The 144,179-nt window shown below is 41.3% G+C and overlaps 2 protein-coding genes across 2 annotated transcripts; one reads left to right on the forward strand and one right to left on the reverse strand.

Annotated features, from left to right (window-relative positions):
- Positions 1-18,401: 18,401 nt before the first annotated feature.
- On the reverse strand, positions 18,402-102,257 carry LOC128848967 (uncharacterized). The gene is made up of 6 exons (XM_054049277.1): positions 102,174-102,257; positions 100,829-101,075; positions 100,096-100,154; positions 46,815-47,087; positions 43,867-43,937; positions 18,402-18,513 (listed from the first exon to the last, which is right to left on the reverse strand). Exons 1-6 carry the CDS (start codon positions 102,255-102,257, stop codon positions 18,402-18,404), a joined length of 846 nt encoding a protein of 281 aa, XP_053905252.1.
- A 2,703-nt stretch (positions 102,258-104,960) lies between these two features.
- On the forward strand, positions 104,961-111,697 carry IRX5 (iroquois homeobox 5). The gene is made up of 3 exons (XM_054049366.1): positions 104,961-105,724; positions 107,100-107,505; positions 107,918-111,697. The coding sequence occupies exons 1-3, from the start codon at positions 105,464-105,466 to the stop codon at positions 108,703-108,705; spliced, it is 1,455 nt and encodes a 484-aa protein (XP_053905341.1). The 5' UTR covers positions 104,961-105,463; the 3' UTR covers positions 108,706-111,697.
- The last annotated feature ends 32,482 nt before the right edge of the window (positions 111,698-144,179 follow it).

Here is a 144,179-nt window from a genome sequence, read left to right on the forward strand (position 1 = left end):
CTGTGTCTTTCATTTAATGGAGCAGGGATTAATCTGGTGTACTAAGTCATAGAATATTATTCTACTTATTTGGCTGTGAAAACTCAAAAGTGACAAGAGATAAAATAATCACTTCTCATTTCTTAAAGCACATAAAGGTCACAAAATAACATGTAATTTCCCCACCCAAGTATTTGCTTAAGAACAAGTAACAACTAGAGGAGGGTGAATATCTGAACAAAAAGCCCCATAGTTAATATCTAAGGATTAATATGTCAAAATATTAGTTATGTTATCAATCAGATTTAAAACCAAAGAATGTCTATACAACACAAAAGGAACCCTCTCTCCCTTCCCCAATCCCACTTAAGTTAATTGACCACAGTATTTTGCATAAACACAATGTCCCTATTGTAGCCAGTTTGTTGGAATTTTGCACAGGAGCATTATTCACATTTACAAAACAATATTTTTCTTTTCTAGTCCAAATAATCTTCCTCCTCCAGTTATTATTGGCTCTTAAACAGGAATAAGGTTGAACAGAGGGGGGATGAGGGGTGAAACTAATTTTGTAAGGCATATGCTTGAAGAAATGAGAAACAAATATAAATGTGGATGTGGTCTCTCGCAACCTGTATATCCAAACATTGGAGTCTCATAATATTACACATTATAGCTTTCCAAACTGGCAAATGGATAGGAGAGAAGGAGATGAACCAGGAGGACCTCCTGTGGGGATTCTTTTTCAACTTAGGTTGCAGGAGGAGTCTGAAAACACATGTTCCAGTCCCGCCACCATCCTAATTGCTAAACAGATCTCTGAGAGAGCAGGAAAAAAGCAACCTCAGACACTCAAGACCTGCTATTGACTTGTTGGGACAGGGGCAAGGTTCCATAGCCCCTCAATAGATCACCTGATGTGTGTGTGTCTGGCTTCATCTCAAAAGCCACCAGAGGCCATCACTTAATGCAGCCTTGGTGAAGAAGTGACTCTAGAAATGGCATTGTGAAGTTCCAGGCTTATTTTGTCCCAGTAACTCCAGATCAATTCTGCCCACTGTAAAAGGAAAAAGATGCTCTTACTCCTACCCCTGAACATTTAGCCTGTGAGAACCAGCCTGGGTTCTTTCCTTCTTCTGCACCATCGCTGGTAAGAATGATTCTGCAAGCCATGGTTTTCAATGGGGTAACACAGTTTGCAATTTGGAGCTTAATCAACACACTGTGTTGATAATGTAGGAGAAGAATTAGAATCCACCAAAATTGTCCACATTTGTGTTGGCTCTACAGTTCTAACAGGAGTGAAAAGCAGCAAAAAAACAAAAGAACCCATACTTCTTAGGGCAGTACACCAGAAATCACAGGTGCTTCCAAACTGTAGACATGGGGGACCACAGATTCTTTATTACTTACTCTCAAAATTCCTGCAGTTTTCACATGGAGGGTTCAGGCGGTTGGGGAGAAATCAGAAAATGCCACAAAGCCAGCACTCCTCCCTTCCATGCTAAGCCAAGATTCCCTGGATCCCAGACCCTCTCACCACATTCTTAGTTGCTGGCATATTGCACGTGACAAAACATTTTCTATCATTGGTTCCCCACATTTTGGACCCCCAATTGTGACTAAGCACCAGAGCATCCCAGACGCCCCTTTTTCAAAGTTCCCTTTTCTTTTGCTCTGATTCCTTCCCCTCCCTGCAAGCTCCAATACTTAATCTCTCTTCTGTATCTCCCTCTTCATTCTCTCTCACCTGCTAATTCACACCCTTCACTAGGCTGTCTTCCCCCATCCCCATTTTCCTTTGGTTCATAAGAATATAAGAATGACCATACTGGGTCAGTCCAAAAGTCCATCTAGCCCAGTATCCCGTCTTCTGACAGTGGCTAATCCCAGGTGCTTTACAGGGAATGAACAGAACAGGTAATCATCAAGTGACTCATCCTCTGTCACCCATTCCCAGCTTCTGGCAAACACAAGCTAGGGACACTATCCGTGCCCATTCCGGCTAATAGCCACTGATGGACCTATACTCCATGAACTTATCTAGTTCTTTTTTGAACACTTTATAGCTCACCATTAAACACATTTGCCAGTGCCAATTCTTCCAGGGACCAGTAGGATTAGGCATGAGGAGAATCTCAGCCAATAGAACATTCTGGTGAAATTTGGGTTGTTTTCTTCTAAAAAAAAAAAAAAAAAAAAAAAAAAAAAAAAAAAAAAAACCAAACAATTCACCATTACCTCAAATGCCCCAAAGTTCACTGGTTGACTTGAAAAATCATCTCTTGAAAATAATTTCCTTTTTCTATCATTTACATCTCCCCCTTCTCCCCTCTACCTTCAAACTACCAGAGCTTCCCCTTGTCCAATGAAACCCTGCTTCCCATGATTTGCTTCATCTCTCCTTTGTGACTGACTTTTTTTGTTCACATAGAAATTCTTCAAAGATCTGAAGGAGGCAGGGCACCAATACGTATTTCTGCATATAGTTGTATTTTTGGAAGATGGTGAACACTGATAGCAACATTCCAGAATGGAAGCCCAATTTTATGGTGTATATTTCTGTTGCCAGAATGACCAATAGTGGAGAGAGGGTATTTTTAACATGTGCTTCATGAAAAGTCTCTGACAACACAATTAACCAGTCTCATTAGTCCTTTTGTACAGTAAGTGTCCAAATAACACTCCATTTAAACAAACGACCTCTGTGCATCTACAAAGCGTGGTTACCCATTATAGTAGCTTTGCTGAAACAGCAGAATAGCTCTCCACTGACCATCATCTCTTCAGAAAACATGATTAATCGAGATGGGTGGAAGGCAGGTTTCCAGATATTATGGAACGATCTTAGCCAAAATCTAAAAATTAAAAAGAGGCAGCTACTTTATAACAACAACTTGAGCAATTTCACACTTCTTGGGAATTACTGATGTGTGGACCAGTTTGAGAGAGAGAGAGAGACAGACAGACAGACACTTTCAAGCCACATAGAGAAGCAGCAGATCTGTGTGGCTCAAAAGCTTGCCTCTCACACCAAGAGAAGTTGGTCCAATAAAAGATATTACCTCACTCACCTTGTCTCTCTAATATCCTGGGACCAACACAGCTACAACTACACTGCATGCTTATCTGTGGACAGACTACACTTCTTGCTGGAAAGTAACCATAACATAGCAGCACACATTGAGTGATGACAGGGTAATTCACAACCGTGGCAATATAGAAACAACAGCTGCTGTTTCTAAAAACATTTTCAAAATTTAACCATTAACAAGAGCTCCCTGCCCCAGTCATGATATTAGGGAATAAGGTTATAACCACCGCAATACTCCTGTAAGTATAAAGGATTAGTAGATCATGGATTTCTACAAACCTCCATTGTGCCAGACAGTAAGAGCCAGTTAGAAGAGGTGATAAGGGAGAAACACACGCCTAGTCCCGGCTAATACTGTAGAGCTTTTCACTTCACTTAAGGGTCGACAGTGTTGGGTTAAACCTATCTAGCTTCCTTAACAATGACTTGTAAGGTACATTTTTAAGTGTAAATCACTGCTGCCAATAGTCTGAGATTAACTCAAGAGTTATCAATGCTGTAATTATTATTATTATACTTAAGTATTGTTACAATTAAATCAAGGATCTGTTCCAACACCATCACTGGAATAAGGTGAATTCCTGGACCATGTCGTAAAAACAGCTCAGTAGGTGGATTATAGGTAAGGATGTTTCCCGAAAGAAGCAACAGTGAAGATGGTTTGTCTAATTCCTTATTTCACAACATAGTTCTGCTAGAGTGATAGAGAGTTCAGACTTGAGTAACAAAAAATGTTTGCAAGAATCTCTAAAAGTGTGTGTAAAATAATGAATGCCTCATGTTTGTATTCCTTACTGGATACAAAGAGAAAGCAAAACACAAACACTGTTCTTCAGCACAGCCTGGGTTACAGCTCCTAGGGGATTTTCCCCTTTCCCTTTCAGCCTACTTCAGGGCCCACTGCAGGATTCTTCCTTGATCTTTTAGCTAATCACTGCCACCAAAACTTTCTCCCTAGAGACTCTTTTCTTCCAGCAAGTTCCCACTGCTTCCCCTCCCAGGAGACTCTGGTAAGTCTTTCCCAGGCTGTGCTCCTGCTCCCTACAGCCTCTGCCACCCTTCCTTACTGATAGCCCCAGGCTTTATATGGCATGCCCGTCTCCTCCTCAGCTGCACCTAATTAATGAACAGGGCTGACCCCATGCCTCTGGCCCTTAAATGGGCAGACCACCCTGTTACAGGCTGCCTCTAAAAGAAAGAAGAATTTCCCCTATCTAAAATTTTCTGCGAATGAGTTCCACATAGCTCTATTAATGGTAAATTCTAATATCATCATATGACCCTGGGAACCAGGATACAAGATTTTAGCTATGCATTAATCCAGCCTGCCTAAGGGCATATCTCAGTCCTGCTGAGGGGAAGACAAGCAGAGACCATGTGATCAAAACCATCTGCACAATCCACTGCAAGTGGCATCTCAAATGGGCACAGCTTGGAAGAATACCACCACTTTCTGAGCCATCCTGCTTCAAGATTGTTTTGCAGGCCTAGGGGTTAAAATGATTAATTCCTCTCACACCTGTTGGTTGAGGAGGTGGGCACCACTGTCAAGCCTCAGTAAAATCACAGAATCACAGAACTGGAAGGGACCTCAAGAGGTCATCTAGTCCAATCCCTTGCACTCATGGCAGGACTAAATATTATCTAGACCATTCCTGACAGGTGTTTGTCTAACCTGCACTTAAAAATCCCCAATGATGGAGATTCCACAACCTCCCTAGGCAATTTATTCCACTGCTTAACCACCCTGACAGTTAGGAAGCTTTTCCTAATGTCCAACCTAAACCTCTCTTGCTGCAATTTGAGCCCATTGTTTCTTGTCCTATCCTCAGAGGTTAAGAAAAACAATTTTTCTTCCTCCTCCTAACAACCTTTTACATACTTGAAAACTGTTATGTCCCCTCTCACTCTTCTCTTTTCCAGACTAAACAATCTTCCCTCATAGATCATGTTTTCTAGACCTTTAATCATTTTTGTTGCTCTTCTCTGGACTCTCTCCAATTTGTCCACATCCTTCCTGAAATGTGGCACCACCCAGGACTGGACATAATACTCCAGTTGAGGCCTAATCAGAGCGGAGTAGGGCAGAAGAATTACTTATCGTGTCTTGCTTACAACACTCCCACTAATACATCCCAGAATGATGTTTGCCTTTTTTGCAATGGCTTTATACTGTTGACTCATATTTAGCTTGTGATCAACTATAAACCCCAGATTCCTTTCTGCAGTATTCCTTCCTAGGCAGTCATTTCCCATTTTGTATATGTACACATGGAGTACTTTGCATTTGTCCATTTGTCCTTATTGAATAAGTAGCATGAAGATCTGCTGCTTAATCTCCTAATGTACTTCAGGCAAGGTTATTTTTTGATCCTGAGGGCGAGATATTACACAAAACCTTTTAAAAACTGCATCAATCTGAAAAAGCTCTCCAGCTCTTAGCAGTATACAAAAGAACGGTGGATGTAACTGAGTCAGAAAAACCCTGAGAGTCTAGAGTTATCTTTTCACACAGCAAGCCTGAAGGGATAAATCGCTGAGGATGCTGTGGAAGATCAAGATGAAGTGAGTAGAAGTTACAAGTGCAGAAGGATGTGAGTTGGTTTATTGGTCAACTGCATCAGGACTTCAAACCTACGACTATCAGAATTAAGGTTGCTTTGTCCATTTTTCAACCTTTCAGTATAAGGAAAGGAAGAGAGGACGCCTGCAATAACTTTTGTGAGAGAATGTCATTATAGCCACAGCCAAAGAATCCTGCACCTTCCGTAAAATCTAGAAATTATTAAGTTAATTAGCACAAAGGTCAAGTGCTGGTCCCCCCAGCAGAGGCAGATATGGCTTTATGGATGGAGGAACATCCTTTGTACTGCTGTGCTTTTTCAGGGTGACTCAACTCTTAACAGCAAATTGTTTAGAGGTTACATTATTTAATTTCCTCTTTGGAGACTGCACCTTACATCACCCCTAACATTTTGGAGAACATCTGGGGTCAGTGGGAGAGTCATGCTTTGAAAAATCTGGTGACTGTTCATCAAATCAAATGTTTTTTGGTGAGACAACTGCTTTCTTTAAGATCCATGGATGCTATAAAATACCACTCTCTAACTGCTGCTCTCTCGGACAATATGAACTCCACCTTCATACTTATATATTTGTGTCCTACAAAGAAGTTGAACCAATTGAGATTTAAGAAACTTCCATTGTCATTCTATGTTTGATACCATGAACAGCTACACCAGCAACACCATCACAGGACCTAACCAGATCAGCTACAACATCACCGGCTCATTCACCTGCACGTCCACCAATGTTATATATGCCATCATGTGCCAGCAATGCCCCTCTGCTATGTACATTGGCCAAACTGGACAGTCACTACGCAAGAGGATAAATGGACACAAGTCAGATACCAGGAATGGCAATATACAAAAACCTGTAGGAGAACACTTCAACCTCCCTGGCCACACAATAGCAGATATAAAGGTAGCCATCTTACAGCAAAAAAACTTCAGGACCAGACTCCAAAGAGAAACTGCTGAGCTCCAGTTCATTTGCAAATTTGACACCATCAGATCAGGATTAAACAAAGACTGTGAATGGCTATCCAACTACAGAAGCAGTTTCTCCTCCCTTGGTGTTCACACCTCAACTGCTAGCAGAGCACCTCACCCTCCCTGATTGAACTAACCTCGTTATCTCCATACTGATTTATACCTGCCTCTGGAGATTTCCATTACTTGCATCTGAAGAAGTGAGGTTCTTACCCACGAAAGCTTATGCTCCCAATACTTCTGTTAGTCTCTAAGGTGCCACAGGACCCTCTGTTGCTTTTAGCCAAAAAAGTGCCTGTTTTCTATTCTTACTATGTGGAGGGAATCCCGTAAGCTTAGTTTACATCACATATCTTGTGAGATGAACTGGGAGATATGGAGAGGCTAATATGTCTTGAATTTGAGGGCAAATTCTCTAAAGTAAACTTTTAGAAATAATTATCTCCCATTCCCTCAGGAAATCATCAATCCTGTCTTCTAACTGCAGCTAAAGGGGATGAATCAGAATTTATATCTGGTATTGTGGGTTCCTCCCAATGCTCTCACTTCCTGCCTAACACAGGATAGGACATACGAAAATGGTCCTGACTCATAGGATGGGCTGAAATGAGATGGTCAGCTCTCTCCTTTTCCATGCTAGAAAGGATTCATTTAGATCTGATCATTCTTTCTTCACCCTATCAAGTTATCATCGAAGAGGTGCAAACGTCATTTCCCTCAGCCCAAAATAAGCTAAGACAAAGAGCTTCTACTTATCTCAGAACTCACTGATCTATGGAGAGACTAAACAGCTCAAAATGGAAAGCAATACTACTATTTGCAATGGCTTCAGCAAGAAAGTCTACCAGCATGTCACATTCACTTTTTTTTTTTTTTTTTAATATTTATTTGAAAACATCTTTGTAGACGTCTTATTTTTCTGAAGCCCCTTTTTGGCTATATGCTATTAAAGCTTTGGCTATACATACACTATTAGGGCAGCCCCATGTTCCTTAGAATAAAACTTTTCTCAAAAGGCTTGAATAAAGCAGATTCCATCTTCTTTGTCCCAAGAATCAGAGAGAAGCAACACCTTCTACAGGAATACAGGATTTTTTTTTTTAACTATCTTGTTATGTACAGTACCTCATAGCTCACATTTTTCCCTAGGGAAGTTTACACAATGTAATGAGGATATTCGTGAAGTGATCAGGGGTTGTAAAATACTACACACACACACACACACACACACACACACACACACGGCTTCCTGTCTGAAAATTTTGAAAATCCTTGTAACCGTTTGAGAGACTGGATGAACTGAGAATGGACCATTTATACTCATTAATGGTTTCACTGCAAAAGAATAGCACTCCCCCTTACTGGACCACTAAGAATAATTTGGAAGACCAGTTATTGGTTTCTTTTGTTTTTCTCCCATTAAGTCTAGCTGAGCTTCTTCATGGCATGTAGAATTTCCCCCTGGGTAAGGAGAGAAAGAAGCAATTAAATACGAAATGCTAACAAGCTGTCTGAGACAACGATGCTTCTAAAGATTCCCTGGGTATTTGTACACCTAAAACAAATAATTTTTAGGTCAAAGAAAAATAAAAGTTATGGCAAACCTAGAAAAAGTGGCACATTAGGATATTAATATAAACTGTCATTCCTGTGTTTTCCCCAAACCTCATGTGCTCTAAGCAATCAATCAACAGCCTCTGTGATCAGTCTCTGAGTCCTGATGGAGTAGGAAGATGTCATCCAGAGAGGAAAACATGTGGAAAATCTGTTGGCCATGTGTGTCATTACTGATATCAGCATTTAGGTAAATATGCAAGAACCACCTAAAATTTGTATACCTACTGCATAACAAATAATGGAGAAAGCTTTTCCAGAATAAGTGTCCCAGCTTTTAGCTCTGTCTTTTGTCTAGATATTGTAACATGTGTGATTCAAAGCTCTCCAGCAGTCTGTGGACAACAACAAGAAATTTCCAAAGAATTACTTGATAAACTAATGAAAGCTTTCAGTTTTAATTATTGTCATGAGGATCTGAAAACAGACATATTCAGAATGTACTACTTTCCCATGTAACCCATTATACAACTAATTTTAGACGGCAGAACCAATGTTTATTTTCTCCTGAGATGCCCAATAGAGTTTCATTAAATCTATGCTGATGTTATCTGTAGTTTATAACTCAGATTAGGGACAGCAACTGATCTGAAAAAAAAAATCAGGCCTTTCTATATCTGTAAAGATTTCATCGATACTGCTGGAAACATATTCCAGTAACGAATGGTAATGAAACATTCTGTAGTTTCTGACTCAAACTGTGCTCATATGCTACCACAATGGAGCACAGAGACTGGCACTCTAGACATAACTAAAATAGATTGTTAGATTTAGAAGATTGCAAATATAATTGGATTAAACAAAAGTGTTATCCAAAACGCAACATGGGGAAACAAGCTGTTTTACAGGAAAGGTTTGCTACAGGCAGCAAGTGTCTGTGTTATGTTAAACCCTACTGTAATGTCATTTAGCATTTAAAAAAAAAAAATCAAACAATGTTCTATGTAACCTCAAATTTCAAGCTACTAAGTCTCAGTAATAGTTTAAGGAGAGTTCAAAAGAAAAAACAGAAAAGTCAATGTCCAAAGGTATCAGAATAGCAGATCAAAGTGTGAAAAGGGATTAATTGCATCTTCAGCAAATGAAGTTTAAAATTCTAGTGTATTAGAGAAAGTCTTTTTTGAAATGGTAATAGGCTATACCTGAGCTGAAAAGACAATTAAGTTAATGTGTTAATTTTTTATGGTATCTGGCAGTAATATTTTTATCCTGTTAATTATACAGCAGACAGCAAATGTATATAATATGATAGCTCCATGCTGAGATGACATGCTTGCTGCCTAGTTAAGTGGCTGCATTTATCCTATAATTAGCTTGCAGGAATGTGATTTGCATTGCATACCTAACAGCATATATAATGTCAACTATGCCACAAAAGCCTAAAATGGAAACTGACACTCTCTTAGCTTTGACCTCTGTATATAACAAGGTGATGCCTTTTGTGACCTCCTGCTCTTTGTATTCAACCACTCAAAAAACACTGACATAATGCTGAAGATATGATAAATTCAAAATGCAAGGAAATTTAGAATTATGGCTGAAAATAAGAACTAATGCTTCAGCCTTTACTCACTCCTGTACAGGGAATAAAAATGTATGTTAACAGGCATGGTCTGGTCTTATTTTTTGGCCTTAACTTTGAATACTCTTACTTTTGTGGGTGATGGACAGATTCCCACTATTCATTTTTTTGTGACTATATTTATTTTGTACTGAAGTTTTGTAACTTTTAAAAATACTTATAAATTTTATAAATTTTTCATTACATATTGACTAAATTGCCCAGAACAACTCTCAAGTAGCCATTATTAATTATTACTACCACTAATTACTTGTATTGGAGTAACACCTAGGAGCCCAGGACCACACTGTGGTAGGCATTGTACAGACAGCAAAAAGATGGCCACTCTGTGATCTGCCAGATAAATACCAAGAGTGAAATCCTGGCCCCACTGAAGTCAATGGGCTTTTAGTCATTGACTTCAGTGGGGGGAAGAATTTCACTCTGTATCAGTAAGGGGCACATTCTGCCACCTTAGAGCCTGTAGCATCTTACTCCATCGTATCCCACTGATTTCAAATGACTACCCGTGATGCAAGATGCTACTCAAACCGACGAAGTTAGGCAGAATCTGGCACTAAGGTTTTCTTCGTCATATTCATTTGTATGTTAGACCCCCATCTCCTACCTGTCAACCATTTTGTGTCTCTTGCATCCCAAGCCCTCCTGCCAGGGCAGGGATTGTCTCTTAGTTTTGTTTACAAAGCATCCAACATAATGGGCCCCTAGTCGGGACTAGGGCCTTTGAATGATACCATAATACTAAAGGTTTACTGCTACTAGTGACACATGTATAACACTGACTAGTGAAATAATGAACAAAAAAATATCTGGAATGGCCCATTTCTCCCACTCATGTGCACACCTTTTTTCCAGCTGTCTATACATGCCCTCTTGGGTATTTCTACACTGCAAGTGAAGGTTTGATTGTAGCACTGATAGGCCTATCTCGGATAGCTTTAATCTAACTTGCATAGAGTTGGCAATACTGTTTAACAGAGAGACCAAGGAAGGGGACAGGGGTTATTACACTGAGGAGAGGGGGAAGGGAAAAGATGAGGGTAAGATTTGCCCCCTAGCATTCACAAGCGAGACAGATATTAAGATCTATGCTTGCTCTTTCTGAGGTCTCCAGTGTCTTAGCTTAAGCCTTGTAGCATGGTAATAGTACTAAATAAATGCTTGAACTATAAAAAGAAAGTTATTGGGGCCAAGATACTTTAGTGATTCTGGGTATTTTTATTTTTGGACGCTCAAGCTGACATGCCTGCAAAGGGCGCCGATTTTTATTTTTCAAACTACTGGCCTTAGATTTAATAATTCACATTTAGCACACTGGAAAGAACAATAAAGTATGTAGCTTTAACAAAATACAGCAGGGATTTCTTTTTCAGTCTAAATTTTTGGAGGAAAATGTGTGTTTGTGCGCACACGTATACGTAGACTATCTATTTCTGAATCGGCCATAAAAAATCATAATTAGTTACATGAATTAGTGACAAGACAGTGACTCGGAATACATGTCTTAACACACAATTGTCACAGCTAAGGCTGGTTGGAATTTTCCATTGAAACTTAAAAAAAAAAATTTAATTGCGTTTTCAACTAAACAAAGTTGAAAAGTGTCTGCTTTCCACAGAATCGTTTAACTTTTCATTGAAAAAATCAAAAACTCAAGAAACTACTTTTGGTTTTCAGATGAAAACTTTTTGGTTCCAATTTTTCAATTAAAAGCTGTAATTTTATGAGGGAAATTTGGACAAATTTGTTTCTTTTCATCAAAATTTTCTGTGTGGAAACCCCATCCCTCCATTTTCCAGCCAACTTTATTCACAATACCTAATATAATATAATATATGGAGATATCCTATCTCCTAGAACTGGAAGGGACCCTGAAAGGTCATCGAGTCCAGCCCCCTGCCTTCACTAGCAGGACCAAGTACTGATTTTGCCCCAGATCCCCAAGTGGCCCCCTCAAGGATTGAGCTCACAACCTTGGGTTTAGCAGGCCAATGCTCAAACCACTGAGTTATCCCTCCCCCCCACTGAGCTATCCCTCCCCCAAATGCATGCAAAGACTCATCACTTCCACTACAAACTCCTTTTCAATTCCAAAGTACCACCACCCACAAAGCACTTCTCCAATTTGTCAAAATCCCATTCAAGCACAAACCCTTAAACTCACATCCTCAATGACATTAAAATATTTTGTTGCAAGATAAAACATTTACAAAAAATAAATTTTATTCCTACCTAAAATGTTATTAAGGTCAGTGTTATGTTTGTGCATTTAAGTGTGATTTTAAAGAACTGGACATCTGCCTTTTGGGTGGGTATATTACAAGTGAAAGGGGCTTTATCTTGTCTGGGCTTGCAGCTTTGACAAGTTGTAAAATTGTGTATGTGTAGCGTGTGGGGTATTTGGAAACGTACAAGCCGCAAGTCATTTACTTTTTTGTACTTTTCATTATCTGTGGAGATGAGGAATATGTGACAGCACAAAATGGCAGCATATTGCTTTAAAAATAAACATATCTAGATAATTCGATAAAATAAAAAATAACATATCTAGATACCTTTTGTGCATGTTAAGTATGGAAATTAAAATAAGGATACTTAAATCCTGCCTTAGTTGATAATGTTAGTAATACTTTAGCATTGGAATGCCAGCCTAATACATACATACATGCTTAATGTGTGTTCACAGGCATACACATGTTAAGCATGCATGTATGTATTATGTATGTTTAAAAGCATCTGTCCATGTTTACAGACACACACACACACACACAATCAATCAATCATCAAACTTCAAATTCCACATTTTGATGGTTTTTAAAGCTAGCAAGTTAAATAAATCTCATTGGAAAGAACAGGTTTAATCAATGTAAATCTTTCTCCTGACACCTTTTCTTGCCTTCCTGCAGCTCCTCTAAAGAAGAACTAAGACACTGCTGTGAATATTCTTACCGATGCTGCACCAACTTCAGCAATTGAGCCAGGAAAACACGTGGAACCATTTCCTACACTTTTATCTTTTTGCTGATGGGCAACTACATAGCAACTGACACCCTTGAATAGTGCCTCAAGATCCAGAAAATCAATGATATACATGATTGTTACAATTCCCATTGAACTGCAGTCTAAGTTTAGCATGAGTCATTTAGTAGGCAGTGAAGTTTGATGCAAATCACAAACACAAAATGTAAAGGTCTTTGCTACCCTTTTAATACTTGGTAGTGTTACATTGAAGCTCTTCTCTGTTTTTCTTCCTTCATATCTTTTTAAGATTTCAGTCTTCTCCTTTAAATGTTTCTCTTAAATTATCCCAAGGCAGATGGACAATTTTTCCAAAATCCCAAAGGATTGTGTATCTAAGAATTAATCAGCTGGATGGCACACAAGTTGTTTAAGCAACAGTTACTTCTTGTCCTGATGCTGTAGCTCATTTTGTAACATGTTCCAACACAAGTCTGATTAATCTCAGCGGGCACAGGAGAGTGTAGCATGCTTCCCAGCCTACAGGCATCTGTGCCAGGTGGTGGGAAGATCCATCTCCGAAGAAAGCAGGTAGTAACAATACCATTGCAACAGTCCTTTTTTCCCATTAGGAGGGGGTCAGCTTTTAGTGCCATATTTGGTTCAATAGTTGGTGGACTCAACCACTCACACCCAGCTATCCACTCACCTCATTTTCCATGCTACATTATATGCTGTTCCCACCAAGTGGGGGCTGCAGACAGCTCACACCACTGCACTTAACTCCAGGTAGCTTTTCACCACTCGGGGTTTCGGGCTCTGCTGGCAAAACTCAGAGAGTGACTCAAGCCTGTGAAAGGGTTGGTTCCCAAACTTCTTTTAAGAACCCAAGTTCTCAGCTACTGCTTACTGCTCTCCCATTGTTTAACCACTTTTAACAGTACGTCCAGCCACCACCCTGTCTGGACCTCTGTTTACACAACGGCTGATACCTCGAACCATTTAACCATCGGATCCTGACACTGCAAAAATGTAGATCACCTGAAACTTTTAAGAGCCCTCGTTATACACTAGCTTTATGTTGGACTGTTCACAGAAAAGTCATCTTGTGACCATTGTGGCGGAGTTATACCAAGCACATTGGCAGTGCTATATTTAACATAGTCTGTGGCAGCAAACAGCCCGGCTCATCACTGTGACGAGTTTGCTACGGTCTCCATAAATCAGTTAGACTATCTCTCTAAGTCTTTACGCTGAGAGAGCTGTGCCTGTGGGCTGTTTCCCCATGGCTGGGTTTAACTGACAAGGACCACTGTCTTTTGCACTCCCCACCACTTGCCACCGGCTGCTCTGATACTTGGCTAACCACAAGCAACATGACTGTGGGGCAAGGAGGAGTGCTAGACATCATCTTAAACTTGCCTGGTTCCACCCAACTGCTCAAGAAACTCTCTGACTTGAGAGCTATTGCCAGTTGCCACTTTGTCTCTGCTCTCCTTTCTGTGCAAGATGAAGAAATAAAGCTTTCAAAACAGACCCTCATCACCACTATTGAAATCACATATTGGTAAGACTCAAAGACCTGACCAAACAGGTAGGTCCTATGCTGATACAACCCAACTCTCACCACCAAGTGACTCCAGAGGCATGCTGCCACCAAAGGAAACCATGTCCCCCTGCCTAAAAAGGAATGGCAAACGTGTGAATTGCTGTGGCAAGGACAGGAATGATTGCAGCTGCAAGACCAGTCAATTAGTATAAAATGGCACTCAGTGGCAATGCTGTCAGCTGGGAATCCAGGAGCAGCACTCAATTCCATATCACTTGCAAAAGTGTGAACCAAATTGGGAAGGATTGGGAACACATCACCAATAGAGGGTGCACTCACAGCCGTAGCCTATTTCTCTGGGTATCTCCCTGCCATTTACCAGCATTATTTCCTTCTTATCCAGTTTGAGATCAAACCAGTTGCCTCCATTCATGACACTGGGAAAACACTGCAACCACAGTATCTGGGGTTCAGTGAGGAGGAGATGTAGATCAGAGTGTCATCCGGGTTAGCTAGCTTTGCCTAATATTAATATTTAATTAGAAATCAGTCATTTGTTAGTGGGGGAAACGTTAAAATGTGATTTGTGCAGTATGATACTGCCCCCAAGGAAGTCTCAAAAATAAATGCCACATTAAGCCTAACACATTTCACATGCAGATCTCTCACACTCACACACACACACACACACACACACACACACACACACACACGTACATTAAGTGAAAATAAGAGGTTACAGTAACTTAGTTTCAAGTTTGTGCAGCACCTGAAAAAATGTTGATTTTTTTTTTTTTAAGACAACCCCAAGGGGGAAGCTTGTGGGAAATCATCTAAATGGTGTGAAAAAAAAAAACAGAGCTTTAAGATCTACTAGTTTAAACAAACATTGTTGTTTTGTCTTTAGCAGAAGCTAATGAAGTGCCCCACTTACTCTGCATAGCTAAAGGGTTATAACAACTAATACCAACATAGCCGTAGGTCAAGAAGCAGGAGCTCAGCAACTGCCATTTAGTATTCAAGAGCCATTGCAAATCAAGCCAGGAAATCCATTGAAGCTGAAGAAATAGAACCACCTTCAGTTCTGCTTTGAATTCTATAGTGTTTACAGAAGAAACAGAAGACAGTAGGAGCTATGATTTATCACTACAAACAGTGAGGCAATATATGCAGTCAATGCTGGGATATGTAAACAATGCCCCGGCTTTTTTTTTTTTTTTTTTTTAAATCGCTATCAAATATTTCCAACAATTCTTTGACTAATCATTTTGCTTCTCCCCACCCATTAGATAAGCTGATGTTATCCAGAAGGCAATGAACCTGCTACACATGCACTCTGTGGAAATTACAAAAAGTATAGAAATACCATGTGGTATATATTCTAAAGATGGTTATTTCAAATGAATATGCTGTTCTAAATTCATTCTAAATGAAGTTACTGCACAGCACAAATAACAGAATGAAAACCCACTTTTGTTTTGAAGGCCAAATCCTGCTTGCCGTACTCACGTGAAGAATGCCATTGGCTTGGATTTGGCCCAAAGACAGAAAGAAAAAAAAGCCAGATTCTGCCTCTATTTTCCTTCCTTCCATTTAATCATGTTTCATTTTATAGCACCAGACCATCACTCAGTACACTTGTACAACACCTTTCCAGATGGTCACTGATATTTTGTATATGGAGACTAATGCTTCTGTTTGATTTTTGTAATGTAGTGGTCCACTGAGAGCTCTCCTAACATAGACAACATTAAAATATTGACTATCTAATTAAAATATTCTGACTATGTAAATATTTAAACCAAATTGTAACACAAAGGGCTGCTTTTAAACACTACATGGTAGAAGTGTATCAAATTGCCCGCTGTTCACACTATATCCAGCTGAATTTCTAAGATTACAGCAAATGCTTGATTACAGGAAAAATCATCGCAGTTAAATGTAATTGGGTTCTCCTAAGAGATGCCATTACTCACCCAGTAGTTACTACTTTGCCAAAAAGAACAAGGACATTGCCTGAGAAAATGGAGAAGGCTGGTCTCTTTCCTTATTGTGGGGGCTAGGGTCAGCCAGACAAGAATTATTATAGATATGGGGGAAATGTCTTCATTCCAACACTGGAAGAAATAAAGGAGTCAAGATCCCTTGCGCTTGTTCGGCAAATCAGAGTTGCAGGCAGCCGGCATAAAATAGATTTGCACCTCTGTGGAACAGCTGTCTTTGGGGTGCAAGGATGCCGAGTTCAAAGGCAGAGACCAAAAATCATCCTGCATTAGGGAAGTTCAGGAGTTCAGTGGCCAGCTCAGATTGTAGCTGGCTGAAGCTTACAGAAGGCTCTCATGGTTGTGTTATGTAATGTTTAAATACAAATTGTTAAATACCAACTAAGAAGAACACCACAGTAAGCTGCTCTAAATTAGGGCATATCTACACTTACCTCCAGAGCGATCGATCCAGCAAGGGTCAATTTATCATGTCATGTGAAGACGCAATAAATCAACCCCCGAGCGCTCTCCTGTTGACTCCGGTACTCCACCGAAGTGAGAGGTGCAGGCGGAGTTGACGGGGGAGCGTCAACAGTGGACGTACTGCAGTAAGTAGATCTAAGTACGTCGACTTCAGCTATGTTATTCATGTAGCAGAAGTTGCGTAACTTAGATCGATACACACACCCCCAGTGTAGACCAGGCCTTACACAGAGAACTTACACATGTGGGCAGGTGACTGGACTCGATGACCTCTCTAGGCCCCTTCCAATCCTAGAATCTATTAATCTATAAACTGATCTGCTGGCTTAAGACACCTTTACATACACCTGCATGCATGCATGCACCCCCTTGAGTTACATGGAGTGCATCTTGACCACAGCTCTAGATCTGGGACAAAAGGGAGGTGAGGTATCATTCTAAATTAAAATGATACAAAACCTGCAAGTGCATTCATTTATGATGCAGCCTGATGCAAATGGTCCTTGCAGCATGGAAAAGCTGTGATTTCTCTATCAGTCAAGGGGCAATCTCTTGAAACAAATTACACAGGAACCAGGTGATCCCAAAACAACATATGCCATTGACATCTTAGGCCTACGCGTCTGAGTCAGACCTCACGTCAGGGTTACAATTACAGCTAGGACAACCCCAGCAACCTCTGCTGGGTGGTTTCACAAGTGCTTTGAAGTATTCGCTTGTCTCCCAATTGGCAAGTTTGGAGAGAAAGACCAGCTTTGCCCCCATTCTGGAGTAAAATTTGTTTCATAATTTAAGCACCCTGCAAGGACTACTCATCCTTCAACCCAATTCAAACAAGCTGCACTATAAGGTTCATACCAACATCGAAAACCAAAGCAGACAAACAGTTTTGATTGCATGATAATGCAGTAGTTCAAAATACAATAGCTAGTATAGCAATGTATACAGTGCAAGCACAAACTCTGCAAACATGCATTGCTAACCTACAACACTACTCCAGCACACATGGGGAAGTGAGAAAGCCTCCTAGTAGCTGACAGATGGGGCAAAATAGCCCAAATGTTTACAGCTCCCTTTACTTAAGGGAATTACTTCTCAGCCAGCCAACTAATCAGGGTCAATAGGGGCAACCAAGTTCCCCAATTCAAAATATTGGCTAATCAACTAGAATTTCCTGCTGTCTCTCCCCACTCACCCTTAGGAACTCTGGTCATATGCTCTGGGAAGGAAGGTGACCAACATTTTCAAAAATGGCCTGAAAACTACAGAGATATTTGATACTTTTTTTTTTTTTTTTTCATACCGTGTTTTTGTATATGCATGTGGAATAGCCACAGAACTGCTCTTTTTTGCAGGCACAAATGCAGCACGTGACAACAATCTCAAGGTTTTGCATTCATAAAACTGCATGCACCATTTTAAAGGCACATTATAGGATACCTTGAAATATATTTGCAAGTTTAATTTACTGTCTGCAAGACACATCATAACATGCAGGCAGCATATATTACTAGCAGAACACAGAAAATATGAGGCAGTACAGAAGACTGACTCTGGGTTGACTATGCGTTTAGGAAATGGAAAAACGCCTAATGCACCATTTTTAGACTTCACCAATTGGAGAGGCAGCACATAAAACACTAGAAATGTCTTTGATCTTGGCAAAATTAGGAGATAGGATTGTATTTGGGTCAACCACCCATTCCTCATGCACCCTGTAGGAAAAAAAAATATGAAGAAGAAAAGAGAACAGCACAACAAAGGCTGGCATTGCTCGTTTGAATAGAGACAATACACGCAAGCATGTCTAAAATAAAGATATTGTGATTAGTTTATACATTCCTTTTTAAAAAAACTGCATTAATTTTGATTTATATTTAAATAAAAATGATTAAATTTTATCTTCTAAGATGGAAATGTTGTGATAAATACTGGCTTATGGCCAAACTAATCTCTAAAGCCTACAGCTTACAGCCCCTGTTGTCTTGTATGGATATTTGAATGGCAATGGGTTTTATCAGTATTTCTAAAGGCACTCATTTAATTATGTGGTTGTAAGAATTTTCAAAACCCCGAAGAATTAACGCTACCAATACATATTCATATTTCTTAAGTTAATTCAACCTGAACATCTGAAAATATTATTTAAAAAAATATGCTCATTTATTTTTATTTCTGTAAACACTCAAAGCGCTATTTTGGTTTTATTTATGCTCCCTTTATTTTTGTATAATTAAAAAAGTGATGTAGCAGATTGTCTTTATTTAGATTACGTAATACTGGCAACTGATCCACTTACAATATGTTGTGCTACTTACAAAATTAGGCAGGGTTGGGAAAGAAGCAGGGTGTGCATGACAAGGAGCAAGTCCTGCTTGCTCTACTCATGGGAGTAGGCTTATGGGGGCTTGATTGTGGGCTCCGGGTGTAACTACATTGACTTCAGTGCAGTTACTCCTGATTTATAATACTATGAAATCAGAATCAAGCCAATTAACTTCAGTGAGTCTATGCACACATTTACTTAAGGGATTTAGGGTGGGATCTTCAAATGTGCCTAATGACTTAGGAGCACAAGTGCCATCAACGGTTCAATGGGACTTGGGCTACTAAATCAAGTAGGCACTTTTGCAAATCATGCCATTCATCCTCATGCCAAGGGCAAAACCCAATGCAACCTTAATTATGGAGTCACTAGGCCACCCCCAAAATGTATGCATACTTTGCAAACCAAAGGTGGCCACAAATCTTAGGTTTTGCAGTGGGCTGGCATGTTTAAAGACAATGCCTGCCTGCTGTAGAAAAACCAACACCATTCCAGTACCATGGCTGAAAGTTCAGGAGTTTCTAGGCTTATTCTGATACAATTAATGTATGAGTTTGTTCTACTATACCAAGTCAGATTCTACCTTTGATACATGTGCCTCCCATTGCCTTCAGGATCTGTGAACAGCATGCTGGGGTAGGGATAATCAATCCTAAACCATTTCTTCAACACTACTCCAAAATTAGCTGTATTTCCAGCACAGCAATCAAAATGACCACTTGCTTCCTACCATCAGAATCTTAAAAGCAAAATCCAAATCAAGAAATAAAAAGAATATGGAATATTTTCCATTATTATTAACCTGGACCACTCCAATGAGGGAGGTAAATGGGAGCTCTGTGCATATACCCCAGGGCAAAAATTCAGAAGCCACAGATTGAAATTTCATCAGATTCAAACTCATTTTATTGTTTTGAAGCTCCTAAACAATTCAGCAGGCTTCAGTTTAAACATGCATTACTAGGATCTTATTCTGAACATTCATGCTAGCTGATGTTTTTAAAGTGCTTATTTTTGGATGAACACATTATCTTTTCTGCATTGTTCAGTTACTTTAGCTTTCACATTTTAGATATAGTATTGCTTCTGTTGACAGCAGTTTGCCTAATTTGATAGGACACTCATATACCTTAATTAGGAATGTCTCTCTTTTATAGGAAATCATATGAAATTATTAATGTATTATTCAAATATATATGCTACATATAAAGAGAAAAATAATGTTACCACATTTTAGTTCTCATTTAAGATTAACAATTTAGAAGAATCTAGGGTTATTTCTAGAAAAGGAATTACCATCTCTCTACCAGCTAGTAGCCATAGTAAGGAACACGGAAAGCCCTGAGAATCACAAATTTTGCCCTATTCCTAGTTTCAAGCACATGCCAGATAATTGATTTTTAGGCTTCTTCTAACCCATACTTCTATCAATTTAACATACATAATAACAAAATTAAGTTCCCTATGCTATCACTAAGGCTCCTTAAAGGACTTGCTTTGCCATAGAAGCCATGGCCTAGAGGACTGAAATCTCTAATGAAATGCTGGCTACATTTATTTATGCAGCTTTAGCAGTACCATAATTTGAAAATTATTCTTTTTCATGGACTTTTAGAGCATCTGATGGCTGTAGTTGTTTCTCATGTTCCAGTGAGAGGATGGAGCCTGGTCTTACTATGTATTCGTTGTAGGGGAGGGAAATCTGTCCTCATCTTACTTTAAAATTTCTATATAGCAGCCAATGTAAAGCCTTTTCTATACTTTACTAAAAATACCGGAATCCACTATTAACGGAGCTGTCAATAAGCAAAAACATCTTGAGTGTAGTCTTGTTCAGAAAAATCAATAATTAGTCCTATATTTGAGTGCTAGCCGGATATATTTTGAAATGTATATATTTAAGAATAACCAGACAGTAAGCATTTTAAATTGCATTTCAGACACTAATGCAAGCAGCTAATCCTATTTACATTCATATTAGTCTTGGGTATCTTTTTCCCTAAGATTTACACATTTGTATGCTTGCATGAGTTGAAGTGCTTTTTGCATGATATCAGTACTTTTGTAATTTAAATCTATAAAAGGCAATTTCTTTTAAATATACTTCCTAACTGGGTGAAAGAAGCACTAAACTTATTTGAGAGCTGTACACATCAGTAAACATGTGCACTGAACTCCAGGCAATGTGATGTGTGAGAATTAATCTTTTACTGTATTAGCTAAACGGAAAGATTCTGAGGCTGAAAGTAACACTCCGAAAAGGTCCATTTTTTCCACTCTGCTATCTGGAAAAATGTGTGGTTTTAGGATTATGATTTAGAAATGTAAAACTATTTTTTCTCCAGAAAGAGTGGTTAATTTGATATCTTTAGTTATTTACATGTAGTCATTTTCAAATGTACAATAAATGTAGCCACATAAGTATTGCTGATGAATATTGCTGAAATCCAGTTTCTTGAATGCCCACCCCCATTACTTCACACACATGCCCTTCACTCAAAAAGGGAATTTATTGATAAACAAAGCTTTGTCTCACCCCATAATATGGCTCCCAAGGTGTACAACATGTGCACCCCCACCCATTTTTATGCGCCTGTTCCTATGCTGTAGGTCACCTTTTTCTTTTTAACCATCTTTCTCCTCCGCATTCTTCCCTTTGCTTCTACTATTTCTTTCATTCATCTTCAAAACCCCACCCCCATTCCCTGAAACCTCCCTGTTCTTGTGAGCCCTTGCACTCTACCATATATACCGGCTTCCTTCTTCCAGGCCCCCTTCCCTTGCCTGTCCTAGTATCTCTCCTATATGCCTCTTTTTGTAAATGTTATTGATATTTACCAATGCTGTTGATAACTATCACTGTTAGCAAGTGGGATGAAGTTGGGGAGAAGTTAAGAATTGGTGAACAACTAGGGCAGTGGTTTTCAACCTGTGGTCTACAGACCCCTGGGGGTCCACAGACTATGTCTTAGGAGTCCACGAAAGGCGACTATGAAATAAAGTTTCAGATCCCAGAACAGGCATTCCATTTTTCTGATCAAAAGTATGTGAATACCCCCACCTCCAGGTCAAAACCCAGAAGTACTGTCATTACCATAGAAGTCCACGGTTTAGCGCCCTTTCTCACCCTGCGTCAAATACTGTGCTAAGCACGAGCAACTTTTATATTTGAATCCTGTTCAGTCAGTTTTCAGTCTAAGACTTCTATGGTAGGAGCCCACAAACCACAGGATGAATTTCCAAAAGGGTCTAACACCTCCATTTGAAATTTTTTAGGGGTCTGCAAATGAAAAAAGGTTGAAAATGACTGGACTAGGGGCCAGCCTTGCCAGTCTGACTGGGACACAGGGCTCCCTGGTTCGGCCACCCCACACATCTCTATCCCTGTTACCTAGCCCAATTCACCAGCCCCAATACCCAGTCCAACTTCACTTCCATTACTTGTTCCTCCCATCTAAGACCCCTAACCTCAATTCCACATTAAAAACGAAACAGAGTCAATACAGTTAAACATATTTTTGAGGTTTGGTTTTTGAACTAACAAAGGCTTTTCAGTTGCACTTTTACAGGAAATAGGCCCAGTGAAAATGTTAACACCTTGTGTGTAACATGGGACATAGGCAAAACACACAAAGGCAAGGTTTCACTGGCCCTTGATTGGAATGACCTGCATAACTCTCTCCTGGCTGCACTACTTGAGTGTGTGCCATCCCAATCTCAGGCTGATGAAGCCTTTACGTTACACCACACCCGCATGTATTCTCTTATATATACACTTACATAGACAGATGAGCACACATAGGGTGCACATTTATGTGCACGTACATGCAGCTTAAAGAGATAACTAGATACAAAAAGAGAACAGGTGGCAACCATCTTGATTAAAGGCCATGTGAATATTCTAAAAATATGTGATTTCATATTTTGTCTCATCATACCCTTTAAAACAAGTAACACAGCTAACTATACAAGTGTTTATAGATAAGCTATCCACTGTCTGGGTACAGGCTGCAGAGAAGAATTCGGTTTAACAGCAGCAGCACAGCATTATTTCATGCTCTCCTGCACCCACTTTGGGGCTATTTGATCATGATTCTGGGGAGAGACTCACACATTACAAAGAGCTATTGCAAGTTACCTTTGTGCAGATCCTTCACACAGTGCATTCAGAGTTGTTTTAACATGACCTCCTTTCTAGCCTTTAGGAAATAGCTCCACAGAGAAAGTATTTTATTTTAGGCCTCCTGGCATTTTAGACTTGGAAACTGGATGCAAACATTGCTTCTGCAATTCCCTAGCCAACCAATGGGATCAGTCAGAATTGATCTCCGCTCTTTGAAATTAGCAGGTTTTGTACCATCTTCCTAGCTTGTTGATTAATATTTGGCGGGAGGGGAGTGGGACAGAGGGGAGAGAAAGAAGGGAGGAGTAGAGAGGGGTGAAACAGCAAGCAATGGAAGGAACATAAAGGGAATAACATTGTTTTAGTGTATTTCAAATAGTTATATGGATATGAAGTCAGTGGCAAACTAACACCCTCAACTTTCGTTAAAAGAACTATAAATCTGAAATGAATATATAAATAATATGCAACTGTCTAGACAGTATAGGTCACTTGCAAAGAGACTGGGTCAGGAAAAAATTGTCCATCAGTCAGACAACCATAACTGATTCGGATGCTAAATAATGGTTTAGATATTCAGTATTCTATATATGTGAAAGGCTTCACTGAGCACTGGATCTTCCCAACCAGAGTAGCCTTCTACTTATACGTATCTTTATGCAGCCTTAGGAAAATACACATGCTATTTAAACATTAAAATTAATGGCAAAAGAAAGAGCTTTTTAGCAAGGGACTGGAACTAGCCTGTGTAATAGGCTTCTGGTAAAGCAAAAATAACTATCATACTCTACTCTAAACAAACAATCTAATCTTAAGATACTTATAGAATCTTAAACAAAGGGTAGGTGTTAAAACTTCAAATTGACAAAGAAACTTTTACCAGGCATTTGCCCATTATGAAATCACTTCATGGCTTTATTTAGGAATGGTGTAGTATAAGAGATCCATTCTGCATTTTTATATTTCTGTATATGCTAATTCTTGGCTACCTTAAATCTGTCATTACCACAGCTACCACACACACTTTAAAAGTTTTAAAGCACATGCTTTGTGCGTTTTAGTTTTGCCACCATTCAATGCTTCAGAAAGAGAATGGATGGCCTTCAAAGTACTATTTCTGAACCCCTTATATACGTAATGCTTTCAGGCTACAGCCCGAGTTTGGGAAGGAATAGGGAACGATTTCCTGCAGCCTCTTAAGCACCTTTTAAAATGTAGCTAGTACAAAAATCATTTGTAGGAAATCTGCCACATACAACAACATACCATGTACCAGAGCTCAGAAGCTGGTATTATATCTGAAAGATAGGTCTAATTGCTGGGTAAAAAACAAGAGTGCAAATCTAATAAGGCTACTAAAAGATAAGGCTTGGATCCTGCAACTGATAGCATGCAGGCAGACTGTTGCACCCATGTGGACTAAGTTTGATTTCAAGGGGGCTCCACACGAATGTATTACAAGTTGCAGGATCAGTCTAAATATATGCCCAGACACTAGATAGATCTAGATCACAGACTAAGCTCTTTCAGGCAGGAATCATTTTTGTTGTGTTTGTACAGCACGTAACACAATGGAATCCTGGTCCATGGTTTGTGCTCCTAGGTGATATGGTAATACAAATAAATAAATAAAATACATACCACCAGCACCACCACCACTACTGCTTTAAATACACAGATCAAATTAAGTAGCAGTTACATAATGGCTTTGCTCCACTAGCCCTTATATGCAAAAAAAATCCAGTCAGTACTCCTTACTTAATCTTCCTGCTGTTTATCAGGAGTGTGGATACACATGATTAAAATTCCCAGGTTCTCATTTCTGAGAGTTAGTCCCATATAATATTTACATTTTAAAAGTGTAAATGTTTTTATATTGAAATATCTAAGAAAATCAAGTATCTTGCATACATCGGAATTATATTGTATGAACCATCTGTGTGCCAAAGTGGGAATCCGTGGTTAGATCTCAAGTAATATGGCACTGCACCACAGTCCAGTTTGCATAGAAAATACCAACATATATGGCACACATTAAAACAAAACATGTAAACAAAAAGCAGAAAGTTACAGAGTGTAAAATACAATACAAGGGCCTAATCCTGACAAATTACCGAGAAAGAACTTATTCCCATCACTGGTTGCACGCAAGCACTACTGATGATAGTAAGCATTATGCTCTGCAGTAAGCAGTGACAAAATTAAGTCCTTTGTGGGAAAGTCTTATCATTCATACAAAGCCTGGGTAAACTGGTCAGCTGTAAATCATCTATGCAAAGATAGGAAGACAATCTCCCTAAGCCAACTGATGGAGCACCTGCACAGCCACTCCATAGCAACTTCTATAGCCGCCAAGCTGCAGCCCTCCATTGCTAGGTCTGTGGACCGACTGGACACGCTCCCACACCAAGTCATGCTACAGTAGAATATTATTTTCAGACTCCTCCTCTCCATGGTCTCTCTGCAATCTGCATCCCCAGCTCAGCAAAACTGAAGTAGGTCTATTGTGTTTTGGGGCTTGCATGCTAAGGGAAGGTGTAGAAAAGGAGAGATGCATAATTTTTCTCCTATAGTTCATGAGTAAAGTCTTGGTCCCAGTTCAAGTTGATGGGAGTTTTGCCATTGACTTCAACAGGACCAGGAATTCAGTTTACATCTTTTACTGATGTTTTGTGGTTTTACTCTAAAAACAAAACTACATAGACATGAACATTGTACACAAGGCTTTCAAATGGAAGTACCATTTTTAAATGAAATAACCTTCTTACAAAACTATGAGCAGCATATGTAGGTTATTTCATCTGCGTGGGCCTCCACTAACTCTCAGCTGAGTCAATGGAAAGGCTTCCATTGGGTTCACTGGAGACTGGATCAGGCACGATACAGTTAAATTACAGTGTTACATTTTGGAAAGTTTTCTTGTAGGCGCTGGAATTGGTCTTGTAAGATACCCCATCAGTTTAGAATATTTTTGTTTCTCTAATGGCATATGGGCAGAAGTTTAGAGTTTGAATAGCTTTTCACACATGGAATTATTCAAGAATAATTATTGTGGTTCAAATTCACACCCTACCTTAATCAGAATTAATTTTCAAGTATAGACCATCCCTCAGGGTATTAAGGGCCTGATCATCCCTGGGTTTACACAAGTTTTAACGCCAGTCTAACACCTATTTACATCAATGGAATTCATTCCAATTTACACTAAAGCAAGAGCAAAGTCAGCCCCAGAGTCTGCCTTATTTAGGATCTTCAATCTCTATTCTTCTGGGGGTTTCCTTTTCGCTTTTAATTTTTTTAAATGATCTCAGTTCTTTGTTTGAGTTTTAAAATGGCTGTGCCAGTCCATGATAAAAATTAGATCCCAGTCTATGTTGCCAGTGTGGAGTTAAATGCATTATATTTGTTTCTTTGTATTAAATTTTCATAAACCTCTCACTCCTTTTAATCCTGCTGCCTATTAATTTCATCAGGTGTCCCCGGTATATGTTATATGAAGGAGTAAATAACACTTTCTCCACACTATTCATGATTGTATAGACCTCTATCATATCCCCCATTAATCAATAGCAGGTCCGGATGATTGCGGCTCCCACTGGCCACGGTTCGCTGCTCTAGGCCAATGGGAGCTGCTGGAAGTGGCGCGGGTCAAAGGACTTACTGGCTACTGCTTCCAGCAGCCCCCATTGGCCTGCAGCGGCGAACCGCGGCCAGTGGGAGCCACGATCGGCTGGACCTGCAAACGGAGCAGGTAAACAAACCGGCCCAGCCCACCAGGGGCTTTCCCTACACAAGCGGTGACCCCAGTTTGAAAAACACTGCTCTACAGTGAAGACTGATGCAAAGAATTAATTTAGCTTCTCCGCAATGGCCTTATCTTCCTTGAGTGCTCCTTTAGCACCTCAATTGTCTCGTGACCCCGCTGACTAAGAATAAGCAATGCAAAACCAGGGGAAAACATAAAAGTAGGGCTGTCAATTAATAGCAGTTAACTCACACGATTAACTCAAAAATCAATCACAAATTAATCACATTGTTAAACAATAGAATACCAATTGAAATTTCTTAAATATTTTGGATGTTTTTCTACATTTTCATATATATTGTATTCTGTTTTGTAATTTAAATCAAAGTGTATATTTTTATTACAAATATTTACACTGTAAAATGATAAACAAAAGAAATAGTATTTTTCAATTCACCTCATACAAGTACTGTAGTGCAATCTCTTTCTCGTGAAAGTGAAACTTACAAATGTAGATTTTTTTGGTTACATAATTGCACTCACAAACAAAACAATGTAAAACTTCAGAGCCTACAAGTCCACTCAGTCCTACTTCTTGTTCAGCCAATCGGTCAGACAAACAAGTTTGTTTACATTTACAGGAGATAATGCTGCCCTCTTCTTATTTACAGTGTCACCAGAAGGTGAAAACAGGCATTTGCATGGCACTTTTATAGCTGGCGTGGCAAGATCTTTATGTGCCAGATGTGCTAAAGATTGATATGCCCCTTCATGCTTCGGCCACTATTCCAGATGACCTGATTCCATGCTGATGACTCTCATTAAAAAAATATGTGTTAATTAAATTTGTGACTGAACTCCTTGGGGGAGAATTGTATGTCCCCTACTCTGTTTTACCTGCATTCTGCCATATATTTCATTTTATGGCAGTCTCGGATGATGACCCAGTACATGGTGTTCATTTTAAGAACACTTTCACTGCAGATTTGACAAAAACACAAAGAAGGTACAACATGAGATTTCTAAAGCTAGCTACAGCACTCGACCCAAACTTTAAAAATCTGAAGTGCCTTCCAAAATCGGAGAGGGACGAGGTGTGGAGCATGCTTTCAGAAGTCTTAAAAGCGCAACACTCCAATGCAGAAATTACAGAACCCGGACCACCAAAAAGGAAAATCAACCTTCTGCTGGTGGCATCTGACTCAGATGATGAAAAAGAACATGCATTGGTCCGCGTTGCTTTGGATCGTTATCGAGCAGAATCCATCATCAGCATGGACGCACGTTCTCTGGAACGGTGGTGGAAGCATCACGGAACGTATCAATCTTTAGCGCATCTGGCATGTAAAGATTTTGCCACACCAGCTACAACAACGCCATGCAAATGCTTGTTCTCACTTTCAGGTGACATTGTAAACAAGAAGCGGGCGGCAGTATTTCCTACAAATGTAAACAAATAGTTCATCTGAGCGATTGGCTGAACAAGATGTAGGACTGAGTGGACTTGCAGGATCTAAATTTTACATTGTTTTTATTTTTGAATGCAGTTTTTTTGGTGCATAGTTCTACATTTGTTAGTTCAACTTTCATGATAAAGAGATTGCACTACAGTATTTGTATTAGGTGAATGAAAAATACAATTTCTTTTTTTTTTTTACAGTGCAAATACTTGTAATCAAAAATAAATATAAAGGGAGCATTGCATACTTTGTATTCTATGTTGTAATTGAAATCAATATATTTGAAATTGTAGAAAACATCAAAAATATTTAAATAAACGGTATTATATTATTGTTTAATCGCGATTAATTTTTTTAATGGCTTGACAGCCCTACATAAAAGTTTTTTTTTTTTTTTTTAAATCAGTTGGAAATGAGATGTAGAAGCCAATTGCAAAATGGTCATTTTAAGACTACCAAATGAGAAAGGCATGCTGGGAAAATTCGATGAAAGTCCAACTCTGCACCAGGGAGAGTTAGTAAGGTTCAGGGAATCACCAAGGAAGGAGTTATTTCTGTGTTGTTTCTTTCATCACAGATTAATATCTTTTATACAAACTATATAAAGGTGAGTATTTAAAAATCCTAATTAAAGAAGTATGGAAAGACCTGGTGAGGTAAATTCATATAAAATTCCAATATTCTTACAGTCTGTGCATTTAAGAAAGCATTTTCAAAAGCTTTAAGTACTGGACTAACTGGGCTCCCATTAAATGAGCAATGCCAAGCATCTGATATTCAGCTTCTGCGCTGACCACTTACATAACCCTGACAACTTACAAAATCTTTCAATTTATACATCTAGGGTAACATTTTCAAAGTTACCCTAGATGTGCCTAAGTGACTTAAGAGCCTGACACATTTAAAATTGACTTACGCACTTAAGAAACCTAAATTCCATTGGAAGTCAAAGATACTTTTGAAAATTTTAGCCCTAGTGTTGTATGTACTGAAACAGTTCATTAGCCTGTTCTGTGGGTGTGATGGAATACACCAGGGGTAGGCAACCTATGGCATGCGTGCCGAAGGCGGCACGCAAGCGGATTTTCAGTGGCACTCACACTGCCCGGGTCCTGGCCACCGGTCCGGGGGGCTCTGCATTTTAATTTAATTTTAAATGAAGATTCTTAAACATTTTAAAAACCTTATTTACTTTACATACAACAATAGTTTAGTTATACATTATAGACTTATAGAAAGAGACTTTCTAAAAATGTTAAAATGTATTACTGGCACGCAAAACCTTAAATTAGAGTGATTAAATGAAGACTCGGCACACCACTTCTGAAAGGTTGCCGACCCCTGGAATACACCCATATTCGCACCCTGCACATTATTTTATTAATTGTTGTACAAAATATGCCTTGTGAGGTATAATTTATTAAGGTTGCAAAGTCAAGCAATCAAAAGTTGGGAAATGCCAAAATTACGGTTGCTTGTGCAATCTTAATTAATCTCCCTAGTTTATATGCATTATGATACAGTCTTCAATTAATATTTTTTCACCCCACAGGACCTCTGCCTCATTCAGTGCACAGGGCAAACCTTCTCTGGAATCAAAGTTTTGTAGTGAAGGAGACTTGTCTGTAGGAGCCCTGCTTCATTCATTGCAGAAGTAGTGAATGAGGCAGGGAGTTGCGAGAGGAGAAAGGATGGTCTCATGGTTAAGAGATCTGAATGCTCCTCTGGAGAAATGGATTCTATCCCTGCTTCTGACACAGGATTCCTATCCCATGATAGGCAAGTTACTTAAATCAAACTTCACATTGTGTGCACATTTTCTGGGTGCCTGACTTGAAGCCCTGGGGTATGATTTGAAGATGTGCTGAGCACTCACAGCTGCAAGTGAAGTCTATGGGAGCTCTTCTTCAAAACATAAAGAGCTATTTAATGCTAAATACTCTGAAAAAATTTAGATACTAGGCGTCTCAAATTTGACACCCCAAAATAGTGGGTACTTTTTACCTTAATCTCGGCGTGCCTCAGTTCCTCATCCGTAAAATGGGAATAAGACTATCCTCACCCCTCACAGAGGTGTTGTGAAAAAAACTCATTAATGCTTGTGAAGATTTAACATAAGGGAAGATATGCCAGTCACTCCTACAGCAGCTCTGGTTTGGGTCCCTGAGGTATTGATCTAAAGGACAACACTTGAAGGGATCATAGTTGATATAATCCAAACCCTGCCCACCTCCATCCCCCCCACACAATCCTCACTTGGTTCAGTGTTTTTCCATCATCACTAAACTGACTTGTTGAGAACAAAAGTAAAAACTTGCAGAGATTACATGAAGAGGTATTGGGCTTTATAATGCCTCTAGATGTCTAATTCTATATCAGGTTTCTCATTGGCCTATTCCTTTATTTTTACATTCCTTATTTAGTTGTAGGCAAAGAAGAAAAATATAAAAAGCTCAAGAAACTCAAGGGGAAAGCAAGATTAGCATGGCTGAAAATTTTGACCAAAAAGGCTTTTTTGAAAGAAAATTTCTGGTTTTGGAAAGACGGAGTTTTTAAATAAAAGTTTTTAATCTTTCTGGCAACCAAAACTGAAAGTTTCAGTTTTCCATAACCAAAAACCAAACCACATTTCATTTTACTGAAAATTTTCACAGAAAATAAATGCATTTTTTTTGACTATTTCAAGCAGTTACAGAACTTAACAGATGCAAGGAGAGAAAGCAATTAATAATCCAGGATTATGAGGCTAAAGTATGACTGCCGAGAAATGTGTGCTAGTGTTAAAAGAATCAGAGGCTTTTTTTTTTTTTAGCTGCATCTTTCAGGAGACAGCCCAGTAGACGCACCCCAGGTGGGAGAGAAACCAAGGGTGGCAGCATTGCACCTCCATGATTCTGGGGCCAGTTTAACCCCCAGCATAAGCTGGAGCAGCCTCAGTCAGTCCAAAGGACTGCCCAGAAGTCCAGAAATACTAGAACCCTCTGTTTCCCGCCATGTGTCCCATTCCAGCCCTTACCACAACCCCAACACACCCTTTTACCAAGGTCCTGTCAGAAGCCTGGTGGTGTGGGGCCATTCGGACAGTCCTGTGCCACTTAGAGACCTCCTGAGCCAAGGGAACTCCCTGGTTAGAGGATCCAGAGGCGATCCAGTGGATCCTTGAGTGGAGTGACAGAACAGGGCTGGAATGCAGTTCTAAATTTGGAGTGTGTGTCTTAAAGGGAAGATATGAAGGTCGAGCGGGGTGAGTAAGCAAAGGTGGCTTCAAGGTTCAGGACTCCTCTAAGTTTCATCAGTTGTCATCAGCCCCAAGAGGCCTTTCCAGTAACCATGCATCACCAGGGCAAAGGATCACCAAGGCCATGCCTCTTTGTTATGGACCAGATCTCTGGGGGCCAGAAGGAGAGATGGAGTTGAGCTGCTGCACAGATTCTGTGGCACCTGAAGATTCCCCTTAAACCGGGCAGCCATAGAAAGCTTTGGAATCAGACAAATTCTTCATCTGCACAATGGAGTCCACACATGTGAAATGATATAGCCTTTACATGGGCATTCCAGCAAAGCAGTCATGTGTATGGCTGCATTTCTTCCCATGGCTGCACTCTTCGTCATATATTCTTCTTGAAAAAGTTATTCAGCAGCTTTCTAAGTATGGGCAGAGCAGAGAAAATGTGTGATCTAAAGTAAATCGAAGGGGGTCCTGTTCTTGTCACAAAGGGATCAAATTTCATGTCATTCATAGCACAACAGACTATCTTCCACTCTGTCAGTTCTGATTGGCCCATATCCTTTCAACCAACTGTCCTCAAGAAATAAACAGCACTGTATGGGAAAGGATTTGAATTGCAGCACCAATTTGGAGTTAGCTTTACTCCCAACCCATTTAGACCTGGATTCATTTATCAGACCACGGTGCAGGAGAAGTTTTTAGCGGCACATATGACACTTAACATCCATACTGCTTACTAGGACTACAAAATTAATTTGCTGCAAGTAATTCAGTGAATTTGGCCTCTTTTTCTGTTCATAGAATAAGCTGGCCACCATTTCCTCTTTGACTCATTCTAAATTACTTGAAATAGCTTCTTACAAATTATTTTCTCTCTGATTGATCATGAACTCTTTGTTTTTGATGCTAATCATTTGTGTTGCATGACCAGTCAGAATTTACTGATGCAAGTCGTATGGTATTGGACTATGTGAATATAATCACAAAGAAGGGTTGAAGAAGCTACAGGAGCTGTGTATCTCGCATTGGGAAGGAGTCATAGCAGATAAAGAAAGATTGGTAGATTTAGGAATGTTTAATCTTTATCTTTTGGGGCCAAACAGACTACGCCCGATTCGTCATTCCAAGGAAAAAAATGTATTTATTGTGGTACACTTAAATTCTCACATCAACTAACTAGTCATGAAATGTGACATTTGTCTGGTTGAATTCCTTCCACGCCAGGACCCGGGTGAGGTGGTTTGGGAACCCTTACCCTGCTGTGCTAAGCAGTGTTCTATTTCAAAACTAGTGCAATTCCAGTGCAAATGTCCAAGTGTGCGAGCAAAAATTCTCTCTCTCAAACATTCACAGATGCCAGCACAGATTAAATACAATTATCTGTAAATTTAAGTGAACACCTGTGGCAATGGTTTTGGAGTTTGGGGATGGGGTTGCAGTATTCATCCCAGCTCGCTACTGCTTTCTCTTGCTTTTCAGTTGTATATGTGAGAACCACAGTTCTGGTGCGTGCCATACAAATACCTATGTTAGATAGAATGATATGTAAAAGCTATGGTTATTACCACAAATAACATTTGTTCACAAAGCTATTTCCAGCTATTTGCTCAAGCAGGAGGTTCCACTTCACTGAAAACCCATGGAATAGCTGGAGATGCTCTCAAAACCATAAAGCCCACTCGCACCTCTATTGGCAAGCACCAAGCCAGAAAGTACTCTGCCCACTGGAATATAATTGAGATGTTCTCTTAGCAAGTAGTTTAGTGTGGTTTGCAACTCTTCCTAGAAAATAATCAAATTTGATTATAAATCAAAAAACACTGCTGTAAGAAAAATTAGACTCTACACTAAAAACAGAATGCAAACTGCAGAACCACTGAATCTGTTCAAAGGAAGAATTTATGTTATGTTCTTTAACATACAATAAAATAAGGCAGGCCTTTACAAGCAAATCTTTTCAACCTACATTAAATGATCAAATTATGCCATTTCTCTGATTAATATGCCCTGCTTTAACAGGATATATTAGAAAATCTGACCAAAGAAAGAAGGCTCAAGTGGTGGGGACACGTACATCGTACAGAAGATGGGAGGCATGTTAAGCAAGCATTGAGTTGGGTACCCAAGAAAGGAAGGAGTTGGGAAGGCTAAGGAATAACTTGCAAAAGAGAGTGACAGAGAATATTGAATGCACTGGCATCACCTGGGAAGTAGTACCACAACTAGTGAGCAACCATAATCAATGGAGGAACTGGACTGCCTGATATGTCAGTGGCACAGGAGGAAATAAAGTCTAAGGTAAGGTCTGAGATTGAGACTCTACAGGTGTCAAAAACTTTTGACTGTACTTTCAAGTGAGAAGTCTGCTATGCCCAAATTTTATTAAAAAAATTAAATTCTTTAACCGTCTGGTTCACCATCCATCATATACGCCGAAAACATGGTCAGTACCACTGACTAGGAATAAAAGGATCCTGTTTAACGAAAGTACGGAAGTACTTAGCATTTCACTTTGCTAAGAGATGAACAAAAGAACTCTTCAGGCATGTATATTATATATGCAGAAAAACCATTTTAATATTATATACGAAGTGCATTCAGTACATTTCCATAGTATGAAGAATAAATATACAGAAATATGAAATTTAGGATGACAGAGCGAGCGCAAGTGCACAACAAATTTGGAAATGACAAACTAAGAGACAGTAGTTGTCCAGGGCAGAAGGAAGGGGGTGTACCAACAGACAGACTGATCAACCCCTATTGTCTCTCTTTTACTTCATGTCCGAATACAGCTATTTTAAAATGTGTTTAATGATTTCTTCTACCTTTCATATTTCTGTATATTTATTCATCTTCATGCTATAGAAATATGCTGAATGCAGATAAACCATTATTTATTTCAACCTCTTAGTCACATTTGGTTAACTTCTTCATATAAGAAATATTCAAATGTCACTTTTTCCAGGTACCAGATGGGCTCAAATATCTGGTTATCCACAAACAAAGATACTATGGATACCTGAGCAGGTCAGCTATGTCAGCCCCAGCCTGCCTCAAATGCCACAAAACATAGTAAATGGGAAGGCAAAGTGCAAGAAATAAGTTCAAAAGTAAAATGTTCCCCAAATCCAGTAGGTATCTTTAACAGCAGGTTTCACTTAAAGTGGATATCACGTTACTGGTTTTAACAAACTTCAAAGTAAATGTCCTAATGCTACTCATTTTGTATGTCTGTTTTACATCAGTCACAATTCTGTATCACGGTTTCACTCCTGCCTGATATATATCATAAATTTTTGTAACTGGAAAGCACACTTAGTGTATGGATTAAATTAAGAATGGTTTTACAAAGCAGCAGGATAGCAGACATTCACATTATTAACTCACTTTTTCACATATCTGATGATATGTTAGAGCATGTTACAATATTGTATGATAATCCGCACCACACACATCAGCAAGACAAATATATAGCTGCAGGAGATTCTGAAATCACTTTTAGAACTCTCAGTTTTAGGTAACTAAAATACTGCAGAATGTGTCATAACAAAGGTGTCGTAGTGCACTATAAATATTATAATTTAATAGAAGATTGCTAATTTTAATAAAATCACATCAGTGCTACAAATGAAATCCTATACACTATTCACCTATCAATGAAGAAGAGTCTTGGATGACTTGAAAATGATCTGCCTGCTAGACTTTCTAGATGAGGAGAATTGGTCTAGAATGTAGTTACATACTTTCCTCAAGTGAGGAGGAAGTGAGAATGACATGTTAAGCCTGGTATATTCAAAGGAGTCTACAGGAATTAGGTACCCAACTCCCAATACATTTCAATAGGAGTTGGACACTTAACTCCTTTCATCTCCTTTGGATATCTCAGCATAAACAAAAATGTTCTGTTTTGGTTCAGAAAAATAGAACAGCAGCCACCAAAGAGGTGGTGAGAACTGAGCCTACACCATGGGGCCATGGGCTCCAACCTATTACTTGCTTGGGGAAGTCCCCCTTAATGCAGATGGAAGACTAAAACATTTGGTTCCCTCTATCCCAGCGCGCTTCCTCCACCCAGCCACCCACCCACCCCAATGTGGTTGCCTCACTGAGAGAGTGTAGAAGGCGTATCGAGCCATTCTGTGTTAGTATGCAGATTTCAGCACTAACAGTTGACTCCGAGAATGCAAAGTTAGGTAAACCAGGTGCGAAATGAGAAATCCATCTTATATGGGGATGAAGGAAAACGATTACAAACAGTGCAAATCAAAATATAGATGGCCACTGACAGATGTTAAGTGTCAATCAGAAAAGAGATCTGGGCAGTGAAACACGTTAATTTCAGTAGTAACCCTGAAGAAACGCGAATAAAATAGGGAAACAGAGTAAATAGACTACAAATGCTTAGCTACTTTGATACAAATCCCCCACTACAATGCTGCTATCATTATCATGTGAAGTGCCAATGTTCATCAGGGAAGATATACCTGGGACAGCGCTGGAGATACATTTTGCTCCATTACCTATCCATTGATTCAGTCTGGACAGGATATCCATTTCTGTCATTCAAAGATTTCCTCTGTTACATTCTGAAATTAAGCACAGTCAAAGGTTGAGAAGTATGTCACACTGACATCCTTTCAACCTGGAGACCTCTTTCCAAAAGTACAAACCCGTTAACAAATGTGCAATTAATTCCAATGCAAACCCTTCAATCTTGCTGGCATTTGTTAGGCTGAGTTTCTGGCTGCATTTGCTGACCCCCACCAACGCTTATGTGGCCGATGCTCAATTGCCTAATATCTTTTGACCGGCCGCCAATATACAAAAGAAGTGAGTAGCTCACAGAAGGAAGAATAAAACCTCTGTGGTACATTGCAAGGAAACTCCAAGGTAATTTCTTTAAATCTCTGACATTTGGATCATATCTGATGCATTCCAAAGGCAAAAATCAAGTTGCCCATTAGGACTGCAGGGGGGGGGGGAAAAGCCATGTCAGCTTATTTTAGCAGTATTCCATCAATTTAGCAGTATCAAGAGGAGTGGAGGGAGCTCTGTTCAAGTGAGGGAAACACACACACACACACACCCCTATTTGAATGGTGGGGCCTTATCTTGGGAGGGGCTGAACCCAGCTCCCCAGCATTCCCTTTTCTCTCTCAGAGCTGCCCCTCACCTCAGCTAGATGTTCCTGTGAACTTAGCCACCAGCTGCCTGCACCAATGAAGAAGAGACTCTTTGCTCCATCCCTTCTAATAAAGAGTGGGAAAAGGTGGTGCTAGGACTGGGGGTGGGTGGGGAGAGAGGGAGCTGGAAGCCATGTTCACAGGCTGCCAGAAATCACACAGCTATGGTGCCCTGAACCCCACAGGAGAGGGTCACAAATGATCCCTTCAAGACTGGTCCGCTTCCCTTTCAGTTCAACTCCCAGAGCATTGGGCTCCCTACAACACTCTCCTCCTTAGTTGAGTTCTTTGCATGGTAGAGTTGGCATCCTCATCTCTGCATGATAGAGTTTCTTTGTCATACTCGCATTGTCATCCTTTGCTCTGGAGTAGAAGTTTATCTTTGATTGAGAAAGCCCAGGATGGATTCTGATATAGTTTCTTACTCATTTTCTGAACAATAGCATAGAAAATCTTTAAATATTCACCTATTTTCCAAATGCATCACAATTAGGCAGTATGGCCTAATGCACCGGTTTTCAAACTGGGTCGCGGAATGTAAGGCACTGGGTTGCAGCAGCTCTGGTCAGCACAGCTGACTGGGCCATTAAAAGTCCCGTCTGCCGTGCTTCCTGGCTAAGGCTAAGGCAGGCTAGTCCCTACCTGTTCTGACACCGCGCTGCACCCTAGAAACACCCAGCAGCAGGTCCGGCTCCTAGGCGGGGGGGCTGTGGGGCTCCATGCACTGCACCCACCCTGAGCCCCGGCTCCACACTCCCATTGGCCGGAGCCGGGGGGGCGGTGCCTGCGGGCGAGAGCCACGCAGAGCAGGACCTACTGCTGGCCACTTCTGGGGTGCAGCACGGTCCACGGTGCCAGGACAGGAAGGAAGCACCCCCTCTGCTGCGCTGCTGACCGACAGCCGCCTGAGGAAAACCTGTGCCCCAACCCTGTGCCCCAACCCCCTGCCCCAGCCCTGAGCCCCCCCAAACCTGGAGCCCCCTCCTGCACCCAAAACCCCTCATCCTCAGCCCCACCCCACAACCCTCTGTCCCAGCCATGAGCCCCTCCCACACCCCTCATCCCCAGCTCCGCTGGGTCATGGGTATCAACAATTTTCTTCAACTGGGTCACCAGAAAAAAAAAGTTTGACAACCACTGGCCTAATGGGTGAAGAACTGGACTGGTGAGCAGGAGAATTGACTTCAATTCCTGGCTCTGCCACTGGTCTGCTGGGTGACACTGGGCCTGTCACTGTCCTTCCCGTGCCTCAGTTTCCCATTGAAACTTACCTTCTTTGTAAAGTGCTTGCAGATCTACTAATAAAAACACTATATAAGAGCCAGTTGGTATTTATTAGTACTACTACGACTTCAAAAATCAAATGAAGTCTAATATCATTGCTGGTTTTCTCCAGTGCCCTTTAATTTAACTCAAGTTCCCATTATAAACACAGATGATAATAGGAAAAAGGAAGCATTGCTACAGCATGAGCATGCAGATTCTATAATAAAAGGAATTATAATTCTTCCCCTCATCCTTGCAAGAATATTTGATGCAAATATGACACTTGCAACTGTCAGACACCAGCATCCACACTCATGCAAAAGTCATGATTCCCCCAAATCCTGAAAGAATTACGTTTTAATTTTGAAATAAAAAAAAACTCTAATTTAGTTAGCCATTGTAATTCACATACAACTATTTTATTTATTAATAACCCATAGGTTAACAACATGGTGGATAACTCCTTTGAAAAGTATATAAGAACGGCCATTCTGGGGGTCAGCCCAAAGGTCAATCTAGACCAGTATCCTGTCTTCCAGGGGTGACCAATGCCAAGTGCTTCAGAGGGAATGAACAGAACAGGGCAATTATCAAGTGATCCATCCCCTGCCATCCACTCCTAGCTTCTGGCAATCAGAGGCTAGGGACACAGAGGATGGTATTGTATCACAGACCATCTTGACTAACCTATCCTCCAGCTTTAGAAACCTAGGGCCTGATTTTCAGAGGTGATACACAGAATGTCTTAAATCACATAAACCAAGAATTCTCCATACATAGAATGTGTCTCGAACATCTGTGTTTTCCAGTTCCACTGACCACCTGTGTCAGCATTTCTACTCTATATTGTACGGCTTGCCTTGTGCAATCTAATTCTTTTTTGAACTCAAATTATAGTTTTGGCCTTCATAACATCCCTGGCAATGAGTGCCACAGGTTGACTGTGTTGTGTGAAGAAATAGTTCCTATTGTTTTTTTCAAACCTGATGCCTATTAATTTAATCAGGTGACACTGGTTGTGTTAAGTGAAGGAGTAAATAACACTTCCTTATTCACTTTCTCCATACTAATCATGATTTTTATAGACCTCGTCAGATCCCCCCTTAGTCGTCTCTTTCCTAAGCTAAACATTCCCCATCTTTTTAATTTCTCCTCATATGAAAGCTGTTTCATACCCCAAATCATTTTTGTTGCCCTTCTCTGTACTTTTTCCAATTCTTATACTTTTTTTTTTTTTTTTTTTGAGATGGGGGGGACCAGAATTGTATGCAGTATTCAAGGTGTAGGTGTGGATTTATATAGTGGCATTATGATATTTACTATTTATTTTCTATCCCTTTCCTAATGGTTCCTATCATTCTATTACCTGACACTGCACACTGAGCAGATGTTTTCCAAGAACTATCCACAACAACTCCAAGATCTCTTTCTTGAGTGGTAACAGTTAATTCAGACTCCATCATTTGTATGTATAGTTGAGATTATGTTTTCCAGTGTGCATTATCTTGCATTTATCAACATTGAATTTCATCAGCCATTTTGTTGCCCAGTCACCCAATTTTGTGAGATCTCTTTGTAACTCCTCTCAGTCTGCTTTGGACTTAATTATCCTGAGTAATTTTGTATCTGCAAATTTCCCACCTATTTATCCCTTTTTCCTGATCATTTATGAATATGTTGAATAGGACGGTCCTAGTAAAGATCCCTGGGGGGCACCACTATTTCTCTCTCTCCTAGGTGATCTGAAAGGTGATCATTAATTCCTACCCTTTGTTTCCAGTTACTGATCCATAAGAGGACCTTCCCTCTTATCCCATGACTGCTTACTTTGCTTAAGAGCCTTTGGTGAGAGTAATTTAATATCCCCACCTGTGACAAAACCTCAACATTTAACACACAAAAATTAGCCATCTCATGAACCAACTTGAGCATAGGTTATAAAAAATTATGGAAACATTAAAATAAGGTGGTGTCTACACACCACTGGAGCTTCAGCCTTCAGCATAATAATTGGAGTTCAAACAGCTTAAACTTAAAAGCACACTGTCCTGGAGATCTTTAGGTGCTGGAGGAGGACAAATAACTAAACAGGGAGTTAAAAAGTAATTTCAGGCTCTACGCCTTCCTTGGAGTCCTCCTGCTACCCTTTGAGGTTTTACAATTGCATTTTTTTTTAAAGGAATGTCGTTCTTTCCCTTGTCGTTGTGTGAAAGACTCATACAAACAAGGAAAACTAACACTCAACAAAATACTAAGTGCCTCTTAATGTGCAGGAAAAAAATCAATGAAACTGACGACACAAAGTGGGGTCCAATCCAAAAACTAAAGAGTATCATTTGTTTTCCTCCAGTTTCTCTTAATAGTATTCTTAGTTAGTACGCAAGTCATTTTCAGATAGTGGTATGATTTTTGGACCCCATTAGTATCTCAGAATAATGCTAGAACTGTACACTTTATATACAAGTTTTAGAAGCAAGCAATTTTTGCCATTATTAAAATTTGAATCATCTCTAAATAGTTCACCTGTCAGGCAACAACAATAAAAAAAGTCAAATTTCTCAGATTCATCATGTCTAGAACCAACTGGAGAAATGAAAAGAAAATGTTTAGAGAATCTTGTGTTACGTAAAACATTACTTAACTAGATACCCTGAGAAGATTGGATACTTGTGCCACATGTACAATGTTACATCATTTCCTCAATAGCTGTATGTCTCAGCAGCTGTATTTCTGGGGCCAATGTGTATTTCGATGATTATCAAACACAGATATATTCTTTATATCATGTATAGTAACATACAATCTATTTGGTATGTAATTATTAAGTATACATTACATTGATAGTAGTGAACATAAATAAATTACATAAATGTATAAAGAAATATTTTCTCATTATTAAACATCAGATAAAGCAGACACCTACTCGGAAGACTAAAGAAAATAAATCTATTAATAGCATTCATAACTAATAGAACAGGATATTAGCTACATGTCAACATATGAGATTAACTTGTTTGCAAATCTGCATTTTCTTGGCAAGACAGGAGAAAAAGAATCATTTAACAATAGGATATGAGCATATACTATTGATAAATTAGGCAATATAGTGTCGCCTATGAGTCCAAACCAAAAAAGTGCTTGAGATAACTGATATGGAACTCTAATAATCCATGACTGCATGCATACACACAGACACATTATGGTCCTCAGCTAACTGCATGTAGGCAGCATGGGAAATAGAGTTTATCACCTTTGGCTCTCCTCTAAGACCTTGTCTACACTAAAGGGAAAAGTTGATCTAAGCTACGCAATTTGAGTTACGTGAATAGCGCAACTCAAATCGATGTAGGTAAGATCTACTTACCACAGGATCCACACTACATGACGTCGGGAGACGCTCTCCTATCAACTCCCCCTACTCTTCTTGATCCGCTGGAATCCAGGAGTCAATGGGAGAGCGATCGGCAGTCGATTTAGTGGGCCTCCACTAGACCTGCCAAATCAACCGCCGATGCATCGCCACCGCAGTGTCGATCATCCGGTAAGTGTAGACAACCCTTAGAGTCCTAGGAGTCACAGGAATCCACTAAGTCAATCAGCAGGGGAAATGGATCTCTCTCCCAGAATATAGATGTATTTTTTAGAGGTCCAAAATATATCCTCCCCTATAGAGAGCTGTGGTATGAACATATGTACATTCATCGCAGATCTTCAGGGCCTAAGTTTCACACCAGGGCCTCCAACTCTGTGTACAAATCTACACAGACACACCTGTTTATGTACACTTTGGTGTGCAAACATCTCTGAATACAGGCATTAAAAATCAAACACCTGTGGTACATGAGTGTTTTTGTGCATGAAAGTATTTTTTGCCAGACATTAGACCTCAGCTGTTGACGCACTACAGTGCACAGGTCCAGCTGGGGGCTGGGTTGAAGCCTTGCAGAATGTTGAGTCTAGGGTTTCCTAGTTGAGCCCTTAACAAAAACAAAACCATGATCCAGTTTGAAAATGAGAAAACTAGAGAGATTAGGTCAGAAATGCTGGGGCACAGTATATTCCTTATATGCTGTAGAAAGAAGTTGTGTATTTTTGGCTTGTGGTAGATAAGCGTGTGAACCGCTAGACTCGTGGCAAAGTGGAAATCAGTTTGCATGAATTTTTTAATTTCTCTCTCTGAATCCAATAAAGCCTTTATTTCGATGTCAAATTTCCAACCAGCTCTTTAAAATATATTAAGTTACATAAATTCCTGTAGTCCATTCCTATGAAATACAGCTATTATACATTTATAGAATTCCTTTTAGCCTGGTCTGTATAGGATAAAGCCATTCCAGGAATTCACATAGTAAATTATGCATTGAATTTGGGGGGGGGGGGGGGAGGGAAAAGGCATTTATATGATCCTAACTCTATCTGACTTATATCTTTCTGTCTAGGTTCTTATAAGAGTGCCCATCACCATAACACCTGAGTACTTCTGAAGATAGAATAAAAAGAAAACCCAACAATATGCATATCTAATTTCCCCCCAAAACTGTCTAGGGCTGTTGGGGGATGGATTTATTTAGTAGGGCTGTCGATTAATCAGTTAACTCACGCAATTAACTCAAAAAAATTAATCACAATGCATCACAGTTTTAATCGCACTGTTAAACAATAGAATAACAATTGAAATGTATAAAATATTTTTGGATGTTTTTCTACATTTTCAAATATCTCGATTTCAATTACAACACAGAACACAAAGAGTACAGTGCTCACTTTATATTACTTTTGATTACAAATATTTTCACAGTAAAAGTGACAAACAAAAGAAATTGTATTTTTCAATTCACCTCATACAAGTACTGTAGTGCAATCTCTTTATTGTGAAAGTGCAACTTACAAAGGTATAGATTTTTTTTGTTACATAACTGCACTCAATAACAAAGCAGTCTAAAAAATAAACTTTAGAACCTACAATTCCACTCAGTCTTACTTCTTGTTCAGCCAATTGCTAAGAGAAACAAGTTTGTTTACATTTACGGGAGCCAATGCTGCCTGCTTCTTATTTACAATGTCACCTGAAAGTGAGAACAGGCATTCGCATTGCACTTTTGTAGCCGGCATTGCAAGGTATTTATATGCCAGATATGCTAAACATTCGTATGCCCCTTCATGCTTCAGCCATCATTCCAGAGGACATGCTTCCATGATGATTATGCTTGTTAAAAAAAAAAATCGTTAATTAAATTTGTGACTGCACTCCTTGGAGGAGAATTGTATGTCTCCTGCTCCATGGTTTTACCCTCATTCTGCCATATATTTCATGTTATAGCAGTTTTGGATGACGAACCAGCATACGTTGTTTGATTTAAGAACACTTTTACTGCAGATTTGACAAAACACAAAGAAGGTTCCAATACCAGATTTCTAAAAAGATAGCTACAGCATTCGAACCAAGGTTTAAGAATCTGAAGTGCCTTCCCAAATCTGAGAGGAATGAGGTGTGGAGCATGCTTTCATAAATCTTAAAAGAGCAACACTCTGATGTGGAAACTACAGAACCCAAACCACCAAAAAAGAAAATTAACCTTCTGTTGATGGCATCTGACTCAGATGATGAAAAAGAACATGTGTCGGTCAGCTCTGCTTTGGTTCATTATTGAGCAGAATCCGTCATCAGCATGGATGCATGTCCTCTGGAATGGTGGCGCAACTGGCACGTAAATATCTTGCAATGCCAACTACAACAATGCCATGCAAATGCCTGTTCTCACTTTCAGGTGACATTGTAAACAAGAAGCGGGCAGCATTAGCTCCTAAAAATGTAAAAAAAAAATTGTTTGAGCAACTGGCTGAACAAGAAGTAGGACTGGGTGGACTTGTAGGCCTTAAAGTTTTACATTGTTTGGTTCTGAATGCAGTTTTTTTTGTACATAATTCTACATTTGTAAGTTCAATTTTTATGATAAAGAGATTGCACTACAGTATTTGTATTAGGTGAATTGAAAAATACTATTTCTTTTGTTTTTTACAGTGCAAATATTTGTAATCAAAAAGAAATATAAAGTGAGCACTGTACGCTTTGTATTCTGTGTTGTAATTGAAATCAATATATTTGAAAATATAGAAAACATCCAAAAATGTTTAAACAAATGGTATTCTATTATTGTTCAACAGCGCAATTAATCCTGTGATTAATTTTTTTAATCTCTTGACAGCCCTATCATTTAGTCCTTATTTATTTACGCCTCCTCTCTCTTTTCGTTGTTCTCTACCCACAGGCCCGCTGACAGGGAGGGCAAAGGGGGCAATTGCCCAAGGACCCAGGTAATTTAAAAGGGCCTGTGGGCCCCCAGCCCTTTTAAATCACCCCGGCGAGCCACAGGGTGCTTAGGCGTGCAAGACCGCTCCGGGCCCTGCGGACCGGCGTGGGCGATCCCTGAAGTGACGTATTCGTCACTTCCGCCCCTGACTCCACCCCCCCCCCGCCAGGGACAGCCATGGCCCTGGGACCCGGAATTTCTGTCAGCGGGCCTATCTACTCTGCTGCTCACTTCCTCTTCCTTCTTGCCTTCACCTCTTTTTCCTCCTCCTCTCGTTGCTGTTTTTTGTTGCAGTGGTGAGAAAGCTAACTCGATTAAACGAATTTTATACATTAGTCTGAAGGCAATGAGATTCGCAGTCACTTTTATCACCTTGTGTAACAAGTTCTGAAGTCTCAGCCCTACTGCCAAGAATGCCATCTCCTGCATTCACAAGCTCCACCCTGAACTTTCACATGCCTTGACATGGCTGATGCATTCTGGACTAGCTGATTAAAATAAATAAATTTAAAAATAACATTCTTATGTGCACTAAATTGCAGTAATCCACCTTGGAGGTCTTGAAGGAATGGAAAAGTGGCCAAGTCCACAGGCTTCAGGCTAATCATAGATCAAAAACATTATTTGTAGTTGTCGCTATGTAGGCACCCAGCAGCAACACAGGAATCCAAGAGGACCCCTAGACTGAGTACCAGTTGGGCTATCTGGGGGAGATGCCTCCAAAGGAGAACCAGGTGCCAGAGGACACTAAGTCTGTAGACACAAACTCTGCTTTTTAGGTTTTGTTTTTTTACTTAATGGATGATGATGCAAACACTAAAGACACACACATAAATGGAGGGGGTAGGAAGCCATTCTGGCTGTTTGGGTTACCTGATCTTCTAGCAGCTACTGCGGATCTAACCACGGCCCTAGACCCAGTGAAGCCGGATATTATCCTCACTGTATCTTCCAGCCATCGATAACCCTTCTTAGCCTGATTGTGTCTCTGCCCGCTAGCCTTCATCCACTCCTCAATCTCAACCAGTCACTGGGCAACTGGCATCTCTATCTAGGTCAGATGATATGTACATCTAGAATGGATGCTATTAGTATACTGGGTATTGTCACTAACTCCCCAGTGGCCCCATATACATGTTAAACAAAAGCAAACATACAAGGGGACCGCATAACTCCACATGAAAGACACTCAGGAAGGACAAGCAATTGTCCCATGCTATCCTTTGAGAACTCCCACCAAAAAAAGAAACTGAATCTATCACAAGCAATCCCATCCACTCTGTGGTCATCTCCAGGAAAGTCAGCACCACATCATGTTCAACAGTATTGAAGGCTGCTGGTAAATCTAACAATACCAATACTTAAACTTCATGGAGGACAACAAAAGTACTATAAGATTACAGTACTTTGCTCCAGTTGGATAATTTCCCTATTCATTCAAAGTAAAGAATTTTTATCATATTAAAAGCTTACATTGAAGAAGTCAATAGTCTTATGGGATTCATCCGGATACTGTTTTAGGGCTCAAATGGGACTACTTGCAGTGACAAACTATGCAATTAGCAATAAGTGTTTTGCAGGATAGAGGCTTTAAATATTACTTTAAAAAAAATCTTGACATACATTTTGCCAACAGCCATTACTTTCTATGGATTTTATGTTTGAATTAAAGTATGTGAAAAAAATATATAAATTAGATTAAAGGACTGTACCTGCATTTTTTACAATATATCACCAATAGGAAAAAACAATATTTTAGAACTTTTCAAAGTACTAAATGGATATATTGTACTAAATATTTTACTTTGCAAATTTTGATATAACTATGAATTTTGAAACATTGACTAAAAGTGTCACAATACAAGAGGCTGGCAAGATTCATTAGTTAATCAGGCTGAATATTTGACATGCATTTTAAGTTTTTAAAAATGCATGTGAGATATTTCATTGGCTGTGTTGTAGTTCTTTCCAAGGTAATTTGCTATGATGCTAAAAATGGTGCAGAATATTAGAAATGAGATTTTATTTTGTGATAAAATTAAAAAGCATATAAATTATGGTTGGCAAAATAACCATGGATAACGCTAATTTATTTAAATATGTACTCTACCATACAAAGAAATTCATTTCTGAGGACCATATAATAAGATTAAAAATGCCACTGATTAAAGAAAGTAGCCTTCAATGCATTTTGGGTTTTAGTTGGAGGAAGTTTCCAACATGAAATAGAATTTTGTTAAATGCAAAACATAAATAAAAGAAAATTAAAGAATTAATTAGAAACAACATGCTGTATTCCTGATCACAGCTAAGAATACAAATCAGAGAAGATAAAAAGGAATTTTATATCAGGTATGGTCTATCACCCACCTCATCTGCCTGTGTGATCACAACTTCTGGGATACTGCTATTTCTGTCATCTTTTTCATCTGCGTGCTGAGCTTCTTCTGTTCTTCCATGAGCTGATATATCCGAAGAACCACAGTCTAGCACTTCACCAACATACTCCTCATCTTCTGGAAAGTCAATGCTGATTGAAGTCTCAAAGTCTTCTACAAAGGCTTTGTTAGCACCATAAGCACTGTCAGAGGTTACCTGAGCCTCGTTAAAGGTCTGGTGTCTTAGGATGACAAACTTTGTTCCCTGTTGAACAAAGAAAAGATAAGACAGAAAGGGTCTTTCAATAGGACACAGATTCCCTTTAGCTTGCCATGAACTATATTTTATACATAAAGAATCCTAAGAAAGCATGATGCTTAAGTTTATGAAATTTCAAAGTGTGTATCTTTTCTCAGGGAAAAGAGGCTGCAAAGCAAAGTTACTATACCAACGTTCATCCATTTTCATGACCTATTTAACAATACAAAAAAACCCTTTACAAAAAAAATCAGTATACATCCCATTATAATAATAATTTTTGATATACTTGATCAGCCTCAGAAAGGATAACTATCATAATTTTAAACATACTGTCATTAATACCATGAAGATCAGAAAATTACCCCATAACTGCCTACTGAAGGGTTTTATGTACCTTCCTCGAAAACATCTGGTGCTGGCCCCCATTAGTGACAGGATACTGAACTCAATGGATCTGTCTGATATTTGATCCAGTAAATGAATTATCCTGTCTGTCTAGCAAGGAATGTTGATACAATATTGATATTACACTGATACTCATCTTATTAGCATTGTGTTTGTACAGAGAATTTTACACTTCCACAAAAAAAAATTCCTGAATGCTTCAAAAAAATTATATATATACACACACACACACACACACACACTCACTCACTGGAGCACTGTTCTCCCTCCTCCCCCATATATTTAAATTTTCTGTATCCTGAGAGTCTTTAGGTTCCTACTTTGAGTAATTTCTAATTTAAAGTGCACAGCACCCCCCCTCCCCAATACCTTGAAAAAAATTATATTGCAATACATGTGGGTGCAAGCACAACATTCATTGTTTCAAGTTACACAGTAATGCATTCTGTGCATTAAAGATTGTAATCTGGCCCTTTAATTAGAAAGAGAAATTATTTCATTTGAGTCGCTACTTGCTAATTGTTTCTACTTCTGGCCTTTTAAAAAATAACTTGACATTATTTTTAAAAACTGGCAGAGTATGAATATCCAGATGACACAGGACATAATTATAACAAAAGGGAAGTGTTCTGTGACTAAAATGACATTATGTTGATTTCCACACAAAGCAGGGTTTCAAGAGCTTTGAGAAAAGGAAGAGGGGACCATACCCAATCCTAGAACTTCACTTTTAATCAAGTTATGCAATGAACTTACCTTAATTTCATTACGTACATTCAGGTGATCATGCACTGACTGTGTAACATACAAGTATATGGCTATATTCATGAAACAGCTCAATCTTTGGGAAACAGCGGAGTTAGTTCCAGAAACCACAGCACACACTGCTATGAGAGTCTTATCTCGAGACATGTGCCAGACCCTAGCTACTCTGATGCTTTGCCAATTTATACCAGCTGAGAATCTGCCCCAACGTCAACTACAGAAGTCGTTTACAATTCTGTTTAAAGCCTATGTACTGGATAAATGTTACTCTCCTCCTCCCCCACTCCCCCTGCATTGACAATTGGCCTCATAGTTACTATCTTGGACTCCCAAGAATGGTATCAACCTAGGTATATTCAAGATATTACATCTGCACAGTATTTCATCAGGGTGTTGCACCTGCCTATTGTATCTTGATCGACAGATGCTCAGAAAGACCCCATTAAAGTCAACTAACTGCATACGTATACAATCACAGACGTAGATTGGCTTCTGACAGTCAGATGGAACTCTTGAGCCATACAACAGATGCCTTAACTGGGTTATATAATGCACTCACTACATGTTGCATGTCATGATTTCCTCATACGGAATGCAATACATCAAGCATAGTCAAGAGTTTATCTGAAATTGCCTCATCTTCTAGTAGCCTTTGTACTACTGCTCATATGCTAACAGAGATTGCCCTTCAACTCAAGTACAAGATGGCTGTTTTTGGAGATGGAAGTTATGAGTTCTGGTCCCCGTGCTATATATAGCCTATTCAGTGTGTGGCAGCAAGTTAAAATCTGTATGTGAACATGTTTTTTAAGAAACTTGTCTCAAGGAGCCCTTCCGAAACATCAAAGCAGGAAAAAAAAAAAAAAACAGTTAGGCACCTTTCTCTCTGCTCAGTGCCCCCACTTAGCCAGGCTCAAGGGACCATTTCAGTGCGGAATAAGTTTGAAACTATCCCTTTTTAAATTATTTTCCCTATCTGTTTGATCTTCTTGGTATTTCCCGGTCCACTGTAGATATTCCTAAAGGCATTATTCTTTAACATCAAGTGTCATGGGGAATACTTTCCGTTTTTAATAAATAAAATCTGAATCCTTCTTGCACAGACAAAATAAAATGAAAATAAATCCTTCGCTTTTATTGAGGGGTTTTCATCTATAGGTCTTAAAGGGGAAAGTAATTATTGTCCCCATCTTACAGGTAGGGAACTGGAGGCACAGAGAGGTGAAGTGACATGGCTAGTCACCCAGGCCAGTGGCAGAGGCCAAGAATAGAATTCTCCTGACTCCCAGTCCAGTCCTCTGTCCACTAGATCATCATTTTGTGATGTGTCATTCACAATTATCAACTACGAAGCAGGAAGTCTCAAAATGATATCACAGAAGAGAAAAAAAAACATTAAGTCAGTTAGTTAAAACTTCTCTCGGCTGAGTGAGCTCCATAGCCTGGTTAGTGGGGCCTTTGGATTCTTAAGTATGGCTTTTGCTTAGCTTTAATATATTCTCCCCATGCAAGATCCATTTGTGGGTCTCAGAACATCCTAATTCACAGTGGAAAAATTTACCAGCTAGTTCAGTATTTTAGTAGCCTTTAATTCATGGAATGTAACCAATATAAGCTTGATAAAAGAGTAATAATTGTGAGGTTGCCACTCATTGGAGACAAACTGCATATACCCAATTCTAACTAGTGAAACCGAGCTAGTTGCAACACCCAGCCTGTGTGAGATAACTGGTCTACCCACACAATGGGCATAACTCCGACATCTTTTTTTATGGTAGAAGAGAGGAAAAGGGGGATTAAAACTATATGGTATTGCACTATTTCCTTTTAAAGGAACGTGTGGTCTATCCCCAGAAAATTTGTTAAGACAAATAAAACACGAATGACTATATTGCTGGATTTGACCACAAGCTCAGTATTAATTTTTTTGAAAACACTACAAGGGTGACTTTAATGAACAGTATGATAAATCAACTTCCCTTAATATTTGGGAGAGGTTTTTTTCCCCACTCTAGACATATTAACCACATTAATATAAGATAGTATAAAACATGATTCTATAAATGTGTTTGATGTCCTATGCATCAACCTCCAGTAAACAATATCATCCCAACTATATTTTTTCGACTGCAAGGAAATCAGTATTTGAAACAGACTCAAATATACAGAAAAGTGCACTCTAATTACAAGCCATTCATTCTGTGCCATGTTTCCATATAAACATCTATTAGAAAGCACCATACAAATTGTAGTGGGTCCCTTAGAAATATAGAATAGTGCTAACTAAATTCCATGTTTGCGTAAAAGCACAGGATCATATTATTTACACTGATTCCAATAATGTAATCTGTTTTGACGGGTGAATTTCCTGTTAAATCCTGGCAAATCATACACCCTTACATCTATGTGAATGATTCCATTTGCTGTCAGTTGTGTAATATGGGCAACTTTGTTACTAGTCAAGCGTAAAAGACAGTGGGAAAAAATTCTGCACACCAAGTGTGACATTGCACTGTGGAAGTAGGCATTAAATTAGAGTGAGAGGTTATAAGTCTGACAGAAACCTGATCTGTATTCCCTAATTATAGAGTCTCACTTTCACAAAACTGACACAAATGTTAAGCCAAATTAAATGTTGTTTAATTAACTATCATATACAAGACTTCAAAGCGGAATGTCTACATGTTATTTAGCAAAGTAACGGAAACCCAAGGACTTGTGAATTATCAGTCAACACAGACTGCCATCTCAGCTAACTGTTACAAGGTTAAGCCATTTCTTTTTCACGCATCTATCCTTTTAGTGCACTGCTTGTAATATTTACAGAAAAAGGCAACATGGTAAACAGTTTCACACAATGAGGTGTGAGAGTTGATAGGGCACTATGCAATAACTTTGAACTCCCCTGATGAGCTGCCAAAAATCGTTATGAATGGCCCAGCTGATGACTGATAAAAGAAAAAACAAACAGCACTGGTAATTCATGACAAGGCATACACTGCCATGACAACTAAAAGTGCAGAGTGACAGCTCTTAAGGTAAATGGGATTCTGGGAGCTTCTTTCGTCTTATTTTTTTGGTTCGGTATTAAATATTTTCAGACCTACTAATTCTTTTAGTATTAGGAGGAAAAAGGGATTTATGATTCTAATTATTTCACTTTAATTTGTTAAAATGAAACAATCACTCTGTGTTTTGAATACAAAATGATTTCTGTTATAAAGTGCTAATTTATAGGGGCTAAAACCTTCCTGTGACTTGGATGGGACTTCAGGTGCTCAGCACTTTGCAAGATCAGGCTCTTTCACTGGGAATTAAAATGTCAATGACGCTCAAAAAGTTGAACCTGGGCAGTGGGTGTCCAGACAGACCACTCCTGCAATGCACTATGGGACAACAGCAGGAGTAGCATTAATCAAATACAAATTGTGTGACCCCAGCACTGGGATGTGCATCGACACTAGCCACCCAACTGATGGAGCCAAAGCCAATGGAGATTTTATCTAACTTGGAACTGGGGTAACTTGCATTGATTAATGGTCAGAGAAACATGACCCAGAGCAAATTTGTGCATGGGCACAAATGTATTTTCCATTGACGGAAAGATGCAGCCACTGATGTCTCGAACACAGAATAGGCCCTACAATTAGATTCCACATGGGCACAGGGGATCTGTCTACACGGATCCAGCTGGCAAATATTTTCAATTGCTTCACAGAAAAGCACAACTGCAACACTCTGAATGATTCAGCCATCATTTCCCAAGGAATAGTTTTGGTTAACTTTCCAAAAATATCAGTGTATTTGTTTAAAAAGAAACAATATTAAAACAATTCCATAGACAAAGCACGGGAAACTGATTTGTTAAAATTTCAGATGATCTATTTCCAAACCCTGTTTAATGGACGACACTGGCCATACTCATTAACACTCCGAGTCTCCTCACTGCTTACATGCCCTCAAAATCACAGTAGGAAGGCCACATTTTCTAAAAAAGCATTATGCAAGTGATGTGTGAACAAAGCCATATATTAACATAATTTCCCCTAATTGTTTTACAGCTGTTAAATTGACAATATACAAGGCACTAATATTAGCAGCCCTTGCCTCTTACTCTATCCACTCTAAGCTTTCAAATATCTCAATTATTGAAAATGGAACTTAGCATACAAGTTGAAGTCAAACATTCATGCTCCTTTTCCATTATCTCCCCCCAGGCCAAAACACATGAGCCTCTACCATCTCCCCTTCTATCTTTGTCGCAGACTAACCCAGACTGCTGGAGGTCTGTGTTTAAAAAAACAAAAACAAAAAACTTTAAACTGTTTAAACAGTTTGTAAAACTTTTAGGGTCTGATCATGTACCTTTCCCCATTCACAGTGGCCATATAACCATAGTCTAAACCATGTCAACCCTGAAGTGTTTGAAAATGGTTCTGCAGACAGTTTCTATGCTGGGGAGGGGACCTAAGACTCTAACTACATGATGGAAACCTACTGCATTATAGGACTCAAAAACACACCACACATCTCAGGCTGGTCTCATAAATTCTACAAGAATTTATCATTAATAATAAATCATTTTAAAAACCCTGGGTTGGGAACTGACAGTCACCTTGCAACCAGGTCCTGCATAGCTTTTCACAGTGACAATTTCTTGTTTCCATTAAAAATGATCTGAGGCCTGGTCTACACCTACAACATATGTTAACGTAGCTGAGGGATGGGAGAAATTCACAATCCTGAGAGATGTAGTTAAGCTGACCTAAGCCCTGGGATAGGCAACGTCTACACTAGTAGCAAGCACTACAGCAATGCTGCTGTAGCATAGATATTTGCTACAGCAACAGAAGGGGGTTTTCTGTTGCTGCAGTGAATCCACACCCTCAAGAGGTGGTAGCTAGTTCAATGGAAAACTCTTCTGTCGACCTAGCAGTCGCTATTCCAGGGCTTAGGTCAACCTAGTTACCAGCTTTCGAGAGATAACTATGGCTCCTTCCATCACCGTAGCAAGGGTCTACACTACACCAGCATAGCTGCAGCTCGTCAGCTGTGCTATTGCAGTGCTTATAGAGTAGACATAGGCGGAGACTCAGGGAGCCAGGCAGCCTACCCTAGAAAAACATCCCAGAGTAGCAGTGTCAACCTCAAGTGCCCCTGTCTCTCCTCCAACAAGGTTGCCTGCCGAGCCAAAATCTTAACACCCGTATTAGAAAGTGTGCTAGGATCCCACCAATAACTGTGTACTGGTTAGTCTCTTAGTTCATAGCTGTATTTCCTTCCAACTCTGTCTAAGTGCAGAATATTTAAAGAAGGAGGGGGCAGCTGACACAGTACTCCACCTCAGGGAATGCTCTACCCCACCAAGGTCCAAAACAGCCTCAAACTTGCTGTTCTTCCAGGCAGGTTGCAAAGTCCATGTGTTGGAATGGGTGCTGGTAGCAGAGTGGGGAACAGATTTCTGTCCAATGGGCAAGGGCAGCCTCGTCAGCTGTCTGAGTCACATGACTGGTGATGACATTATGTGTAGCAGGGAGGGGCAAAAGGAGAAGAGATCCTGCTTTGGGCAGTTTTGTTTTGTAGCTCCTACATGTCAAGGAGGCCTAGAGCTATGGAAGAAGCCTTTAGTGAGAAGAACTTGTTTTTAAATTTTTTTTTTTAAAACTGTGTGCATACATACACACATGTATAGAAACAGAGGGAAGGAGTAGATGCCCAGGGAGGTTGAAGTGTTCTCCAGCTGATTTTTGAATGTTATAATTCTTGATGTCTGGCCAAACTGGACAGTCTGTACGCAAAAGAATAAATGGACACAAATCAGAAGTCAAGAATTATAACATTCAAAAACCAGTCGGAGAACACTTCAACCTCCCTGGTCACGCAATAACAGACCTAAAAGTCACAATTCTTCAACAAAACAACTTCAGAAACAGACTCCGAGAAACTGCAGAACTGGAATTAATTTGCAAACTGGACACCATTAAATTAGGCTTGAATAAAGACTGGGAGTGGATGGGTCATTACACAAAGTAAAAACTATTTCCTCATGCTAATTTTTCCCTTACTGTTACTCACATCTTTTTGTCAATTGTTTGAAATGGGCCATCCTGATTATCACTACAAAAGTTTTTTTTCTCCTGCTGCTAATAGCCCACGTTAATTGATTAGTCTCAGAGTTGGTATGGCAACACCCATTTTTTCATGGTGTGTGTAGGTGTGTATATAGATCTATATCTATACATCTTTCTGCTGTATTTTCCACTGCATGCATCAGATGAAGTGGGTTTTAGCCCACGAAAGCTTATGCTCAAATAAATTTGTTAGTCTTTAAGTACTCCTCGTTCTTTTTACATACAATTTACTTATTGATTCACTTTGCTCTACATGGTCTCAAAAATTCCTCTCTGGAGTGATTTCCCCATTTAAGTCTCTTTTGTACATACTTTACATATTCAACAAAGTAAATGGTAGGTTTGGATTACTACGGCATGACGTGAAAGTGTCACATACAGCCTTGTAAATTGCACATCTGATAATCTACAAATATATTTGTGAAAAGGCAGACATTTAATTAAAAAAAACCTCAGAAGTTTTAATATCTGCAGTTATATCCCAAAGCCTTCCAGAGGTGAAGAACCACTATGGTTATTTAGCCTCTTAGATTCTGGCCAGCAAACAGCTTTCCTTACTAGCATCTGATGGCTGAAACACTTTTTCCTCTTAAGATAACAAGCAAACAAGGTAATGTCAGTAGCTCTCTACTCCTTCACAGCATGAATATCTTGGATTTCACATCAAAATGGTAACACTGTTGTGACATGTCACATCCATGGAACTGATTTACAGAAGGAGCCAAAGACAAAGTTTAAAGAAGGCTGTGGAATAATCCCCAATATAAGTGACTTTTTCAGCCATGTGATACTGCAAATGGGAAATAAATTATATAGGAGTGCAAACTTCTCTCCAAGTGACCACATGATCACGCCACCTTTGACCTTATCCTTCCCACATCCTAAACCCTCTCTGTATTATTGTCCGCACCTGTTCATGTCTGAATCCTGAAAACACTTTACAGCTAGAACCCTTAGACCAGGGGTCGGCAACGTTTGGCACATAGCTCGCCAGGGTAAGCACCCTAGTTGGCCGGGCCAGTTTATTTACCTGCTGTATAATTTGCACACCTGGGCACCATGTACCCCTCTCACAAAAAATGGTGGTTTCTCCCTTCTTCTCAGCACAGATGTAATAGCAGAGTCTCATATTACCCAAGTTTACTTCCTTCTACAACTGTCAATAGTACAATTATTAGAATTCCATGAAGTTTTAATCACAATTTAAAGCCTCAGCTGAATTTGCCAAAATAAGTGAGAATGTATTTCATTTCATCATGAATCATCTTGGCTTTGTTACTTCCTAATTCATAAGTGCCATTAATCTGTGACATATCTCCTAAATCAGTGCCAATGAGCAAGGTCTCCCATACACTGTTCTGACTCATCAGGCAGTGAGCAGCAGAAAACAGGTGTTTCAAACAGACAGTGCATTGTACCAGTGCTCTATGTTTTTTATTGAGTACCTACAGATTTCCATGAGAAGATTAAGGTTCTTATTTTTAAACTTTTAAGTCTGAAGTGGCCCCCATTACTGGAGCAACAGCTTAGCCCCCTGTGTATTACTGCCATACTTGGTATAATCTGAGGCACATGAGTTGACAGCCCCCTCCGGGCATAAACTTCAGAGGCCTCAGCACATGGCACTAAGAGCGAGAAGTGCTTATAACTCTATTTCACGTCCCCTGCTGGTTCATCAAAGCCCTGGTGTGATGATCCTCAGGAACCACTCCAAGATATACCTGTTCTCTCAGGCTTTTCTCACAGGAGGGGTGGAGGAATGCTGACAGACTGGAAGATTACATTTGGGGTCAGGAAGATACCGTAGGGCCTGGGTTTGTATTATGTTGTGCTCCTGAAGATAAAAAAAACAACACCACTGTCAAGAACCAAGGACAATTATTATACATGCTTCCCACACCTTGCTCTGCCTTGTCCAAACCTGCAACATCACTGCAATTCCAGTCCTAGCCTTTCTTATACCGAGAGACTTGCTTACTCCAAGTTATTTGTGGTCTTGTTATATGAACACGTAGAGGTGACCACTATCCCTGTTTTCTCTCATGACCTACTCCAGAATTTGAACCCAGACTTTCCGCCAGTGCAATCCAGCCCTCGATCTATCTTGTTAGCGTATTTAGTATAGATGTTAAAAGCAGTTACAGAATATTCGATTTGCAACCTGCCATGTCTCATTTATGTGATGTAGCCATTGCAATAAAACACTTTTGACATATTACACCGGCCTATGACATGATGCCAATGGAAAATGACATGCCACAACACAATGAATATGATAACATTTAAAAAGCTACACATACCTGAATAACTAATATTTACCAACCATTCTAAAATAGGTCAGAAAAAGATAGGGGTACCAAGCATGATTTGAAAAGCACTTCCAGCATCTTCCTGAAAATGCTTTAAGTCAGTGTAGAGTGCACCAGATAATGTCAAGGTGCTTTCTCAAGCTATCCTCTACAGAGCTATTATTTAAAAACTAAAGACATTCTATCCTATATAGATTCTTATACTTTCCTCATCACTGAAGTATCCTAGTACCCTCCACTAGTGCATGTGACGAACATCGGACACATGCGGTTTGTTCTTGCTCACATCCTCCCCCAGTAGGAGAGTGCTGGGTCATGTTGTGTCTCGTCGTTTTATTTTATTTTAATGTATGCACTGCTGTGCACCTTGGACTTGGAGCAGAAGGTGGGGAGGCTTTTGCTGGGCCTTTGCTCCTCCGTCTTGTACCAGCCCCTGGAAAACTGTCTCACGCACGGGTGACCTTTACCTTTATGACAGAAAGTTCCATTGTGCCCAAGAAGCCAAGTTGACCACAGTCCTTGTCTCAGAGCTTTAGGTGATCTAGATTTAGGTGATCAACTTGGAAAAATGCAAGCCAACGTACCTGGAGAAAAATGACCTAAAACATATAATCAGTGAGAGGAAGAAATGGTGGAAGCAGTATTACTGAAGGAGAATAGTGGGTGACTCTGGACAGCAAATAAAACAACTATGCTCTTTAATATGTTTTTTCTAAAAGTCGGTGCAATTTCACATGGCAAAAGGCAAAGACATCAGATCATGGAGCCAGGATAACCCACTCTACCCTGTTCTGAGGGCATCACACTGAAGATAATCCATTCACTTCTGGGCACCACAGTACCAGAAAGAAATTGACCAAATTGAGAGTGTTCAGGGAAGAGCAACAAAAATAACCAAGTATCAGAGGGGTAGCCGTGTTAGTCTGAATCTGTAAAAAGCAACAGAGGGTCCTGTGGCACCGTTGAGACTAACAGAAGTATTGGGAGCATCTGAAGAAGTGAGGTTCTTACCCACGAAAGCTTATGCTCCCAATACTTCTGTTAGTCTCAAAGGTGCCACAGGACCCTCTGTTGCTTTTTAAAAATAACCAAGCATTTCAAGAGACGATTTTTGAAGGAGGAGTGGGAGAAACTAATTTTGGCTAAATGATGACAACAAAGAGAACATAAGAGTCTATTTGAATTCCAAGGTCCTCAGAGCTGAACCACCAGAACCAACAGTGCAAGTGGGGTCCAGTAGTGTGGAGAGTGTTGATGAGTTAATCTACCTAGGCTTCAAGCAGAGTTCAAACAGTCACAGCAAACCAGACATTCTTTGACGAATAGGTCTTGCTGCCTCCAGCATGAAGTCCACGTCTTGCTTATGTACGCAAAACTGTCTTTGTGCTGAGACAAAGTTCAGGATCTGTTAAACTTGTGTACTACCTGTATTGGTATGTGGGTAAGAAATCTGGACACCATTACAGGAAGATTTGCTGGTCAGTGCCAAATCCTGAGCATGAAGTGGTTTGGCTTTGCGCAACAGGTCTCATTCTCGCAGAGATCTGGCCTTCCTTCAGGTGCTAGTTTATATATACAGGCGTTGCATGCTATTCAGCCATGTAGCTAGGATGGACAAAGACACCCCAGCACACCGTGCTTTCAAACTCTCCATCAACATGCAAAGAGGTGCACATCCTCACCCTATCTGGCACTGTATGCAGGGTCACCATAGAGATTCGTGGATTTGCAGGACTGAGCGAGATCTGGGAACTTCACTACAAGATGGCTGGTGCAATGCTATTTACCATGGTCTCTCTGGCTGACACGGCTGTCCTCAATGGGCTATACGTGTTTGATGATGAAGAATATTTGAAGGATGCCAACACCAAAAGTGGTGACAAAGTATTGTTTGGTAAACAGAAGTGTACGTAGGTCAAATGAGCAAGGCTGGATGGAGAACAGCAATTCCATTTCACTGAGGATTTTGAGATTTCAAAATGTGGTTTCATTCATATTCAGAACAAAAACCCAAAGTTTTGAAATCCTCTGCAAAACAGAATTCCCATTCTCCACCCGGCTCTACTAGTAGCCTTGGCAACAGGGAAGCCCATTTGGTGCGCTATCTCAGACCCTCCTCAGGATCCCAGCAGCCCACCAAGCAGGCAAGCTAGTAGGAAGCCAGGCAGGGGTTCTCCTGAAAGCTGCCTGGGCTACCATGACATTTCTTCAAAATTAACATGGTCCCTTGGAACATTCTGATTTTGAAGAATCAGTAAATTCCAATGAAAGAAAATGTTTTGTCATAATTAAAAGCCCTTTCTGAAAGCTAGCTGTATTAAGTTGTGTAATAGTCTCCCACGGGAAATGTTAGAAACTCCACTGCTGCCTGAGAGTACTTTAAACAAGACAAGACCGAACAATTATTTTCAGTGTCCAAGCTGAGACAGACAATTTCTCATCTGTAAATGGCATTTCTCCAATCAGATTTTTCCCCCTTACAATACACACACAGACATAAGCAGCTAATGGACTAGAATTTTAAGCACCAACACAGGTTGCGTTGAGGGTCCTGTTAGCCTCCCCGTGCACACACTCAAGCACTTACTGTAAAGAGATACATGCTCACAGGCTGGGAGGTGAAGCACACCTGCTTGCCACAAAATTGGCTAGAGAAATAAAGGAGACACACTTAAGGTTAAGTGAAAACACTTTTGTTCAGAAAGTGCATCTAGGGTGTTGTGTGTAACCCAGTCAGATGTGTTTGTTTTTAAAATATTTTTAATATCACAGTATATTAAATTGGAAATACTTTCAGTGATCTATGTTTTAAGTCACCTTTTACACAGAAATGTCCATACTTCACTGCAAAAAATGTGATTTAAGATTTAAATTTCAGTTTGGAAATGTAAAAAAATAAAACAAAATACAGCTGTGATTTCCTGCTAGGACAAGGACCTGGAAGCTCAAATAACAAAATAAGAGGGAAGACGCCTGTTTAATCTGTTTCTTGGCAAGTTTGAATGTTCAAAAATCATGCAGAAACTCAGAGCTATCTAAAAAGCTTATTTCAGCTGAAGCTGGTAAGTGTCATGTGCACTATGAATTGTACTGCTCTGCATTGTATACAAGGTATATTTTGGGGACTGCTGTAATCTGCCAGACAAAAACAGCCAGAGTAAATTGATCTAGTCAGCAGTTCAACAAAATCTTAGGGATCCAGCTGCAACATGACATCCCACAGAATTCTTAGGGTCCTGTTACACAAGAGCTAAGGTAGTGCAGTTTAAGATGCTGTATTGTTCATTATTTTCCCAAAACTTGAAATCATTTTAAAATGAAGTTTTGCCAACCAACATTTTTTGGTGGGTGGGGGGAGGAGGAGGAGAAATCACATTGTGGTATTTTTGTTTTTAAAAATACAACTTAAAATTGGCCATTGTACATTTTTTTATAACTCCTTTTCACCAGAAAGGTTAACCATGCCAATTATCCTCCAAACGTATAGACTTTTCAAGCCCAAAGGACACTGAGACAAAACAAAATCTTTAACGGGCGAGACAGTGTGTTCTCCTGCATGTGTAATTCACTACCAGAGAAACCAAAGAAAGGAAACAATGTATAAAACAATGGGAATTTCCCACCATCCTGATCTTGTACATTTCAGGGGTCAAAAATCAACAGATGATCTTTTGAGTCACAATATGGTGTGGTATGCATGGAGTTTTGGCCTTAAATAAGAATTTTTGTTTAGCTTATTCAAAAAGCTATGCCATGGCTTCTCTAGATTTCCATTTAATTTTATGCTTCGTGGTTATTTAGAGCCAAAGAAACAGTTTGAAAGGTCATTGCAATGCTTCAGAACTGCACCATGTTTTAGAAACTTACTTTTTGTTTTGTTTTAGAGAGTTTATTGCTTGTTCCAAAAGGTTCCAAGAGGATATCCCTGGAGAATGAAGTCCTCTAGTTAGCCACAGAATAGATACAGACCAGGGAACAGGAGTCCAAGTTCCTGGTTATGGATCCCAACTCTGACCTAGGATGAGATGGTAGTTCAGTCCTTGGCCTCTTTGGTGAGATGGCCAACAAGAGAGAATTCTGGGAAACACAATGTAGGACAATGTGTGATGTTCAAACTCCCTAGCAGGAATAGAGCCCTAGTTATCAATCTATTTCAAATGTGACTTACCCACTCAAGAAACCTTGCCATTAGGTTGGGAAATAGTCTGAAACAAAACCTATGTACCTCTAGAGCACCCTAGGCCATTGTCATGTGACCAAATGGAAAGATGAAAAAATGCCATAATTTCACTGTGCAAATAATGCTAGCTGCTTAAGGCCAAGCACAATGCAGAACCTGAACTGATGACCACAAATGATCGTATGTAACAAAAGATTTAGTCCCTTTGATTGTAAAAGGGTCTCCTGCTTAAAACTGCAGCTTGTATGACGAGGCTCATGGTGGGTAACTGCACCCAAAAGTTGGAGGCATCACACACACGGCTGTTGAAGGGTGTCACCCAACTTCAGATAAAATGCTTGTACTTGATCAAGGCAGAATAATGGTGGGGAAATAAATGGAATTCTTTATCTAGGAAGTATTCAGTCTGTATGGTGAAATGGTTCGTTCAAAGCAGAGGGATCTATTCCTTGGCCATGCTAAAGCTTCGCCTAAGAACTGACCACATATACATTTTAAAATATCTCAGCTAAATGTACCCAACCTGGATCCATCCATTTGCCAGACTAAAGGAGGCTGTACATAGCCATGATGAACTCTCTTCCCCCAACTACACTCATAAAATAAATAAATCAATACCTAGCTCTTCTATAGCACTTTTTGTAAGTAGATCTCAAAACACTTTACAAAGAAGATCAGGATCATCATCTCCATTTTACAGATAGAGAATGTGCAGGGTAAGTTCTTAGAGGTAAAGAGACACCTGTATGGCCAGTTCCACACCAAAAGGGCTTCCTCCCCCCTGTACGCACCAAGAACATCCCCCTTTGTGGCAGAGGACTGAGTCCTGCTGTTGTGAAACTGCCTCAAATACTTAAGAGTCTCCCTGAAATCAAGGAGTGTCCTTGTCTATAGAATCTGTCCCTAGCAGTTTTACAAAAACTCATGTTCTGTCCAAGTTTCTGAAATCCCACGTGAACTCTGAGTAGCTGAGAGCACTTGCACTTCAAGATCCACCCCATGAGTCCTGTCACATTACCACCCTGTCCTCATTCTCCTCTCATACGAGTCCTTGAACCAGCCCACCTCAACATGTAGAGTCAAATCCACATGGAGTCAGAAGCTCATTTGGATTCTGGGCAGCGATGCACGTCTGATATCCTGGTCAACTGGCTGTACTTCTCCCAGGAAATCTCTAGTCTAATTTGAAGGTTTTAGTATGTTACTAAATTGTTGAGGGGTGGAGGTGGGAGAGGAACACCAGGTTTTGTTTAATTTATAAAAATAAAATGTACTACAAGAGGTTTTTACATAATCTCTCTTCCCATTCTGTAGAATGGAGTAAATGGAGTAAAAACTCGGAAAGGAAGCCTCTACTATCCCATACTTTGTGCTATGGGAACTTGAAAATTCAGCTACTGATATCCAGGGTATCAGTCAGTAGAAGTCATGGTGATAGTTTGCAGTAGGAACACCTGTCCACTGAGGAACTCGACTGAGTCCCCATTTTATTCCCAAAAAGTCCAACACCCAGCAGCTGCTAACAGCATTATCAGTACCTTGGCTTTACTAGAACTGACACCTCTGACTGAGAAAGAGATAGTGAACCCATAACACCAATTTGCGGAGACATCTAACCCATTTAGTTTTGTGTTTTATTTTTTAATTCAAGTTTGTTTCAGGATTTTTAGATTCATAGATTCATAGATTCAAGGACTGGAAGGGACCTGGAGAGGTCATCGAGTCCAGTCCCCTGCCCACATGGCAGGACCAAATACCGTCTAGACCATCCCTGATAGACATTTATTTTATACTCACCCACTCCAAAGTGAAGCAACAAATGGGTAATCCCACACGCTTACTAAAGTGCCATGCTATAAAGCTTTTCTAGTGTTGTATGGGTCAAAGTTCTACTAAATTGTGCTCTTTGGAAAGCATCACCACCATCATATAAGTTTGAACCTTTTAGTGCAGGCCTTTCGTCAACCCATAATGGTGCCCAGGCTGAGCAATCTCTGCATTTTACAAAATCTGTTTGTAGGTTAAGGCTATGTAATGATAATTGTCCCTTGAAAATGCTACTCATCAGCATGCTTCATTGCCCTTTAGTTTATATTGATTTCACATAGCACACTGTGTTATAGATAATTGGGTGCAAAACATTCTGTGCCATGTTAATAAAAGGTGAAGAAGTCAGTTTTGAGAAATCATGAGAGAAGTCCAGTAAATACATGTCAGCCTCCTTGGAATCATTCCTAGAAATAATAATTGGCACTTTAGACTTCAGTATGAAGCAAATGGTAACTTTAAACTACAACAGGACCTTTTCCCTACCTGTAGCCTTTTTTTTTTGGAAGGCCTTATGTTTAGTTAGGCAATTTTCTAAAATATGTTCATCATCTGCAATAAGACTAAGGTGGGTGTCTCCTTTGTGAGACAATCATGAAAACTGCACCAGGTGGCTAATCCTCCTTTTGGAACTCGAACCCAGGCAAAGTAGCCACCAGAGTCTGACCAGATGTTTAGGCACTCATTAACCAATTCATTTCAGTCACCTACATGATGCGAAAGGTAAAATTAAGAGACTAATAACCTTCTACATGGAGAGCTGAAATAGAAATTCTCCCCTTCATTCATGCATTATGGGCTAGGCATGCTAATGCAAGTTTCTGTTTTCCAAACACTATGTTTATGTTTAGAAATCCATGCAAGTTATTAGGACAACACAGGTCAGCCCAATTTCTGGGTTCTCTGTCCAAAACATTTTTTCTGGCCTAGTTACCCTATTTATAAAAACTGCCAGCATTAAAAGCAAAGTTAAAGCCAATTTCAAAAGACCCTGCTCTGCAAATGCTACCAGATATGGTACTTGTTACCAAAATAGTCCCCGTGATGTAGGCCACACAATATTAATAAACTAAATAGAGAATAACTTAGTTCCACACAAAGTATTTAAAATCTGTGTTATATCTTTGGTAACAGAAAGTTACTGTAGTTCAGAAGAACCATTTTGCTAAATAAAACCTAGTTTTTAAGGCAGTATTTTTTTGCTGAAGATAGCAACAGTGTTTGGTTTATACTGAGCCACACACCATCTTTGAGGTTAAAAACATACACAAACACACAAAACTTACATGTATTTGCATTTCTATAAACACAAAAAATGGAGTGTTCAGGGCTGCTTTCCGTCGACGGCATCCCCCGTGGCTGAGCAGATATTATGGAGCCTACCTCGGTTTCTCCTTGGTTCAGCCAACCGGTGTTTAGCCCCATCTGCTAGTTCCTCATTTTGACTCTAGCCTTTCACCTCAATTGTTAATAGGTTCTCTCTTCTTGGGACAGCAATGAGTCTAGTGAGTCAGGCACCCAGTAAAAGGGGTTCAAACACCTGTGCTCTGCTTTAATACGCCCTTTGCTGGGGCTGGTAAGGGAACCCAGACCCACTCATTCCACTGGCTTCCAGTCCAGGGACTCTTTCTGAAGCAGGTGGAATCAGTTTCTGCCAATCCCTGACTACTTCCTACCACACTTCTGTAGCAGGCTGTTTTTCAGACTCTTACTCTGTGACCCTTTTCCTCTAGAGGGCCAGCAACCTGGGTGACTTCCCAGTACTCCATTGCTGAAGGACCTTACTCTCAGTGGTTCTCCAGCCTCTCAGCAGTCACACCTGACCTCCCTTCTGAGCTGCAGCCTTTGTATCTCCCCAGCTGTGACAGAGCCACTGATCAGCCCCAACTGAGCAGGCAGCTAGTCTCCCTGTTAACCCTTCAGCAGCTGGGACAGCCTAGGGACTGTCTACCCAATGATACATCATCATTTAAAAATGGCCTTGATCAAGAAGAGGCATTTTGTATCTGCTTTTAATGCTTGTTTTAACCTCACTTCTCAGGAGGACACTAACTGAGTGCTGTTCAAATGCCACAGGGAGTTTCTAAGCTATGCTCTGGAACACTTCTATCCACAGAAAGAATCCCTTCAAAGACCTTGAGTCATGGGTTATAACAATCAGGTTAACATTGAAAGCTGATGTGGATTTAGACAGCACAAAGAGTATCCTATGTTAACACAATCAGTTGCCTTCATTGTCTAATAGTTTGACTCCCAATTTCTTCTCTGATAACCTGGGTCTCCTTCCCTGCTCTGCCACTGACCCATTGTGTAACCTTGGGCCATTCAAACTACGTGCCTCAGTTTCTCCATGTATATAATGATGATTAGAATGCTTGTCCATCACCGTAAAGTGCCAAGAGATGCATGGTTGAAAGACGCTACTCGTGTGCAAAGTGTTATTTATGCAGTGCCACCTGTGACACTCAAATACAAATTGCAAAGAGGATTATTGCACTTACCAACTAAATGCAAATTTGTACCTGGAATATATCACCCTGTTTGTTTGGTTTTTTTGTGCTCCCATGGAACAGAGGAAAAAGTAGCTAAAATATGCACTTCAGTTTTCTTGTACTTTACAGATGCCTCAACTGTTTTGAAATTACTAAGGTAGGCTTGTTAAAAAAATGGTTACATGCTTTGTGGAAAAAATAGTGATCTTTCCTCCTGTGAAACTTTATAAATGCATCTCCTACCAGTTTTACTCCAAATTTATGAAATGTTTCATAAAACACCCTCCCCCCCTTGGGCCTTAGCATCTTAAGGCCAAAAAAAAAAAAAAAAAAGCTTTACAACTGATATTAAACCTTTTAAAGAACATTATTTTAAGTAGGGGCACAGTAGTTGTTGGATCTAAAGTTCTTCTCTGCAGCACAATAGAGTACAAAAGAGTCTTGGATGACAAGCAGCAGTGTCCTATTCTAATGTAGTATAATTTTTGGTGGAGGGAGCCATCTAGGTAAGAAGGCAGAGACAAACACACAACCTTCTAATCTAGATGTTAGAGAGAAAATTACCAACAAAGTCAGTCACCAGTCTCCTTCCTTTTCATTTGACCTTCTGTGACGGTGACAACAAGTTGTCAAGACCAGCCAAACCAAAAATTTAACGAGTAACAAAAAGGTAACGAGTAACTCCCTCCCATATATAAAGCCAGGCCAGGCTATATTTTGAACTACCATTTAGGTCATTTTAATTTGCCATCACCAGAACATTATTACTCATTAATTACCAAATTGAACTCAACTATAATCACTGAAGTGCAACAGGTTACAATAAACTGAAAAAATAATAGCTTAAAGAGGGGCATTAAGTCAGGCATGGAAAATTTTCAAAAGAGCCTAAGTGACTTTGGAGGTTAAGTACCATTTTCAAGAGTGATTCAGGCCTGGTTCACTCTAGAAACTTTTGCCAGTATCACTAAAGAGTATGATTATTATTGTTTTTTTAAACAACAGTTTTGCCAGTATAATCTGAATCTACACGAGAAGGGTTTGCCAGTATAGCCGGTAACCCCTTTCTAGCACAGACAAGAGCTCAGTCACATAGAAGCCTAAATCCCAAAGTGAAATTTTGAAAATAGGATTTAGACACTTTGAAAATTTTACCCCGATCAATATCAAACATGCAACAACAGGATGCATATATAGTTCAGGAAGTAGAAATGGTGGTCTGCGTTGAATATTGTGGGACATATTTCAAACATTTAATCTATTTGTTCTTTTCTGAAAAGGAAACTTCAGATTCATGGATTATCTTAAATCGGTGAGTTATAATGAAGTGTGTTAAAAAATAAATCCTTCATTAGGTACTAGAGGCCATCAAATATGACTAAATGAGACTAGCACCCCTGGAAAACTTTCATAACTGTGGAGATAATCCAATCTCCATGCAAATGGTGCTGCTAACACACACTTACTGTCTCCCATGAGTGGGTGATGGTGGTTGCTGCTGCTTCCCATGAACCCACCTCGGACAAGGAAATATGCTGGTAAATTTATGGACCCCGAACACACTTTTTGGTGCTACTATGCAATCAACACATTAGCCTTAGTTCTGCCTGCCTTCCTCCATTATGAGCCAGAGAGCAGAAAGAATTCCTGTGTTATCCAGATAACAGGTGAAGCTACACATGAAATGTTACCTTGACCAATGAATTTTCTTTTGATGAGTTTAATCATATTGCAAGTTAACTGTTTTTTTTTTTTATTATTAAAGTAGGAGCTGGATGCTGGGAAAAGTTGATTTCCTTTCACTTGTTGCCATGTTTCTGAAGAGAATAAGACAGAACTTGGATCAGAAGAGGGCAGCTACATTTGTCTCAGTATTTTATTCTGAATTTGAAGGATGAGAAATGGGAAAGGGGTCACTGACTCTGTGTTTTGTATGGCACGGGGCACACTGGGTACGTAGATTGGAGGAAGAGATGCCAAAGAACAAAACTAGAATAGAACAGAAAGATTTCTTTAAGCCCACCAATTGCCTGGCAACTCAGATGCAAGCAGGTCCCCACTGCTACTGTGCTGACATCCTCCGAAAGAGACAGGTTGGTGTAGGACTTATAGGAATTGATCCTGGCAATGACAGACAAGATGCAAGCCTCAACACTGTTGTAAAAGAAGAGCTTTGTGGAAATAGGCTCAAAAATAAATAAAGTTGTCCCAGGCCAGAACAGAGTCGGCTTAGATCACTGACATGATAGACTGCAAAGGCACCGCTATTGTGTCAGCACAGCTGCTGCTCATCCACACTGGAGGCTCACTGCAGCTCTTAGATACACAAAGGGCCTGATTCTGATCTAACGTACACTGGTGTAAATCAAAACTATGGATTTACACTGGAGTAAAACACTGGTGTTAAATGGAATTACACTGGAGTAAAACCAATGGGAGAGGAGAGTGAAAAGACCCAAATCTTACAGAGGCAGAGAGAGAGGTGTGTGTGTGTGTGAGTGAGAGAGAGAGAAAAGGGGCTGGGGGAGAAATACCATGTATAGCAACACTTTCCTACATGGACATTAAGCATCAGTGAAGATTTTTTAACCCAGCAACATACTAATTTTCTGTAATGCCACTTTTCTATGAAGTGCACACAAGTCTGTTAAATTACAGACCACAGAGTGTTTTTCAAACCCTAATTCCTTTGTAATCTCATAATATCTCCCCATGCTAAATGGGGTCAAATTTGCTATGCGAGACCACCATGGAAAAACCAGGAGAGCTGCCAGTAAGTTTCAATAGGGGGCACTCTTTCCTATGAGTCAATCCTGAAATAATGCTTCACCAAGTTATCAGGGGGACCCTCACTTGGTCAGAGATGCTGTCTTTGTGTGGAACACAAAACCAAGGAGCCTAGTCACTTGTAGTCATTAATATCCCCTGGCACTTTACTAAGAGGTAAGGTGTCCTATGAAGTGTCCTGCTCACATTCCAATTTGGATAATTACAAACCTACTTACACTTACCTTTCAATTTTCACAGATTATAGGCAGAGCTGGTAACACTGCTTAAAGTTGCCCAACACTTCTCATTATAAAGACCCTGTTTTCACTTGCTTATAATTTTATCATACTTTAAATATTCGGGCTGAAGTTTTCCATGCCAGGTGTCTGCCTCAGGCTGAGTTGGTGGGGGGAGGGGGAAATACATTGTTTTGCTTATGTTAAATTTTGGTTTTCCTTTGAAAAGCTCTAGCAGAGGTTTGATAATTTGGCAGGGGGTAGCCTTTGTGTCAATGATGTGCCTTTGCTGACCCAGTGAAAATGCACCTAAATTTGGCCAAATTATAAACCTCTAAAAAAAGTCTTTGTTTGCACATGCCCAGCGGAGCTGAGCAGGACACTCCCATGCAGTGTTAGCTCTGGGCTGCCACAGGCTGTGTCAGGTCCAGGTTCAGGCTCCTACACTGAGAGCAAGGAGACTGCCTGGGCCCAGAATGGGGAGAAAATGAGAGCACAGGAAAGAGAAAAAGAGGAGAAAGAAGCTACCCAATCCGAATGCAGCGGGGACAAGAGACAGATTTTGGGGGAAGGAGAGAAGAGTAGATTGGGGTGAACTGGGACTGGAGGCTGCCAGGAAGGAGGGAAACTGGGTCTGAGAGTTGGACAGAGGGATAGATGGCCAGGCAAGAATACTGGGCATGGAGAGGGGACTTGGATTGGAAGGGAAGGAGACTGGGATTGAAATGAAGCCAGGGTGAGGCGACTTTCGGGCAGTAAATTGGGGGACACATCGAATGAGGAGTCAGGAGAGGGGGGATGTGCTGAGCAAGGAGATTGGGACCAAAAACCAGTGGAGTGTGGGGCAAAGGAGGTGAAAGGGGAGATCTGATAAGGAGATGAAGGGAAAGAAAACTGGGACTGGCTGGGCAAAGAGACTGGCACAAGGCAACAGGGAGGGGTGGGGGAGACTGGGACAAGAAGCCTGAGAAGTAGAAATGGACTGGTTAGGAGTGGGGAAGAGACAGGACAGGAACAGGCTGGAGGCACAGGTAACCTTAAGTCTGACTTTTCCTAACTTGAGTTTGCAACCTTAATAATGTTCGTTTAATAGTTTCTGCATGTAACATACAATAACATACTTTAATCCCTCACCTGAACTGCTACACTGCTATTTTTACCCTGCATTTCAGTGGCAGATGAACACTTCTTGGAAATGTAGTTCCTAAAGCACGCTGGGACCATTTATGACAAAAGGCATTTTTATTAAAGGCTATTATTTGAAACGCTGAGACAAAAGCCTTTTTCAATTTAAAACAAAGACTTACTCGTAGGCTTGGACCCTGTTTGTTAAGCATTAGTGCAATTCTTTTTTGGCAAAGTTCAAATAAACCTTGAAAAAAGAGTGGTTTGTAATGGACACAATGACAACCACCATACCAAGAGACCAATAGTTTGGAAATGTCCTGTCCCTGTAACGACTGTCAGGCTGTGTCTGTATGTACGTCAGAAAATGGGCTGTCACGTTTCAGTGCAGTACTTAGTCCTAAGCACTCCAGAGTATACACAACATATACATTTGGTCTACACACACTCAGAACATGTCCCACACACAAATGTTCATCAGAATGAGTGTGTCTTCTCCATCAACAGCTGTTTCTACTATTTCCAATTGCTGGCATTTCTAGAAAGTAATTTTTTGTTTAATAAATTCAAACTTACCCCTCATCTAAGTACCACTGGGGGGGGAGGGGGTTGTGTGGCTTTTTAACTGATAGATACACAACTGGTTTCAATTTAACCCCCTCTTCCCGCCCCCAAGAGAAATGAAGTAAAATACACTTTATTACTTATTAGCTGGTAATAGAATACCTTTTGACAGGCTGAGCCATTGTAACAGGTGGCAGTTAAAGTTTCTGCATGGCCTGTTTAGAATGAAAACATGAATGAGAGGCAGCTCTGTAACTGGGTTTTAAGCACAACTCAGGCCTTGGCTACACTTGCAGATGTACAGCGCTGTGAGTTAAACCTGACTTCATGCAGCTGAGTAGGGAAAGCACTGCAGTCTGTCCACACTGACAGCTGCCCAGTGCACTGTCGTGGCCACATTTGCGGCAATTGCAGCGCTATTGGGAGCGGTGCATTATGGGCAGCTATCCCACAGAGCACCTTTTCCCATTCTGGCGCCGTGGGTTGTGGGCGTGGGGGCGGGGGATTCTGGGTCCTGTCCCAATGCCCCGTGATGCATCGCTTCGCATCCCAGAAATCCCATTGTTTCCGACCACCTTTGGCGCCATCTTTCAACAGTTTCTGTGCAGCGCGATCTGTCTGCAGGAAATGGAGTCCAAACTGCTGAGGCGTATGCTGACGAGTCTCATCAGCACGTCACGTTTGGCTGTCAAACTATTCCTTAAGATCCAAAGTGACAGTGAGGGTGAGGAGTGCGACGATGCTATCGAGCTGCGTAACGCGTACGACACGAAATTGCTTGTGGCATTCACAGACATGCTCAGCACCGTGGAACGCCGCTTTTGGGCTCGGGAAACAAGCACCAAGTGGTGGGATCATATCGTCATGGAAGTCTGGGATGACGAGCAGTGGCTGCAGAACTTTCGGATGAGAAAACCCACTTTCATGGGACTGTGTAAGGAGCTCACCCCCACCCTCCGGCGCAAAGACACAAGATTGAGAGCTGCCCTGCCAGTGGAGAAGCGGGTGGCTATTGCAATCTGGAAGCTGGCAACTCCAGACGGCTACCAGTCGGTCACAAATCAGTTTGGAGTGGGAAAGTCGACCGTTGGAATCGTGTTGATGCAAGTTTGCAAGGCCATTAATCGCATCCTACTCAGAAGAACCGTGACTCTGGGTAACGTGCAGGAAATAGTGGATGGCTTTGCACAAATGGGGTTCCCTAACTGTGGAGGGGCGATAGATGGGACACACATTCCTATCCTGGCACCACCCCACCTAGGGATCCGAGTACATTAATCGGAAGGGGTATTTCTCTATGGTTCTCCAGGCACTTGTGGATCACCGTGGGCGTTTCATTGACATTAACACAGGCTGGCCCGGAAAGGTGCATGACGCACGCATCTTTCGGAACACTTGGCTGTTCAGGAAGATGCAGGCCAGGACTTTTTTCCCAGAGCGGAATATCACGGTAGGGGAAGTTGAAATGCCCATTGTGATCCTTGGAGATCCCGCTTACCCGTTAATGCCGTGGCTCATGAAACCCTACACAGGGAGCCTTGACAGCAGCAAGCAACAGTTCAACTACAGGCTGAGACGGTGCCGAATGACTGTGGATTGTGCCTTTGGCCATTTAAAGGGCCGCTGGAGATCTCTGTATGGGAAGCTGGACTTGGCCGAAAACAGCATCCCTGCGGTTATAGCCGCGTGCTGTGCCCTCCATAATATTTGTGAAGGGAAGGGTGAAAGCTTCACTCAGGCATGGACCTCTGAGGTTCAACACCTGGAGGCTGAATTTGCACAGCCAGAGAGCAGGGCTATTACAGGGGCCCAGTGTGGGGCTGTAAGGATTAGGGATGCCTTGAGGGAGCAATTTGAGGCTGAAAACCAGCAGTGATATCTGGTGCCCTGCACGGGAGTGAAGTGCAGTAGTTCCAATCTTTAGGAATCAGTGTCTGCTAAGCAGACAAGCAGACTTGCAGTGCCTGTTTATTTCCTGGGCTAAGAAGTCTTTTACTTTATGCAATAATAAAGAATGTTTTCAAAGCCAAAGAATCCATTTATTGAAAAGAAACAAGGGGGTGGAGTGGGGAATGGTACAATCACAGATTCGCGTATGTCCTGTCTGGTGTGGGGTGCTGTGCAGTGAGTGCTGCACTTCAGGACAGCTATACTGCACGGTGATGGGGATTGAGTGCAGAGGGTAAGGGTCGTGGTTTTCAGGGCTGAGTGGGGAAGATACTGGTGTTGGAGGCAGCAGGTGGCGTGAAGAACACAGAAGTTGGGGAAAGTGGGTTGGAGGTGACAGTGGGGCACAACGGAAAGAGTTTTGGGACCAGGGCTGTGGGGGGGGGTGGCGTTTGCAGTACTGCTCCTCTTTCTGAATGGCTACCAGCTCCTGGATAGCGTCTGCTTGGCGCTCCAGGATGCTTATGAGCCTATCAGTGCTTTGCTGCCAGTGCGCGGTGCTTTGCCGCCGGTGCGCTGCGTTTTCCTGGCGGATCCTGCTTTCTCTCTCCCTCCAGTCCTGTGCTTTCTCATCCTCTTTAATAGATTGCCGCATCACTTCTTGCAGCATGTCTTCTTTGCTTTTTCGCGGTCTCTTCCTGAGTCTTTGCAGTCTCTGAGCAGGCGATAAGAGGGACCGCTGAGGTCTCAAGGTTGATGCAGCTGTATAGGCAAAATGCAACATTTAACAAAGGCAGCATTGTTTATACCAGACAGAGTAATGATTCCCCCCGCACTTAAGGAGTAGAAAACACACAGGGTCTACACAATAACATAGTTTTTCCTGTCCAAAACAGAGCACACATATCCCATGGGAGCCTCAAAATGGTGAGTAAGGGGGACGGATTGTTTCAGGGCTGTACTGTCCTCTGGGTTTCTGCGCCTTGGGGAGAGCCAACAGCTTCAGGGGGCACCTACACTGAACACTGTCCCAACATTTTCCACAGGAGTTTGTCCTGGACGATATCTCGCTGCTGAGGGTGACCTGGGAAGCAAGGGAGGGTCTTCTACTGCAATGCGGCTTCTGCCCTGGCCCATATGCAGCTTGCCTGTGTGCAGCAGTGGTCCCTCCGCCCCTCGCAACACAGTGGCACGGACACGTTAGCCTGGCTGGGACAAGGACTACGGTGGCTCTCCCGATAAACCTACGCAAGCGCATTGCACATGTTCTGGATGAGACATTGGAGGAGATTACCGAGGCCGATTACCACGCTGTGATAAACCACATCAATGCACTATTCCGCATCGAGGCATGCATGCCTAACCCTCCTCTCCCAAACAGCCTGCACCGAAAAAATTCCTTTCCAAAAAAAAAAAAAAACGCTTACCAGGAACCTGCTCTTCTATTTGTCCTCCACCAAGTACCGGCCGCTGCGACTGGCTACCTTCCTCCTGGCTCGAGAAGAGCTCCTGGCTGCATGGCTCCAGGGATTCTGGGGTGTCTCCATCCGGCCCACCACCATCACTCCCGTTTTCCTCCTCCTCCTCCTCCCCCCACCGGCTCTGAAGTGTCCATGGTGGTGCTCGGAGTGGAGGTGGGGTTAACCCCAAGTATCACATCCAGTTCTTTGTAGAATCAGCAGGTCGCGGGGGGAGCACCCAAGTGGCTGTTTGCGTCGCGGGCTTTGTGGTAGGCGCTCCGCAGCTCCTTCACTTTAATCCTGCACTGCCGGGCGTCCCGGTCATGGCCCCTTTCCATCATGTCCTTTGATACCTTCCCGAAGGTATCATAATTCCTACGGCTGGAGCACAGCTGGGACTGTACAGCTTCCTCCCCCCAAACACTGATGAGGTCCAGCAACTCACCATTGCTCCATGCTGGGGCTCGCTTGGCGCGTGGAGGCATGGTCACCTGGAAAGATTCGCTGATAGCACTCCACACCACGCCGGGCTGAGCAAACAGGAAGGGGATTTTTAAAATTCCCGGGGAATGTAAAGGGTCGGTCACATGGTTGGTTACCTGAGGCCAGGGCAGTAGAGTTTGAACCGATGACCAGAGTGGTCATTGTGGGATACTGCCGAATAATTCTGGAGGCCATTCACAGCGCATTGGCGGCCACCCTGGCGCCGCAACGCTGCAGCAGCAGCGCAATACTCGCTATTCCTCTCGGAGAGGTGGAGTACATGCAGCGCTGCAACCACGGAGATACTGCACTGCAAATGCCTTGCCAGTGTGGATGGGGAGTGAGTTACAGCGCTGGGGGAGCCTTTACAGCGCTGTAACTCGCAAGTGTAGCCAAGGCCTCAGCCATCATTCTGTGCCCAAACCAAGTACTTTTATCCAGTTAATTTAGTGAATGAATCCCTTAGGGTCCCCAGCTATCTACCACTACAGCTCATTAGAGCCCAATATCTGACTTTTCATGTTTTATCACTGAAAGCATTTATGCTTAAAATGTAATTAAACTTAAAACAAACAAGATCTTTCCCCTCCCCCCACCCTTTGACATTCTCACATTTTTCCCTTCCCCCAACTGACAAAGGCATGAACTTCTTTAGGGTTATTTAGGAAAACACTATACATTTCAACCACTTACAGCAAGACATTTGCCCAACTGTTCATCCTGCAAGCAATTAGAAATCTAAATACTTGGGGTAATGCATTACTATTGGGATTTAAACTTGCAGATCTCTTACAAACGAGTAATGTGGCAAGACTTGCTGTCCAATGAGGTGTCTTATTGAAATATCCCAGGCTGTTTCACTTGTCACAGCTGTCGTTTCAGCCATTTGCACTTACACTGTATTGCTTTCATTACAAAAATAGAAATTTGTGTCCTAAGTGCTGTTACATTACTAATGCTAAATATTTAATTCCCCGGGGTTCTAATTATGGTTGAGCACTGGCAACACTGATTCTGCTTTTTAATAACAACTGTAAAAGCAATTTGAGCATTTTTCAATTAATTAAATACATAGTATACGAGTAACCTCTTGTCATTTTGCCCTCCAGGACCTGAGCTAATTTGTGTGGCATAAAATGTTTTGAAAATTAACTGATACACTACTCTACTTGCTGTTATTCTATTAAATTACAGTCTGTAGAATGAACATTGTACCTCTAATAGTTATGCACAGTACAGTTTCCTTATTTGTGAAGGTGTAGTGGTTTCTTGGGGGGAAAAAAATGTTCTACAACACAAATGTTTATGAGCCCTAATTAGTGAAAGGAGAAGCAGAGTCAAATATACTCAAAGCATCTGTCAACTTACAGTAAAACAAAAATAATCCTCACCCATGATCCATAAAACCTACACTGCTAAATTTACCAAACTTGATTTTTCCATCTTTCATAGCTGAAAGTAAACTTACATTATTTCTTTAATTCAGTGACATTTTCTCTGTATGAATTCCTGGGGTTCACCTAACGTCAATTAAATTTTAAAAAAACCTCACAAAATAAATATTTTATTTAGAACATTCAATGCAACTTGCATGAGATATTTTAACTGTTATTGGAGAAAAAAACAAAACTTTCATTACAAATAGGAATCTACTCTGAAGAATATTAAGCAAGTAGTTTGGACCCAAAATTTTTGTTTTCAATTTACAGAACCCTATCAGAACAGCCTGCAAATCAGTTTTCTGGAATGTATTTATGGATGGTTTAAAAAAAAAAAAAAAAAAAAAAAAAACACATCATTGTACCTAGCATTCCCACCCAGCTGTCTAGCTATAATGCAGTGACTTACTTCTATTATTGCATACACTTGGCCAAAAAAAACAAAAAAACAAAAACAAAACACACACCCACAAACAACCCACCCATATTCAAAAAGCAATATTAGAAATCTAAAACAAAGAATAGTGGTACAGGTGAGCCGCATCATACGCACATTTAACTTACGCAAATTCAACTATACGCGCTCGGCAAAAAAAAGAAAAACAACAAGATACCTGTAAATAGTGCGGGCAATTCCACCCAATGAGCGTATGCCCTAGAGTGAGCGTGAGATGGGAGACGTGAATCTGCTGTTCCCTCAGTTGGTCTCAGTTCCCGTGTGCATCTCATAGTGTGAACATCTTGCCGCACAGAGTGTGATTCTAGTGTTTAAAGATACATATTTTTCATACAACATGGCCCCTAAACACAAGCCAACTACTTCATCTGGTGCTCAACCGAAGAAACAGCAATCTGTTCCAACGCTGGAGGATAAACTAGCGGTGTTGGACTTATTGAGAGACAGTATGTCGGTCTCCAGCGCATAAATATGGCACAACAAATCTAGCATCCGTGCCATCAAGATCAAAGAGAGAGAAATTCGTCAAGCCGTGGCATCAAATGCTCCAATAACTGCTAAGGTGATGAGCCAGGTGCGTGATAAGACTTTAGTGAAGACTGAAAAGGCATTAAACTTATGGCTGGAAGACATGAACCATAAACGTGTGCCTATCGATGGCAATACATTGCGAGAAAAGGCTCTTAGCCTCTACGCGCCGTTCAAACCTCCTGCCGAAGGACAGCCTTCTGATGAGAAGGAATTCAAAGCCAGCCAAGGTTGGCTTAACAGTCTTAGGAACTGCTTCAACCTCAAAAATGTGCAGACTACTGGTGAAGCTGCATCTGCCAATGAAGACGCAGAAAAAGCCTACCCTGAACAATTAAAGAAAATCATAGAAGAAAAGGGCTATCTTCCGGAACAAGTTTTTAATGCTGACAAGACTGGGCTCTTCTGGAAAAAGACGCCCAACCACACTTTCTGATTTCGAAATGTAAGGCAAGCCCCTGGCTTCAAAGCAGCTAAAGACCATGTGACCGTGTTGTTTTGTGGCAATGCAGCTGGGCATTTAATAAAGCCGGGCTTGCTCTACAGGGCTGCAAATCCCCATGCCCTAAAAGGCAAGAACAAAAATCTCCTGCCTGTGTTCTGGCAATCAAATAAAAAGGCTTGGGTGACGGCAGCATTATTTCTGGATTGGTTCCACACGTGTTTCATTCCGGAGGTCAAGCGGTATCTCGAAGAGAAAGGATTTGACTTTAAAGTGTTGCTGATTGTAGACAATGCTCCTGGCCACCCTGCGGCACTCTGGTTTGCACATAACAATGTTGAAGTAGTCTTTCTCCCCTCCAATACCACCTCCATCCTCTCAACCAAGGTGTGATTCGCTGTTTCAAGGCCACATACACGAGGCTTACGTTCTCACAGATACATAGCGCTAAGGATGCTGATCCCAATCTTAACGTGATGGAGAGTTGGAAGTCCTTCAACATTGCTGATTGCATCACTTATATTAAACAGGCAATGGATGTAATCAAGCCTGAAACAGTCAATGCATGTTGGCAAAACCTACGTAAACAAACAATGTGTGAATGATTTTCCGACAATTGACAAAGAAGTGAAACGCATTGTTCAGGTGGCCAGGCAAGTGGGTGGTGATGGCTTCGTTGACATCCTTGAGGAAGAAATTGAAGAATTAATTGAGAGCCATAGAGAAACTATGACTAACAAAGAGTGAGAGGAACTGATAAAATCATCTACAGAAGACGAAGATGCTGACAATGAACAGGAAGAGCCAGCAAGTTGGAAACTTCATAAATTTGCTGAAGTGTTCCAAGCAGAGAAACACTTGAATGATTTAATTTCTGAATACGATCACGCTATGGAACGAAGCCTCAAAAATCACACATAGTATTACGGACAATTTGAGACCGTATCAAGAAATGTTTGAGCAGCTCAAGAGACAACAGCGACAGTTGCTGATCACCATGTTTTTCAAGGAAAAACAAACAGCAGCAGATGAGCCTACGCAATCAACTTCTCGAGCTGAACCAGAGTCAACCACTTAATCTACGACTCGCTCTCCATCACCCAAGCTGTCCGTCACCTCCATCTCCTGGATCGACATCAAGCCCTGACGACCCCCTGTAATTACCCCCTGTAATTAAAAATACAGTACTGTAAAATTATATTTTGCATATGTACTCTTTATTATATACTGTACATTACTGTATATACATATTACTGTACAGGATTGTATACACAACCATATATAGTATACTGTAATTTATTGGCGACTTAAGGGATTTTCAAGGGTAATTTTGACTATACGTGATTTTCGCCTTATGCGCGGACTTTAGAACGTAACCCCCATGTAAGATGTGACTCCACTGTACACACCATGTATCCAGAAAGTGAAACCAAGCCATCCAGTTTCACTATCCAAGCTAAACCAAATGCAAAAAGCATACTACATAAATGGCAAAAAGTTAAAATTTTAAATGTTTTAATCATTTTTGTGATAGATAAATAATTTTCCTTAAACATGATTTTTAATTAGTCTCCTTTATAATAGAAATGATGTGGAACACTACTACTAACACACAGAAAACCAACAGAATACAAAGGGCCAGGTTTCAGTCAAAGAACTCTGGGTTAAGGGTAGCACTCCAATCTCAGACTATACCAAATATCAATGGGATATTGTATAGAGGTGTAAAGTCAGACTAGAATTTGTGCCAAGAATATTTTTCACTATCAGCGTTTCAGAAACAAGGGGGGAAAAAAATCTTACTGATGTACACAGACATGATGGGTTTTCCAAGGGAGACAGTTACCCTTACCATAGTTAATGTCATCTCCTTCAAACCCCTCTTCAGTCTCCCTTTTTTCAACTACCATTCCAATATCAGTCCCTGTCAGGCGCCCTCCATAGCCCTTCTCAGAACATGGCAACTCAGATAAATAGCAATAAAAGTAATTATAATTTTTACATTATTAAATAAACCTATTTCTTAAAATGAAGGCCATTATGACAATCTTATTCCTGCCCTTTTCTCTTTCTTATGCACCAACACAAATGAAAACGTTAAAGGTCTGAAAACTTATGCTTTGACCAAAAATATATATTCCAGTTCTTTCAGGTAAATGCCTTACATTTCTTATTGTGAACTTTGAACAGCCATTTGTTTGGTGATGGAGGAATCTGCAATGTATTGAATTTTTTAAAACGGAAACACATTGAAGCCCTGCAGCTGCTTAACAGTGTAGGGCAACAGTTTAGGATAGCAAGTGAAGAATCTCACCCAATTGAAACTACAGGCTTGTTGCTACAGTTTCATTATAAGTAATATATGACAAGTACAACTCGCTTTAGCCTGCATATGTAATGTACCGTTAGTTGTGCAAAATATGGTAAATTATGGTTGATGTGACACAGATTGGTCACAATTGTATACCCCATTAAGAATTGTATACCCCATTAAGTTGTGCTTATAGTCTAATTGAATAGATATGCTCCTATATGTATTATGGGTTGAACAGTATGATTTTTGTTTAAAAAAAACCAAAATATACGGGCACAAGTCTATTTGTGTCTGCTCGAGAGAATGTAATGGGTCCAGTCTTGCAGATTAATAATGCATGTCTCATAACTGTCCTAAATATTTCTAATTTTAAAATAAGAATATCATATTTACGCTGGAACTAACACTCTCTTGAACTATTTTAATTTAATACTTTATATATATATAGGCCTGACTAATCCTGCAAGGTGCTGAGCGCTCCTGTGGGGGTGCTGGGCACATTCAGATCCTGCTGTTTTTTTCAAAGAGAATGGAGATGATCAGCACTGTGAAGAGTTGAGCATATAATACAGAAGGGGTTCATGTTTCTATACAGCTATAACCTGCTCAAAGGAATTTACATTCTAGAAAGAGAACAGTGGGTCAGATTCTGCCACTCCAATTTACATGGTGTAATCTCATACAGTGCCAATAATTCCAACAGTGCCAATAATAATGAAATAGGTAGGACTGGTTGTAAAGGAAAGTGCTACTAGACATGAGCAAAGGCAACAGAATCTTGGCCCACAGTGAATAAAGATGCCATCAGTACATACATAGAGAGAGGCTAGAAGTGGGGACTGAGTGGTAACAGGACATGGGGAAAAGAGAAGGAAGTTCTTGGGAGAGCAATATTTCTTAGCCCTGGTCTACACTGCAGAGTTAGGTTGACACAAGACAGCTTATGTCGACGTAACTCTGCAAGTGTCTACATGAAAGTTTCGCTCCTGCTGACATAACTTGCCCACTACACCAACTTAACTCCTCCTCCACCAGAGGCGTAGAGTCAACACTGATGTAGGTAGGTCAGCACAGTGTCAACATAGGCACTGAGTTGCTGACTGTTGCTGGCTTTCAGAACCTGTCCCACAATGCCCCCACCGACAGTTCAATTGGTACAAGTGTTCCTGGTGAGGACATGTACTGCCAACACAAGGAGCAAAGCGTAGAGACACACAAGCGATGTAGTTACTGCAGCAGCTATATGCCTGTGTAATTTAGGTCGACATAATTTTATAGTGTAGATATGGCCTTATTCTGTGCACGTGGGTTTTAGATTAGATTGCAGCCTCACATTCTGCTCACATACATGGTCTTAAAATGAACATGCACTATGTGTCAACTTCAATAAAAAGTAATACAGTTCTTTAATTACTCCATTCACCTGGAGTGTCTTTAACAAAGTGTTTTTCCTAAAGTGTAAAAATGTAAAATACCAGAAAAATCAGTCATCTATGTGCAATGACTACACAGCATCTAACAATAATGGATATACTGAAGAATAAAAACGTGAACCACTCTGAGCCCATAAATCTCAGTGACTGACTGTAAAGTATCTATAAAGTCTGCATTAAGCCTTTAAAACTCTAGCCCCAATAAATTGTAAACAAAGAAATAAAGACTCATGCTTATTTTTGAAATATAAAAGGCTAGTGAGCAATTTGAAATCCATTTTCTGCTCTTCCGGATTAAACCACACTTTTCCCAAGTAAGAAATATGCTTCTGCATGAAAGCAAACTAGTACCTACAAGTTTTTATAGGTTAAATTTAAAAAGTCCTACAAAACAAATAAGTTAATTATAGCTGGCATCTCTGATTCACTGATGAAATGTGCATTGCTTACAGCAGAACATACATCTGTCAGCCAAAAAAGAGAGAGCTACAGGATTCAGAAATCTAAACAAACAACAAAAAAAATCGCAAATGATTATGCCCCAAAAACTTTTCACACCACAGAGGAGCCAACATCAGCTTTCCAGGCTCTCTAGGTTCTTGTATAGCCAAGTGACTTAAATTTTTTTCATAAGTTTAGTGAAAGAAAGGCCACAAAAAGCCCTTTAAAAAGGGAGGAATAACTGGGTGCTATCACCCTGCCTGATTTTTTTTTTTTTTTTTGAAAAGGATGCTTTAAGTGAATGGGTACCAGCTACCTAATCTTGGAAGAGAGAGAATCTAATATATGCGTAGCAGGATGGCTGTCCGATTACTTTAAACCAAATAATTATTTCTAGATGAAACCCACTACATCGCTTGTGTGTCTCTACGCTTTGTCCTTGTGTTGGCAGTACATGTCCTCACCAGGAACACTTGTACCAATTGAACTGTCGGTGGAGGCATTGTGGGACAGGCTCTGAAAGCCAGCAACAGTCAGCAACTCAGTGCCTTAATAAGCGTACTTTCTATGCCAATATCTAAGTCGTTGATGAAGATATTGAACAGCGCCAGTCCCAAAACAGACCCCTGCGGTACTCCACTCGTTATGCCTTTCCAACATCTCTGAGTACGGTTATCCAGCCAGTTATGCTCCCACCTTATAGTAGCCCCATCTAAATTGTATTTGCCTAGTTTATCGATAAGAATATCATGCGAGACCGTATCAAATGCCTTACTAAAGTCTAGGTATACCACATCCACAGCTTCACCCTTATCCACAAGGCTTGTTATCCTATCAAAGAAAGCTATCAGATTGGTTTGACATGATTTGTAGTTCACAAAAAATCAAAAAAGAGTTCTACAAAAAGTGGAAAGTAGGTCAAATTACAAAGGATGAATATAATCAAATAAAACAAGTATGTAGGGACAAAATTAGAAAGGCCAAGGCACAAAATGAGATCAAACTATCTAGAGATAAAGAGTAACAAGAAAATATTCTACAAATACACTAGAAGCAAGAGGAAGACCAAGGACAGAGTAGACCGTTATTCAATGAGCAGGGGGAAAACAATAACAGAACATGTGGACATGGCAGAGGTGCTTAATGACTTGTTTCAGTTTTCAACAAGAAGGCTGGTGGTGATTGGATGTCTAACATAGTGAATACCAGTGAAAATGGAGGTAGACTAGCAGGCTAAAATAGGGAAAGAACAGGTTAAAAATGACTTAGACAAGTTAGATGTATTCAAGTCACCAGGGCCTGATGAAAAGCATCCTAAAATACTCAAGGCGCTGACTGAGGAGATATCTGAGCCATTAGCGATTATCTCTGAAAAGGTCACGGAAGACAGAAGAGATTCCAGAAGACTCTGGAAAAGGGCAAATATAGTGCCAATCTATAAAAAGGGAAATAAGGACAACCCGGGGAATTACAGACCAGTCAGATTAACTTCTGTACCCAGAAAGATAATGGAGCAAATAATTAAGCAATCAATCTGCAAACATCTAAAAAATAATAAGGTGATAAGTAACAGTCGGCATGGATTTGTCAACAACAAATCTTGTCAAACCAACTTGATCGCTTTCTTTGACAGGGTAACAAGCCTTGTGCATGGGGGTGGGGAGGGAAGAAGCAGTAGACATGGCTTTTGATACTGTCTCACATGACTTTCTCATAAACAAACTAGGGAAATGCAACCTAGATGAAGCTACTATAAGGTGGGTACATAACTGGTTGGAAAACCATTCCCAGAGAGAAGTTACCCGTTGTTCACAGTCATGCTGAAAGGACGTAACAAGTGGGGTCCCGCAGGGCTCAGTTCTGGGTCTGTTCAATATCTTCATCAATGGTTTACAAAATGGCATAGAGAGTATACTTAAAGTTTGTGGACAATACCAAGCTGGGAGGGGTTGCAACTGCTTTGGAGGATAGGATTATAATTCAAAATGATCTGGACAAACTGGAGAAATGAAGTAAATGGGATGAAATTCAATAGGAACAAATGCAAAGTACTTCACTTAGGAAGGAACAATCAGTTGAATACATACAAAATGGGAAATGACTGTCTAGGAAGGAGTACTGCAGAAAGGGATGTGGGGGTCATAGTAGATCACAAGCTAAATATGAGTCAACAGTGTAACACTGTTTCAAAAGAAGCAAACACCATTCTGGGATGTATTAGCAGGAGCACTGTAAGCAAGACACAAGAAGTAATTCTGCTCTACTCCACGCTGATTAGGCCTCACCTGGAGTATTGTGTCCAGTTCTGGGTGCCACATTTCAGGAAGGATGTGGACAAATTGGTGAGAGTCCAGAGAAAAGCAACAAAAATAATTAAAGGTCTAGAAAATATGACCTATGAAGGAAGATTGAAAAAAATGGGTTTGTTTAGTCTGGAAAAGAGAAGACAGAGGGGACATAACAGTTTTCAAGTACATAAAAGGTTGTTACATGGAGGAGGGGGAAAAATTGTTGTTCTTAACCTCTGAGGATAGGACAAGAAACAATGGGCTTAAATTGCAGCAAGGGAGATTTAGGTTAGACATTAGGAAAAACTTCCTGTCAGGGTGGTTAAGCATTGGAATAAATTGCCTAGGGAGGTTGTGGAATCTCCATCATTGGGGATTTTTAAGAGCAGGTTGGACAAACATCTGTCAGGGATGGTCTAGATGATACTTAGTCCTTCCATGAGTGCAGAGGACTGCACTAGATGACCTCTGGAGGTCCCTTCCAGTCCTAGGGTTCTATGAACACCTATTGCCTTGGAAATGTTTTGGTATGCCTAGAGTATGAAAACTCCTGACTAAAATCAATTGCTATATTTAGATATATTTTCTTGACTGGACAATAGTTTGTTCTACTGATTCACTCCAAGTCTGAATTAAAGGAACGAGTTAAAAAATAAATTTACAGTACCAGTTCAGGAGGTAAACCACGTGTTTTGTCAAACATTTTTGTGGAGAAAAAGAAATAGATGTTTAAAATAACGACGCACAAGATTATGAAATGCTTGGGATCTAGAAATATTCATACAGAATACAGCAATCATTGTAGAGCCAGGAAGTCTAGTTGAAACCAACCTATTATTTGGAGTATTTATAAAGAAAAAAAAAATCTGTCTGCTCTGAAACACTTTTTCTTTTTCAGAGCTACATAAACAGTATGACAATCTTAACTAAAATGCAGTCATATGTGCTCAAGTAAGATTTTAAGTCATTGACCTAATGTAGTTCTTACTGTGTTGTATACAAAACATATGTTACTGCACAGTATTGGTTTAATTATGTATAACTACATGGTATTACTACTGTGCAGGCCGACAAAGATTATTAAGAAATCACAAGCATCTCAGTAAGCATTTTAATATTGGTTCTATAATTGCCAAAATTAAGCTGCAGTTTACATGAATTAAGGGGTGACTTAGAAGAGCTGAGCATTCCTAACTCTTTTTTAAGTGAATCGTACTTGGAGATGTTCAGTAGTCCTAAGGATAAGGCCCTTCACTGTGCTCGCAGTGTAGCAGTGCCGATGAGCTGATCAGTAACTCGCCAAGGGAGTCCTGCTGCATGTGTCATTTTGCCCAAGCCTAGAACTACGCCCCGTTTCCTTCACAATTGCACCCCAGTTGAAGAAGAGTTGCAGGGAGGATCTTGGAAATTAAGCAGTCAGTATTCTGTACCCTCACACTCTTCACATTTAAGAAACACACCACATGCATGGACCAACACAAAGCAGCTTTGACTCTAGTGATCAGAATTTTCTCAGCAACACTTACTAGCAAAGATCTGTCAATCCTTAGCCTTAGCATGAAAGTAGTTTTCCACATGGCTGCTCCCGAATACTGTCTTCTGACCCTTCTTTGTTGGTACCCACTGTCTAAGAAATGCTACAGCTATTGAAAGGACTTGTTAGTTTGCTTATGTCCCCAAATCTCTGACCTGTTGCCCTAAAAATCATCCACCCACCTTATGCCACTATTTTGGAGTTATGTGGCAATTTGGGGGCATTAGTGGGCTCTGCATGAAAAGATATAGGGGAAGGCTGGCATTGCTGCTCATGGGAACTGTTCTGTTCCTGCAAATTGATACTGTTCCTCCTTCTCCCAAGATCCCTCTCTCCCTTCCCCAACCAAATCTAAGGGTGTGAGGGGCAGACAGTATCACTGTTACATGTCTGCATAGTATCCCCTCTTCCTCCCCCATTTAGCTCTCTTGTGGAGGGTGCACACTTTCTCCTTTTCTAGCGTGTGGCTGGCTGGAAGAAAGCTGGACTCTTCCCTCTGTCTAACCCCACTGACTAATTGTACTGCTGTCTGTTTCAGCTGCTTCACACTGCACGTCTGCTGAGTCTAGGACTGGTTTCCCATTCTTTCTCTTGTTCTTCCTGCAGCCCCAAGCCAGTGATGTTTCCAATCTGGAGAATGGAAAATCCTATCTTAACATGCAAGTTCAATAACCTATTTCAGAGGATAGTCTATTTCGGACTTCATGACTCATGCTTTTCAGTGTTTACTGCTTTTACCTAATAGTATCTTCATTAGCAGAGAGGAATAAGATCGTCCTCATCTAGGCATATGAAAATCAAGAACAGTCCCCCCCCCCCCAGCCGGCTGCAGGGACATCAGCCATACTGGATATGAATGCAGCAGCATACATGTACGTAGATTTTTGGAACGGTAATGCAGGGAACCACACTGGTGCCATGTGTCCAGGCAGCTCTTATGAATTATGTATCAGTCCAGGCTGCCTCTTACAGACTGAAAAGCATGGAATTGTACTCTGGATATATAAAGATTTGTACCAGTCACTGAGGCTGACCACCCCCACAAGACGACACACCATCTGTGTCAGACCCACTTTGGCAAGACCAACAGTCCAGGGACATGTCCAGAGACAAACTGAAATGGGTACAGTTTACACTCCCCTCCAGCCCCCTGAGCACGTAAGCTCTGTCTAACCTAACTTAGGCTCTCACCCACTTCCAGATGTGTATCCCTTTACACATCACCTCTGAATCCAGCCTGAGCCTAAGGAAGACATGTGAAGGGGGTTACGTTATATCTCACCGAGAGGTTGCTAGTCTAATGGAGTCAATGTAAGTTATCACCACCTACCTGTTCACAGGGCTAGAGGAGGGAGCTACAGTCCCTTAGGTTCTATTAGAGTCAATTAGGCCTAGTAAACTTAGGCCTGGAATGAATGGGGTTGGTATGAAGTGAAGATGTGCATAAGTAACAGTTAACACTTGCACTTAGCCATGGTCACACAAACACCTAACAGTTTCTGTTTCTCCTTCAAATATTTGTACCTGGGCAATCTTCAGAATAGAAAAAGCAAAGAGTCTCTCTCGTTGCTACAGAAAAGTGAAGAACATGTAAGGCACTTTTTTCTTTGTCTCTCTTTCTGGAGATTGAAAGAGCTTTGATCAAAGGAAGAATGTGTCAGTCAAAAGAGGAGGGAGACAAAACCCTATTCACTGCATATTTCTCTCTGAAATTCTTAAAAGAAAGGTCTGCAATTTATTGTTGCAGGAGGCTGAGGCAACAGTAATTTAGATAATTATGAGTGTCATAAGAGTAAGTATTCTGTTGCATAAGAGGACTCTCGCAAGAAACACTTCCTCATGTGACATTCACCACCCATTCTAACAAATGAGTAGAGTACACGGTTTAAAATTCCAAAAATAAAAGTTTTAGACAAGTTTATCATGATGACCATATCATTCATTTTATATACATAAAAAACCCAGTGACTTCGTTTGCAAAATGGTAAATTTTACAAAAACAGTTTCCAAAAAAAGTGTCCTTTTGTACAACAATTGAAGAGTTTTAACAACGACTGTCATTTGATAAATAGGTGAAATTAACTATCATTAAAACCACTGAAAACTCCTCCTTTCTGTTATCCTTCTCATCTTGGCAGTAACTGATAAGGAAGATTTCAGGGAAGCTCAGTCATTGATGGCAGGATCTAGAAAAGAAACAATTTTACATACAGTTATCATTTCCATCCACCGATTCTAGCTATTGTATTTCACTAATGGCACTTAATTAGGTTCCTTCTGCTACCAGCATCAACACAATGCACAACCGGCTTCATACAAATCACTGCTCACCGTTATATTACCTCTTATGTCATGAAAATTTTGTAGTGATTGCATCCTATCAGGTTAACAGCTCATATAAATAGGTAAAGTTGACACATTCCTATTAACGACCTACTATAAATTGCTAATACAAATCAGCGTATTAGCCGACAGAAATCAGACATTACATGTTAACATGTAGCATATTACCTACTGCACATACTTGAACACAACACTATTATATTTCTCTTAGAGAAAAATACCTCCCTTCTCACAAATAGGAGTGCAGATGAGATGGGCTAAAGTTTATCACAGAACTAGAGAGCAGGAGAACTAATGCAGCACGTCCTCCAAAAAGATCAGCCTACACATCATCATATGTTCAAGCAACATATCTATGAGGAAAGGAGGACAAGGAATGGTCAAAGAAAAGATTTGAACCTTGCATAACTAGGACAATTGCAATGCATCCCTAGAAGATCTGATGCACTACCACCTCACTTTCAAGCACACAAAATGACCAATATAACTATCACCATCATGGCTGCTATTTTATTTCACTGCTAAGATCCGCTTGCATTCTGTTGTAACTGTTGCCATCTTCCGCACTCTGCAGTCGCCTCACATATATTGCAAGTTAATGCCAGTTGAAGTCTGAGGAAGGCATGAGAGACCACTACAAAGCAAATGGATTTCATCATCATTTCTCCCTTTCACTAGACCACGCATCTATTTATTTACTGTGTTGACCCAATGTATAGGGTTTCTGCTGCTGCCTTCCAGCAGCATATCTATTTATGTGAATATAGGGAGAAAGGATCTTCATCCAGGCAGGAAGTTAGTTGCCTTTTTGGGTAGCAATTACATCCTCTTTCCTAGAGAGCAGCTTAACTAAGAGAAGGAGCATATGGTCCTTAAAAGGGACATCAAAATAAATATGACAGGTCAGTGCAATCAACAAATCAAATGAATGAAAAGTTTACCATATCTAAAATTAAATGAGTGCACATAATAAAGATGCAGAAGACAAAAAAAGCTACCCTTGTTTCTGAATTATTCATGAAGCGTGCAGCTCCAGCTGTTGCCACCAGCCCAAGGACATTTTACTTTGGGAATGAAGCTTTACATAAAAAAGTTAAATTTTCTTTTACAAAAAAGAAAAAAGGAACAACCAGGTGGGGCTTTAAAGAGAAGTGAAGTGCACTCTATCATCTTCTTCCCAAGCATTTAAAAAGGCAAAATACTTACAAATCAATTCAAGCATAGTTTCTCTGCTTCTCTCCTATAGCTTCCCTATTTCCCTAATCCTAGACATTCATGTAATAAACCTTCCGTGAACTTTTAGCCAGTATGGTCGGGTTGGAATCTTTGAGCCTTGTGGACCTTTAGTGTATTCTTTTAAGATCATTTCCCATGTTTCAGCGTGAAGCAGACATTGACCTTTGTACACTGCCTTACATTTCAGGAAGAGATTTAATCAATCAATTTTTAGATTAATCCGCTATCAACCATTAGCCCTTAATGACCAAATACAACACACAATTTGGTGAAAGGTATATTGCTTACATAGCAAGCATGACCTCTCCTGTCCCATGCACATATGACACCACAAGACAGTGGGAGATGAGATGATGCAAACCCTGGCCCAGGAGCATACAATAGTCTGCACAGAATGGTGCTGCTGCATAAACAATGTGCTCTCCATAATGCATCATATTAGATGAGAGATCTCCAAACCGCTTCGGGCTGAAGGTCTGATTAGATGAAAGCCACAAGATATCACATCCAGGGCAAAGTTATTTAGAAGTTATACATTTACTTTTGCTTGCTGTGATTTTTTTTTTAAACTGTGCTTTCTCCTCCCCCCCCCCAAAAAAAATCACACTTCCCTCTTCTCCTTACTCCTTCCCCCTTTTCTCCCTCCCCAGCATGCAGGTATTCTGAAGGTAGAAATCAAGTGAGTTCCTATCCTGGGCAAGCAGGTCCTATATGTATATAACTGCTGAACACAGAAGAGAATGTTTCAATGCCAGCAGACACTGCATAGATTGGCAGGGGGAGGGAGGAGGCTGGAGTGGATTTTGGGGCTATGGTTCTTGATAGAAAGCGGATCCATTTTTCACATGTGCTTTATCACAGTAGCCCGGAGCCCGTACTTCTAACTAGTTAAATGGAAAAACTTTTACAGCATATATCACTCTTCTTTGAGCTTACAGACCGAGGAAATACAGCCCATGTATCTAGTGTGCATTTTTATTAATTGGGGGTATGTCTATACTTCTCCTCTCTCGTATGGGCCCACCATGAGGCAGCTACAGTTTATATTTTTTACTTTTATTTTCGTAATAAAATTGCTTTTTTCGATTTCTGGGGTCTGTGTTGTTATTGCGGAAGTATAGAATTTTTTTGTGGGGGGGATGGCAAGAGACAGATTGGGCAATGAAAGTTGAGCAAGACCATACTCAAAGAAATGCGAGTGGCCATGTTTTCCATTTAGATTTGCAAATATAGATTGTCAAATTTGGATGCAAACATTGGATGAAACCAGCACAGCCTGTGTTTCAACTGGATACACTACCATTCCAAGAACACCTCATGAGTTTTATATCCATGTACTCTCAAAAAACAAAAACACTCAACTGTGCAGTTTGGTTAAGTAGCTAGCCAAAAGACTTGTGCATGAGTGCCAACTATCTTAGTGTACAGCTTGGTTTATGAAGCCCAAAAGTAAGTTGGTTTTGAAGGGCGCCTCTCCTCCTAGATAACTTCAAGTAACTTGAAAGAAAGACTGATGAAGAATCTAGAAATTAAGCACGTTTTGGAGGTATGTCATTTTTCTCTACGGCCTGATACCATGTTCACCACTGTAGTGTGCTTTTCGAACCTTCCAGTTATGAAAAGCACACTAAGGGTCTGAACCAACACCCGCTGAAACAAATAGAATCTTTCCATTGATCAGCCCCTAACTGAACCTCAAGATGAACAACTTAGGTGCTTACATAGGAGATGATCCCCTTGCCTATTTTCCTTTCTTCTTTGCTACTTACCATTGACAGGCAAAACAAAGACACCCCTACACCTCTTTCCACTACTTCTTCTCACCTTTTTTCTTCTTTTCTCAAGGTTTTGTCCCAGGTGCACTGCTTTGTTCTTCTACCTTTTCTTAAGTTTAGCTCTCACAAAGCTGAGCTGAAACTGAGGAGTGCAATATAAAATCAATTGCATTTTAGATCCTAAAATGCTGACAGAGCTCTAATTGATCAGATTAAGAAAAAATATTTCCATCGATCACCTGGAAGTCATGTAAGTATCATGCTGAAAAAGGAGATGTAAATCAAGTACTTGGACATCATCTACAAAAACCAAAAGTCTCTAGCATAAACACCATGAAGTAGGCAAAGATGCTGGATGGTCTCAAGCTACCTGCTCTCCAGTTACAGTCCCCATGGCAATATGAACCCAGTGTCTTTGGTGGCGAACATCATACGTGGGCCTGGCCTAGAGTTCCAGGTAACCAGGCATTAGCCGAGTGGGTCTATCTTGGGTATAGGCAGCAGGGACAGAGCTACTGCCTACCTTCAAAACAGGCTACACAGACTTTTAGGCAGAGCACACATTTGTTTGTTTCTGCGTGAAGAAACTTCCTCTTTGCCATGCCCCGTCCTGGAGGCAGTGGCCAGAGCTCATGCAGTGTCACTCAGGAAAGGATGATGTGGCTAAGCAGATCACGGAGAGAATTTGAGACACCATAAAAAACACTCCCAGGGTCATTTGAGGTCAGATAGTCCAGCCATGGTCTCAGAGTTCCAGATCCTCTTGACTTTTACGGTCATTCTGCTTCTGCAATTGTATTTACCACCTCTCTACTATTTTGACAGAGTCAAGTTTCCAAGCACAAGCTCAGCCCCTAGCAAACTAACAGATGTAATTTGTATCCCATCCTGCTTAAATTTGCTGAATGAAATCAAAAATGGAATGTGCACCTCATTTTCCATGACTGCCATTTAACCCCAAGAGATCATCAAATTGTCTCCCGCAATATTGGAAGAATTTTCTTTCACCTTCATAAAGATAGGAAAACATCTTCCTGCCAAGAGTTTGACACACTCATTGAACTAAACTGCAATCTGCATTTGTTGAGACATTATCTATAAGCCCACAGTTACAGATTCACTAGATGATCCTAAACAAATTATTATTTGTGATTATCCTAAACATCACACACACACATTGATACAAGTGAAGCCCTATACACACACACACACACACGAATTACTTGCACGTATATACACCCTGTTACTCACCCTTCCACACACAATACATATACTCAAATAAAAATTGGATATTTATTAAAAATATCATTCCATCGTAGGTTCAACACAAACTGTAATACAAAAAAATGCACCTAAAGGTCTTTATGGCAGGGATCAAGTCTCACACGACTATAAGATGATAAGCACACCTATAATATTGCATAAATTACATTAATTTAAAAGAAATATCAATTGAAGAGTCTCATTTGGTAAGAGGCATGTAAGGCTACAAGGTACAAAAAAACATTCATCATGGTAACTAAGATTTATAACATTGAACAGAGGCTCATAAACCATCTTTTTAAGTTGTTAAAGGATTCAACTTACAGAATAAACATCAGTCTGTCCAGGGAGATAAGGAAAGATCAAATTAAAATTACAAGTTTATTTTGACGTGTGTCCATGCTTACATTTGTGGAACACATTCAAGAATGCCACTAGGCTAGCTGAATAATATTTTTGCAAAATATCTATAGTTTTTCTACCTCTCTCCATAATATGCATTAAAAAAAACAATTGTCTGATTTGCTGTATTCTTTAAATAGAATAAAAGGAGTTGGTAAAAAGAGTTCCTCAGGTATGTTAGGCTGCATTTTATTACTGTTTAAGAATGAGTTGTTTATAAGACCGTCCATTTTCAACCAGCCAATGTAAAGAACGAAAGCTTCTCGCTACAAGCTAAAAAGAAAGTCTTTACCATGCTCCTTGAAGAGCTCATTTTCACATTACTCAGGCTTCATTATGCTGAATCAATATTCGTTTAGTCACTGGGGTTATTGACATATTTTAAAATAAAAGTATACCCTTCAGCTACTGCACTCATTACAGGTAATTTGTCTTGTCAGGGAGCAGGGAATATTATCCCAGTCTTTCGGGGCTGACAGCCTATGGAAATACCTCCCCATGGTTACAACTGTAAATAATTTTAAGGTAAAATATTGAAAAATCAATGACTGTTTCCTGCAATCTGTCACAAACAAATCAATCATAATCTGCACAGCCAGAGAGTATGATTTGAAGGAGATGAGAGCAGATGTAATTCTTGGCTGGAATCTCTCATTTCAAAATCACTTCACATAATGGTGTCATCATTTAAACACTTAGCAGTCGCTGCAACTGCCACTCAGAACATCCAGTTGGACAAAACCAGAAGGAAGAGGAGGAGAAAATTCCGTTGCTTTTATGTAAGCAACCATTTAAATTAAATGCATTAGTAAATTTCACAGATAGAAGAGCTAGGCTTGTCTCCATACAGAAACTCTGAGCTAATCAATGTTGATCTTCCACATATTCACTATAAATTAGCCTCTGAAGATCGAATGAGTATTAAAAGGAACTGAAGCTGGGTTTTTAACATAAACCAACAAATCAGGTATTAGTATTTAGCCAATAGTATTGCCAAAAATATTTCCCCATCTTCAATTTCACTCTCTCAAGGTGGTTCATTAGAGAATTAGAAAGGAAAATTATCCATAGCACCTGTATTTCTTTATGAACAATAAATTTCAGTGTCTATCCACCAGCTAATGAAAATTTAAAGTTGAAATAGAGTAAGTATACAACTCAACTTTAGTGTGGTTAATTGATATAAAGTAATAACCTGCATAAATTAAATAGAAATATTTATTGATATTGCATTCAGAGATTATTATATATGGAATTATATTTGATCAATTTATACATAAGAATTAACTACTATGCAGTCAAAGAGCTATAAACTGATCTTTGTAAGTGTGAATCATTTGTGTAAAATGAAAACTAAACTAACCTATTTTACAGAGTGATGCTAATATCTGACAGATTATTTGCTCATTCATTCTTCTCTTCTAAAGGCTTCATTTCCTGACATGCTGAAATGTTTGAGACATTTATGTGGATGTTAATGGAGGCATTGGAGATTAGTTGCAGCAAACAGAAACCTTGCCCAGACAGAATTCCCACTTGCTCAAGGCAAATTTTGCTTTGGAGTCTAAAGATTAAGAAACTAATTCACTAAGGTGGTCAGGAGAATCACCACGTATAGGGCTTATTAGCACATAATTCATTTTAACCATGTTAACGTTACCGGATTCTTATTTGTGAGCATTTTTATTGACATTTCTCTCAAACCAAAACCAAAAAGATAGCATTTGGCTAAACAAAAACTAAATACTAATTACTGTCATTATTAGGTATCAGAGGGTAGCCGTGTTCTAGTCTGTATCCACAAAAACAACAAGGAGTCCGGCGGCACCTTAAAGACTAACAGTCTTATTTGGTGCCACCGGTCTCCTTGTTGTTTTTGTCATTATTAGGTCACCCACTCGCATCTCTCCGACAATGCAGGATTCTTCCCTAAAATACATTTTACAGTATTTTGCCCTGTACAGATTCCCAGAAGTTACAGTTGGAAAGGTTCTATCCTTGGAAAGGGAGAGGTCACAGGAAGTTGCATAATGCTTGGCATTACATAAACCCTCGAGAGAGAGCAGTGTATGGTGCTGCATAGCCTGGGATGTTTATAGGGCTTCCATGGGCCAGCACCACTGATACTGTTCTCTGCAGGACAAGATCTTAAGATATTACAAAGGCTTGGGATTGCGTGGGGACAGAGAGAGGAAAAATGAAGTCATTTGATAGGGAAGAAGAATTACCTCCATCTTTTGAATCCTGTGATCATTTTCTTCTTCGTATCCCCCCTTGGCACAGGGAGGAAATATCACTGATGGAAGATCTAGAAGAGAAAACAGCAGTTTTATTTACAGATTAATTTTTCCTTCACCACCCAAATTCTTCATCTATTTAGTTTACTTGTAATTCTAATTTTCAGATATCATGGATATTAGTACAAATACACATTTTAAATGCAACCTCAGCTGCTCCGGGAATATTACTGATAGTACACTACTATCACAGTTAAGTAGTAAAAGAAGTCTAAAAAAATTGGTCATGTTAGCAGTATCCTACCTACTGAATCTTATGAAATCTCTCAGGTAATGGGAGTGAAGAAGAAAACATCTCTGGAACATATATGGCTTAACTAGCTCCCTCCAAAACAGTTTCTCCATTCTTCAGTCTTCCTCAGATCAGTCTCACTTTGCTTGTCTGAAAAAGAAAAATGAAGTTGTTAACTTACCAAAAATAAAAGTTACCTCCTCTACACATCATTATTAATGCAAACCCCAATCAACTCAAACTTTCTGCATCAGAAGATATTAATTTACTTTGTATTATATGAAAGTGAGAGGTAACCCAGCACCAATAGCAAAAAATAGCTAAAAGTACCAGTGTGATGGACAAATCTTATTTACGTGACTATTATGGAGTACAAAACAAAACACTTACCATTATTTTTTAATAAGATTTAATAGGATTAAAGACAGCCGCAAGGCAAGCACGCATTCTGGCTTTGTGTGGGGCCTCTTCCTATATTCAGACACCCTTGGTAGGATGGACTGCTGGAGTCAACTTTCTTGTTGGGGATCTTGCTGCTTTTACTCCTGTCTGCCCTCTACCGAGCTGGAGAACAGATTTTTTGGAGGGAGTGGGAGGGGAAAGGGTAATCTTGTTGCCAATTAAAATAATGTTATTTCCTTTGGTAATACAACACATGTATGCAAACAATGCATATTCCAGTCTCTTCACCTATTTTCCATTTATTTGGTTTGCTTTCACATCCAAAGATGCACTGTGTCAGATACCACTACATTTCATTAGTACATATATAGGATTGAGCATCCTCTGTTAAACAGCACAATATACATGTGGTGCATATGGGGGTAGGGGCTAAATCACATCACCTATTTTGGTGTTAAACTTGTATTCATATACTTTGAGTCTTGGAATTACACCTTGCTTGATTCCTACATCAGTATTAACCAAAAATATAGCATTTGCTCAGTAACAAATAATATGCATTTCTGTATGGTAGCAACTCGGATTTGAAGATTGTAAAGAACTTCACAACATTCTTTATGGAGAACACTGAGGTAAAGAGATTAAGGGACCAATTCAAAGTCACGTGATGTGTCAATGGCGGAGCCAGAAATAGAATGCACAGTCCCCAGTTAGCTACCCAACAGCCTCTCACAGATGTCTCCCAAAACAGTCAATTCAGAAACTCCTAGACAGTTTTGCAATCCCATATTATTGAATACCTGGTCTACTGGTGGGTAAGGTTTAATGAAAGAGCTAATGGAACAAGCTATACCACGAAGTGTCTGAACTTCTTGCTTTAAATAATTTAAATTGAGCTAGTTGTTGAGCTATCCATTGAAAAGCAGATAAGAAAAACCAAGTAAGTTTCAAAATCTCAAACTGACTGAGCTGTCTCCTTCCAAAGAGACTCACAAGTTATCTAAAGTAAACAGCATCTCAGAGAGATAAAGAAGGTTCTTCCCTGTAACAAACAGGAAGTCGGCATAAATGAAGTCATTCCTGCACAGTTATTATTATAAAGAAGTGCTAGGCACTTTTTTTTTTTTTTTTTTTAAGAATGACAGAGTATTCTTAATAAAAACTTCACACAGGTTTTATAGCTGCATATTATCCATTGAAACCAGTCATGAACAGCACTGTAGCATTATTTAGTGCAACTCCAATACGGCAAGAGTCACAACTCATTTTATTTATTGTGCTAGCTAAAATGTTAGTTCTTGGCTTTACAGTAGCTGCCATTTCTGTAGCTGTTATATCCCAGCACATGGCAATCTGGATCTTGCTACTTTGTTATAGGATATGAAAGAAGATCTCGGGAAACTAACACAGTGTAACTGAAAACAGAATACCCAAATCCTACACTATGCGGTAGTCTATAAAGAATACGTCATGAAGTACAGAGATGAGTTTTGTAGATGCCAAGAGAGAATACTTCAGAAGTAATCTCAGGATTCACTATCTGTGACAGGAATGCCTATGAACACTGTAGAAGTTACATGCTTAGCAATGGGAGAAGCTGAATATTGCAGTTATGAGAAAGAGGAACCCAGGAAGAAAATTAACTGCTGGGGTGGGGAGGAGGAAGAGGGGCAGAAGAAGTGAGAATCATCAGCTGTAATCTTTTTATGCAGAAAAGAGAAATTCATACCTGGATCTGTTATAGTCAGCTTGATATGACTCACTTAGCTAGCTTTTCTTTGTAAGACAAGTATTATTATAGCAACAAATGAAGATATTAGATGAAAACACAGATTATAGTTAACGTGCAGGAAACAACTGCAAGAATTGATGACTGTCTATTGGCTACGTTTGCACTAGTCACATTACAGATTATAAACTAGAAATAAGTCAGTGTTAAAAAATAAGGAATTAACAGCTGTTAAAAAGAGTTCTTTGTGTTTGAAACTAATAATGTCTCCCTGAAGTTTCTAGGCAAGAGATATACAGTAGTTGACCTTCCACACAAACAGGTACTCACTATTACATTTCAATAAAATAAGGTAGATAAATCTGAAAGAAAATCACGATGAAAGTAAAATACAACCACTTTTTGAACATTACATTGTTATTAAAATCAAATTCTTTAAAACCAGACTATCACACACACACACAGGACCAGATTCTGCCCTCAATTACACCCATGAACCCTCAGTGATGCCAGTTGAACCGTATGGGTATAGTTGCAGAGAAAATTTGGCTCAATCCTGAGAGATACTGAGTACTTGTGACTCCAGCTAGAAGTCATTAGAGTCAACAGGAGTCACAGGTGCTCAGCTGTCCTTTGAATTTTGGTACAAACACTAGCAAACAGCATTGTACATCCTCTTTCAAAATGCGAACTGAACTGAAATTAGATTAGAGGCTCAGTCTAAATGCAGAAATCTATTTACTGAGAAAGTCAAAAACTTTCACTCATGTTTAACCTTACCATTAGGGGAAGTTCATTCCATACATGCACTGAACTCAGCAGGAGTTAAATGCATATATGGAAAGGAAAATAATCTCTCAAGACATATTAACTTTGTCTAGCTGAAGCCAACAAATTTAAGCAGATAATTAACATAAATGGTGCTATGTGAATATACAAGAAAACAAATAAAGTTCCAAGTTCACCCACAATATCAAGATATTTCTAGTTATATGAATGCAGTTTTAGCCCCCAAATAAAGAAGAATATGCTCAAAGCATTTAAAATAAATATATGGTTTTGTCCTGTACACTGTAAAATTAGAGCTTATAGGAGGAGTTAATCAAAGGTTACTAAAATTTATATCACCATATTTTTTTCTGAGACAAAAAGTTGATATATAAAATATTGCTGATGTGAAAAAAAAAAGACATTCTGAACTACATAAGGTATTGGAGGTTAGGCATGAGACAGGCAGAAACTGGTCAGGGCTTCCATTTACGTATCTATGAATTGACTCTTAAATCTCCATGATTATGACCAACAGAGTGAGTTAACAAGTGGATTTTCAGACCAAATCAATTCAGGAAGAATAATATTGAAGGAGTTAGGGACACATCCTACAGAACCCTTATGTATAACAAACCATTTAGCACAAATAGTTTCAGCCTTAAGTACAGATTCTGCAAGCCTTACTCATGTAAGTTATCCTTAGGAAGTCAACAGAGCTACTCACGTGAGGAAAAGCTACTTGTGAGTAAGCACACTTTACTTTTTCTGCTGCAACTTCTGCCAGTGTTTTTGGTGCATTATTTTGGTTATCGCTCAACTAATAACATATTGATTTAAAGTAGCAGAACATAATTTCCCACTTTTCTGCACTAATCAATTACATTTCCATGGAATTTTGAAAGTTAGAATGATAGGTTTTTCTCTGACCCTGCCCGCCCCCTCATCATGCCTATTTTTTTAAATAAACATTTTAAAATCACAGCAAACCTACTTTTTTTTTCTTTTCTTTTTTTTTTTTAAATAAAAGGGAGGGATATTATCTGGAAGTCCCAATACTTTTATTATTTTTAAACATGCTAAGCCATTTTTTCCTCCCTTATCCTCTCTCACCCAGAGAAATAAATTTTCTAATATTTTCTTGCTTGTTAAATTTTGAAGTTTAGATTCGATAAACAAATATGCTTGTAAAAAAGCCTTCTCTCCCTTTGATGTTCTATAGTTATATACTCCCAGTAGCAATTTGCACATCAAGATTTTATTTTGTAGTTAGTCAATGAACACCTAAAGTCAAATAATCTGGTATAGAAATATCATAAAATATTTTATAAACATTGAGTTTTCCTCTTCCCCCACCCCTAAAAAAAAAAAAAAAAAAAATCTAAATTACATCTCCTTTCATAATTCATGCCAAAAGATGACATTTTCTCAGGATCTTAATTAAGATAATGATGAACACCTGTGTCGGCATTCTTTGGCAAGACAGCTTTATCAATCATAATCTTTTAAGTACACTCAAAAAAACCAACAAAATCATATGACAGAACCAATCTGTTGCCTTTCCTCGCGCTAGTTTTAGCTCACTCTCTCTTCACACACACACACACACACACACACACACACAAAGCACGCACTCAAGAATGATTAAATCTTTAAAGACTGTAATAGAAATAGGAGTGTTGGATTTTAAAGTTCAAACTGAAAGTAACTATTAGAGTAAGTCAGTTAAGACATATATCATCCAAGATTCACACTTTTTACCTTCATATACCAAAAATGTCACCAGAGTACATCATTTGTATTTATAAACTATTAGTGCTATGGTTCTGAAGTATGCGGTTTACTGCTCATTTCAAAATGTTTTTCCCCCACTCTAGAAAAACCACAGCTAGTTCTCATTACACATTCATAAACTTTGTTTTATTTACTACTTTATGCAGTGCACCATATGGTTGCACGTTTTAAATGAAGTTAGCCAAATGAAACCATGGTATAGAAACTAATATGTAGATTCAACTGTTGCTACATTTGTGTCATAAAATTCTATGCAGTCATTTCAGGTCTGATCTTCCAAACCCTCACTCATGTCAATAATCCCATTGGAGTCAAGGGGACTACGAAAGAAGCAAGAATCATTTATAAAGGTTTGCAGCCTCAGTCCCTCAGACCACATGTCACACACACACACAAAAAAAAACAGTTTTGATTATCTATACAGGTAGTTTTAAATTCTCAATTTCAATAAAATGAAGGGTGCAGACTAAGCCCGTAAATCCTACCCATCATTAACTAAGATTTAAATGCTAATACAACAGAAGGTATCAGAAAAGTATAAGGTAAAAGCTACAAGATTTTAAAGAAATAAAATTGCATTAAAATAGCTTTGCTGACGTAAAATAAAAAGCATCAAGATAACAGACCCATAAATTCAAAAGCTATTAATTACAATAAATGCATGAAGAGGAAGCATATGCACCATCACGGCTGTTAATCCAATGTTTGTTAATATAACTGTTAATCCAATGTTTGTTAATATAACTGTTAAAGCAACAAGAATAGCCTTAGAATCAACTTCTTATTTCCCTTGAATCAACGAGCTGAACAGTCCTGTAAAGCAGATGAATCTTAGGCTTTCCCATTTGAATATACTTCTATCATAGGAAAGTGACTAGTAATTCAGTAGAGCTATCAATGTGCAAATAAAGCAGAAAATAGAGACATCCTTAAGAAATGAGTCTCAAATTTGACAATAAGTGAAGGTGACAACCACAGCAATAGAACCATAAACTAAATGTTCCAATATCTTGAAGAATTATCTCCAGTTCTTTTAAAACTGCAAGAATATAATAGTGGAATAATGTAGTGAGGATGTCTGTTTGATAGACACGTTCATGATGGCATAAGCCCTCTCTTGCTACATTTCATTAATCAACCCTGGTATTGCAGTACATGAAATTGGGCATAAACTCGGTACAATTCGGGGGAAGAGGGGGGAATGTTACTTTAACAAAATGTCAAAAATTAAGAGGATAATTTTACATGACATTAACCTTACCTCCTCCTCAAAAAAGTCAGATACACAGGAAAGAAGGCAGTTAAAACTTCTGCTTCTCTCTACAAATAAATTGGCAAGGAAGAACGGTTACTCATTCTACTGACATATAAACTGATTGTTAAACATATAAAACTTTACCAGATGATATCTTACTCATTGAACAAGGGGTATTGTCAGAGGATTATGACAGAAGCTCTTTCCAGGGGGGTGGGGGGGGGAATAGAGCACTTTAGAGCAATAGCTAAAATTAACCCAGTGACAAATACCAGTGACATTGTGCAGCTGAAAACTGATCAAAGTGCACACCTGTGTGGATTGAGTATGTAAGAATGTGTATGAACCTGGTTTTAACAAACCTTCATGGTTACCACAGGCAAAACCTGCATGAATGTTTAAAAAGGAAACCATGCACAGCTCAGCTTAATTAAAAAAAAAAGAAGGAACAAGACAAAAAAAAAAGAAAAAAAAACAAGCTAAAGCCCCATTATATATTAATCATATATATAGAATAGAAGAGATATCAGTCTTCTCAGCATTATGATTGAGAGATTCCAGGAGATGCATTTAATCTAACCAGGATTTCAATAAGTCATTCTTTATAATTGTATGAATTATTACGAAAATATAACGCAAATAGGTGCCTCGTTTATTTGCTCCTAAATACTAGAACATTTTGCACAGGCACAAAAAAGGACAACAGATGTGACTTAAATCCTCCAAAACACAGACGTACTTTGATTGTCCGCATAAAAACGTGGAAGCTTTAATAGATGGGGGTTTAAGTTATTAGTTAATAATAAAAAGAACCACAAGGGGAAACGGGGCTTTTTCCCCCTCTCAGAAGCTATGTTTAGCCCAGGACTGGCTGCCAATCCCAAGGGGATGGCTACTGATCCCTTCCCTGCCCCAGTACCATTGGAGACGGGATTTAAAAAACCCACTACATCAGTTTTGCAAAATTCTCGTGCAATTTTACCAGCCTAAGTACAAGATCCACTTGCCCACCCTTCACCGCGGGGACGGAAAAGAGCCTCCGGAGCCCGGATTAGCTCTAACAAGGCACTGGGGCTGCTGCCCCGAAGGGACAACCGAAGTCCAGGCTCCTGGGGCGGTCCCCAGGGAATTCACAGGCAGCTCCCTCCATCCCCCTGCCGGGGCAACGCCCGCTCCCCGGCGGCGCCCCCTAGCCCATGCAGGGGTGACAGCCAAGGGGCCGCTGCCCCGGGGCCAGGCCACCGCCCGCCCCGCCCCAGCTGGACCCCACAGCCCGGGAGCCGGCGGGCGGGCACAGCCGAACGAGCCCCGCCCCAGGAGGCGCCCAGCTCCGGGGGAGGAACCCCGGCTCCTCACCTCTCGGCCAGGGTGGCTGGCAGCGCCGACGCCGCGGCCCCGCAGCGGAAACGGGCGGCCGGGCAGGTCTCTATTGGCCCTTAGCGCCTGCATGCCCCCTCCTGCCCGCCCCGCTTCCGGACTCCCCGGCAACCACGCCGCGCTCCGCTTGCCAACGAGAGTGACAGCCTGGAGGCCCAATGAGAGGGCGATGGAAAAGAGGAAACCGAAGCCAGTAACCAACCAGCAATTGAGACTGGGGAAGGGCGGGACTTCTAGGAACAGGGGCGCTTGGGAAATGTAGTCCTCCCTCGTGGTGCCGCTGGACCAACGCAGATACAGAGAAGAACCCTGCTTTCTCCTGTCATATTTTCTCCTGTCCTTTTTTCTTCCCCTTTCTACTTTTCCTCTGTCCTCGTTTTTCTCTCTCCTCTTTTTTCTTCTTTATTTTCACGTTCTTTTCTTATGCCTTCTTTTTACTCCTTCTTTATCCTCTTCCCTTTCTCTCCCTCTCACTGTCCTTTCATCTATGTTCGCGCCAGCGGCAGTAATTGCGTCCCCAGTCGTTGTTCGTGTAGGACTGTAGGGTGTAAAAAGGGGTGATTACATTTTCAGCGCTTCTGCAAATCACTTGAAACTTCTGCACGCCAGATCGTGTTTGCAGCCTTTGACCCAGAGCTTTTCAAAGGCATTCATTTAAACAGAAAATATTGTTCTTTACAGAGAGGTATTTAGCTGTAGGAATGCACAGAGCGAGGACGGGAGATGAAACGCAAGCGGAGGGGAATTTCTTTTTCTTGTGGCAATGGTGTGAATTTCTGTATATGTGCCATTGTCACGAGCACACGCACACAAAAGTTGATGGTCCGGTGTTGTTTGAGGGAGGCACGGCGGAGGAGAACTACTAGGATTTTCAGAGCTGCAGTGAAACTATAATGCAACCATAGCAAAAAAAAAATATTTTTAATCTCCTAATAACCTGTTCATGCGGATGTTCCCTGTGCTGAAAGCAAGTCCCTACCCTAAAATATTCCAGCCACATATGTTCATTTCATTGTTCCCTTCTCTGGAAAATACTCTTGCTTAATCACGTTTTTATTTGAGCAGTTTTCAAAACGCCACACGTGTTAAAGATAGATAAATGTCTATCAGGGATGGTCTAGACAGTATTTGGTCCTGCCATGCGGGCAGGGGACTGGACTCGATGACCTCTCGAGGTCCCTTCCAGTCCTAGAATCTATGAATCTATAAAGGCCCCTTCTCGGTGAAGAAATCACTTTCTTATAACTCATAAAGAGCATTAGCAGCAGCAGCGATCAGAGAGAGGTAATCAATGAGAAAAACCCCTGGAGATCTGAATCCTTTGCCAGACTTGCTGGAAGGAAGAGATTGTCAAACCCCACACCCCGTCTCCCTCTCTTCGGCAGAGAGAGTTAATCACCACAAGAAAACAAACTGGGGGAAAGACATGTTCCCTCCGCGACTTCAGCGGGATCTGCTGGGGCTTGAAACCTTTTGCTGGTGACACATTCTGTCAATCCCATTTAGTTTGAAATGGGGGAGGGAGGCATTGTATGGCAGAGCATGAAGCAATCTGACATCTCTGCTGCTGGAAGAACGGGTGCTTGTTTTGGGGGCGCGCACTATCACTTCTAAACGCGCATGTAAGCATACCTATGGTCTAAGACATTGACAAGAGGGTTCTCATCGAGAGCTCTAGATAACCTCAACATAGGGGTCGCTACCAGCTCCCCCTATAACACAAGTGGGTACATAGCCAAATGTCCCGCTGTCCCACCCACCCTAAACAGATTTCCAAATAAATAAAGAGGAACCTTCGCTATCTCTTCCCTTAACGCGCGCGCGCACACACACACACACACACAAAAGGAAAGAAAAGAAAACACATTTGGTTGACATATGGGAAAAAACAACACACCCGTCCTTGCTCCTTTTTCCAACCCTAAAGCAGCCAGGGTTTTCGAAGTAAAAATCTGTCGCGTGAACCTCCACTTTCCTTATCCACGACTTCTCTCAGCACATGGCGTGAATTAAACTTTACGCGTTTGCTAAACTTCAGCATTTTGTCTGCCGTTTGTTTACTGAGATCTGGCTATTGCTGGCAGCAACTTTTGCTGTTCATCTACTAAATTGAAGGGCAATCGAGATTTCGTACTCCAATCGCAGCCGCTTTGGATCTTCCAGGAGCCGACTAATTTTAAGCAAAAAATTCTCCAGCCGACACCCTCGGAACAGGTCCGAGGGTAATTAGAACACGAGAATGTACCAGTAAATAATTGAAATGCAGCCTATTTTGGAAAGGCACCAGGCGATTTGAAAGCGATCCAGGTAAGAGCAGCACTTGACATCCCCCCTCCCTCCCCGTACGTGTCTGTGTGTGTATTTAGCTGGAGTTGTTGGGAAGAATGGGTGAAGGGCAGAGCCCACAAATTGCAGGGAAAGCGGCTTGCCTTAGCTGGGGGGGGCGGAGGAGAGAGAAGAGAATAATTCGGGATATGTTTCTGTTGGGAAATATATCTGGTGGAATCAAAAGAGATTACATCCTCTGATCGGCAGGGATTTCTCCCAGTTCATATGGTTTTAATCTGCTTTCGCTTCTACCCTTTTATGAGTTTCAGAGAGAGAGAGAGAGAGAGAGAGAGAATACCTGGTTTATTCTTCTAGATCCGCTGGTAAACTCTCATTTTGAAGGCTTTCTAGCCACCCCTCTCTCATCCCCCACCCCTCTTACCTCCCCTGTCCTTCTTCCCCTCCTCCCGGGACTGGTGCTGAGAAAATAAATGCTTACATTTTCCTACAATGAGAAGTCACAGCTTAATGATTCATCAAAAAACGCCAACCCCCACCCAGAAACATCTTATTTGGAAATATCCCCTGATCCCTTATTATCTATGGAGGGAGGGAGGGAGGCGAGGGCAACATTTCGGGCTGCAAATCTGGACAGCATTTCACATTTCCCTTAAAATTGCAACAGGTACCTTCTCTGGGGCGTGATCTCTCACAGAGGTGAAATGAGCAAACAGCCTCCTTGTCTGAAAGCGTTTTTAAACTGTGGGGGGAAGACACATATACATCAGATTATATTACATATTGTGTGTCTACACACACACACACACACAAACACCAGCCAGGAGTGGGAGAAACTATAAATAATGTGTTGCCATATATATATAATCTCCCATCCTAGCCGCTAAATATAATTTTCCTGTTGAAAATAGATTTTTATTTTTTTTTAAATTGAAAGTATATTTCACACCCCCACCTTCCCTCACCCTTTTAAGGGATCGCATCAAATTATATACTGGGGGGGGAGGGGAGGGAGGGAGGAAGGGAATGGGGGCAGAGCGTGTGTGGGGGGGAGAATGGATAATAAATCTTATTAAATATATATTTTTTCATAAACGGATTGGCTTGCATTCTAGTGCAGCCCGGCCATAAATCAAGAGGAAAATGTGATGGCTCCACACAGTATTTAGCAAATGAAGAAAGTTGGAGCTGATCTTAAATGGCTTGGATGTGATTGCCAGCCAGGGGCCGGCGCACTTGAGCCTAAGAGCTGGGGAAGAGCGAGCGAGAGAGAAGAGAGAGAGAGAGAGAGAGAGGCTCTCCTGCTGGTTGGGTTTGGTTGTGGCAAGCCCCGCAGGATCCAGCCATTTCTTCCACTGACAACACTCCGGGAAGGAGGAGCTTCCCCCGCGCCGCGTAGAAGGCGTCAGAATCCTCAATTTCCAACTTAGCATCTTGGCAGGACCTTTCGCAAAGCCAAAAGCAGATCTCGAAAAAAGCCTCTCGCTCCAAAGGCAAAAAAAAAAAAAAAAAGAAAAAGGCAGCCCTGCTAGCTAGCGAGCCGAGCGAGCAGCAGCGGCAGCAGCCGAGAACCAGGAGCAAGGTGCTGGGCTGCTGCTGCTGCTAACCCGCCCGCTGCCCCACCTGGCAAGAGGGCTTAAAAAAAAAAAAGTCACCTAGAAAAATCAAAGCGAGCGGCAGCTCCTGGCTATTTTGCTGCCCGGGTATATGTATGTGTTTGGCCATGTCGTATCCTCAGGGTTACTTGTACCAGCCCTCCGCTTCCTTGGCGCTCTACTCGTGTCCGGCTTACAGTACCAGCGTGATTTCGGGACCCAGGACCGATGAACTTGGCCGATCTTCTTCGGGCTCCGCTTTCTCGCCTTATGCCGGATCTACCGCTTTTACTGCCCCTTCTCCCGGTTACAACTCCCATCTCCAGTACGGCACAGACCCGGCAGCCGCCGCCGCCGCCGCCTTCACTTCATACGTGGTAAGAGCAACAATGATCGGCCCCCAGCCCGGCTAGCCAGCCCTCGCTCGAGCAGGGGTGGGTTGGGTTCTACTTGGGAGCGCTGCAGAGGCCAGGGGAAAGGCAACTTGCAACTTTGTGTTTGTATTTGTATACACTGTTGCCAGATCAAAAGTGTCTCTGTGGAGGGTGGGGTGCCGGGTTCTAGCAAAGAAGTAATAGAGGAATAATTAATGCAACTATTGTATTTTCAGTTACGGGCTTTGCAAGGGGAAGCACACACCAAACAGCCAATTCAAAGGAAACCTTTGACTAATGTCTTTCTTTTTTAAATGATCTGTGTGATACCGCTCCTCATTTTTTTTTTAATTGTAAAAAAATAAAATGAATCCAAGAGCCAGCCTCGGAATCAGGCTGATCAACCTATGTAAGTTTCTTCTGCACAACCTTCATTAGGCTTCCCAAATACTGCAAAGCCGTAATCCCATCTCTGCAATCCGATTTGGAAGCATTAATAATAACCAAAAAAAAAAAAAAATGGTACGGTGTGGCCATGTGCTTCCTCCCCCGCCCCCGTTTAATATATTTTCAGCGTAGAAGAATTTTTTTGTTTATTTGGGGGCCCATCTGGGGTATTTATTTTATTTATTTTTTAGAAAAACAAGTTAGTCTGGTTTTGGCTTTTTTTCCTTTCTCGCCAAGAACAGGTCTCTGGCTGCAGCGAAAAACCCTGCAGCCCTTTAGAAAAATAACAGTCGCCCATCTCCACTCACCCAGCGCGGGTTTCGGCAGAGTTTAGCAGAGTTTTCCTGCTTTCTCTTTTCAAGCGAGTGCCTCCATGGCGGAAAAAAAACTCGTCCTGGTGCGGTGGTTGTGTGAGAGGTTATGTTCAATTAGACAGTGGGAAAAGCAATTGGTTGCTGCTTAACACAATAATATGTCAGGGCAGAAATGGATTGTCAGGTTAGCGTTTCTTCACAAGTCAGAAACTTGGCTATTTGCTGAGGGGTGGGGGGTGGATGAATGAAGAACAGTCTCTTCCCTTCGCAGCTCTGCCCTTTGGGCTAGCGTGTATAGATTTGATAGAACAGATGTGCTCCGTAGCCTTTGTGTGTCTGTTGCATACAGAGACACATGCACCAAAAAAGTTCTAGGCCATTTTTCCTTTCTGTTTGAAACAGCTCAGTGGGGGAAGCCCAGGCGTGACTGCCTCAATCTACGAACAGCCTCTGGGATTTTCCTGTTCTCCAAACTTTAATTGGGGGAGCGAGTAATTGTTTGGGCTCTTTCCCCATTTTGTTGCCCTTGTGTTGGTTGTGTTGTGACAGTTGCGCTGCTCCCTTGCTAGCGATTTCACTGTCTGCTCTTTGCCCGCTTCCCCCCTCCCCCTCTCCAGGGCTCACCCTACGACCACACACCAGGTATGGCAGGTTCCCTGGGGTACCATCCCTACGCGGCGCCCCTGGGCTCCTACCCCTATGGAGATCCAGCCTACCGAAAAAATGCCACCCGGGATGCCACCGCCACCCTGAAGGCCTGGCTGAACGAGCACCGCAAGAACCCCTACCCCACCAAGGGCGAGAAGATCATGCTGGCCATCATCACCAAAATGACCCTCACCCAGGTCTCCACCTGGTTCGCCAACGCCCGGCGGCGGCTCAAAAAGGAGAATAAAATGACCTGGACCCCCAGGAACCGGAGCGAGGACGAGGAAGAAGAGGAGAATATCGACCTCGAGAAAAACGACGAGGACGAGCCCCAGAAGCTGGAAGAAAAGGGCGATCCGGAGGCTCCCGAGACAGGTAGGGGGGATTGGGGAGAGGGCGAGCACATCCCACGGCAGGACCCCAGCGGGACTGGCGCCTGGGGGGGATTGTTCTGGCGTGGCGGTCTCTGCGGCCAGCTGCCTCGATGGCACAAGGGGAGATCGCTGCGGGGCAGCGGGTGTTTCTGCCGGGCATGGCCTTGTGGCCTCTTCGCCCCCTTCCCCCCCCCCGCCCCCAGCCCCACTGAGCCGCAGCTCAGAGGCTAGGGCGGAATGTCACCTGCCAGCTGCGGGGAGTTGTGTGCGCGCAGAGGGACATGGCAGCCCGGGGATGCCCCTTTCACTCCCTCTGCTCCGTGTGTGTATGTGTGTTTGTGGGGGAACTTGGGCTCGGGATCAGGAGCCCTCGCAAACTTTCTGTCGCCCTCCTCTTCCCCCTTTGCACACAGGAGGAGGAGAAGAGCAGAAGGCAGCCCCGGGCTGCGAGCGGCTGCAGGAGCCCCATTCCCCGGCGGGCCAGGAGGCCGAGGGCGGCCTGAGTGACTCGGATTGTAAAGAGCCTCCGGAGGAGAGGCTGGAGGGGAGGCCGGGCCCCCCCAAAGCGGCCGGCCCTGCGGCCTTGGTGCAATGCCCGGCCAGCCGGATCCTGCAGCAGGCGGCGGGTGGCGAGGAGCTCCAGCACCAGTACCGGCCCCCTTCAGCAGCCGCCGCCGCCCCCCACCCGGGAGAGCTGCACCCCATCGCCCCCTCCAGCAACAGCACGTCGGTGATCCACTCGCCGCAGCAGGCTGCCCTCGCCAAACCCAAACTCTGGTCCCTGGCCGAGATCGCCACCTCCGCGGACAAATCGAAAGAGAGCAGCAGCGAGGTGTCTCCGGGAGCGGGGCCGAACCAGGGCCCTCCCTTGGCCGGGAGCAGCACCTCGCATTCCCCGTCGCGGTCCCCCTCCTCCCAGTGCCCCTTTCCTAACAGCGCCGTCCTCTCGCGGCCCCTTTACTACGCGTCTCCGTTTTATCCGGGCTACACGAACTATAGCACCTTTGGGCACCTTCACAGCCACGCTGGCACCAACCCGGCCGCCGGAGCCCCCAGCAGCCATTTCAATGGATTAAACCAGACTATTTTAAACAGAGCAGAAACCTTGGCTAAAGAAACTAAAATGGTCAGAAGCCAATCCCAAGTAGATCTTTGCAAAGACTCACCTTACGAACTGAAGAAAGGTATGTCCAACATTTAATATTGGCTTCTTCTCCGATAACTCCCCTTGGGACTTTGGTTTTTTTAATTTATTTAATGCTTTGGCAGTTATTTTTCCACTATCAAGAGAAAAACAAAACAAAAACAAACAAACAAAAAAATCAAAGACACACTCCTAGTCAAAAGTTTATAGTTCATAGGAAATGGCTGAGTATAAAAGAACTCAGAAATGTCTTAATCAACTGAAAACAAAACAAAAATTACACACAAAAGGAGAAAGATTTGTATTAAATCTTATTCTGTATATTTAATGTAGCTTTTTGTATTTAAATTGATAATACAGTATCTTTGAAGTAACTTATGAAATCAAGACACCTGTACAGGCATTAATGTTGTTTTTTTCGTAATATAAATATATACATTTGTGTCTTTTCCCGAATTGTTTCATAGTTTTAAAATATATATATAAATATATATTATATATACACACACGTTTATTTTAACTTTTTTGCCGCCTATTGATTTTTTCCCCTTGGGTGTGAGCTAAAGTATAATAAATTAATAAAGGAAATAGGTTATACTTACTAGATAAAAAACTGCAGTCGCTATTGTTAAATGCAAATATTTTAATTAAAAGAAGATTTTAACCGAATCAAACACACTTGTTTTTGCACCGAGAAAATGCATACATAACTGGTGACAAAAATAACTTTTTAAATGCTGGCTTGTTTAAATGTGGGTTTTCATTTAGAACATTAAATACCTGAAACTGATTTTCAAAGTGAGAGATGTCTAAATGTGGGAATGTTTAACAAGAGCGCCTACTTGTTGTGGTAATTTAGGCTAATTTGAGGGGGCAAATAGTCAAAGAATGAAAGGATGATATAGGAGATAAAATGAAGACGAGATGTATTTATGAGTAAGAGATTAAATAAGGATATATATAAAAATACAGAATAGAAACACCAAATCGAAGTACAGTACCAGCTTTTAACCTAATTACTTCCAATCAGTGTCGTGTTTTATGCAAAGTAATCAGCTGGTGAACTTTGCTAATGAGTTCGATTTTATGCCAGATTTAGCCCTTATTACTATTTCAAAGGTGCTGCAGAGTTATTAAGAAGAGAGCCGGGGAATACACATTAAGATATACACTAGGGGAAAGATTCCCCCTCCCTCAATTCATTCCCTCTCCCCCGAATTTTGCATTGATATATTTGGTTAATTTGATTAAATTAGTGCTTCATCGCCGCTGCATATTGCAAGCATTGATAGGATTTGTAAATCTGTCTGTCCGGAGATTACCATATATAAACGGAGGTTGAGGGTCGGATTGGAATGTTTCCCCACATTCACAAGTAGGGGTCACACTTGTCCTGAATTTCAAACCTACCCACTTTGAAACTGGTGCTAAAAAAAAGGGTGGGGGGAAGAAAGATACTCAAAACGTAATCAAGGAGCCTTCAAATACACACTTCCACTATACTAGACGACTCGAAAACAAAGGAAGATAGATTTCAGCTTTATTAGATACAAATTGGACCAGGAAAGTTTAATGCTCTGTTACCAGTTTAGGAATTTTGTCATCTCTCTTTTGTAAATTTAAAAAAAAAGCAGCAATTTTAACCATTTTAAAAAATCTGTTTTTCTATCACTTTAAAACCAAAGTAAAAAAGGAAATCTATAGTCAAATTAGATATTCTACATTAATTGAAGCCTGCACTTCAAACTACCTCCCACGGGTATTTCAGGTTCTCAAATCTTGACTTTCCCTGCCTTTGCAATTAACTAAGCAGTGTGTTTTATTCCAGAGCAAATTTTCTAATGTTCAAAAACTGTTACATCACAAAGCTATAGGAACAAATTTGCTCTATTCACATCGGATTTTCTGGGTGTCAGTTGTATTCGAACCTATCATTGACATTAATTTGACTGGGATATATCTGGTACCATTTAAACAGAAGAGTACTGAAACACCCATTTACTTTTTAAATTATTTTTTGTTTTTTTACAAGCCAGATAATTATTTTGTAATCGCTTCAACTTTGTTAGAGCTATTTATTAGCTGTAACAGGTTTATTCATGCATATTTACATTTTACGGGATATTAAATAGTAGTTTGTATATTCTGTTTTAAAAATACAGTAAATGATCACTTGCTATACCATTTTTGTCGATAATCTGGTTTAAAGTCAAAATTGTTTCAAGCTGAAAGTGTACATAATCAAATATTCATAGGATAATAGTATGTTATTTTGTCACTTTATAAATTATAAATGATTTTTTAAAAAAAACAATTGAATTCCACAATCGGATCATTTATTTACACTGGGGAAAAATTATACAGAGCTGCTTTTTGGGTGTTGGGGAGGAGATTGAGAATAAATCAAATTTATTTAACTCACCTGCCTTGTTTAAATTAGGCGAAAGTTTGGCTAGTTCTGGTAAACGAACTGCAGAACAGTGACATCAGTTCGTGGAATCATATTGCCTTTTTTTCTTTTCTTTTTTTTTAAAATCACTTAGTATTTTATAAAACCTTATCTCTCCGAGCGCTTTTATTAAAGATCGAGATGATATTTTGTTGAACTCTACGTTAAAACGTCCAAAGTTCTCATTGGAATAGGAAAGTGGATAATCCCACATAACGGTGCTTTAGAGACAACAGGTTATACAGTTAAACAAGCATTCCTAAAATTAATCTTTTGTACTTAGTCATTTATGATGGATTTTTTTTTTAAATTGTCACTCTATACACCTTTCTCCCAGATGCTCTTTCTACCTCTGAAAAACTACGTTGGGAATAAGTTTAGGAACCTCGTTTGTTAAAAAAACAAGTTCCTTATAATAAGGCGTATTTTGAATAGGTCTATTAGCAATCTCAATAGGGTTTTCGTTTGATGTATAAATTCCTAAGGGAACTAATCCAATTCCTCTAGGTTGCAGCTATTCAGTTTGTCGCCTATTTTTACCTAGTTAAGTCTTAACTATGATTGTAGATTGTCAATTTAATAAAAACAATTCTGAGCTTCCCTCTTCTCCCTCTCCTGTATGAAATCTTAAATGTAATTGTTCTCGTCTTAAAATTTCAGCATAATGTTATTTTTCTAATTAAAGGGCAGTAAAGGAGCATTTTTCTTTTAAAAGAAAAGCAGCATTCATATATTTTGACAAGTTGAGATGACCTCTCAATTTTGCAACTCAGATGTTACTTTTATGTGATCTCTTTAAATTGAAATACCTTATTTAGGGTCAACTTCTTCACAGACTGTTGGCGCAGTGTTTAGTGGTTAATATCTAAAAATCCACCAATGACTTTTGAAATATCTTACTTTATAACGGTGATATTTATAAACAGGGTAACATGATTATTTGCATAAGGCTGGTATATACAGCCACATACTTGAATGTATGTATATACTATATGCATACGAGTTTGACTGTATTTTTGTTATGATAAACACAAATTAGGTTTAACTATTTGCTGCAGATATTTAAGACGAGGTTTTATTTTTTTGCTGCAGAGTATTTAAGTAAATGGCTTAAACTCAGAGTAGATGAGAAACTAGCAATGACAAGAAGGGTTCTCTCAAGACTGGTTGCAGGGTGATTTTAAAAAACACATAAGTATATTTAAATACAGTCAATAGAAGGCAGTTCACTCAATATTTTGAGGGGGTTCCCTGACAGATTTCTCAAACTGGATGATTTCTTTGATAGGAAAGCTTGGGCTTTTCTCCAACCTGCATCTCTCTGATTTTGCTCGGAAATCTCAGCGTTGTCACAGAATCAGTATAATAGAGACACAATAATGCAACTCTTGAGCCTCGCCTGCAAAGTGTGGTGACTGGCGCAATGAAATGGGCATACGGTAGATGTTTGGTGGCGACTTGTGTTATTAAAGCAACCGTTGGCAGAGGGCATTTTCCTCAAAGCTAAATCGCATTACGATGCTGTATCATTGTAATCGTTAATTGTGCTACCTTTATAAGTTCAGGTGAATCTAACACGTGCATAGAGGTCCACCCAAATCCTTCACGTCTCTTTGACAACAAGGATACAAACAAATTTAAAATGCTAATAGGTTTTTAAATAATAATAAAAACCTAATACCGATAGCCTGACATTTTAAAATTCGAGACCAGTCCATGCATTTTCAGTCGTTCACGCAGTCAGTTCCTAGTGCTGGCATGGTGCAGAAAAAGCGATCTCATCATTCCAACCCAACTAAGAGTGCCCAGAAATGTGGCCAGCAGAATGGTCCCTAAGCCAGTTTCTGAGTGGGCGTTGCAGTTTTCAAGAGGACCTTTCCTGGGGCTAGGGTAGGGGCAGTTGTGTCAGAGCTGCTGTTGGTGGCTATTGTGAGGAAGTCAAGGGGGTTAACACGTCCCCTAGCCTGCAGAAACAGGGTGTTAACATGGTAAAAATCTACCAGGAATCGTGCTCTCAGATGCTTCCCTTTACTGCCTCTGTGCTTGCGCATTCCCATGTTCTCCCAGAGCCATGGGTCCGGCTAAGGGTGAGGGAAAAGCCGTTTGGCTGGAAGAAGGGCTGCGGTTTTATACTCTGCTATAGGACCCAGGCTGATTAGGCGAGTGGATGGTGTATTTTCTAGCGCTGTTCCGTGTGAAACACGCCTAGAACACAGAGCACTCTTCAGTAACACGCTGCTGGCCAGGTAAAAGCATGTCAAACAGCAAGTCGGAGATGCTGCCAACTCTCTGGTAAACTCAAAAAGATTCGCACTTTGGGTTTCAAATTAATTCCCATTAAAACCAGATTTCCCCATCCCCACTCCTCCCGCTCTCAGTGGCGTCGGTTCCTTCCTCTGCGGCGCAACTTTACCGCAAGGCCAGGGGCAAGAAGGTTAAGCTAGGCAAGATCTCCAGCAGGAGCGACTTAACTTCGCCCAACTTTGCCGGATGTTGCCCTGGCCCCAAGGAGCGCCCTGCTGGTCCTGCGGGAACTCAGAACCACGCTGGAGCCGAAGGTCGCTGCGGGTCTGGGGGTGCGCACGTGCGGGGCCTGGAGAGGAAGGACTCCGCTGTCCGCGGAAGGAGACAGATCCGCTCGGAGCCCGATCCTGCTCTCCCCGCGATCCGTGGCAACACTCCCATCAGCTCCAACGGGAGCCGGATCCAGTCCGCTGGCTCGTGCGACTCCCCCACTGTAGGCAGGGGCCCCGCTGCCCCGCGACAGGCACACAGGTCGCGTGTAAGGACAGGGCACTCGCCCACGGGCAGGCACCCACTCGGGGAGGGAGTGGGTGAAGCCATCCCAGAGACTGGGGCACTACTTGCGCCTCTACGAGTGTACTGACTTCTCCAGTCCTCAGCTGCAGGCCGTTAGGAAATGAATTAGCCAAGACCTTAAAGAAAATACAAACGAATGCACTGATGGGCAGGTAAACCCAGGAAGATTAGAGGTGTTAAAAGCGGTTGGTAAAGTAGCGTCGCTGCGGGTCCTTTTCTGCTTTTGGGAGAGGGGGGAAGCGGAGGGGGAGAAACTCCCCTAGAAATGCAGCGCGGACCCTAGGACTGCCCCGGATGCTGAAGTGCGGGAGCTGCCTAGTTCGAGGTCCGATCCAGGGGGAACAGAAAGTTCGCTTTGATTTTGAAACTCACCTAACCCGTTCCCTTTGTGTGTGTGTGTCAGACAGCCCTAGGCTCCAGCGAGAGGGGCTTTCCCATCTGGCAGCTGTCCGCTACAAGGGGGGGGGAGGGGTAGGGGTGTGCCTGCCCCTCATCACCCTAAAGCATATTTGCAAATGAACACAGCGTCCAAAGCAGAGGAGCTACTCACCTGCTCGGGCTTAGCGAGCTTTCCCCCCACACACACCTGTGGAAAGCAATGTCCCTTTTCCTTTTAATGGACGTACCCCCCCTGGCGTGGGATCTCATCCTCCAGAGAACCCTGGAGTTCGCTTTCAGGAAGGGTCTGGGCACGGAGATGTACTTTCGATGAAAGGCCTGGTCAATAACACTAAGCAATAATGGGACCCCAGCCGCCATATTAGTTTCCACAGCAAATACTCACTTGTTAAGTCCATTAGGAAACTTAACAATAACAAAACCCGGGGATGGAGGATGCATCTATTCTTGCTGAGAGGAGCTGGCTGGAAAAGATCCAAGGCTACCTCACCCGAGAGTCAGTTGGGATTGAACTGTTCCTTTTCCCTCCCCAAAATAAAGTTCAGCTTTTCAGTGAGAGTCATTGACAGACTCGGATTATCCTGCACTCTGCTGGTTCCTCCCACGTTTGAAATAAAAAAACAAACCTTAATTCTGATCCGCAGCATACTGTACCGTGTTTACATACACCCAACTGCTTTCCCTGCAATGGCTGCTTTTTCAATTGTCTCTATTAACCATCTAGCATGTCCCTGCCATCTAGCATACCAAATACTACTCGGAGAGCGATTACAGTAACAGCATACATCTTTCTATGGAAGGCATATTTTGATATAATTGGCTTAGAGTTTTTTTTTTACCCCCTCTCTTCCTCTAGTAAGATGATCTAAACAGAATATTTTCTAGTCGTGCCTAGGAAGGACTTCCAAGCTCTTCTAGAGCAAGGAAATGCACTTGGTCAGCAGGTTTAAAAGGCGATTGAAAATAAATTTAGCCTTCATTTCGGAAGCAAAGGAATCATTGTTTAAAACTGATTCCCCGCCTCTCCCCAAATCTGGCCAGTATGAATGTTTAAAAAAAAACAACACAACAACCACCCACGAACCCCATAAAAATCGGCTTGATCGAAGATAGGCTGCAAAAAAGGAGTTTACATGGGTCAAAAAGGTAGAGTGGCTCAAACGAGATGCTGTAAATGGCAGCCAGAAACCCAATCCCACAACTCAATCAGCTGATTGCGGGCAGCTTGGCTATTTAATCAGACAGCTCGGTTCTGTTGACAAACAGAACGCTGTGCTGTTAATTATTGTTATTACGCAGATGTAGAAGTCAGGTTTCTTACGTCCGGCTTTGCATTAACAAACCACTAGAGAACCAGACTCGAGTCAACCTAGTCTCTAGCGCGGAATCGAATTCAGCACAGAAAGTGCAAAGAGACCTCCCCCTCCCCTTTTTATATGACTTGCTTAGATTATTAGTAAGGACATCTGTGGCTGGCAGTGGAACAAGTGTTACCAAAAACAGAACCGGCTGTTTTTCCAAATGAGCAATATGTTAATGCCTCATCCCCCCCTCTGGTTTCTTTAAAACCTGGCACAAATACATCAATAGTGGAGAATAAGGAGCCTTTGCAGAGAACAAGTGGCAGTTTTGAATTTACCTTTTGTGTGTGCCTCAGATGCAATCTTGAGGCATTTTTCGCCCTCTCTCCCACAGAAAAAGAGCGTTAATCTGCCCTATCTTGGGACCCAAAAGAATTGGAGTGGAGTAGATATTCACTGAAATCACATAGGGGAATAAGGGTCTTGCTTTATTGAATCATCAAATCCCAGGAATGAAGCTTTTAATTAATTATGGGTGCTAAAAATTCAGGCCAGCTGTTTCTTTTTACTTGGCTCCGACAAAGACAAAGTCTATGCTGAGATCTTCTAAATCACATTCACTATAAATCATTCTCCCTCAATGATACTTCTAGCCACGAAATGAACCTGTAACTGACAGATGGTTTATTGTCCCCCTGCATTCCTCTACCCTGTACCTAGCCAGGATTTTTAAAAATAAATTTGTCCAAGCAAGTTCTTGACTATTAATGATCAGGCACTTAAAACTCCCTCTCTCTCCTCGTTTTTTTTGTTTTTGTTTTTAAACCTGCTTTACAAATATTTATGAATAAATACTTGTTTGGGTGAAGTGAGAGAGGGCAATTACACCGACTGCTACTTTAAATAGATTGTGAGAAAAGCTTAACCATAAAAACAAACAAAAGTAACAAAAATAAACACCAGAGTCCCGGGTTTCCCTAAATCTCAGAGTTCTACTCGTGGGTAAAGGCTGCACACGATTCTTGCAGCTGTTTGAGGGTTCATAAGAAAGCTGCCCAGTAACAAAATCCTTGCATTAAACCAGACAGCTCCTATTAATAAGCGCTGCATTTTACTGTCTAATGTACCCTCTGCGCGATGTCTCCTTCCCCTGCTCACTCTTCTGATTTTTGAGAGCGCCAGCTCCCCTCTCGTTTAAAGGGATCCGTCCTGCAGACACGTGGGGCCCAATCCTGCAGAGGCTTACCCGGGGGAGGACTGAAGAATCGGTCTCGTGCAATAAATGACAAAGCGAAGATTTACCATTGTACAGATTTATTTCAGGTTAGCAGAACAGAACGAAACCCACGCCTAGACATGCACTTTAAACGCGCTGCCAACGATTAATACCCCTGCCACTATCACCCTGCAGCAGGCTTCGAGAAGAAAAAGTTAGCGCAGTAGCAAACTGTAACCCCACCCCACGCTCCCCAACTCATTCTGTTGAATCAGAGATAGAAATTCGATTCAGCTTTATAGACAACATCTATTTGCATCGAGTCATTTAGTACTAACCCACCACTGGGGATTTCCCGCCCCCCTCGCTCGAAATGTGTTTGATTACGTTATTCACTACTTTTACCCTATTTACGTTACGTTATTCAATAGTTACTTACGTTATTTCACGGGACACTGCTGTATGCATTCGCTGGCAAAAACAGGCGCAACCTTCCTTTCAAACCTGCTATTGCTCCTCCCTGGGTTATATTGTATAAGGGACCGGGAATAGGCTCTGATCCTTTCGGACCCAGCATTCCCCATGATCGCAGGGACAAGTGTTGAATGCTAAAGGAACGCGGGATCAGGCCCAGTCGACCCAATCCTGAAGTCATGGAAGTCCTTGCCAGCTTCCAGGGGAGCAGGATTGGGACCAGAGTTTCTAAAACCGTGCTCAGTTCGAACCGCTGAGATTCTACTGGGGGGTTCGCAAGGTTCTCAAAACGGGCTAAGTCACTAACCAACCTATTGTTTGTTTGTTTTAAAGAGGAAACTAGACTCGGGGATTTGGAAAGAGTTTCCATCCCATAACTACCAGCAACCAGCGTTTTGAACTAATTTTTTTAGCGACCCCGATCTATCAGAGGGTTTATCTCATTCTGATTTTATATACAGTGTTTTAAAACATTTTGGAGACAATTAGCTGATTTTTGTAACGTGTATTAGTTTGGCCTACAGGTATATTGCCACCCCCAGAAAATACTCCAGGAAACAGCATTACTTGGCTGTAGATAGTTTCTTTGAGGGTGGTGGATTTGTTTAATTGTCTTAATTGCCTCAGATGAAAGCAATCTGTATTATTTTTACGGTTAGTTTACAGAAACACGTAAGAGAGGCAGCCAAATGATTATTTAACTGAGTTTTCATTGCTTCCGTTCAAAATGTACAACGTTTCTACAAACAGGCTGAGAATCGAAGGACAAATTCTGCGCCTTTTGGTAGCACTAATTTAAGGAAGCTGTTCCTTCCTTTGTTTTCTGTTGGCTAACTCTTCTTCCGTACTCCCCCCCCTTTTTTTTTTAAAGAGAGCAGGTTTGGTGTATTTCCAGTGGCAGAACCATACGAGCAAGACAAGTAAAGATCCAGACTTAATGTTCTGTACGTTGACTCCATCGATTTAAAATAAATAAATGCCTTGTGTTTGGAAAGCCTTCAGTGTTTTTTGACTGACAGTAAACCTCATGCCAAGGAACTCTAGTGGTTTGATAGACTACTTGTAAAAGCTTCAGAAATCAGTTCGCCCCAAATACAAGAAAATAAATGTCCTCACCACACTGTTACTCATCTGTTATAATTAGAGCATGTTGGAACTTGCAAAGAGTGTTCTGAGAACAGGTCTGCTTGGTTGATGCAGGCTATTGTGGAATAATCATCTCTTTTCTTCGTTTGTGTTGGTTTCTGTAGACTTATGAAAAAGGTGTTTTAGTTAACGAGCATCTTTGCAGACACCGTGTGCTGACTTTCACCTGTTCCACGGTATTACTTTCAAATCTCTTTTGCCTCCCACCTTCACTGCAGGGGATTCTAAAGTCACCCTTATTTAACATAAGCTGGTATATTTTGTCCAGAAACCTCTTTCCCACTGAAATTGACTTATTTGCTTAAAGCAAACCACAGAACTCCCCACACTCATGCTTGATGGATACAACTTTAAATGTACACTTATTTAATTGGATCAGGTCCCAAGATAAAAGAGATAAACGGGCTCCCAGTTTGCCAAGTTATTTTCAGAGGCATGCAGTGATGTGTGGAAGGAAAGTTAATGAAGAGGAGAAGAGACACACTGTACTTAAAATACCTTGGGTCTAGACTAGTTGAGAGGACGCCTACCCTTTACCACTTTTGAGCAGAGTAATTATTTGCCGCTTATTAGGACAAGTGGTGTTTGGAGAAGGGGAATCAGCAACACCCTTTGTTAAACTATTGGAACTTAGCACCTTGCACGTGTTCACTCACTTCCCTTCAGCTGTAGCTGAGCGTTCTATTGATACTGAAATCACTAAACCCTGCGGTTTTTCTAATAGAGTAATTGCTCCAGGCAATTAGTCTACCTTAGCCTACGTGGGGAAGGGATTTGCTTCAACAGGCAATTAATACCCTCCTCCCCCAAATTGTTCCCCTTTAATGCTGTCTTTCCTTGTTTCTTCTGCGTGTTCTACATCCTTATGCATGAGACATTAACAGACGGTTATTGATACAAACATAGTTTTGGTTGCTAACGGCCTTCCAAAACAAATTCTCCGGCTGAATGCCAATGTCTGCATGTTGGCTGGTGACAGCTGATTAGTGAAATGATTTACGGCCAAGCTTTTTTTAAAAAAAATAGGATGATACCGTCAAAGGCAGCAATTTGAAAAGAAGATAAGACTGCACACCCTCCAGGCTTTTCACTGGAAAGCCACCCAACAAATCTAAACCTACACTACAAATACCTGAAACATTCAAGGAATCAATTGGTCGCAGATTAAATACAGTCTCTATTACGATTTTCCCGGGTAATCTGTTACTCCTGACAACAGCAGCCTCTAGATTTATGCAACCACCCCTCACCTGTCCACCTGGCTCACACGGAATATATTTCACAGCGCTCCAGCAGGGATACATTTGTGATATTGCTACCGCTCCCCAGAACAACGCGATGAGATTGAGCGCTGGCCCCCGCCACGCACAAGGTCATCTGACGTCATTGCAGGGGGAGCCTTAGCCCTGCTTTTTGTTTCAAAGACCTTTTTAATGCTCATTAATTGATTAAAAAAGCCCCCTCCCCCCCCCCCGTTAGCTCTTCTTCATAAAGAAAGCTTTCGCTCTGCAATAAAGTAAGAGACTTTGATCCCAGATCATCCTCTCAGGCCTTTCCAGCTGAAATCAGCGGAGAAACTATGTGGAGTTATTGTTCGCACTTGCTGCACTTCTGATTCAGAAAGGGCTGATTTATTAGCTTGTCAAGGGAAGCATTGTTCAGGAAGGCAATCAAAAAGCACTTACCTAGCTAAACTAAAATTACTGCCTTTTCAGTGGCTAATTTGTATAACTCCCATGGAGGAACTTGGGAAGTGTTTGATGAGGCATAAAATGATGATTAATGAATTTATTGGCCTGCTGCTCATCAAATAGGAGTAGTATATCTTTCCTCTATTGGACGTGGGGTCTAATGCTACATGTCTGTGTAAAGCAAGTCCAATATGATCTCCTTTTTAGCCCCCTTTTAACCCACATGACCTGAAGAATATCTCCGTGTAACAGAGGCAACATCAGGGGACCGCGCAGACAAAGGGCCTGTTTGATAAAATGGTAAATGAGAAATGTGAGGAAAGTTGCTGGAGGAATGGATCTGCTCAGTTTTCGGCTTTTCAATCACTTTGACTACTGAAGTGGGAAGAATGTAGAAACTAGATAAGGTGTGAGAAGCGGGGGAGGGGAGGGGGAGACAAAGCAGTTTTAACTTTCATAAAGTTGGATCGAGCCAAACAACTTTATTGCTGCTTGAATGAAAGGCATTCGCATAAGCACACGCACCGCCCTTAGCGCAGCGATATGGCCTTTGCAGCAAAACACACCCAGTTCGCATCCAATATTTAACATTAGATTAGTCACCAGTGATTCGATCCCATTGCCTGCGATTCTTTTTCTTACGCTGAAATGGCTTTCCCTGAATGGAGCTAGTGCTTGAATGATTATTATGGGGCATGTGCTCCTTCCTAGGAGCTAGGCGGAGATATAAACACATTAAGTAGCTATGTAAGTGCAAATCACCCGCGATTCCGTTTTTATAAATGCCCGTGGATGGCTACACAAAGGAGGTTATATGAACAGGATGCCATACTTACTGCTGCGATCACAACATATCAGTTAAAATACCATTTCCCCCAATAGCTCTTAAAGACGAAGCTTTCTTTGCGTGCTGAAGTTCAACATCTTGCCAAGTAGGGGAACCCATGTACACCTCACGTCTGCTGTTCACTATTACTAAGGTTCTCACAAGTAAGCTAAAATGGGGGCGTATCTGTTTTGCAGAATTACTGATTATTTTACTAAAATAATGTGGGACATTTTAGCCTCTGATGAAGTTCAGAGAAGTAGGTAATTAGAGTACAAAAGGGCTTGGAGATCACAGCAGCATTTTTTTTTTTTGGGGGGGGGGCTTTTAGCCTTTCCTGTACCCCCGCCACGCTCCAGCCCGAGACCATGGACTGTGATGTGATCCTTAGACAGGATTTGGAAAGGAAAGGCCCCTGTCAGATGAGGCAGCGGGGACTGCCCATAAGCTCACCTATCTGTCCTGATGAACTGCAGTCATTCTTCTCCTTGCCTATGAGCACTTGATCATTACCTGTTAGGTTCACTCCCTTCTGGGGCACCTGGCATTGGTCACTGGCGGTAGACAGGATACTGGGCTAGATGGACTTCTGGTCTAACCCAGCAGGGCCATTCTTATATTCTGACGTTCACCACTGCCTTGGGCTAGGCATCAGAGGACCCTCTTCTTCTAGTGGTCTCCCCTTCAGGCTCAATCTAGTGGGAGGGAGCCTGGGGTTAGCCTGCATCTCAGCGTGCTATTTTCTAAAGCCATTGTACCGAATTTGTTGCCTGAACCCAAAGTCAGGGGGGAAAAAACTCCTGTCGATGTCCATGGGCTTTGGGATCAGCCCCCTCCCAGCGAAGGGGATGCGTATTTGGGGGCGATTTGTCTGCGCTTTAACAGCGCTGTAAATTCAACGGCAAATATTTGCAAAACTTTCCGGGCTCGCTATGTGCGTTGGTTTCCAGAGAGCTGTTTTGAAATGGTTTCTGTAGCAGTACAGCAAGAAATCCCTGACAACTCTCTCTCTTCGGGGCAGCGTCTGCGGAAACAGAGCAGAAACGTCTGGAGCCTGCCTGTGACATAACGAACCAGGCACCCACCTGATGTTTAAAAGAGCAGAAAACATTTATTTTAACGCTGGCAAATTGGTACTCTTCTAGTTGTCTGCGACATTTTTAGCTAAAATCATCCCCTGGGAAATAAATGTTTATAAACACGTTCAAATAACACCCCTGACACAACCCTCCCATCAACATACAGCTCAACAAGTTTTATCTTCAAGTCCTTGACCTGTGACTGCTTTTACAAATGCTCTCTGTTCATTAGCAATTTCAGGTCACGTTCAGTACCTGTGTCACCAGCACATAGTGCAGCTGTAAAATATACATATTGAATACCAGCTGCAATACTATAGTGGCTTATTTCCCCCCACCCAAAGCAACAAGATTTTACACTCTGATGAAAAAAGACGTAACTATATCTGCATAATTACGGCAATATTGTAGGTCTTTAGTGCAACAGACCTAAAAGGCTGACTTATATGATTAAATATGTATTGCTAAAAGTTACCAAGCTGCATAGTGTGCATAGCATTAGACAATGACAGTTTTGGGGCGTAATTGCTTTAATGTGGGCAATTAAGACTAAGTGCATGCGATTTTAGTGTCTGCCCTACATTCCTCTGAATGATTACAATGATCAATACACATGATTTGTAAGTCGCTTCCTATTGATCGAATGGTAAAATGTTTGACCTTCCTTTGAGGAAGTAATTTGCTAAATTATGACACCACGTAAAGTCTTTCTTAGTTCAGAGGTGAGGGGTAATGGTGCAGAGGGAAAAGGAAAAAAAAAAACTTTTCTTTTGCCTGAAAGTAGGACTAAATAATATTTCTGCCAATCCTCTGACTTCTCCTTTGTAGCAGCGAGCTCATTAATTGTGTTTTTGAAACCAACAGTGGAAAAATTACATTGAAAACTTTATTTTTCTTTACTTTCGAAAACTTTCTCAAATGAACTACATCCATTTACACGTTCATGCCAAAGCACCGAGGATCCAAGCTTGATAGTCCTTGACCATGTGAAATTTATGCTGTTTGAGTGGTAATCGGATAAAGTATGCCAAGGCAGAGCTAGGAAAACAGAGCATTTTGCCATTGCTAAGAGCTGTAATTATATATATTTATGTATGAAATATCAGTACGTCTTAGGTTGTTCACCACAGCTCTTTTTGATTTCTATCATCAATGAAGGATAGGCTTTAGCAGATCACAATATCATGTAGTAAAAGCTGTTCTTACAGAAAAAATAAGAAAAGTACTATACATAAAGGCTCCATGAAGCTATACCACTGAGTGAATGGTTAATAGACGAAGGTAGATCAATTTTGATATGAGCTCTGTGAAGACTTTGATTTACAAAGCTGACTTTAGGGAGTGGAGCCGGTGTGTGACCAGAAAGAAGAAACACCTTCCGAGAAGCTACAGTACATTTGCAATGATTTACACCTTCAGAAAAGGGTTTTGGAACAAACTTGCATATTCCTACATGGTGAGATGCAAAGGGAAGACGAGGCATCTCACATCAGATAGCTGGCCAAAAATCAAACCATGATAATTCACTATATTTCCAAAACAGAAGTCTTCTTTTGAAAAGTCAAAAACTTAAAATATGAAGTCTGTGCTGGGAAAACAAGTCTCTTTTCCCAATTGGGTGACATTCAGAAAGACACTGTGAAAACTCTAACAAAATCCAAACATCTGGGAACCTGTCATTTTACTTTTGCATGTTTTTTTTTAATGCATGTAGTTTTCTTGCAAATCATGGTGAGACTCCCCCCTTGGATGTAGTTCACTTTCTATCCTAAATGACAGGTCTCCAGTCACATAACAATGTGAAAAACTGATTGACTACGGATAGTTTAGTTGATCTATATGGATTTCATATCTTAGTAATGATAGCATTTATACGCTATCCTACATACAAAGTCATGAAACACATGTGTAACGTACAAATGTGTCTTTCCAAGTTCCCTTGAGTGTGCACATCCTGGGGAATGCAGGACTGCAACAAATTGCCAAACACATGAGCGATGGTTCAGTAGGACCCATTGTAATCAGCCAAGAGTTCATGAAAGAACTTAAGAATGAAGTAGCTGAGTTGCTTACAAAAATATTCACTCAAAATCTGTCACTAAACCAAAGGATGGGAGGGTAGCAAGCATTGTACCTATTTTACTTACTCTCAGATACACCCCATCCCCCGCATCCTGGGAATAACAGACTAGTGAGCCATACCAGGATCATTCAAAATAGAACTGTAAACAGTTAGATGAGCATGACATGAAAATAACCAACAAGGGTTCTGTAAAGGAAAATCTTGGCTCTAGGAGCATGTCAATTTGGTAGTGGATAAAGGATAACAGTAAAGTGATTGACAATTTCAAAATGTCTTTCACAAAGCCCCTCAAGAGAGATTATTAAACAAAAAAACGCTAAGGCCTAGATTCTCAAATGTTTTCTCAGATTCTCTCCACTGCTCTAATTTATGCCATCTGGCTGCAGTCCCCAAAGGACCATAAATTAGGTGGGGAATGCCAGAGAGCACTCTGCTTCAGTCCCAGTATAGGGCCTGGAATGCTCCACTCCTATAGAAATAGTAAACTGCTATCAGGGTAGGCACAGCCGCTACTTTTAGTAGGTTTTGAAGTCAGCTGGTAGCATAGAATAATGTCAACTACAAAGGCAGACACTGACAACCACTCCACAGCTGAAGCCATCACAGAATTTTAGCCCCTTGCCAGGATATTACAAGTTGTGCACAGGGGCGGCAGGTTTGTATAATTCTTGGTGATGCCCAGAATGGATCCAAGTCCCCACCCCCACCTGCCTAAAATTCTGGGAGGGAGTTTGAGTGCAGGAGGGGTGCGGGCTCTGGGCTGGGGCAGGGGGTTGGGTGCAGGAGAGGGTATGGGGGGGCGGGCTCTGGGAGGGAGTTTGGGTGTGGGGGCGGGCTCTGGGCTGGGGCATGGGGTTGGGGTGCGGGAGGGGGTGAGGGGTGCAGCGCTTACCGCAGGTGGCTCCTGAAAGTGACCCGCATGCCCCTCTGGGAGCGGCTTCTAGGTGGGAAGGCCAGGTGTCTCCGCGTGCTGCTGCCTGCAGGCACAGCCCCCGCAGCTCCCATTGGCCGCAGTTCCAATGGCAGAGTCGGTGTTCAGGGCTGAGGCAGTGCGTGGAGACACCCCCCTCCCAGGGATGTGCTGGCCGCTTCTGGGAGTGGCGCAGAGCGAGGGCAGACAGAAAGCAGCTTTAGCCCCACTGTGCTGCCGGTGGTGGCAGTGGGGGTCCCCGGGTTCTTTAAAATCATGTGGGGGTGGCAGACGGGGCAGGGAGATGCTCCGAGGGAGGTGCGTGGGGGTGGCAGGCGGGGCCAGGGGAGAGACTCGGCCCCAAACATTGGTGGAGCTGGGCCCCCATGCTCTGAATATTCCTGGAGCACGGGCACCCGGGCCCATGCAACTCCCTGCCCTGGTTGTGCACATTACAGAAAAGGGAGAGAGTGAAAAAGTAATTCTAATAGTTACCCATGAGTGCCAAATACTTAATGTTACTCATAGAACTGTTCAAAATTTTTCCAGCTGAATGTTTTTCCATCAGAAATTACTATTTTGTTGAAATAAAAAATTACAACTTTCTGTATGAAGGTGTCAATGTCGATGCAATTTAATTTAGAAAAATATTTTTAAAAGATAAGGTTGAAATGTTGTGTCTTTATTTCATTGGAATTAAACATTTGGATTTGAAACAACTTTTCATTTCAAAAATGATTTTACATTGTATTATAATAGATATGGAAAAAGTTGAAATCTGAAAGAAACATTTGATTTTTATCAAAACAGAATGTTTGATTGATTTTTTGGAAACTAAATCTTTTTGGAAAGTTTCATTACACTGGAAATTTTTTGGTATCGTTCCGATCTGGAATGAAAACAAATGTTGGAATGTCCCACAGAACGCATATTTGAGGTTCTGACCAGCATCTGAAGAAGTGGGTTTTTTACCCACGAAAGCTTATGCCCAAATAAATCTGTTAGTCTTTAAGGTGCCACCAGACTCCTCGTTGTTTTTGTGGATACAGACTAATGCAGCTACCCCTCTGATACTTGACCAGCTCTAGTTACTTGGTAAGGAAAAGGGGAAGCCACAGTTAATGCCGACAGCAAATAGTCACCAATTTACACCTTTGCAACATGTGTACTGATAAATCAGTGTAGTGATGCTGCCTGACAGACCAGAGCTCACCGAAGGAGTGGGTGGAGAAAGAGGAATGGAATGGCCCACTTCTCATGCTGTTCATTTAATGAGAGATGCTCCTTTCTTGGCCAGCCAATCAGTGGCAAGGGAGAGACCAATAAAAACAGCACCCCAAAAGACAGCTGACGACGACTAGATGGCAGAATGGGATTCCCTTGTTGCTCTATCTTGATACCCGTGCAATGGATCCCCTGTTATCTACTGTGGAGAAAGATTGGGCTGCAGATACTGTTCCATTGTTTTTCACCTAAATAAAAGCTAACATGTCTCAAACATGGGTGCCCAAAATTAAGCACCTAAATCCATGGTTAGTCTGGATTATAGATTAGTGCGTTGATTTACAGAGGTGTGGCGCATTCACAAAGCCCATTGAAGTGACTGAGAACCACAAGGGCTCAGAGCTTATGCAGGAAACTGCTGCTGAGTACAATGACGCTGCAGATTGGCCATTTGGAACATAGCTGGATGTAACGGGACTTTGAATGGCCATTAGCCAGAGCTGCCTGGCTGCCACAAGCACATCTTCCATTTGGTGTCTTGGGCTTTTGAATTGTGATCAGCTTCCACAATTGGCAGGTCTATCAGGGTTTGGATTCTTTTTGTGCTGCTGGCTACTCAGTATTATTATGTGTCTCTCCAGGGCTGCTGCTTCTTCATGGTATTTTGCGTATGCACCGGAGATATCTAGGCCTAGATCTTCAAAGGTATTCAGGGCCCAGATCTTGGAGGTATTTAGGTGTCTATCTCCCATTGATTATTTTATAAATCTAAAGAAAAAACCTGATATCAGCGGAATCTAGCAAGAAACAAATACAAGTATCAAAGGGGTAGCCGTGCTAGTCTGGATCTGTAAAAGCAGCAAAGGGTCCTGTGGCACCTTATAGACTAACAGACGTATTGGAGCATGAGCTTTCGGGGGTGAATACCCACTTCGTCGGATGCAAAAATATTTAGCCTGGACAGCATTTACTCTGTCTTAACTATTATAAGGATTTTTTAAATAATTACTGGTCAAAACATCTACCCTGTAAGTATTACACCAGTGAATTCAAGTGCTAAATAAAAATTGCAATAAAATAAGCTTATAAATTCATTACCATGGGCCAGATTTTAATGCCCTTGTTTACACGGAGTACTACTCCAAGAAAGCACTCGATCAGGTGCTTAACTTTGGGCATATGCCTATACCCCATTGAAGTCAATGGGACTTAAATGCATACGTCAACTGTTGCCCTGAGTTGGGGTGTTTTCCTGAATTAGGATCAAAATGAATAAGTATATGACAATCTAGTCCATAGTATCATAGATGTGATCATTTATTTAGGGTGAAACTAAGGGCCCTACTTTCCCAACACTACTTGGTGAATCAAAGGGCTGCTTATGGTCTACACACTACGGCTGGCACTGGTTGCATGATTGAGTCCCAAGTTAGGATGGGAACAAATGGGAGAAGGTGGCAACATGGGGTTGGGAGAGGTGGAAGGGAGAAAGAGGGAATTCTCATTTGCAAAAGCAGGAATAAAATAAATAAAAATCAAGCTGTGTGTGTGTGGAAGGTTTTGCAAGTTCAAAATATAATTCCCATATTTCTTTGTTACTATTAATTTTGTTCTGCCAGCTTATTAACTACATCACTTTGATGAGTATTTTAAAAAACATAATGGCTATCACTCAGTTAGACTGCTTTGAAGTGTCTGAAAGTTAAATGACTAGTAGCATTTATTAATTTCATAATATGATGCTAAAAGTTTTGATGTGGGATTTAAAAAAAATAATGATATTTGAAGTTAAAAGAAGACATCTTGATTAAAGCCAGAACAAATTGTTTGGCTGAGAGTCAAACTCTGGTTCACATGCGTTTCCAAGCTTGTAGGCTCACTTGTTTGCTTGCAAAAGCCCATATGCTTTCAATGGATGAGTCAAAATCCATGCCATGGATCTGCTGACAAAAATGATGAACAGAAAACTGCTTCAAGTCTGGGAACCACTGGAATAGCTCAACTCATAAGGGAGTGATAGAACTTAGACATTAGAAATGGGAGGAAAGGATGATCTTGTGGTTAAGGCATCGGACTGGGATTTGAAAGATCTAGGTCAGAGGTGGGCAAACTACGGTGGCCTGCGGGACTGTCCTGCCCGGCCCTTGAGCTCCCGACTCCTCTCCCACTGACCCCCACGCAGCCACACCACCGCACGGGCAGCGCTTTGGGCAGCGGGGTTGCGCGCTCCTGCCGAGCTGCGCGGCAGTGTGTCTGGCTCCGGCTGGGCGGCACGGCTGCCAGACATGCTGCTCTGAGCAGCATGGTAAGAGGGCGGGGGGTTGGATAAGGGGCGGGGGGCCCTGGAGGCAGTCAAGGGACAGAGAGCAGGAGGTGGTTGGATGGGGCAGAGGTTCTGGGGAGCAGTCAGGGGACGGGGAATGTGTGTGTGGGGGGTTGGATAAGTGTGGGAGTCTCAGGAGGCAGAGGTGTGGATAAGGGTCAGGGGACAGGGAACGGGGGGGTTGGATAGGCGTGGGGTCCCGGGAGGGCTTTTAGGGGGTGGGGGTGTGGATAGGGGTCAGGGCAGTCAGGGGACTGGAAGCAGGAGGGTAGAATGGGGGTGGGGTCCCTGGGGGAGGTTAGGGGAGGGGGGTCCCGGGAGGGGAGGTTAGGGGACAAGGAAAGGGGGAGTTGGATGGGTTGGGGGTTCTGAGGGGGGCAGTCAGGGGGTGGGAAGTGCAAGGGGTCGGATAGGGAGCAGGGGCCAGGCTGTTTGGGGAGGCACAGCCTGCACTACCTGGCCCTCCATACAGTTTTGCAAGCCCGATGTGGCCCACGGGCCAAAAAGTTTGCCCACCTTGATCTAGGTTCAGTTTTCAGCTCTGTCACGGACTGTGACACTACTTGAGCAAATGACCACCACTCTATGCATCAGTTCTCCATCTGTAAACAGGGGATCATGCTACTTCCCAATGATTGCATACCTAGGGTTGTGATGCTAAATATGACAGAATGACTGTAGAATCCCATAGCTCAGTGGTACGCATACCCGTGGGGGTACTCAGAGGTCTTCCAGGGGGTACAGCAACTCAGCTAGATATTTGCCTCGTTTTACAACAGGCTCCATAAAAAGCTCTAAAGAAGTCAGTGGAAACTAAAATTTCACACAGACGATGACTTGTTTATACTGCTCTATATACTGTACAGTGAACTATAAGTACAGCATTTAAATTCCAATTGATTTATTTTACAATTATATGGTAAAAATGAGAAATAAGCACATTTTCAGTACTAGTGTGTTGTATTTTTATATCTGATTTTGTAAGCAAGTCATTTTTAAGTGAGGTGAAACTTGGGGGTACGCAAGACAAATCGGACTCCTGACAGGGGTACAGTGGTCTGGAAAGGATGAGAACCACTGGGTTAGAGCAGCCACCTGGAAGCTGAGGACCATGGCTCCAGTCACCCTGCTCCAATCATGCTTTCATTATTGATCCACAGTAGAACAACTTCAACAGGAAAGACAGAGGGAAGCCGACATCAGAATATCCCATAGCTCAGCGGTTACAACACCCTTCCCTGAAAAGGGAGACCCCTGTTCAAATCCTTTCTTCCCCTCTGGAAGAGAGGGAAGAATTGAATCTGGATCACCCACTTCTCATGTGAGTGCTCCAACCACTGGAGTAAAAGTCATAATGTGGGCACCTCCTGCCTCAGTTTTGAATGGGACCCAAGCTAGTAGGCACAGCTAATGAATTGGGCCCCCACAAGCATCGGCGGCAGATGCATGCTTGTCTTTCCCTGCTTTTTGAATTGCTCTGGGGCTCAGGTGGGAGATAGGAGTTCAGACACCTAGAGGGAGGCAGCAGTGCCCACGTCCAGAGGCAGAAACTTAGGCGTCTAGGGAATTTTTACCCTGAAAGTTTAGGTGCAGAGTGAGTTTAGGCACATACAGGGTTTGGTAGGTGTTTTGTGGATTGCAGAGAGCTAACACCAGGATTTAGGCCCCTATAACTGAGACTTAGGCACGTAAAGTGCCTCTGGGCCTCTGTGACTACCTGGATCGAAGACCTATTAGGGTACTGCTTCAAATCTGGAACAGGTTGGTTGTGATGGCTTGGAAAGAGGCAGGGCACGTTCATTTGGTATCAGTAACTTTTAGGCCAATTCTGGTTATGTAGATTCCTGTAAACCACCCCACAATCTAAACTGGCATTCCTTGGTGGCAGCCTCTGCAGGAAGGCTATGGTGTGCATGAGTATAGAGTTCACTATCTTCACATATAGATGGGATCTTCCAGGAGGGTTTTTGTGCAGACCTACAAGGCCAATGTCGGAAGAAAGCATCATACCCATGGATGCAATAAAATCCTACAACTTCTGTCCTCATTCTAATCAAGTAGGTAGTGTCATATGCAGCCTGAGCTACACCTTTTCAAAATGAAGCAATATCATTACATCTTCACCAGTGATATCATGCTTGATCAAGCCATCTTCAGCCAACATTAACCCTTTGAGTCAGTAATCATTCCTTAAGTAACTGAACTAATACACTTACTAATGGATTACTACTTGTACTTAAGGAGAAAGGACATACTTTTGTGAAGTGAGACCTTACAGAATTGTGAGTGTTCATAGGAGCTAAACTGGACTTTGAAGGTACCACATTTTGCCATTTTGGGGGCATGAAGAGAAAATACTACAATGGAAAATATAATAATGTACCAGCACTATATTGACTGGGCTGTTAAAGTTGGGGGTGAGGAACAACTGTTGGGTGAGCTGGTTAATATCAAGGGTCACCACTCCCTTCTGCTTATACTGCAGACCATGTCAAAAGCTTTCTAGTAATCAGTACAGCTTAGGAAAAGGCTTTGCTTAACTTTTCTTTCATCTTTCTCTTTTCCATCTGGTGTTAAAGATCAAACCTTCAGTTCCTCTACTCTTTTAAGCCTTGTCTGTTTGACAGCAAACTTCTCATCCATCTTAAATATGGGGCAAGTTAGCTCGTCTTTCAGGAGCAGTTACAGAACAGATTTTTATCAGACACTAACTGTATAACCACCGCTCTCACTTTTGACTTCAGCCCGAATATTGCTGTTATGGGATATTCCCAATCTTTTCTGATTTTCAACATCTGTCTTTCTAATGCACGTGTGGTGTGTTCCTTTAAAATTTTTGGAATATTCTTCCTGTGCTTCACATAACTTTTTCCAAAAACTTTCCCAGCAATTCATAATGTCTATTTCCTTCAGACTTCAGCACCTGGTCTCTTAGAGGTACTGCAATATAGGAGTGAGTATAGGTTTTGACAGCATAGGTTCTATGTGGCTATAAACTGTACTTTGTTAGTTAGATTCTGCACAAAGGCTACATCTTGTCCTTTGATAGAATCACAGTCGAACTTGAATAATCAGCTACTCAGTGAAGACTCTAGTCTCCCGTGTAGGATATGAGTAGGTGCAATTGGAGCCAATGGGATTGACTTACATCTTGCAGTTGGAGAATCAGACCCAAGACACTTACTACTATTCCTTAGTAGCAGAGCAAGGAAAGCAGATCTAAATATTTGTTACTAGAGTTCACTTATGAAATTCTGCTTTTGTGAAGAAAAAGATTCCATTTAGTACCCACAAATTTAAACTTATGTTTTAAAATGATAGTTGATCATACTAACAATTGTCAGCATAATTATCCTGCGATGCTATTGGCACCCTCACAACCACATTACCTTTCAATGTTGAGGCAAGAATTATTATAAGTAATGAGAATGGAGGAAGTGGGGAAACTAATATTAAATGCAAACACTCTGATTAAACAAGGGGAGGCTTGTGACATAAACTAATAAAATTTAGGGAAGGGATATGGAAGAATGAAGTGACTCCTTGAATTGTGAATTTCAAAGCTGTGGTTGTTTTCATCATTAATATGACCTAGGTGTGAAATAATTGTCCTGATTCCACACTGCATTACTCCAGATTTACACCAGTGTAACTTTGATTTTGGTGAGGTTATGCTGATATAAGGCTAGAGAGACAGGGGAGACTCATGTCCACAGGGATTTATTTTTATTTCATTTTATTTTTAAAATAATCAAATATTATCTACCAAAGAACTGAATGGCAGAAATAGTTGGTCTGCCGTGTCAGCTAACCACATGTTTAAGCTCTTTTCCAAAACCCTTGCATTCTACTAACTGTGCAGATAGTATTTGGTATGTGTATCACATATATTTTAAGCTTAGTGTTTTTTACACAGCAGAATGCAATGGCTCTAGATCAAAGGTGGGTAAACTATAGCCCGCGGGCCACATCTAGCCCGCGGGACCGTCCTGCCCGGCCCTTGAGCTCCCGGCCCCTCCCCCGCTGTCCCGCCTCCCCCGCAGCCATGCCGCCACATGGGTAGCGCTCTGGGCGGCAGGGTTGTGTGCTCCTGCTGAGCAGTGCAGCAGCGTGTCTGGCTCCGGCCAGGTGGCACGGCTGCCAGACATGCTGCTCTGAACAGCATGGTAAGGGGGCCCAGGCAGGGGGGTTGGATAAGGGGCGAGAGTCCCAGGGGGCAATCAGGGGACAGGGAGCAGTTGGATGGGGTGGAGGTTCTGGGGGGCGGTCAGGGGACAGGGAACATGGGGGGGGGTTGGATAAGTGTGGGAGTCTCAGGGGGCGGGGATGTGGATAGGGGTCATGGGATGGGGAACGGGGGAGTTGGATAGGCGTGGGGTCCCGGGGGGCCTCTCAGGGGGCAGGGGTGTGGATAGGGGTCAGGGCAGTCAGGGGACTGGGAGCAGGGGGGTTGGATGGGGATGGGATCCTGGGGGGCAGTTAGGGATGGGGGGGTCCCGGGAGGGGGCGGTTAGGGGACAAGGAGCGACAGGGGTTGGATGGATCGGGGGTTTTGAGGGGGGCAGTCAGGGGGTGGGAAGTGGGAGGGAGCAGATAGGGGGTGAGGTCCAGGCTGTTTGGGGAGGCACAACCTTCACTACCTGGCCCTCCATACAGTTCTGCAACCCCAATGTGGCCCTCCGGCCAAAAAGTTTGCCCATTGCTGATCTAGATCTTGTGGGGTAAGCATTCTGGTTTGGAGAATGTCTTATATTTACTTAATAGAGAAGACAGAACAAGTGATGTACTTTTTAACCCTTTGGAGACAGAAGAACCTCCAAGGCATTTATTTGTCAGGCAAACTAGAGGATGCATCTTGCTAAGTGTTAAAACTGGATTTTATTTAATCAAAATGTATCATGTAAATCTTTATTAGTTAATGATTATTAACTCAACCGCCAGTACCAGAGCCATAATTGCTCTTGCCAGACTGCCTCAGATGCACACTAAGGGGAAAAAAATCTTAGCCAGCTACTTGGCTCTGACGCTGGGGCTTAGGATCCCCGTCATCTGTTCAGGAGGAATATTTGGAATAGGCCTTCATAGTTGGAGGAGACTTCACAGTGCCTGAACACCTCCATTCTGCAGGGAGCAAGGGTTGGATCCAGGAGGTGGTGAATGCCCTGGCTCTGTTCTCCTACTGCCTTGTCCTCAAATCCCTGCACAGGAAATTGCTGTGGAGCTGGACTTCACACAAAGACAGATTTTGTGTGAAAACCCAGTCTTTCCATACGGGCAGACCTGAAAATCATGACATCATTACCAACAGAAATACTATATTAGATTGCTTTTAAAGGTTTTTACTGGCTCCCTCTGTCCCATGCAGTTAGACTCATGATAACTAAGATACCAAGCTTCACAGGTGAAAGGGTAAAATAAATAAATAAATTAATCCTATAATACTTAAAAGTCGAAAACATCCCTAAAATAACGTTGTCATTTGTGAGGAATATAAAACAATGCAGGATGTGCATGTGTGACAAAGGTTCTATTAATACTCCTTTGGCATCTCTTGAATTCATTTGTGGCTTCTCCACTCACGTGTAACATGGCTTCCACACACAGACTTTGTACCACATCACACTGTCATGCATTAGCTGTCTCTTGTGTCCATGCACAGTGTATATAAAACTCAGATACAATGAGAGGGGGGCTTTGTATACTAGTCTGGCCTTAGGACTGAGGCCAGGTTTGCACTACAAAGTTTTGGCAACATAACTATGTAGGGCAGAGGTATGAAAAAACACCTTCCCAATTGACAACTATTCTGGCAACTATGCCAACACAAGAAGGGTTCTGGCAGCATAGCTAATGTAATTTGGAGAAGTGATGTTACTATATCGGCAGAAAAACTCCTTCTGTTGGCATAGCCTGTGTCTACAGTAGGGAGCTAATCTTTCAAAGCATTTGTAGTGTAGACAAGGCTGAAGAACCAGAAACTTCTGAGTTGTAATCTTGACTCTGCCATTAACTCACTCTCTGGCTTGGGGGCAAACTTTCTGAGGGCATGTGGCTACATATTGCTGGTGCTCAGGGGTAATGAGGAGATGTGATTTATGACTAATAGAGCTGTGGCAGCAGAAGCCCTAGTGTAGATGCAGTTAAACTGCCAAAACTGTACTTTTATTGGGATAGCTTGTGTAGTTTGGGGTGTGTGTGTGTGTGTGTGTGAAATAAGCGATAGTTATAGAAGCACAACTCTGCCAGTAGAAAATGCAGCTACACTTTCTTTTATTGGTAGAGTGTATTGGTATTTCTATACCAGCCAAGCATTCCTCGTGTACACAAGGTCTTAGCTTCCTGGTACCTCAATTAGCCTGACAAACTTACCTGCCTCAAAGGAGCATTTTGAAGATTACTTTGTTAATGATTGTGTCGTGCTTTGATGTGTACAGTGGTACACATGCTAAATAAGTTTTATTACGCCAATAAGAAACTTTCCCCTCAGTGATGTTAGCGAGATTTAAAAAAAAAATTAAGTTCAAGTCTCAGGGCTTGTCTACACTTACAGCGCTGTAACAGCACAACTGCATCAGTGTCAGTGTAGACTTGTGCCGCTGCAGTGCTAACGTCCTGGTTTCCTCTACAACATGAAAAGATGACAGACTTTGTAAGAGTGCTGTGGAGGTCAATAAGCGAAAAGAATCTGGGCAGATTCAGCACAAACAAAACATCCCCCAAAGTTATGTTTTGTTCTTGTATTACATACAGTGAAATATGGTATTAAAAACGGGAAAAAAAACTGACTCTCCTGCACATTAGGGTGTAGAATTCAGAGATGCTCCAGGGTAGTTCTAACTTACAGCATTTATTCTTGTACTCTGTGGTTTTTTTTAAACATTATTGCAAGAACACAGCGCAAAATACAGATCAAGAATCATTACTACAGTTTATGTGGTAAGGACATAATGTCGCTGAACTTTTTTTTTCTTTTTCCCCATATGTCATGTTTTCCCCAGTGCTCAAATGGCAGGACAGATGTAATTATATGTTCTAAGTTAATGTATTTCCAGTTGATGGAATGGAGATATGGGAAATTATTAATTATTGATATTGAGGTAGGACCTAGAGGCCCAAACAAGGATCAAGATTCCATTGCGCTAAGCACAATTGTACACACAGGTAGGGAGTCCCTGCCCCAAAGAACTCATGTAACTGTCTTTCTGGACAGGTAGTCTCCAGGGACTGAACCCAGAACCTCTGGATCTTATAACTGCTTCAGATAACAAACCAGATCTGGTAAAGTGGACTCAGTAGCCAACTCAAACCTCTATGAAGTCGAGCCACTAGATGACAGAGAGCCAGGATAGCATAGGTTACCCACACAACCTAAGTAATGTGGCATATCTAACCGTGCTCCATCCCCAAATTTGAGCACTGCACTTTTCCTTTTCATTCCTGGAGGCTAGTGGTTCTGCTCCAAGTATTCACCATTTCCCCAAGCTTCTCAAAGTCTCGCCACGTTATGGGTGTCATCCTTCAGGACCACAACCTAAGTAATGTGGCATATCTAACCGTGCTCCATCCCCAAATTTGAGCACTGCACTTTTCCTTTTCATTCCTGGAGGCTAGTGGTTCTGCTCCAAGTATTCACCATTTCCCCAAGCTTCTCAAAGTCTTGCCACGTTATGGGTGTCATCCTTCAGGACCAAGAACATTGGATGGAAGTCCAATTCAAGCCAGTCAATGGGGCTCTTTAATCTTCTACTTCCAGACCCTGCCAGGTGAGGATTCTTTTCTCTCATTCATGTTTCATTTAAGCTTTTTACTTTCCAGTTTCCATGTTGGTTATTTTCTCATTGAGTGTCTGATGTACTGGCATTAATGCACTTTAAACTCCCATTACTGGCAGCCACAGGCCAAGTATTGAGGGGCAGAAGCAGCATCTGACTTCCCATATTATCCCACCAAAGATCTCATAACTGATCAGACAAGAGCTTCCCACATGGAGAGAGGGATAGTTCTGTTTCCAAGCCAGTTTATTCCTAGACATTTACAACCAAATGTGCAACTTATATCTACGTAGATGAAGACAGAATATACACATTGTAGTTAATATGTTGGCTTCAACTACAAGTCTGGGAAATGGCTTGAATGTAAGCATTCAAGGTTCTGAAGCCCAGATGTATGAGGCTAGGGACACTTCTTCAGAGGATGTGATTAACTGATTATATCCACCAATATATCCTGGTTTCAAATTAAATCAGTTAGAAAACAAGGCTCAATTTTTATGTTACAAAATTGAATCCAATTTCATATGAAAACGCAATAATGGTATAACACTAAGGTCATTGAGGTACACGCAAAAAAAGGCCAGGAAATACTGAATGAAGATTTCATGTTCAACCTTAACTCTGCCCTGCGAGGTTTATGAATTACAACATGAGGCCAGATCCTCAGATGGTGTAATTTAGTGTAGCTGCCTTGTTTTCGGTGGAGTGATGGTGATCGACACTAGCTCAGAATCTGGCCTATGGTCATTGCACATGATCATGTAACATCCCTCAAATAAAACATTTAATTAATCCGTTGCCACTGAACACAAGTTCAGAATGGTCAGTGCTGCATAAGCAGTTCATAGCAATATCAGGAATAGAACTCAGATCTCCTGCTCTACAAGCACAGACTCCTTTACCACTTGAACTACTTCCTTTAGCAGTAGGAGGCCTATGATACATAGTTGAGTATGTACTCAAACATAGCTGTGATACCGGGCAGTGTTACAGACGTACACCAAGCAGCTCAAAGATAGAAGTGTTTGACTTGTAGTCTGCTTTACATTATGCAAAGAAAGGTGTCACCGGGGCGGCTCCAGGCACTAGCGCAGCAAGCGCGTGCCTGGGGCGGGAAGCCGCGGGGGGCGGCGTGCCGGGCGGCGTGGGGGCGGCAGCCAGGCATCCTTCGGCGGCATGCCTGCGGGAGGTCCGCCGGTCTGCGGCTTCAGCAGCAATTTGGCGGCGGGCTCGCAGAAGATGCGGGACTGGGAGATCATCCGCAGAAACACCGCCGAATCCACTGGACCAGCGGACCGCCCGCAGGCATGCCGCCGAAAGCCACCTGACTGCCATGCTTGGGGTGGCAAAAAACATAGAGCTGCCCCTGGGTGTCACGACAGTCTTCTCTTGAGGACTTTTGCAGAAAGTTACAAATAATTAAAAATAGGAACTTTAAGAAGTTGATGGGATAAAAGAATGCCGGTTTCACTACTGCAGAGTAGCAAAAGAGACAGTTTAGGCAATGCCAGCATGAATAAGGTGAATTTCACACCCCCCCGCAGAGAGCCAGCACAAGATGTAGTAGGTCTTAAATGATACATAGGCCTTTGCTAAAAGCCTGATAAATGTCATACTGAGCATGCACTAGTTCTGTAATTCCCGCCCCCCAAAATTCACTAAACTGAGGTCTAGCAACGTGCAAGGAGTTATAATGGAACAGTGGAACTTTAATTTGTGAAAAAACAGGTTATTTTCTTCTTACTGCTCTCCTTTAATCTCATCTCATTCTTCTGTTACTTTCTCCTTCAGCCTATGCTCTGGAACTCTTTCTGGCTGCCTGAGGAGTTTCCTGGCATGAGGGGTATCCTTGGGTGGCACAGAGGCTCTGCCTCATCCCCTCATCTCCTCCTTTCACGCCAGTGCATTCCTGGGATAAAGGAGATATGGCCAGGGTGCCTCCGCTCTCCAGCTATCCCCCAGCTGTCGTTGGAGCTGTGGGCATAAGTAAAAGCAGCCTTTGAGGAAGTCCCAAGAAGGCTCCACAATGGTGGCAGAAAGCCACCTTTGCCCTCCCCTCTCCAGTGCTGTTCTGAGTATAGTTTAGCCAGACTAGAGAATCTGACCTAATCATTGTAGCAGAAAAATTCTCACTCCAGTCAAGAATGTCTTTAATATGAAAAATTTACCTGATTTTAAGCAGATCTTTATTAGCTTGAAAGGTTAAAATAGAAGCTGTCACGGAGTCTAGTCTAGGAGACTGATGTACAGAGAAGCATCTATTTATATATTTATATTCAAGCTCCCCTAACAGAGATTGTGTTTGTTGAAGCCACCTCCTTCATGTTCTGTGCCAGCCAATATTTTGAGAACAGGAGCAGAACAGGAATAAGTTGCTTTTAACCAGTGCACATAGGCTTTTAACCCTACTCTATAAATTACATGATGTATTTTTATATGTGCTCTATTTTTCTTTCTGTAATGACAATATAAGCCTCTTTCAAGTAACTGAAATAAGGTCTCATCTGTATACTTAACCTATCAAAATTATACCTGAACTGCATGCCTACAGAAATTTAGGAAAGATACTACTCTATACTAAGATCTGCACGATATAAATGTCACTAAATACACATTACAGGATGTTTTATTCTGAATTTCACTACTTCATGGTTGTAACTGCATCTGTAATACAATTGTCAGAAAATGTTTCCCGAGGACAGATTCTAAACTCTGATAAAACACTCCAGCTATGAGAAAGTCAAAAGATCTTACACACTGTGCTATAAAAACCATTTACAATAGGTAAGATTGAGCTGTGATTAGTTAATATAAGGCCAGCATTTTACTAAACTTGTAAAATAGGGCCTAGATCTTCAGTTGATATAAATTCACATTGCATAGCACCATTGACTTCAATATGCCTATTCACACTAGCTAAGGATCTGGCCCTCATGCTGATTAGCCCTCCTTCCACACTAGCTGAGGATTTACAGTTAGATTCTGCCACACTTGCTCACACTGAGTTGTAACCTCACTCTGCAGATAATCCCTTTTTTACCCCCTACAAAGCTTTTGGCAAAGCAACATGAGAAGGGGTGGCCCAGGCCGAACCTGGTCCCTAGTTGTTGTTATAATATAATGCATTGCCCTTTCATCCATTTTACACAGAATATGGGGGATGGGGAGAGACAGGGGAGGAGATAATCTGCAACTGCTATTCAGTGGGCTGGAGTAATCTGCTAGAGAGGTAGGAGTGGCCATGAATTAAAAAATAATTTGTAATGTGAAAGGATAGGAAAAGAAACCAATGAGATTTTGGGTTGTATTGGTGGAGGAATCATGTCAGGGACCAAGAAGTAAGAGTCCCATTCCTCCTCTCCCGCCATTTCTCTGACATGACTGTATTGTATTCCATTCTGGAAATCTCATCACCAGAAGGATATTTGGGAGAAGCTCGGAGAAGAGTACTGAAAGTGACTGGAATGGATGGATGAGGAGAGATGGAAAGTGTATAGCTATAAACAGACTGTAATAACTACAGAAGGTGACTAAAATCAAGGGCCTGATTTTCAAAAATTCAGGCATACAATTGCATGTGAAAGAATTTATGCAACTGAGTGCCTGATTTGTCCACCCACCCCTGGTTAATATGACTGCACATGACTACAGGATATCATTTGCCAGATTTCCGCTCACAATAGCATGCACAAGTTAGGTGTGCAACGACTTCTTGAAAAACCAGGCCCATAAGTTAATATTTATTTATGATTTTCTTTGAAAATGTAACAGTCTTGCGTATCTCCTTTCAAATTAAACAGAGCAGTAACAATGAGAACCACACACCAACTAAACTGCTATGATCACATATTTGACTATTTTAAGAGGACCATTTTTTGACACATCCATTCTGCCAATAATATGATGATTTCCTGCCTTCTCCTTTGCATTTCTAATACAGTAGACTTAGAGAGTAGTATTTTGCTAATGTAGCATTGGGAGTGATATAGGTAACATGATCACTATTAGCAAAGTAACATTTGTTAGGGAAAGCTCTTTTATAATTTTACTGGGTTTTTTTTTTCAGGTAATCCAGTATTGAATGGTGAGACACTCAAATCTGCAAAGCTGCTAAAATGTGAACATTTGTGGTTTATTATGAGCAGCAGAGTTCAAATGTAGCTACTCTGAAAACTTCAGATAATAAAAAATGAGACCCTCCTCTGATCTGTTAATTATGTGTCACAAATTATATCTGAAAATCTGCTACCTAGATTATTGTACTCGGTATCCAGAGCATTTGGTGATGAATACATGTCAGACAGACTTGACAGAGGCTTTGAGAAGCAAACAAAATTTTACTTGGAAAACATTAATAATCTTTTTAACACCTGTTGCTTGATCTTAAAATAAACTTTCGACAGCTTCCACCATTGAAGTCTCTGGGTGTTGCCACAGAAGAACAAAAGAGATAAGAAGAGGATCACAGGGTTTCCTCAGCTGGGGATGTGAGGTTGTCATGGCACTGGTCAAGGATGAAGAGGACTGCAGACCAGATCCCCGGGGGCGTCCATTGGCATGGTTCCATTGCACGCCGCGTGATAAAGCAATAAGAATTCCATGGAAGCTATGCCTTGCTCCAGAAGAGGACCAGGAGCTATATCCAATTTACACCTGCTGAAGATCTAGCTCTCTGTGCCACTTTCTTTCAATCACTATGGTGTAGGTTCTTGGGTTTGGTACAACTAACGCTGGAGGGGGTTCTCAGACTGTGTTCCTGCCTAGATCTGCCCCGTTCCTTGGTCAGTTTTGGGGGACTTCTCTTATAGATACTGCCTGAAGGCAGCATTTCATTTCTAAAGCAGAAAGATTAGAAATCACAAGTGATGGTACAAGCAAGCAGAGAATGATGAGTAGAGATCACCTGCTCTGGAATGGAACTAAGAACTTCCTAGATTTAGAAAAGGGTAACAAGACTGGGGAGAATCCAACAGTTCAGATACAGGACAGTGTTTCTAGAGGTATTGGGGTGATGTGTCAATAATAAGGGAAAAAAGATTAAACAAGAGTCCTGCTGTTTAAGAATCACAGGCTATATTACAAAGTCTGACTGAGTAATATGCTTCTCTGGGGTAAATAGAATTACATAGCAATAAATACAGGAATCTTACATGGAAAACCCAGTGTTTGGATTAGATCTGGGTCTCCAGCCTCCAAGATCAGTGATCTGCTACTAAGCTATGACTGCTCTTCCAGCTGCTCAGCCCAATTATTATTATTAGCTGCAATTCCACACATGGAATATGTTGTTGTTGTTTTATACAAAGAGGGGAAAATGGATGGAAGCCACATGTTAAATTGCTTGTGCAACTCCTGTACTGGGGCTTCAACTCTCACTGCTTGCAGTGATGGAATCTTCTAAATGCAATCAGATGTACCATTCACACTAGATAATTAACTCAACAACTTATTATTCAGAGATCCACATATCTTACCACATAACTGAGGCCCTTCTTTTCAGTTCAGGAGCATGACTCTTAGCATGTAAAGTTTCACACAGGGTTAGGTCAGCCTTGCTATAGAAGAATATCTTTTAAAGTCAATCTTACTAGAGAAGAATATTCTTTAAAGTAACAGAAGAATCCACCCAAGAAATTTGAGAACCTCATAATACTTGAGAGTTCCGAGATAATCTCATTGTAATGTAGAACCTATTTAAAAACAAACAAAACTGAACCAGTTCTCCCCATAGAACTAACTCACGATTAATAAATAAATCCCTTGCCATTAATACTTGGTCTCCACAAATCATTTACTCTACTTGGTCTGAATCTAGCTTTTACAATTTAGTTGGTAGTTTTGTAATCTGCAGAGGGTGGACACTAGATGCAGACATCCCAGATATTATAAATATGATTTCATACCCATTTTGTTTTGTTAAAGGACTGTATTAACACAAATTCATCTTCCCAGCAGTCCTGCCAGAGAGGTAAGAATCATCCACCTCACTTTACAGATGGAAGACTCACAATCCCACTTCCTAGATCAACAGCTTGCAGAAGGAGAACACACATTGCCCCGAGTGCATAGATAGCCTGTGTTCCTGCTGCTTCATGGCAAGTGCCATGGGCTAGTGTGGAAAGGACCATAGTCCTCACCTCTGCCAGCTCTCTCTGGGGTGACTTGTGTCTTGGGGAAGGCTAGGAGGGAAGCAGCTCCTAAGCTCTCCATAATGGCAAGAGTGCTATGCCAGAGGCACAAGATGGGAAGGAAGATTCTTTCAGACCTCCTCTTGTCTTGTACACCCAGGTTATAGAGCTAGTGTGGGCAGCACTGATTTTGTCCTCTCTGGTTGGCTTGACAACTGCAGTTCTACTGAGGTGTCCACAGTCCTTAGGTGTCTCGTGTGGCACAAAGCTGTAATGTTTGGCAAACACTCAGGATTTGAGTTGGAGACAGAAAACACAGCACTAATCTTGATTATATAAGCAGCCATGTCAGATAGACCACTCCAGCTTCTGGAAACATTTAAATTGCAGCATAGACAGTCAGGTTCCGACTGGAGCCTGAGCTCTGGGACCCTCCCCGCTTCGTTCCAGCCCAAGCCTGAACGTCTACACAGAAAGTTTAGAGCCCTGCAGCCTGATCTCCCGTGTCAGAGTCAGCTGACACGGGCCAGCCATGAGTGTTTAATTGCAAAGTAGACATATTCTTAGGGTGTGATTAGAATCAATGGGAGTTATTCCATCGACTACAATGGGTTTTGAATGAGAGCCTGTTCATGTTCAGAGGCTTAACACAGGTATTAGCACAGTCACTTGCATACTATCATTTCATCATCTCATTAGCATAGTTCTCAATGCTTGTAATGTGGGACCTGTCCCTACAGAGCCCACCAACCAAGTGCCTTGAAGCATCTGAAAAATGTAACTAATTATGCATAACTTATCTTACTGAGTTATTGCTTCAAACACAGGAAATGGAAACTAGGACAACAGGGCAAATGAATTCCATGCCAAAGCAGGATAATAGAAAGTTAAAAACAAACAAACAAACAAACAAACAAGCAAAAAAACCAGTTAGCCGGGCATGTTATTTTGTTAGTCCAATCATTTAAAGGGTTAAACTTAAAAAAAATTGCACTTTTGTACAATATATTTATCTACATGTGTTACCTTTAACAAAACAATAGATTTAAGACAGGGACATAGGGGAAAATATTTCTTCTTATCTCCTCCCCTATGGGTGTATTTACTTTGTGCATTTCACAGCAGTGTGTGTATAGACAGTTTCATTGCTGCCCTTGTATATTCAATCTGTTCCCTTTTGGTTTGGGTGGGTCTCCCCTTCATCAAAAGCCATGAAAAAGATTAAAACCTTGTTGTAAAATATTGGCAGGGTACTCAGTGGCTGAAGCAGTACCTAAAACCTACAGGTAACTCTTGAAATCGACTGAATTGCAAGTTGATTGTGTCCCTTTAACATAATAAACTATAAAACACAATGGCATCTGCAGGAAGTCTGCAGATTGCTTTGTATACGTCTATATTAATATTTTATACCACTGTCATCTCTGCCTATTCTTAGCCACCTTGTTATCTTGCACAGTCTGAAAGGAGCAGTTTAGCAATAGGCTACATCATGAGTGCGTGTGAAAATCATGCTGCAGCTAGAAGTGTTGTATCCAGATGCAGAGGAGTCTCTTGACCTTGACCCTCCCTTAAGTGTGCAGTGTCAGTGTGTGGCTTCATTAGAATATGGATCTTTTCCCTGGCTGCAGATAGGAGAGAGAGAACTCGAAAAAGGTAGTGGAACAGGAATAAACCAACCAATATTTTC

Source organism: Malaclemys terrapin, chromosome 14 (genome assembly GCF_027887155.1).
Source record: "Malaclemys terrapin pileata isolate rMalTer1 chromosome 14, rMalTer1.hap1, whole genome shotgun sequence".
NCBI classification, from domain to species: domain Eukaryota; kingdom Metazoa; phylum Chordata; order Testudines; family Emydidae; genus Malaclemys; species Malaclemys terrapin.

Bases quoted from the DNA above. Each gene is read 5' to 3' on its own strand.
- LOC128848967 (XM_054049277.1), bottom strand. From the start codon at position 102,257: ATGGCACATATACAGAAATTCACACCATTGCCACAAGAAAAAGAAATT. The intron at 101,076-102,173 runs GTGCATTCCTAC...TCTTGTACTTAG, and splicing joins TCATCTCCCGTCCTCGCTCT to GCTGGTAAAATTGCACGAGA. The intron at 100,155-100,828 runs GTACGTCTGTGT...ATTTATTTGTAG, and splicing joins TTTTTATGCGGACAATCAAA to AGAGAAGCAGAAGTTTTAAC.
- IRX5 (XM_054049366.1), top strand. From the start codon at position 105,464: ATGTGTTTGGCCATGTCGTATCCTCAGGGTTACTTGTACCAGCCCTCC. The intron at 105,725-107,099 runs GTAAGAGCAACA...CCCCCTCTCCAG, and splicing joins CCGCCTTCACTTCATACGTG to GGCTCACCCTACGACCACAC. The intron at 107,506-107,917 runs GTAGGGGGGATT...CTTTGCACACAG, and splicing joins TCCGGAGGCTCCCGAGACAG to GAGGAGGAGAAGAGCAGAAG.